Source organism: Melanostigma gelatinosum, assembly GCF_949748355.1.
Source record: "Melanostigma gelatinosum genome assembly, chromosome: 1".
Lineage (NCBI taxonomy): Eukaryota > Metazoa > Chordata > Actinopteri > Perciformes > Zoarcidae > Melanostigma > Melanostigma gelatinosum.
In genome coordinates this window covers 2,224,107-2,368,285 of record NC_136634.1, presented here as the reverse complement: position 1 = coordinate 2,368,285, position 144,179 = coordinate 2,224,107, and the positions used below count along the sequence as shown (strand labels likewise).

The following is a 144,179-nucleotide window of genomic DNA, read 5'->3' as shown; positions in this document are numbered from 1 at the left end:
TTCATTAAGGCGTTGCTCAGAGGACGGGTTTATTCACAAAGACACCCCGAGGATTGTGGGAGTCGGAAACCGGCTCAGGAACCAAGGACGACGTCAGCGCTAATAGCTGTGGGTTTCGTTTGTTTTTTTCATTCGTTTATTTATCTTCTTTGCCACCCGGCCATCTGTCTGCAGATGTGATTACAGGAGCTCGCTGCTGCAGACGCTGCAGAGTCGGAGCTCAGGGGACGAAGTCATCTCAGCAAATGAGGCTCAAACTGTGGAGAAACCAGTTACAAACAGCACGGAATGAATGAGCTTCACAGGGAAACAATGCACCTTGGCTTTAATTAAACATGTAATCATCTGGCTAACGTTGTGACTGGATCCATACTTCACAAATATTTACAATCTATAATTCATCCGGATTGTCAATTCTGTCATTTCCGTTTGTTGTTTTTTCCGCTGTTGCATTCTGGGAGAGGGATCCCTCCTACTCCTGAGTTTTTGTTTCTCTGTCCTAAGACCAACGAACAAACAGGACTTTCACCCAGGAGACTGCTGTTCATGTCCTGTGTGAACTCAAGAGCAAATGCTGCCTTACGCTTGTTAGGCAAGGTTATGTAAGAAAGTGCATGAAAGGGCATTCGTTATTCATTCAGTTAGTTGCGCTGTTACGTTACCCTGTCATGTTGCACTGTTACGTTGACCTGTTACGTTGCGCTGTTACGTTGACCTGTTACGTTGACCTGTTACGTTGCGCTGTTAGATTATGCTGCGCTGTTATCCTGTCACGTTGTCCTGTTAAGTTGCGCAGTTACATTGTGCAGTTACGTTGCGCTGGTAAGTCATGTTGCGCTGTCATGTTGCGATGTCATGTCTGTTATGATGTTACGTTGCACTGTTACATTGTACTGTTACGTTGCGCTGGTACGTCACGTCACATACGTCACTCTCTGTTAAGTTGCACAGTTACAATGCACAGTTACGTTGCAATATCACGTTGCGCTGTTCAAGGCAGTTATCCCAATTGTTTCACAATTTTATTGCTGTGTCGTGCGTTTCTGTAAGCGTGATACAAGGCTAATGCGAAACATATTCATGAAACTTATTTTTGGTTCAAACACATCGCCATTCAACTTATCCCTTTGTTTGCAGAAACATCTCCTGGACCACATTTTGCCATTACACACACACACACACACACACACACAGATTCACAAGGTGGAAACAATACCATAGGCCGAGTTTGAAGATGGCTGTGGTTCGAGCAAGGGCGCCAGAGGGGGAAGGAGGTGGGGAAGGGATCCAATTTGGTGCCACGGCGGGTGTGATCCCATCGCAAGATGTCAAACTAAAATTGTGTTGACCTGATATCTGAGCACTGTATGCTATTCTTGCTTTTTCCGTGGTCAGACTTGTCTATTTTTAGTTTGACTTTTGTGATCCAGTGCATCAGATCTGCTGTGTCTGCTGATGTGTCAGATTGCCTGATCAGATACATTTCAAAAAGATCAACAGATCGTGTGTAGAACGGTGATAAACACATTTAATTTCCCATTAACTATTCACAATAAAAGTCCTGTTGTTTTTATTGATGAATCTTCCTCCCTACAGACTTGTTTTCTTGAAGAATAGTCGCTAACAAAGCTCCGCTAATCCTGTGATAAAAAATATGTTGCTATAAAGTCTTCACACTAAAAGTCCCGAGTGATTTTGTTTTTTAAAAGCTTTTTTTTGGAAGCAGTGAAATCAGGAACTGCTTTTCATCAGCAGTGACTGAACAGGACTCAGACAGCAGGTCTCTGCTGTGCTCCTGGTCTTCCTCCTCTCTTCCCTTTGCTCTCCTCCATAGAGGAACTCATATGTGGGGGAGGAGGATGATGGAAACCTGCATTTGATATTTGTTCTGATTGTGTCCACATGCTGTCCTCATCTCCCTGAGAAGAGAACTCAACGTGAGCCGGGCCACCTCGGCATGTGGTCTGGCTGATCGGATCCCGAGGGAGATCCGATCTCAGAGCGTACAGACTTCACGGCTGAAGCGTTCTGAGATGACAAAAGTTATCTTCCACAGATAATGTCAGAAGAGGATGAAGATGAAGAGGAAGATGAACATGACAGAGATCACACCTCACGTCTAGCTGAACTCGGCCTCACCACAGGCGTAGGCTCCGGTCACGCTCTGATGAAGATAACCTTCCTCGTAACGTAACAAGGACACGCTATTTCATTTCTTTTCCACATCAGTGCCGTTATTGATTTGGACTCTGAGGGAGCCGAGCCGAGGCTTTCTCCGAGTCTTCCAGAGATCCTGCAGATAAAAAATGGAGGTAATTTGTTACTCTGAGGTCAAACTCTTCCTGAAACTTGAAAAAAAAAAGTAAATTTAGATTGGCGCTTCAGATGCGTCGTGTGCTGGACTCACGCCACGCTAGTGCAAAAGGTAAGAATGGGGGAAAGCCGTTTCCATAGATGGTTACCTCACTGCTGGGCTAATGGAAGATGGATGGATATTAATCTTTGTAGTTTTGCGGACGTCACAGTTATTTCAGTTTTGAATACTTCACAGCCTCCTAGTCTATTTAAAGGGCCACGTCACCCAATTTAAAACAGAAAGATGTGTTTTTAATGACCTGTAGTGATAGTTAACCATCTGACCTCAAGCGGATGCTTTAACAGCCTTAAAGAGACTTTTTGCATTTTTTTCTTTACTTATTAAAACATCTGATGCAGCTGAGGTGGAAAAGTTGGTGTTTTGATCAAAAACAGACTGTAATAAATCATAATGTCCATTAAGCGTGTGGCGATGATGAAACAACGTTCCTTTCAATCAGGCGGCAACCCTTCAGTTCTGCCGAGTGAAGCCAACGCTTCATGTGTTAAAGCTGCATTCTCTCTAGTGTCCACCAGGGGGCGACTCCTCTGGTTGTATAGAAGTCTATAGAAAATGACTCTACTTCTCTCTTGATTTATTCCCTCAGTAAACATTGTAAACATGAGTTTATGTCTCAATCTCCAGTTTCAAGTCTTCTTCAATGCAGCATGATGTTCATTTAGTACCAGAGACATATACGGCGTCTCTACGTCACACTTCCGCATTCCAAATATGGTAACTTCTGTTCATCGGTTTACAAACAGCCAAGATGGCAACGGCAAAATCGTCGAACTCGAGGCTTCAAATCTGCACAATGACGAATGTCCACTTGTTATCTACAGTCTGTGCTCTCAATGCATGAAACAAACAGAAATGTCACATTTCAGCATGTTTGCTTGGTTTTGTTTCGTGTGTCGTGGTTTAATGACTCCGGACTGGAGAATAAGAGCGACCGTCTTGATGTGCTGGAATCCTAATATTTGCATAGCCGTCAAAACACCATCTTGATGCATGTCATTATTTTTCTCCCAGTCTGCTCGTTTTACTGCAAAACTAACCCTCCTGTCATCTCAGGCTCCGCCACTCACTGCTGAGCTGCAGTCACCCCTGCTCACGTCATTCCCCATCACCTGTCTGCCCCACACACCTGCTCACCTGTTACCACTTCCCTCATCAACCCAGCAGTATATACACCAGCCCATTGCCATCTGTTTCCTGTGACATCCTGTCTGCTTACCGCTGCCTTTCTTTGTGGCTTGTCTTCTGCTGGTTTGTTAACAACATGTCGTTAAGTTACCACAATCTTTATCTTCTGGGTTTCTGGTTCGTACTTTTAACTGAGTTGTTACACATCAACAGACTTGGATGCTCATTCGTTTGTATTTTCTTGCTCATTCTCCTGAAACAGTTACAATTTGTGCTAAATTTGGACAGAAGCCGGACATATGTTAAGCATAGACTAAATAACGTGATGTCACCCTCAGTTTGTTGACTTAACATTGAGAAACCTTGAGTTTGGCTTTTTGGTCGCCGTGGTAGTGACTTGTCATTTAAGGGTAAGTTATATATAAATTCACCCCCGTACAGTGTTGATGATATTAGCTTCAGAGGCCAAAACCGTGTTTTTTGTACCAGACCGTAAACATGTTTATTTCTGTCAAAACCTTTGGCATTTTAACATGGAGGTCTATGGGGATTGACTCAAGTGGTCGTTACAGGTACTGCAGTTCTCTTAAAGTTAAAATGGGGTGTTGAGTTTTTACCCACTTCAGTATCAGTTATCAGAATCAGCATCAGCTTCATTGTATGTATTTGTACACATACAGTACAAGCAATTTTACTCTTTTTTGTCGTTGCTCTCAATGCACTTTAACAGAAATACAGGAAAGACGAGGACAACAAAGCTCACCACAGTAACCATCAGCCTTTGACTGCTATGTACAGATATAAATATATATAACAGCAACACGACTGGAGTAAATATTGGATGCTTGATGTAACAGGTTGCTTTAAGTTCGGTTCATGAATTAGTATTTGACAGTGATGTGCATATGTTTAATCTTTATGATATATAATTTACAGATCCAGGTTAGTGTTACGAGGTTGTTATTCAACACAGAAACTCCTCAGGCTCAGCGATGGATCAGCTCGACTACTTGACGACCGCAGTGAGGAGGTCGATGTGTGCCACTTGTTTTACCGCTCGGCATTCCTCCGCAGTCATCCTGCGTCTTTAGATATTTCGCCAGAAGAAGCACTTGAATAACTCCGGGCTGCAGGCCTTCCAGCAGCTGGTTTTTCATTCCGCAGCAGCCGAGCAGAGGAGGAAATGTAAATAAGCACAGCGGGAATAGAAGAGAGTCGGTGAAGTGTATATCGGGGCCTACAGGTGTACTGTTTGACAGCGGATGCATGTTGATGGCATTCAGAAGGAGACAGGAGCACATGCTGTGGACAGATAACTGTGATGAGAAACACCGAAACAGATTCAACTAAAGAAACGCTCTTGTGATTGCGCAGACATCCAGCAGAGGCCTGTATCCGGTTTGAGCTGCTAAATATACTCAATTGCAATCCGTTTCTACTCTGAAGAGTCAGTGGACAATGACTCGAGATGCAAATAGAGAGCTGAGAGGAAAAACAAAGAACAAGAAGAGAGAAGATATTGTTTCAAAGCGTTCCAGAAAAGGAGATAAAAGGACAAACGGTGTGTAGAACATCCGCGTGCAAACTTTAACCGTCTGTATTTGGTGAAAATGAAAACAAGTGTGTGTTCAGAAGCTTTTTGGAAATGTCCACACCATGTGTACATCGGCCGTGCATTGACAGAAGCATGTCAGTGTTTCCACTAATCCCACGAAAGACTGCAGATTATACTGTTACACACTATAATCCAGACTGTGAAGCACCCAGAACTGAATCTGTGTCGAGTTCACTACGATGGACCCGATGGCGCTGTATCGATGTACCATCAACTTCACTCAAATAAGAAAAGATAGAACTATTTTAATCCCAAAGGACATTATTGTGCCAGACTTTGATTTAAAGATTACAACAGAAGAAAAAGACAATAAAGTAAAATATGAACATAAATAAACAAGAGTATATTAAGTGTATAAGAAGTAACTCTGAGAGCAGAAGATATCTGTCGTAAGATAATTCAACTACAACGGAAAAATTAAATTACAACAAGAGTAAAAATATGAAGTGTATAAGAAGTAGTACTTACATCTGACAGTAATATTGGAAATAATATTCATTTGAGATCGGAGGCTGTGAGTTGTGACGAGATCTGATCAGAGATGTGACTGAATCATTTGTGGAAGGGTCACTTTTGAATCAAATCATTGAAATGAATACGGTACGAAGACGTTCGTGTACGTTACTTGTTCCAATTGGTCAACAAGTCAAAACAATCGGTGAGTCCACGCCCTCCAGGATGACACGCAGAAGCCCTTCCTGACCTGATCTTAAACCGATCTGGTTCGGTTGCAGTTGAGGGCAGAGCTTTTGGTTAATACAGCGACTAAGATTAGGATTAGGAGACTTTCATCAGAAGGTAAGGGAACGACTGTGCATGCCATCGTTGTCTGTTGGAAGGAAACAGGAAATGAACTGCGCACTCCGGTCAAAGTTTAACATTTGGTCCACCCCGACCTCCATCGTTGTTGTTCTATAACAACGTCAGATGTCTCCTGTGCTTTACTTTGACATCAGGAATTGTAATTCTGCCATCGCAGAAGACTTCAATTCAAACAAACGTAGTTTTGGGACATTCACAAGAACACAATTTAGTTTTCCTGTAGAGTGACAAGAAGAACGTAACAGTCCTTCATCTCACAACTGATGCTCCTTCTCAACATACGTTTGCACAATGTTCCCATCTCATTCCCCAACCACTCCCAAGTCCCCAAACTTTCTCTCAGAAATCTTTAAAAGAAAAAACAAATGGATCGAAAAAGTTGCCTGAGCCCAAAGTGTTTTTGTACGACCAACAATAATCAGTTTACTATCAAAGAGGGCAAAGAAAAGCAAGAGCAAGATGTTTCCTTGAAATAATCGTATGAAGGTTAGCATTCAAATTTAAAGTGAATCCTCAAGGATGAAGAGCAAAGACACGAGCGTGCCGTCGTCTCCTTGTTGCTGCCGTGCTTCTGAACACAGTAACTTTAAAGTCATTGCCGTCTTTACTCAGTGCCACCGGCGTGACCTGCTGTACATGTATTACAGCTGGCAACGTGCTCGTTCACAACCTGAACTCTTCAATCCCGCTGCAACACGTGCGCTTATTGTTCTTGTGTCTCGCTGTGGCAGATTGCGAATGCGCTGCGATGCCGCCGCCCTGAATCTGTCCTGCAGATGAAACGTGGAGCGGCACAGGAGCCTTTAGCTCGGCTGTTGCTCATCAGTGTTCTCCCGCTGTCATCCGACACGTTGTCTTCAGACGTCGCTTCAAGCTGAGACGGAGCGGCTGAACCCCATCGTCTTGTCTGTGCACATAGAAAATCAAATGCACCACCTTCTGTAAATACAGTTGTTTCACATGCAGCGGCAGCTCAGAGGAAATCCTCCTCTTGAAGCTCTCGGCCTTCATCTCATCTGCTCTGATCCTCTTCACAACCGTCAGCGGCTGTAACAGAATCACAACACCGAACGCTCACCGGAGGGAATTACACACAACTGTTGATGATTTAGAATTTGAAAGTTATGCGTTTGAAGGTTTATCCAGCTGCACATTCAGGAACATCTTCGCAAACAGTGATGGAAACTGATTTCATGCAGGTGGTTTGATTGACTGACCAAATGTCTGACCGCCTTAATGTAACGCGTTGATGTTAGTTAACGCGTTACATTAAGGTCCTTGTAATAAACGTCAATCAATAGCACGGACATTTAAAGTCCTCATAAGATACATATTAACATTATTATGTTCTAACAAGACTAAACAAGTTGTAATGATAGCATCATAAACATGTTATTGATAGATTATCAGATCATTATAAGCACTTGTAAGAAACTTGTGATCAGTTTACAGATGGCTTAAAAATGTAAATAAAAGCCTTGTGATTTACTTGTAATTGTTTTAATAGTAAAACACATTTATTAAGTTGAACTAACTTAACTATTATGTCGTTGTTAAACCTTAACCAAGCTTTTTGGTTGCTCTATGAAGATTAATACATATTTTATTATGTACTTATTATTAGTAAATAATGTGTTTCGCAGCTCCCCCCTCGGGCCAACCAGATAGCCAACCAACAAACCAAAGAACCAACCAAGAGAGCATCCAACAAACCAAATAACCAATCAACAGACCATCCAACAAACCAAAGAACCAACCAACAAACCAAAGAACCAACCAACAGACCATCCAACAAACCAAAGAACCAATCAACCAACAGACCAACCAACAAACCAAAGAACCAATCAACCAACAGACCAACCAACAAACCAAAGAACCAATCAACCAACAGACCAACCAACAAACCAAAGAACCAACAGACCAACCAACAAACCAAAGAACCAACCAAGAGAGCATCCAACAAACCAAAGAACCAACCAACAGACCATCCAACAAACCAAAGAACCAACCAACAGACCAACCAACAAACCAAAGAACCAACCAAGAGAGTATCCAACAAACCAAATAACCAACCAACAGACCATCCAACAAACCAAAGAACCAATCAACCAACAGACCAACCAACAAACCAAAGAACCAATCAACCAACAGACCAACCAACAAACCAAAGAACCAACAGACCAACCAACAAACCAAAGAACCAATCAACCAACAGACCAACCAACAAACCAAAGAACCAACAGACCAACCAACAAACCAAAGAACCAACCAAGAGAGCATCCAACAAACCAAAGAACCAACCAACAGACCATCCAACAAACCAAAGAACCAACCAACAGACCAACCAACAAACCAAAGAACCAACCAAGAGAGCATCCAACAAACCAAATAACCAATCAACAGACCATCCAACAAACCAAAGAACCAATCAACAGACCAAGCTGAACTCCTACAAAATATTTAATCCAGAGAAGTTTGGGGATTTCCACTTCATTTCAATCACATGTAGTGTTTTCAGTAGTTAGTGGAGATCAGAGGAACTAACACATTAAGAAAGGATGTGTGTGTAAATTGACTAGAAGTGATCATTGGCCTAACTGTGACCTGTGTGCATCATCTGTGCTGTAATTGGTCAAATTTGACTCTGATTTAAACTGCAGTTGCTCAAACAAAATGTAAAGTGGTCGGCAGAGCGTTTGCTTCTCTTTTGATGACTTTTAAGCCGCCACAACAAAACAAAGACATCAAAATATCTATCAGCAGGAATAATGGGAAAATAAATGGGCAGCGGCGCCGCTCAGAGTGATACTTCAATAAGTCTTCAACTGGAGAAAAAACCCCAGAGCCAGACAAAAGCTGGAAATTGAATTTGGAGTGTCAAAATAGTTATGCTGCCTGCGACTGACAAGAACGAAATTGTTGTTTCCAGAGAAGAGAGAGGACGGTCCAACTCCGGCAGCTGATCAAGGACACCGAGGCTCTCAATGGACAAACATGAGGACGTTCAGTTCATTGCTGCTGAACTTAATGCAAACGAGTGAATAATAACATCTTCTAAAATCTGCTTTATGTCTCACCATTTAACAAATCATAGCATTACAATTATATTGTAATATCATATATATGCATTTCCTTCATTTCTTTTCATTGACTCTTGCATTGATGACATTTATTGTTAACTTCCTGGCGGTCTTCGTGGTCACTGATCTGCTGGTGCATTGTGGTTCTTGGCGTGTTAGCGCCACCGCTAGTAGAATCATTGGCAGCAGTGTGTCACATTCTGCCCTTTGACGTCTTGAGAAGACTGTTGTATCTTTAGAGGAAAACACTGTTTTCTAGAGGATTTAGTTTTCTGTTCTGTTTCTATGTCATTCATTTATTCATGTTTCCTGTTTTATTTTGGCACTCATCTTTATTGTCAGTGCAGACTGTGCACTTGCTGTGTGGGTGGCGGCCGCGCCCTGATTGTTTTCACCTGTCGCTCGTTCTCCCCGTCCTGTCCTTGTGTGATTACTCTTTGTGCTCTCTTCTCCCGGTTCCTCATTGTTCCTCCTTATCAAGTGTTTCCAGCCCGTGTTCCTGGTTTCTAGTTTTTACAGCGTGTTGTGTTTCTGGCTTCTTTCCCGGTCTTTGGATTTACCGTCGCCCACCTGAACGACCTACTGCTTTATTTGGACTGTAAGTTAATATCTGCTATAAATCATTCAACTCTTCCTGCTACGATGGCGTATTAGGGCCAGTGTAGATTTAAAAAAAAAAAAATATATATATATATATATATATATATATATGTATGTATATATATGTATATATAGATGTATATGTATATATATATATATGTATATATATGTGTGTGTGTGTGTGTGTACGCACGCATGCATGCATGCACATACATACATGTGTATATACATACATACATACATGTATGTATGTATGTATATATACATACATGTATGTATGTGTATATACATGTATGTATGTATGTATATACATACATGCATGTATGTATGTATATACATACATACATGTATGTATGTGTATACACATACATACATGTATGTATGTGTATACACATACATACATGTATGTATATACACATACATACATGTATGTATGTGTATACACATACATACATACATGTATGTATGTATATACATACATACATACATACATACATGTATGTATGTATATACACATACATACATGTATGTGTGTATATACACATACATGCATGTATGTATGTGTATATACACATACATACATACATGTATGTATGTATGTATGTATATATACACATACATACATGTATGTATGTATGTGTATATATACATACATACATACATGTATGTATGTATGTATGTATATATACACACATACATGTATGTATGTATGTGTATATATACATACATACATACACACATGTATGTATGTATGTATGTATATATACACATACATACATGTATGTATGTATATACACATACATACATGTATGTATGTGTATATACATACATACATACATGTGTATATACACATACATACATGTATGTGTGTATATACACATGCATACATACATACACACACACACACTAGTTATGGAGCGTGGATAATCTGAGATTAAATTGAATGGAGTGTAAAACTGGTAACGCCAGTTGTTTGAATGTTGTTGCTCCTGAAGTAATGTTATCATCATGAACGTCCTGAAAGATACATACACACATTTCTTTGTTCTTTGTTGGGTTTTTATGAAGATGAATACATAAAGAGATTGTAGAAGTCAGAGGAAAGTAGAGACAAACAACTTCTAACAGCAGAAACACCCTGAGCGTGCCCAGCTGTCGCTGTGAAGAGAAACCAGGACACGACTGCTTGTGTTGAACCACAGATTACAGTGAATTATGTCCTGCTGGGACGAGGACGTCTGCAGAACCCTGTGAGGCTGCTGCTGCTGAGACGAGATGATGGATGGATGGAGAGTCCTCTACCGTACACCATGTGTTGCTGTTGATTTAACCTTACAAATGTGGTTCCTTGACAAAAATACCCAACTTTTATTTTCTTAGAACTGTATGACTTCATTATCTCATTCAGTTGTGGGTTTCTGAATCTCAAAGAACAGCCACGATTTTTTTCTCATATATTTACATCTCTAATCTCAGAACCTTTTATTCTCTTAATATACCCCCCCCCCCTGCTGATGTACACTGCTTCTGATGTACATGCAGCTTATTTTGAGCAGAGATGAAAATAGCGTTTTGTTTTGTTTTTCTTTCTTCCGTTCCAGCTGCTGATTTAAAAGCATTCATCGAACAAAGAAACCATCTGAATCTCCTGCAGAGACAAATACTGAGCTCTGTAATGATACTCTAATTGTCTGTGGGTGGCTCAGAGTGTGTGTGTGTGTGTGAGTGTCAAAGATGTGTACTCATCTGTGTGCCTGTTGGTGTTTCTGTTCAAAGGTGCACACTGAGTCCACCTCCTCTCTTCAGTCCGGTTCAGAGGAAACACCGCTGGTGTGCTGAACACGTTGTGCGTCACAGTAACGCGGCGTCTCGTTCCGTATGCATGAGCGAGCACCTCGTGCACTGTGTAGCTGTGTGAGTGTAACAGAGTCAGTGATTCCACTTGCCATCACTGGCCATTGGTTGCTAGTATTACTGTATTATTTAAGTTATTGCTAATCCTTATCATTTTCATATTATTTCCTTGTTTAAATATCATTTACAACGTATCATTAGTTCCCCATGGAGACAAGTGGGTTGTGTGTAACAGCGCCCTCTGCTGGCTGCTTGCAGACTCTAGCGGTGAGCCCAGCTTTCATGAACTGGTCTGAAGCTGTTTTCATGGTGGGTTGACCTGCGACAAGCTCCGTTGTGAAACATCTCATTCGATGTCTGATGTATATATATATATATATATATATATATATATATATATATATATATATATATATATATATATATATATATATATATATATCTATCTACGTATGATGGTTGGAGCCATCAAAAGATATCGTGTCCTGAATTAAACACAACGCAACTGCTACATGAACATACAGTATGTTTGCAGCGGTGCAGATCCTCAGCCAGGTATAGAAGGTAAGACGAGGCCGATGTTTGTTTCAAACACAGAGCATTAGAACATTTAAAAAATACAATAAAAAGCAAGAATTAGGGAGATTTTTTTGAAAAGAACTGTTGCAGTGTGAATGTGCTTGATGTTGGAAGTTCAATTATAGCAATAATGTATGAAAGATGTAGAATATTTCAAGGTTTGAATGTCAGTTGAATGTCTATGAATACGTTTTTAAATAGTGGGAAACGGTCTAAAAATGACAGAATTAAATAAAAAAAAGACAAACTATAATTAGAACAAAAATTCAGATGCAGTTGCAACACAGTTATGAGTTTTTAATTGCCCCAAATTCAATTAGGAACAAACGTGCAGCAGAGGATGAATGGAGACAACAGCAGAGTTCCTCATTGCTCTTTGATGCTATCTGTGGAGCTTCACCCTGGTGTGGTTGGTTTGGTACTCGAGGAACCGCCAGTCAGCTGAGAGACGGAGAACGAGAGGGTTCTACGGTATAAGTGAGTGGCTTTAGGTCTTTCAGTCGATCTTCTTCCATTCGTCTGTTGCTTGTTCTTGTCAGACTGGTGACGGGAATAAAGAAGGACCGACTGCTGGTAGATGAACCTGATTGGCCATCATGGCCGTGATGCTGCTCTGGGAGCTGGTGAGAAGTATTGAGGCCCTGCTGAAGAAGTACCAGCTGCTGGAGGTCTCCGTACAGCAATATTTAATAGAACAGTCCAAGAAAAGACAACCCCAGGCAGCCGCATTCATATCAAAGTGCTTGCAAACCACAAATGTAACTCGGTCAGATGGAGAACAGATGTCTGTCAGAAGTGACTGCACTAATTAAAACGTGTGCTCGTTTGTGTTGCTCGATGGAGGACGAGGCTCACATGGAGAGTAAAGGGAACTCGTGCTCAAGTGCAGTAGCCTACAGGTGCTGGAGTAAAAGTACATTCAACCTCAGGTAGTGAAGTCCTGCTTCACCGTGAAACATTCAACACGTCTCACCGCAGGGAGTGAAATCGTCACAGAATGCAATCTATTGGTTTCCTGCAGTGACACGAATTGTCTCTTTCTTGTCTCTCACAACAACTTGTTCTTGGGAAGGACGGCGTACGTTAAAAACGACTGTCAGGTTTAGGCAACAGTGAGGTTTAGGCAACAAAACCACAAACAGTGAGGTTTAGGCAACAAAACCACTTAGTTCGGTAAAGGACAAACGTCATGGTTGGCCTTAAAATAACTACGTGCAGTTGAATCCGGTCCAATCAGTCAATCATTAACTTCATGTGCAGAGCTTCTGTTTCATCCGGCAGCTTTAAACCAGGACTGTCATCAGTAGTGAGTAGGTGCACCATTGTGGTTGCTGTTTGGCAGCAGAAAGACATTTTCAGTCCCAGGCGTCAGGATTCGCTGCAGAGCTGTGAAATCCTGTTTGCCCCCGGAGTGATGAAAGCACTTTAGGAGTTTGAGTCTCGTGTCTGTTGAAACTTCCTGAAGCGTTTCACATTGTCGGCCTCGCTGGAGGTAAAACGGCAGCTTCCCGCCGACACGTTAAAGAAAAAGCAGCTCTGGAGCTCCACCAGTGACTTTACAGACGGAGGCCATGAGAGAGCAGAGAGCAAAGCAGGAACCTGAGTCACATGAATCCATGTTAGAAGAAGATGAACGGGGTTACGGGAGGTTTTAGTTTGTGCGGTTTCTATCGTGTTGGGCCTGATGATGAGACACCGTTCAGAAGCTTCACCGGTGGTTCAACTCTGATCTTGTTCTGTTTATTTTCTGGCGTTAGTCCAACGCTTTGAAAAGACAGAAGAGCATTGATCACAACCGTCATACCAGATCTACATGAAGAGCGAAAGCAATCGAGAGAACGCGATTGTGTGAATGCTGGATGTTGACAAGCTGACGCCAACCGTCAGCAAGAAAATGATTTATTCTGATACCAACCTGTTGGCGTATTGCTGCTTTAATCTGCATGAAGAAGCAGTTTAATTACTCGGAATGAGTTGGAAAAGTGGGATAGAGTCTAATTGGTATTTATTAAAAAGTTGAATTATACCCATAATATGTAAAACATGTGGAATAGTTCAGGGTTTGTTGATAAGAGGCTATTTCATGCAGCTCCCTTTGGATTAGTATTGTTAACTAATGCAATACCTGCATTCAGGCATCATCAGGTGTTTTGTGTTTTAAAAAAACGCGTTTCTCCTGAAGTTCCAAGCCGGACGTGGTTAGCCTAGCTTAGCATAAAGACTGACAGCGGAGGGAAACAGCTAGCCTGGCTCTGTCCACGCACAGATTACTGAAATCATCTTTCACTGCTGCAAAGAAGGAAAGGACAGTCAGACAGAGCTGCAGCACTTGAACAAGAAGGTTCTTTCTCCCGCTCTGTGTTTTGGGCAGGATTTGGCGCTCCAGGCCTGATGGGAAATGTAGATCATCGGGTAAGCGGATGTAAATTTCCTCCAGTGGAGAAGCTGAAGCTCTGCGGTGCATCAGATTCCAACAGCATCAATTATTTAACTTGCAATTCACAAGCAGCACGCCTCGCTCCCATTTAAAGTTTTTAGGCGACGTGAAATATTAATGCCGACGAGACCGGGTCGTCACGGAGAATATGAGTTCACTGTAGCCTCACGGAGCAGAGCGTGAACGGGTAATCAAGCACGTCAAAGACATGCAAACAAACAGGAAGGTCTGCGTGGAGCTGATAACACGTCTCCTGAAGATTACCTGCAGCTTTCAGAGGAGTTTCCTCTGCTGCGCTCAGACTCTCTGCAGGCTCAACGACATCTTAGCTTAGGTTTTTATTTTTATTACAACAAACTACTATTTAACTGGAATGTGGTTTAGTTCTGCAAGGAGGTAAAACAGCCAATCGCAGCTTGACAGAGTTCTGTGAATCCACAGAGGAGCCCTGAAACCTTCAGCTGAGGCGAAAACAACAAAATCAATTGAGGTTGAATTTTCAAGGATTTTGGGATCTGAATTATTTTGAGAGATTTTATTCTGGATGTGGCATGAATTGGTATGAACCACACCAGGTTGTACTTGTGTTTGTGGATAGTAATCTAAGACGTGAGGACATTTGGGACTTAAATCTCCAGAGAAGTGTTCCACCAACAGGACCGGAGCTCTCTCTGCACTGACTGGTGTGAGGCGTACCGGCGAAGATAACCAACAGCTTCAGTCACTTCAGGAAATGTTCAAAAACAACGAAATAATGTTCAGAAGACAAAGGCCGTAGCAGTTATGACTTCTGTCTGTTGGGAACCAGCGACAGCCTCCGGTTCTGTAAAGTGAAGCCCGTGTGGAGGATTTGAAATTAGCTTCAAATTTGGAGGAAATGGATTTGAGAGGAAATGGTGCAGAGTTACAAAATGATTTCACAACAGGTCAACAGCAGAGCAGCTCAAGGTGCCACTCAGACAGAACCAGGACAGAAGAACAGGTACCTGCTGCTGTTTGGTGCGGGCCCTCAGCGTTACCGTGACTCTCTCCATACCCGTCTAGTGACGGACGAGGCACGTGACAAAATGTCAACATCGTCCTTTAGTGACAGTCTTAAGATGCACAAAGCTAAAACTCTACATTGAGTGTGTTTTGTGGGACGTTGTCCGTCTCCGTCCACAGACGTTAACGTGTGTGAACATCTCCACTCTGTTCTTTCATCTAACAGGAGAAGAAGATCAGCTTCTCTCACTCCGGTGGGCATTTTGCACGACAGAATTGCTGTAATTGCAAAATGTGTGACGATCATGACTTTGTTGAATTCCAGTTATTGACAAATGAGCTTCTGAGATTATTTAAATCTCGCTGTCCTTCAGGATCCATTAAACTCCACCACTCTGTGACTGTAAGTTAGTGGGCAGCAGAGCAGAACGCACGGTGCCTTTAATCAAATGTTTACACCACAACAGTTGCATTAATGAGCTATTTGTCTGGGAGCAGAGCTCCAAGCATGATAACTGAGATCCTACACCAGGTGACTGGCTTTCATCTCTCACATGAAACCCAATAAGAGCGTTGGAACAAACAACGCATCTCATCAGAGTGTTATCAGACGGAGAGCAGCGTCCCTGTCTCTCTCTCACACACACACACACACACACACACACACACACACATCTTTAATTAACAGCTAAACAAATATTGCAGCTTTTTGTAATGGTGCTGATGATGGAGCTGCCCAAACAAACCCCCCGTCTGTTTCCACATATGAGAAGCAGAGAAGCAACACTGAACGCTGCTGCAGCTCCCCAATAAACCAAGAGGTCATTAGTTAACTGCTATTTCATGCATTTAAACATTAAATATGAGTGAATGTGAGGGATTTAGAATCGTGACCTCGCTATCTCTTCGCTACGTCTGCTCTGAGTTCTGTCGTCTTACCCCCGTAAAGGGGCAGCAGGTGTTTTTGGAGCGTGACCCATCGGGACTAAAAGGCAGGAAATAAACGGTTGTTTACTTCCTGCTTCAAAGCTTATTACAGGACAACGAAAGCCACAGAAACAATCCTGCAACTACAAATGTTTAGAGCGTGGATCTCTGCAACGAACACTTCTGCAGAGTTTGATTGAGTCCAAACAACCTCACCGCCCCTCTTAAAACACACTTCATTCAAACTCCAAAGCATGCAGCAATGCATGCAGCAAAGCATGCAGCAATGCATGCAGCAAAGCATGCAGCAAAGCATGCAGCAAAGCATGCAGCAAAGCATGCAGCAAAGCATGCAGCAATGCATGCAGCAATGCATGCAGCAATGCTTGCATGCAATGCATGCAGCAATGAATGCAGCAATGCATGCAGCAATGCATGCAGCAATGCATGCAGGGTGTTTAAAGTGTAGGCGTACAAAACACGTCAGACACTCTGACCCAACAACAAATGGACTCACCAAGCTGTCGGCCCTCGAAGCAGCGGTTGAGTGGTGGCGGTGTACTCAGCAGTGTGTGTGTGTGTGTGTGTGTGTGTGTGTGTGTGTACTGGTCGTTCTGTTAGCTGTTACACACACACTACCTCCCCCCCCACTCAGACCAAGTCCCTCCACACCATCGGCGACAGAGAAGATGACACGTCAGAGGGTGAACGAGTGTCATGGAGCTGTTGTTGCTATAAGTTAGTTTTATAAGTTATTCTGAAGCTGCTCGTCCCCCCAACACACCGTGATAATAATAATAATAATAATTATAATAATAATATACTCCTCCCTGTAGGAATGTTCTCAGTTACATTTGGTGTTGCCATTGAAACAGTAGAGTCAACAATAGTTATTGAAACAGTTCTGCTGTTTAAACACTCTTCATTTACATGTGAGTAATAAAGTAATGTTGATTCTTTTTGAATTAATTGTCTTTTTTTTCTCACAAAAAGAACCGATCAGAGTATCGATAGTATTGATACCCCTCCCTCGCTACACATCAGTACAAGTCCACTTCACAAAGCATCCACTGAACTGAGCTGACGTGATGCTGAAGTGACGACGACTCTTTGAACTGAACAAAATGATTCGACTCAGTGAAGTGATTCGTATTTGAATGAATGAAACATTGTAGAAGAGCAGCAGCATGAACTCTGTTTCTCAGCGTGTTCGAACCGAAGACTGCGGCGTCCAGCTGGCCGGCTCTCTGGAGACTCTGAGACATTTAACTCACCGTCTGTCTGTCGGGAGGCCTCGACACACCGTCACACTCCACACACTCCTGATCCGTCTCCTCCGTCTCGTCATATCCGCACCTCTGGTCCGGCGTTCGGCTCGTAAAGAGCGCGCTCGTTTCATGCCGAGGCCTTCAGCTCAGGATAACGACTCTCCGAGGACGAGGCTTCAACACCGGGCAGGAAGCCGCAGCAGAAGCAGCTGGGAGCGCTAACGGTCACCGCCCAGCTGTAAACCTTTATTACCTCGGGAAGCTCTGCTGAGCTCAGTCTGTCAGGTAGCATCACAGAGTAGTACGCTATGTACTCGATAACAGAAGAAGGCTTTCGTGCAGTGGTGGAGTGCATTCGATGTCGGCGGGACAGACTTCTACAAGTGCTTTCAGAGACCTTGGGCGCCTTCCTTCACCCGAACCACATGTCAGCAGCAGCAGAACTCTTCTTTCTCTGCCTTGAATAGATTTCTTCACTCTTTGTTCAATGAACTCTGGAAACCAGATTCTTGACTTAAACCACAGACGTCGTCGCTGTAATGTCCCCTCTTGGTTGGTGGAGTGATGGTTTGAAGTCGATTTGGCCGTCGCCGTCTTGGTTTTTTTGCAACCGGCGAATAGAAGTGACGTAGAGACGCCGTATACGTCTCTACGTCACTGCCAGGTTGCTTTATTTATAATACGTCATCTTTTCTGATTATTGAACAGCCCCAGTGACAGATGAGGTCAAACTTTCCCCCGTTTAAACAAAAAGAAACCTGCTTCAGAAACTTCACTGAAGGAGTTTAGTCCTCAGTCACGACTGCCATCCATCAGTGGGATGGATCCAGAGAAGCTGCAGCGCAGGTGATTGATAGCAGAATTATTAAATGAGTAAACAGTAAAACTGAAAATAACATTTTTGATGGAGTTAATTGCCTCGGGCTGATGAGAGAGAGGCGGGTCGGCTGTGGATCATTTCCTTGATCAACGATGATGTGAAGGAGCGCCATCACAACAATGAAGAATGAAGGTCAGACAGCATCTCAGCACCGAAACATCAACGCAGGAATATTTACACTGAGAAGTTTACGGTCATCAATAAATTGCCAAAAGTTATCGACAAATTATTCCTGGAAATTGGAAGTGTTGTTGGAAGGACTTTGTCCCACCAGGTACCATCTTAAACTCACTTACATGATCACGCCAATACATCATGATGTGATTCAAGACTCTGTCTGCTGCAAATATAAATAAGAGAAGAAGACGAACACAGGAGGAACCCGGTCTCTGGAGGAGAAACGTGCTGACATGAACCTGCAGCAGACGAGCTGCTGTGAGCACGGAGGGCTCAGGTTGTCTGGTTCACAGGTCGACGGGCCCTCAGAAGAAAAGAAGAAGAAGAAAGCTCTCCGTCTGCAACGACACCATATAACACCACCACACCTCCGGGCCTCGGCCTCAGGGATGATGGAGCTCATCCTCCTCACGGCCCCAGAGGCTGCTGGGAGGATGGCATCGGGATTTATGGGCATATTTCTGTGTTTGTGTTGCTGCTGGGCGACACCGGAACATCCTCCTGGTAGTTTTCATGGGATTATTTATGAGAGTTGGCAATAGAGCCTCTGTGTGCGGTAGTTTAGTTCAGGCAAGAGAAGAGAATTGATTCGACTCGACTAAAGAATAGAGAAGACTACATTAGATAAGATTAAAAGCTTGAATTGACTGTATTATACCAAAAATGATACAATAAATGACATTAAAAATCGAAGCTATGAATGTGTGGTCCCAGTGGTGTGGTTGGCTGGTTACGGTTCCTCAGCAACGTCGGGCGCAACCTTCCCTGAAAGTATACGTCTCTGTCCATCACGTGTAGCCCCGCCCTAAAGCATCCCCTGCTTTATGGTCTGTGTGACTCTAAATGGACCATAATGTACTAAATGAACATCATGCTGTATTGAAGAAGACATGAAACTAGAGATTGAGACATAAACTCATGTTTACAATGTTTACTGAGGTAATAAATCAAGAGAGAAGTAGAGTCATTTTCTCATAGACTTCTATACAACCAGAGGAGTCGCCCCCTGGTGGACACTAGAGGGAATGCAGCTTTTACACATGAAGCCTCAGCTTCTCTCAACAGAACCGGAGGTTGCCGCCTGTTTCAAATCAAACAAACGAAAAGTCACTTTGGTGGAGCCGGTGGTGATTTCTTTCTGCCGACATCAGCGAGGGATGAGCCAGCGGCGCAGAGGCGTGAAAGAAGAAAACTTTTTCATCTGAAGGAGTGAGTGCAGCACCATGAATGTCTTCAAGGACAGACTGCTCTGTTGTTCACATTCATATGATGAAGAGCGTCGAGACCACAGAGACACAAAGGTGTTGGAGAGATCAGTGGATCAGTGGATGCTGCTCAACATTCAGAACATGAAGGAACACCTTGACAGATGCAGCCCATGGCCTTGAGATGTATTATCATCTTTTTTTGATGAAAGTTACGTTGGAGTAAATGTGAATTGAAAATGTCGTATGATTATGAAATAGTTTGAACCTGAAATCAGCCAATTGAACCACATAATGTCCTCCTTTCAACTTGATTCGTGTGGTCATGTGCTTCACTTGTCGTTGGTGGTTTTATTTGAATGAAGCTGTTTTCATGCCTTAAGATTTGCTGTTCATGACAAAGAACGACGGCAAACGGCCGCAAATAGGCCTAATTTAACACAACAAAGATGTATGTTTAAAAGAAGTCTGTTAAAGTTTCAGGTGTATATTGAAGTGAAGAGCTGATGTGAATGTACGTACACGTTCTGGGATGTCAGAGTCAGACGGGGTCCCGGCACTTTGTTAATGTTTAAATTGATGCGAGAGCAACGCACATCATTCTGTAACACACAGGACCCTAAAGACAGAGAGCAAACATACTAAATACTTCCAGAGGATCTCCAATCTGTGGTGAATATGCAGCTTCATCTGGTGCACATTTAGGATCATATTGCATACCTGAATGCAGCCGCACGATCCAGCTAATGGCCTCCCCTTCCTCCTCCTCCTCCTCTTCCTCCTCCTCCTCCTCCTCCTCCTCCTCCTCCTCACGCAGCAACTGGGCCAAATAGAACAATATGAAAGTTGTAGTCTTCCATCGTAAAGACAGCTTCACGCATGTAGTTTATTGGTGGTATTCTTCACAGAGCGGGACGGTTGATTAGAAAACATAAAGCAGGAACAGAACCTCAGGCCCGCTCATGTGTCTCTGCTGCAGAAAGTCATTGGCGCTGAGTGATGAGCCTCCTGCTAATGCAGCGGCAGAATTATGCCTCTCCATCACAGGCTCGCTGAGTGTTTGGCATGATTCAATTTAATTAAACCGTCAGTAATCTGGTTGTAAACGCGTCTGAGGTTTCCATCTGTTGAACATAACATGGATATGACGGCCGGCCCGTCTGATGAGAGGGAAGCTGTTGTTTCTGCCCGCAGCGCGATGATTCTGATTGTTTCCACAGAGATTTATCTCCATAACAATTTGACAGATTCACTCTGGATGTCGATGCTCACCAGAGGACGATTCGTAACGATTTTGGTGATCATCTGACGTGTCATCTACTAAAATCTGTTTTTTAGCGCCACCTCTGGTACGACTCTTTCGTCCACTGATTAGGTATAAAGACTAAAGACTCTTTTACAGCTGACGTCATCAAAAATACGTGTGCACTTGTTGGCAACAGATGTTACGTTTTTGCCCCAACCATCCAGACGAGTTAGCAAGCGTTAAACCATTAACTGCGTGTGAGAAGTGGACGTAGTGGTGACGTCACCCATTTGGCGCCTTGAGATCGTCATCTTGGATTACAACCGTCGCCATATTGTTTTTATTCGCAACCCATGAACGGAAGTGACCATATTTGGAATGTGGAGGAGTGATGGAGCGACGCCGTATACGTCTCTGGTAGAGACCTGTCAATCACCGTGTAGTCCCGCCCCTAAAGCATCCCCTGCTTTATGGTCTGTCAGATACCTGTCAATCACTGTGTAGCCCCGCCCTAAAGCATCCCCTGCTTTATGGTCTGTCAGATACCTGTCAATCACTGTGTAGCCCCGCCCTAAAGCATCCCCTGCTTTATGGTCTGTCAGATACCTGTCAATCACTGTGTAGCCCCGCCCTAAAGCATCCCCTGCTTTATGGTCTGTCAGATACCTGTCAATCAGCGTGTAGCCCCGCCCTATAACATCCCCTGCTTTATGGTCTGTGTGACTCTAAATGGACCATAATGTACGAAATGAACATCATGCTGTATTGAAGAAGACTTGAAACTAGAGATTGAGACATAAACTCTGACCAGAAAGTTTTCAGAAACTTCCGCATCGGCTTCACTCGGCAGAACCGGACGTTGCTGCCTGCTTTAAACATGAAGTTTAAACATTAAGTCAAAGAGCAGAAAGGAATTACAAAGTTATTTGACGTTTAAAGGCCCAGTGTGTAAGATTTAGTGGCCTCTAGTGGTGTTTTCCAGATTGCAACCAACTAAATACTAAATACTGCTTTAGAAATGATACACTGATTAAAACATATTTGAATATTATATTCCACGGCTGCAAATTAATCCCCCTAAATGTTACGTACCGTCCCTTTAAGTGACAAATGGAGCTTGAAGAGTCGGGTTAGAGTGGAGATCTGTCTGTCCAAGTGTGAATAAAGTGTTTAATTCTCAGGTAGGTTGAAAATCATTGTTAGAAGAATTAGTTGAAGAGTAAGAACTAAAAGCAGTTGGAATAAATTGTGAACAAAGATGGAAATTTGATCGGTGAGAAAAACTTGAGATTCATCATTTTATTCAAGTGTCAGTAAAATAAACAATGTTTGAAATAAAAACAACTAATTTAGTTTCACCAATTAAACATTACTTTGATAAAAACGTTTTATATCTAGGCTAAGTATAGTAAGGATTTAATGTAATTATTTATACAAATTTAATTTTATATTTTTATGTACAATCTTATTCTCCCCGGCTACATTGTATTTTATATTATTATTATTATTGTTATTATTGTTATCTATGTTCATTGTTGGTATAAATAGAAGTCGTGGCATCCGGTTCGCAACACGCATGCGCAGTACAGCACCCTGTCAATTCGAAACCAAGCGGGGGGAAAACAAAGCGGACTCGCGCAGTCGTGAGTGTTTCTCTTCGTTTCCTGCATGTAATGTCGTGTTTACGTCCACGCAGTGGTTCGGTTCATTAAACGCATCCTGTGAAATGTTGTTTATTAGTTTGTAGAAGCTGTCTCGTGTCAGTATTTTAGATTCAGGTTCTTATTGTCACACGCATGCGTACACGTAGAGTATGTTTTATACATGTTACACATCTTTCCATTCCTCGTGGACGTTCGGCTTACAGCTGAGTCACATCCCGCTCTGAATAAACGGACGTTGCGTTGTCAGTTGTTGTGTTTAGTTGCTTCAGTCATCAGTCTCTCCTGAACCCAAACAGCCACTTCAGGTCCGAGTTTAAACATTATTAAACTAAAAGTTGCATTGATTTTGTAAAAGAGTTCATTTGGACGTCACGTCTCGCTGCAGTTTGCTTTGTGGATCAAATGAGTTTAAATGTGTGGAGGTTATTTCTCATGAATGCTGCTGAAATATTATGCTCTGCTAAACAGGAGGATACTCTTCTTCTTCTTCTTCTTCTTCTTTGAGGTTTATTGGCGGTTGGCAAACAATGAATTGGTGCATTACCGCCACCAGCTGGTCTGGAGTGTGGATCAGGACTTAAAGTATAAAATAAGAAACAAAAGAAGTCATATTTTCTTAATAGTGTGAGTTTGTCTGGGATCAGGAGGACACTCTGTGGGCCAGCGTGTTGTTAGCCCTGCTGTGGCTCAGCCCCAGCTTGTGTTGACATGCATTAGAAGTAAAACATCAGGCTGCACGTTGCTGATATTGTTGCAAGCAACTTGGCATGTTTTCTTCTGCAGTGACTCAGTGTTGGCAGTAGTTTGATGAATCTGTCTGAGATCTATCGTTGGTTGCTTCTTATGCACAAATGAGAACTTGTTAACCGCACTGCAGTTGTCTTTTTTTATCATTAATATTCTTTAAAAATGAAAGTAAAGGTCTCTGAGCAGAAGAAGATGTCGCTGTTAGACGCAGCATGGCTCGGCCATAATGGGGCCACTTTAAAGCTAGTTTCCCATCTCATTCCTTCCACGTCCTCTGTTCCAATATCTCGTGATTGTGTCAGGAAAGGCATGTGACAGTGTGGGGCCCCGACGACGATTTCTGCTGTTTTTACAGTGTTTTATTTTGGAGCAAATGATTGAACATCACAAGCAATTCTGCAGGTGTTTAACAGAAGTGACGGATATAAGAAGTGTTGTGAAGATTTCCTGTTGAGCTGTTTTATACTCGAAATGGAGCTTGTGTGTATATGCCTCGTTCATGTTATGTATGTATGTATGTATGTATGTATGTATGTATGAAATCTCTGAGTGATAACCAGGATCAGAACCAAAGAACAAAGGGAGCAACTTTCTTACAGTCATTTATCAGGTTTTTGTCTTCAACCGTCCAGTTAACACATCTCATCTATTTGTTACTAATATTGAATTATGAATCATTACAAATATGCAATGTTTTAAAAACAGCAGATAGTCACAGTGAGAGAAAATTAATCATGTTTAGAAACATTTTGATGCAGCCTGACGTGGACGTCGTCTCATTCAGCTCCTAGTATGGTAGGTTAGGGTAGGGTTAGGGTATGGTATGGTAGGTTAGGGTAGGGTTAGGGTATGGTATGGTAGGTTAGGGTAGGGGTAGGGTATGGTGGGTAGGGGTAGGGTTAGGGTAGGGTATGGTAGGGTATGGTAGGGTATGGTAGGGGTAGGGTATGGTAGGGGTATGGTAGGGGTAGGGTATGGTAGGTTAGGGTAGGGGTAGGGTTAGGGTATGGTAGGGTTAGGGTAGGGTATGGTAGGGGTAGGGTATGGTAGGGGTAGGGTATGGTAAGGGTTAGGGTAGGGTATGGTAGGTTTGGGTTAGGGTTAGGGTAGGGTTAGGGTAGGGTATGGTAGGTTAGGGTATGGTAGGGGTAGGGTATGGTAGGGTTAGGGTAGGGTATGGTAGGGGTAGGGTATGGTAGGGGTAGGGTATGGTAAGGGTTAGGGTAGGGTATGGTAGGTTTGGGTAGGGGTAGGGTTAGGGTAGGGTATGGTAGGTTAGGGTAGGGTATGGTAGGTTAGGTTAGGGTAGGGTATGGTAGGTTGGGGTAGGGTAGGGTTAGGGTATGGTAGGTTAGGGTAGGGGTAGGGTATGGTATGGTAGGGTAGGGTTAGGGTATGGTAGGTTAGGGTAGGGTTAGGGTAGGGTATGGTATGGTAGGTTAGGGTAGGGTTAGGGTATGGTAGGTTAGGGTAGGGTTAGGGTATGGTATGGTAGGTTAGGGTAGGGGTAGGGTTAGGGTAGGGTTAGGGTTCCTCTGCAGAATATTTATGATCTCTAAAGGAAGCTCACTCCTCCCGTCTCCTCCCGTCTGGGAGAGTTCAGAAGTCCAGCGCTGCCTCCTGCTCTCTGTGGGACCGATCACTCGATGCCTGACCCCGGCTACCTCCTGCTGGATGGCTTTATGGGGCGGGGGGGGGGGGGGCTTTAGACTTTCATTTCATCAGACTGTGCCACCTGGTTATTTCTGCTCTCCGCCTCGCTGGCTGCTCGAGGCGCTATCAGGCTTGGCTCTTGACTGAACTCACCTGGCTGAACTGGGAGGAGGAACAAAGAACTCTGAAGGATAACGAGCATTTTGTGATCAGATTATATTCATGTAGAAACATGAATTGTGCTTCATGTACAGATAGCAGACTACAATGGGCACCTGGAGTTAGATTCATAGGACTGTATCGCAGCAGAGCAGGAGGTGGCTGTGGTGTGGGTGTCGTTGTAGTGCGCTGGGACGATCGTCCTTTTCTTTTTGCTTCCCAACACACCGAGGGGAAGACAAAAGATGATGCAGATGTGGAGTTTGTGTTTACCGAGAGGCAGCGTCTCATCTCGGCTGTCGCTCTCTTGTCTCGTCTCATAGACGGCCTCGATTTCGGTATTTTATCCGTCGTCCTTGTTTTAGTTTTTTTGCTTTGCAACCGTGAAAGGAAGCGACCGTTTTTGGGCTGCAGAGGAGTGCTGCTGCTGCTGTTGTTGAATCCTGTCAATTTATATCCAGGCTTTGTTCTTAACGTTGCTGAAAAGGTCAGAATATACAACCTCAGTCGGTATTTGATGACTGAAACTTAAAATACTTCATATGGAAGTAAAACAACTGACCCTTTGCTAAGTCCCGCCCCTCAAACACGGACCGGCCAATCACAGCGTAGCTTCGGCAGGCAATTAAGATCCACCTCAAGGATTTGTGCCAAACCTTTCTCAGCGCCTGTATTTCAGCCGCCTCTGTTGTTTGAGAGTTTATTCGGGGGAAGTTTGAGAATGAATCACGATGCCGACACGAGTCGCCTTCAGTCTGCCTTTCTTTACTCGCACCCTGACGTGATGTCATTTTAATGGCTGCACTTCCTGATGCATTACATCGCTGTGAGGGATGTTTTATTCAGAATACCTTTGTGCATTTAAATAATATTATTAAGTTGTCATCTCCTCTGATGCAGTAATTACAGAGCTGTTGATTCTGCCGTCTTATCATCTGACAGCTTTAATCCCATCGAGCCGGTCACTGTGGGGCCTGCAGTCACAGACTCACTGTCTCAATATTGCAAAGCTCGTCAAACACAAGACTGACCGTAGTCTGAATTACAATCACCAATCGGACGTCGTTAGACTCGTATTACACGGTGTGTATCGTTGTACCTCCTCCAGGTCTTCTCAATATCTTAAGCCTCTTCTGATGATTGAACACAAAAAGGGAAAATGTTCTTCAGTTTAACATTTCATTCTGCTGTGGATTCAAAGTAGCTTGAACTCGGCACTAACACTGTCAGGGTTAGAGGTTCAATTGCCTGTCGATCCGTGATCTCCACACATGTGAACCGCCAATTAATTAACAGTGTAACGTCAACCTTTACAGTGTGAAATAAAGTTCTACCGACGATCGTTTTCCTCCAATATTCAGTCAAATATTCAAAGTATCTGCGTTCATGTCTCTGATCTCTGATGATGTTACTTTGTAAACAACCAATCGGTGTTTAGACTGACAGGACGGTGGCAGCACCGCCAAATCTATTCTAACGTCATCGTGACGTGTTCACATGTAATCTCTTAAAATGTAGTGTTGGTGAGAAACCTGATTAATTATAGCTGTTTGAACAACATCAACAGATGAATTATGATCTGTTTGCACGAGCTCTAAGCAGATTATAATGCATCATTAAAACTACTAATGACAAGATTTGTTTTAATCCATAGAAATACAATCTTTTATTTCCTTATCATTTGAATTGTTTGTTTTTATGAACCCATCAAAAGTCGACCAGCTGCTAAAATCAAAACAGCAATGTGGATCATCAATGATCTGCAATTAGTATCGACAGCCAAAGCACGTGATCGGGGATCTCTAAAAGTTACATCTGCTCCATTTATTACTTTACTTTGTCCTGATCCGATCCGTGACTCTGATCCGTGATCCGATCCAAACCTTTCATGATCCGTTGCACCACTAATGAGCACCTTATCACCATAACCGCCCCCCCAAAGAAAACACGTTATCACCCTCACAAAAACAACCCCAAACATGTTACTCTAGTCACTCTACTTCTCAGTCTCTTTAGCAGCTGATGTTTGTCTTTCTTCACCAGCTGGACGGACAGACGCAGCGAGAGACTGTTTGGTGCTGGGCGGGGATGTTCCAGTAAGTTTATCAGAAAAAACTGTGATTTAAACACAATAAATGTGAAGTAAAACCAAAACTATGTGCTGAAAGAGGCTAAAAACTCCCACTAAGCCGACGGGGAAACAGAGTTTGTGAGAATTCTGTCTCTTCGATCGCTCTTCGTTCCCCATGCGAGACGAGAAGACAACAAGAAAAAAGGAGGAAAAGTTCCTTTTTATTTAATTTCCCTGGAGCAAATGTAATGCGGATGTGAGACATTTTAAACAAGAGTGTGTCCAGGGTCTCTTCTCTCACCGGCGCTGAGGAGGATTTTTAAATGGGTTTTCATAAATTGGGTTGTCTGAGCGCTGCAGAGCTGCTCTCCCTCGACACACTCTCAAGCTGCTCCATACCTGATAAAAACAACAGAAAAGAACCCGAGAGCACCTGCTGAGTCTCGTGACTTTTATTTAGTATTAATTCAGCCGGTGAAACCGCTGGAGCGTGAGCAGCTGGAGGTTTCATGTCGGACCAAATGAACCTCTGCTCATAATTAACGAGAAACCAGGAGACTTCAGAGAGTTTAGTTCTCCTCAGTGGAGAGAGTCCTGTAGAGTTCACTCTTTGTTTCATAGGCTGCTGAGTCAGGTGACCATTCTCTGGAGGTTTCCTCATGACCTTTGTTTTACAGAATATCGTCATCCACAGCGACGAAAAACATTCCAGCTGTCCGAGCTTCTCGTCTTCTGCCGGCGGCAGGAACTTAACAACACACACAGAAGTGTCTAATTATGTACTCAGAGTTATAGACACATATTTGGCTGTTTGTTCACCTTTCAGAGGCGTTCGCAAGTTTAGGTGGAGCCGTTATTGTTTCCCAAACGCTTGACCTCAACATGTCGACGCGGATCTGGGAGTTTCCTGTCGGAGGGTTTATCCTGGTAATGAGTCGTCTGCGGTGGACGATCCGACTGGACCTGAAACCAAAAGACTTAAAAAAAAGAAAAGTAAAAACCCTCCAGAGACCTCAGGTTGAAACGGAACCAGATGAAGAGACTGAACTCTCACGCAGGTTGTTGGTACAGATGTTCATCTTTTCCCTTCATGTCCCTCAGGTGACGCCATGCCTCAGCGAGTGATGCTGGAGGGGGCGGGGCCAGGCGCCCAGGTACCAGCTCACCTGACCAGGGTTCTCATCTCGCTCATCAGCACCGACACCGACTACTCCGACAAAACAGTCAAGGTTTGTTTACAGCGACCTGCAATGTACACAGTTCACTTAAGACGTACTTTCACTTTGAGTATTTACATTTTCTGATACTTTATTATTATTATTATTATGAATTGAGATAAACTTTATGTAATCGATAATGCAGTTTACATTCGGTCTCGTCGTTTTTAGACCTTTAAATGTGGAAAAGTTATACTTTTAGTACTCTTTTGACAGAGTATTGCTACGTTTACTTATGTACAAGACCTGAGTACTTCATCCACTACTTCTCCGTCTACGCTCTTTACCTTCAGGAATGAAGTGTGTGTGTTCCATCGACTCAGATCTAAAGCTTCAGCCACACACGAGGAGCACAACAGTGTTTCTGCAGAATACAGGTCCCGGGACAGACGAGGTCCAGCACTGTACAGACTGTAAAGCCCTCTGAGGCAAATGTCTGCTTTTGGCCGATACAAATAAATTGAGTTGAACAGAAGCTTGTATGTTTGACCGTTGCCGTGCACAGCTCACAGGTGTTCTCAGAGAGGCGTACAGCCTCTCTGAGAACACCTGTGAGCCTCGCACGCCTCGCAGCTCATTCCTCCGAGGCGCTCATCAACGCCGCTCACGTCTCTGCCGGGGCTTTGATCAGCTGACGGGCTCCTCAGTGAGACTCTGCATGGGATCTGAAATGCTTTCCAGTTGGTGTCTGAAGTGTTGTTTCTTGTTTTTATATATCTCTCCAGGGGAAAGTGGTCCGTAAAGGCCCGCTGGTGTCGTTGGCGTCTGACAACTTCATCCTGAAGACTGTCATTGAAGGTAACGCTCCTGTGTGTGTGTGTGTGTGTGTGTGTGTGTGTGTGTGTGTGTGTGTGTGTGTGTGTGTGTGTGTGTGTGTGTGTGTGTGTGTGTGTGTGTGTGTGTGTGTGTGTGTGTGTGTGTGTGTGTCAGCTGTTGGATTGTTCCTGGATGAGGTCTGAGCGGCTGCTGGTTCACATGGAGAAGTGAGTTCAGAGCTGTTGTACTTTAAAGGGCAGTAATGCTCCAAGGAATAGAACCAGCAACCTGTCAGTCACAGCAGGAAACCATCTTTTTGTGTATTTTTAGCAGAAGTTGTATACATTTATTGTGATGAATCATTATATAGCAACACAGTATCATGGAAGGTTGTGAAATAGTCACGAAATGCAGTCAATTGGGACATGAATTGTCTGTTTTTAGTTTTTTTACGTGTTGCTCAGGGCAAAGATAATGCTTATTATTGATGAATTCATTATTTTTATATGGGACGTAGTTTATAATATCCAAAAAGAGGCGGTCGGACTTCTTCTTGCTCACGGCTCTTCTACTCTTGGTGGAAGTCACTGTCTCTGCCCACTGAGCACCACGGGTTGAATCTTCAGCCTTCGTGGATGTTTTGTGAGATAATATTGGGAGCGATGAGCAACAAGTGTTTGAATGCCGTCTGTCAGTTTCCCAGATGGAAAGAGAGAAGCTGGTTTGTTGAGTCACTGCAAACGCGCAGAATCGTCTCGTCAGTCATTGAAATGAACTGTTTCGTACACCTGCCACAATAGATTACCATCATTTGTTTTTTGGGAGGCGGGGGGCCGGCTAGTGAAGCGACTCTTGCAGACGCCTGCATACTTTACAAGCATTCGGCTTGTGGCTTGTTCTGATTTCCAACCTCGCTGACGATCATACCGAAGCCAAAGATTCCAGTTTATTGTCACACAAGACAAAGAAAAGCAGCGAATTCTCACAAACGCTCCGCTGTGATGAGAGAACTGTTTGCGTTTCCTTCAAAAAATATCTTGAACAATTAGTTGACAACTGAAATATGTGTCCGTTAAGTTTCTTTACATTGACTCATCGAATAACAGCATTGATTGGACAGTTTTCATGAGCTGAAACGATCCGGAGTTCACCGTCTTTAGTCACTTCATGTTTACGAATTCACCATTACGTTTTCAGTAAGTGTCCGTCACACCCGACTCATCAATGTTCTGTGTCTCTTTGGCAGAAGAAGATTCCTCGTCCCACAACCCGTCGATCAACGTGGTCCTGTTCGGAGCGCTGGCCGAGGACTTCAGTCGAGCTGTCAATCGAGGGGTAGGTTCACTCGAGCAGCAGAGACATGAAGCTCGGGCTGCGGTTGGGTTCATCTGGTCCGGATCAAGGGGAAGAAGTGATACATTGTTGCACTTTAGTTCTGGTCCACTTCCCGTTCACACCATAGTCTGTATATAAGAAGTCGACGCCGTGACGTCACCCGTTGGTTTGTGGACTGATGCTTTGAAGCCTCGAGTTTGGCGATTTCCCCGTCGCCATCTTGGATTACGGCCATCGCCGTGATGTGTTTTTTGCAACTAACGAGCGGAAGAGACCATATTTGGAATGCAGAGGAGTGACGTAGGGACGGCGTATACGTCTCTGGTGGAGACCTGTCAATCACTGTAGCCCCGCCCTAAAGCATCCCCTGCTTCATGGTCTGTGTGACTCTAAATGGACCATAATGTACTAAATGAACATCATGCTGTATTGAAGAAGACTTTTTATTGATGAACAAAAGGAGTGAACATGAAGTCAAGAGAAATCAGATTCTGTGACTGACAGATGTTGATGCAGCACTTTAAATAGTTGATTTATGTTCGTTGATTAAAAGCTGATCGTCAGTGTTATTAGAAGAAGCGCTCGAGGCGTCTCCAGCTGTAATCAATCGTGGCTTGTCGCTGTGGGATCGCTGTCACACACTTTTAAATGGAGTTGATGGACTTACAAAGTCTGATAAAAGAACGGCAGTTTGAACAGCTCGTCCTCTCTTACTCAGGGGAATGAAACAGTGCTGACGTGCTCCTATCTGTGGCCTGAGATACAGATCAGTACAGTCGCCTCCTGAACAGTTCACTGTCAGCAGATAGATTTATTCGTAGCTTAGCTTTTGAAATCACACGACACATATAATCTGTCTTGCGGTCGGTTGGTTCTCACCCAGAAACAGCGCACCTGTCTGTTTGGTTGTGTCGTTTTGCAGCAGGGTTCGATCGACAGTCTTCACAGGTTCAGTGTGAACGCAGACGGAAAGGTATGTGAAGCTGCAGCACGTATTCTTGAAGAAGTTGTTACTTTCATGTTAGATAAAAGAGCGAGGAATATATTGACATTATAAATATATTAGTGCTGGGCAAGTTAACGCGTTCATTTCGCGTTAACACATTCATTCATCAACGCCGACAATTATTTTATCGCGCGTTAACGCATTTTTTAAATTAAAATATATATATATATTTTTTGAAAAACAAGAGACAATACATATACATAAGAACAAGATGATGACAAGAACAGTGGGATAAAGCCAGCAAACATCCTATAGTCAGACTGTCTCATGTTTATGGTTTTGTATTAGAGATATGATGTCCCTTCAGGGTTGCCGTAGAGCAGGGATTCCCAAAGTGGGGTGCGCGCACCCCTGGGGGTGCGCGAGCTGCCTCTAGGGGGTGCGCGAGAGGAAAAATGTAATGGCGGTGCAGTCCTGTCTCCTAAAAATTATGTTCCCCCAAAACTAAAATGCATTCTCAATTACGTTTTACCACGAACGTATTTTCTCCCTGATTACGTTTGTGTTTGACGTACAAATACGTTTCTCATCAACATATCTTTGCCATACTCTAGTCTTTATGTTTCTGTGATCTGCCTCGCCTCTACCCCGCCACCCACAAGTTATTGACCCGCGGCCTGTTCCGAGGGCTGAAGACCTGACGATCGGGTGCCTCACGGCGGGGACGGCTGGAGACCTCGCGTCCCAGCGCCAACGGGTGAGCGCCGGCCACTCAGAACCATAAAACCAAGTCCCTGATTTCACCCGGGGGACATTCTGGAGGTATTGTGACCGGGTGATGTGCCTCGTTGCTGGGGAGGTATGAGCCGAGAGTGGCGGGGTGTTATGGAGGTATATATTACAACTCGGTGTTGTTCCCGTGCGTGGATGAGCGCATTTCTGCCGGAGACAGGCGGCGTGTTGTGGTCGTATTCTGACCGCGTAATAGGGAGGAGAGGCGGTGGTGGAGAGGGAAAAATGTTAAAGAGATGGTGGAATGTATGATTGGAGAGAGAGAAGCGAAAAAGTTGGACGTGATCCCGGTGTCCAACAACACTGTCGCGCGCATCGATGCTTTGTCCGAAGACATCCTGGCTACATTGGTCGGTCGCGTGAAGAAGAGTGAGTTTTACTCTCTGCAAGTAGACGAGCCTACAGATGTGGCCAATCTGGCCAATCGTCCGTTACCTTCGTAACGTTACGTCCGTTACCTTTTCGAAGGCACGAAAACAAACGCCACGCGCGAGCAAACTGTTCTCTCATTCGTCCGATTTTTATGCGGCTCTGTTGCTTTTTTTTTTTTTACGGTGTGTGTGTGGGGGGGGGGGGGGTTGGGGGTGCGCGAAGCCGGTCGGGATGTAGAAGGGGGTGCGTGGCCTAAAAAGTTTGGGAACCGCTGCCGTAGAGAAAAGGCGACTTCCGCTGCTCTCCCTGGAGACGACTGGACATCGCTGGTAAAGTCACAGACACTCACATGTTCGTGCACCTATATGCTGACATTCACGGTAAACACATTTAAACGCACAGATCGGGAGCGAAGGACTTTGAAAGTTAGCGGAAAGATTAACGTGAGACAACATCCGGTTTCTTCAGACCAACATCCGGTTTTCAGAATAAGATGCCAACAAAGTATGAATTATATTCACATTAAGTATGAAACATGCTGCCTGCATCTCGTGAACCAAATGTTTTTGCCCTTTTGTTCATATTGCAGTACTTTAAAATAAAAGTGCACAATACACTATTTTTGAATTAGTTATTGAACTTTGCCATAACAATGCGATTAATCGCTATTAATCGCAAAACATCCATGTGATTAATCGCGATTAAATGTTTTAATCGTTGCCCAGCACTAAAGTATATATTATAAAATGGACTTCCAGCACATTATAACCACCACTGATGACTCTTGAAGGTTTCTGAAGAAGTGCAAACAGCAACTCGGCCCTGAGATATGAGTAGTGTATCATACATATCTATACTTAATGTGTGCAGACGCACTGTGGTGATAACGTGTGAATGCAGGTGATGATGGTGTCTGGCTGCTGAATCTAATTTGCAGCTTTGTTGTTTCTTTGTGTCATCGGAGTGTTAACAACATCCTGCTGGTGTGTTTGTTTCTTCTCCAGCGTCCCAGAAGTTAACGTCGTTGTTTCAACTTTCATGTTTCTTGGACAAAAATAAGCAAAGTTGAAGTCCATAGAGATGTCCCGTACCTCCTGTCTCCTCTGCTGCCACCTCCACCTCCACGTGAACATCTCCCCCTCTTTGATAAAACCATCAGCTACTCAATAAAACAACAAAAGATTAGTAACATAAACACAAAAAATAATTAAAGATCCATAACACTGATGTTCGTGACCCATCTTGTCACTGCTGAGCTCAAACCTGTCATAATAGCTACTATAGCAACTTATCATACAATATATATAACACGTTATCGACTCATCGTACAATCTCTACCAGAGTCGTATATGGCGTCAAACAGACCATAAAGCAGGGGATGCTTTAGGGCGGGGCTACCTTGATTGACAGGTCTCTACCAGAGTCGTATACGGCGTCTCTCCGTCACTCCTCCTCAGTCCAGATGTGGTCACTTCTGTTCATTGGTTGTGGAAAAAACAAGATGGCGACGGCCGTAATCCAAGATGGCGACAGCGAAATCGCCAAACTCCAGGCTTCAAACAGTCAGTCCACAAATCAACGGGGGACTTTACCTGCGTAACATTTAGGCGTGTCGTCTCTCTAATTACGTATTTTCACATAAACGGCGAGATGCAGCGCCTTGATTTGTGTGCGTGTGCGTGTGCGTGTGCGCGTGCGTGTGTGTGTGTGTGCGTGTGTGTGTGTGTGTGTGTGTGTGTGTGTGTGTGTGTGTGTGTGCGCCTTTTTTAATTCCACCAAAACAGAAATAATAATTTGTTGCCTCAATGCAGCTTTAATGTGCTGCTGAATGAAGACAGATGGTTCTTCTAGAAAGTGCTTCATGTTTATCCTTTTCGTCACTTTCGAGGACACGGAAAAAAATCTAACAAAATGCATAAAAGGTACTCCAACGATATAACACATTTTAATTCTACCTAATAAAAAATATGACAACGGGATTTGATGGTTGTGATAATTATGTTTTCTAAAGTTATATCTCCGTCTCGTCCGTGAAATTGGTTCTGATTCTGCATGCGTGACAAAGACAAAGGAGCAGACATCTCTTCATGGCCGTTTTCCCTCTAAACGAGTTTTAATGGCGTCATTTAGAAGCTGTGAGCGAATGAGTGTCCACATTATCTCTCTTTGCTTTCATAAACTGCCTTTTTTAATGTTGGCGTTCATCTTGTTCTTCACATCTGGCACAGATGTTCAGCCGGCTCTGATTTATTTATTTTTTTAACCTAATCCCGCCCTCTGCTGGAATAACGTGATTTATTACATTTAAACTGATTGATTGTCGGGTGAAGGAGTCAAACGGAGAGTCCAGAGATGTGGCTCCTTGATGCTCGTAAGGGTTCAATGCAGAACGCTTTGAAAGCCTTTATTTGACATTAATATTCATGCTGATGAGATTTCGTCATGTTATTTTCAATAACAGAGGAGGCTGTGTGGAAGGCGTGTCCGTGAACATTGTAATTTCCCGCCTCATAACGCCTGTTATTTGAACACGTGATGAGCTGATCTGTGTGGTTTGTTTGTGACGAGTGTGTTCTTCTGCAGAATGAAATGAATTCATTTCACATATGGTGCGGTTTGAAGAAGTGTCGGTCCAGATTCTGATGATTTGTAGAAACAGAACGTCCTGAATGAGGAGTCGATACCGCAGCCTGTCCACACTTTAGCCCAGTGTGGAATGTCACCAAGTACATTTACTCAAGTACTCTTCTTACTTTACTATTTTCATTTCTGCTAGCGCCGAACAAAAGACAATCTCCATTTTCACGCCGGCTTATCGTCTGCGACTTTTCGCGATGTCTTCCTTAACGTCTCTGAGGATGCGACACCAATCTGTCCTCCCTCTGGGAAAGAGGGATGTGTATTTATCTCTTCGCTCTGTTGTTGATCCCGGCTTCTCTGCTTGTTGTTGCTCTTGTTTCTCCTGCAGGACTTGGTCGTGGCCTCTGGCTTCGCTGTGGGCAGATCTCCCACGTTTAACAAGGACAAGCTGCACCCCTTTAACCTGCTGCTGTCTGGAGACGACGCCTGTGTTTACGTGAGGCCTCTTGAGTAATATGTGTTGTGTATGTGTGTGCGCTTCTATGAAGAGGCTGTGTTTGAGCTGTCAAGGCTCAAACACTGTCTGTCAAGGCTGTCAATCAAACTCTGATGTGGACCAAACAACAGGGCCGAGACCACTTGGAAGGGAGGGTCTCTGTCTGCTTCCTAGCGGACTCTGGCGCCGCTCGTTTGTGGTTTGAAAGAAAACGTACAAACCGTATGTTCGATATGTGATTTTAGCACAAATCTAAACTTTACACATGACACATGTCAGGCTGGGTAACGACACTCGATACTCAAAACGTTTCCAGTCAAACAACCCTGCATTTCATCCTTTTTGTACCCAGATCGATATATATCTATTTCGTTGTAATGGACTTTACTATTTACTTTCAGTGATATAGTATTCTGAGGTAAAGCTTGTTCAGTGACTTCAACGTCTCGTCTCCGTCTTCCTCCCTCAGGTGTCTCGCCTGCCTCCTCCTCCTGATCCCAGATCCCCGCCGGCCTCCAAGAGGAGCTCTGCGCTCCCCGCTGAGGTCAGAGTCAGACGGCCCGCTCAGCTGAAGAGGGTCTCGTGTGTTGCGGAGGTCTTGTATCTGTCAGGAAGACTTTACGTCAGCTGCCGGCTGGATCGGGGGTCTGCACAGACCTCTGGTGTTTGTGTGGTGGTGATGGTGTGGAGAGCAGGATTGTTACCGTTTGATACGAGAGCCTTTAGACCCACAGCTTCTTTTAATAATGCAAGTATTCGCTCGGCTTTTAACATCCATCAGAGACGACGTGTGTTGAGTTAAATGCCAAGATGACGTGGTTAGTCGTTTGAAACGTCACTTTGTCTTCATCGCGGTCGGCAGCGATGAAGACAAACGATCCAGAGGCTCCTCGTTCACGTTGCGCATCACAAGGTTTTATTTTGGGCTTTTCTGCACGATATCGTGCAGGATTAGTGCTGTAATGAAATACCGAGCGTCCTCGACTAACACCGTGATAACACGCTGCTGTGATTGGAGCCGTCTGATTCCTACAAACCCAGACATGAGTCAGCGTTTATGCACTTCCTGTTCCTCGATCCAAAGATCTGACTTCTAGAAGAGAAGATGTGACTTCATTACTTGAATGGAGTTGTGGTACTACTCGGAACGGTTACTGCACAGTTACTGTTTGTACTTGCAAATGGCTGCATTAGATGCAAGGTCACCACATGATGTCTGAGCTGAGATTAAAGGGAATACTTTACAATCAATTACTCACCGTGTTACTTTGAACTTTTGTAGAAAACGTAAGTTTTTCTCTGGTGCTTCCGCGGCGAACAGAGATTTAAAGAAACAGAGAAATCTTGATGAACGGAAGTGAATGGCGTCACGTTTAACGACAGTAAAACAATATCACAACATCTGTTTTTCTCCTCAGGTTTCCAGGACGAAGGCTCCTAAATACACGTACAGTCGACTGGACCAGCTGAAGGCCGGATCGGTGGTCAACACGTACGGAGTGGTGGTCTTCTTCAAACAGCCGTTCAAGAGCCGCGGCACAGGTCAGTCTGGAACAACATCCCTTTCTTCATTCTTTATGAACTTCACTCCGAAATGTTGTTTGTTTTATTGGCATTTTACATTTGTTTCCAGTCAAATATTAAGGACTTTATGAAGCGACTTCACTGTCATAAACATAACTGTTGCTGCTCTCGAAACATTTAGTCATATCTAAATTATGAATAACTTCTAACGAGCACCACAACTGATGAGTTTAAAAACAGTAAGTCGTCTTTAGCTCCACGCTGGAAGAGTTTCAGCACCACGGACAGAGACGTTAAGACGCTCAGCAGCCGTTGAGTTTGAAAGATTGATATTTATTGTTAAAAGAGACCCAAACACATGAAGCACATCCCCTCCTGTGAGACGAGCTGACAGAACAAGAAGAGAAACATCTCATGACGAGATATAAGCCGGATCAGTGCTGAGCGAGAGTTTTATCTGGATGGAAACGTGTGACATTATTCCTAGAACACGCTCTGAAAGGTGCGGAGAGGTGAAATATATGTTTTTGTTGCCGAGTGCTGAAGCTCTTTAAAGCCCCAGCAGCAGGTTTAAACCCAGACGGTGGCTGCTCCGGCTTCAGCAGCTTCAGCACTCGTCAACATCACGTCAAAGGTGCTGCGATGGAATCCACTGAACGTTTAACACTCTGCAGCCGACATCATCATCTCCATCGCTTCTCTTTCATAATGCTTCCCCTGCACCTCGTGATGACGAGACTATAAACACCAGACCGTTCAGTCCGAGGCGACATGCAGCCGTGTTAGTGTGTGTGTGTGTGTGTGTGTGTGTGTGTGTGTGTGTGTGTGTGTGTGTGTGTGTGTGTGTTATTGTGTGTGTGTTGTGTTGTGTTTCGGGAAGGCTGGAAACTGTCCAGACTCTGTCATCATATTTATATTCTCACGCTAACCTCAGTCTTTGGAAGCAGACCATCAGTTTGGCACAAATACATTGACAAAAAAATCGCCAAAAATATATCGCCGATATATTTATCCAAATGGCCGACCCTACTTCACACTTGGCGGGTGTATTGCTCAGGACCCAGGGAAGCACAGTGTGAGGTCGTTTGGATCATGGACTGTATATAAGAAGTTGACGTGATCGCCTCACTCAGTGGTTTGTGGACTGCCGTATTAAAGGCCTCAATTGCAGTATCTTGGCCGACACCATCTTGGTTTTTGATTGTAGCCATTTGGGGTTTTTTCAAGCAAAAGTGATACCAGAGGGTCGAGCTACGTACAACCAATAAGACCAATTTTCTTTCCACAGACTTCTGCTCCACCCTGAAGATCACCGATCAGTCCAACCAGAAGATCGGCTGCACTGTCTTCTGTGAGAAGCTGGAGGACCATCCCAAAGTCTTTCAAGTCGGAGACATCGTCCGCCTGCACAGAGTCAAGGTCCAGCGGGATTAAAGTCTTGTGCGATTCCTATCTCATTGTAAATGTATTGGTTTTGAAGGCAGGAACTAAAACATCCCAGTATTGTTCTCAATCTGAGATCATGTAACTTGGAGATGAATGCCAAAGAGGACGGTGAGGTAAGTTTCCTCATTCCTGCTCACAGGCCCAGTTCTTCAATGACTCCGTGACGCTGATCAACACCTTCGGCTTCTCTGTGCTGGCGTTTGACGGGGCGGAGGGCGGATCCATGGAGCCGCGGACCTCCAGCCGGTCCTTCCACTTGGACCAGGAGGACCGTCGGACCGTGGAGGAGCTGAGATCCTGGACCTGCCAGGCCCTCCTCCCCCCGGCTCCCACAACCCCTCTGTCTGCCGCTCAGCCCAAAGCTTACTTCGACCTGACCTGCCAGCTGCTGGCCAAAGCTCCCATCGACTCCTCCTGCACGCTGCTGAGGGTAAGAACGCTACCAGATGTACAGATCGACTGCAGAACTAGATGAGGCAGATATGTGGTGCATTTCTACAGAGAAACACAAGCCATGTCTTGTTCATCAACCTCTATTAAGGGCTGTTGTTTGCACTGGAAGAATGATAGCAATGCAGCTCTCTGAATGGGGGGGCATCAGCAATGAATGGAACCTCCACAGTTCCTACAAGTTTTGGAAAGTAGAAGCAAATGGCTCCATTAGTTTCTAGATATAAAGTGGGAGAATGAATCCCCCGGCCTCCCTTCGGGGGCTCGGTTACAGATCTGAGGCTGAAGTTTAAAAGCAGGAAACATAAAAAAAAACTATAAAAGATAAACGACATAAAAATCCCGACGCGCTCACACTCCGTCACCAGGAAGCCTCCAGTCAGCTTGTATCCAATTGTTCTTACCGTCAGGTTTCTACACACACACACACACACACAGACACACACACACACACACACACACGCACGCACACACACACTCACACACTCACACACTCTCACACACTCTCACACACACACACTCACTCACACACACTCACACACACTCACCTACCGTTTCTTTTTTTTCTTTTGTGAAGCGAAATACATATAGTGACATAAACATGGAAGACAGACAATGCAGATAATAACGATAGTTACGATGACACGTGTGTGATCAGACTGGTCAGACCCCTTCATTGTATTACTTTTTAGTCGAGGTTTTTAAAATCCTCTTTTCTTTCTCTCGCTCTCGTCGATGTTCTTTTAAGAAGCTTTGTTTCTGACGTCTCTCTTTAAACTTCCTCCTGCTTTGATTTTAAGCTGAAGTAGTTCAATATTGTGTTGTCCCTCTGGAACACTGGAGCTGTTTGCTCTCCGTCTGTCTCGTAGTAGATCGACTTCACAGTCAAGTGTTTCCTCTTGTCCTGAGCTGTTTTACCAGCCACCTCTCCTGCCAGCGAGGCTGATGGAGGAGTTACATTTGAACAGGGTTTGGCAGCGAGCGCCGGTCCTGCTGCCAGTCGGCTCTCTCTGATTTCTAAAGCTGCTCCGAGGGGGCTTCCTGCTTGTTACGCAACCAGGAGAGGATGCTCCCCGACACCATTACAGTTTATTAGACGGAGAACAGATTTGTAACACTTCTCCTCCAGCACCTGAGATCATCAGCGACTGGCTGAGTCACCGTACGGCAGCCGTCTGAGAGTGGAAATACTTCCAACAATATTACATCATGTCCCACAGCATACTCAAGAATCAGTCCATTGATTATTGTTTCAAAGCTTTTATTCCTCACCTACTGAACATGTCTGTACATTGTGCAGTGAAATGCTTTGTTTCCCTCCGGCACCGTGATGAGATAAGACCGATAATCGAATCAGGGATGGGTATCGCTCGGACCTTATCTATAGTCCACTCATCAACACCGCTTATGGTTCCTTATCGATACTCTTATTCACTCTTTTTGATTATATTGTGAGAAAAAAAGACAACTGAGACAAAGAGAGAGAGAGAGGACGTCTCACTCCAGAACTTCTAAAGTACCGATAGCAGACCCGCTATCTCTGGACCTTTATAGATACTCTGGCTTTTACTAACTTAGAACTGGTTCCTCTTCTTTGAACCAGGTTCCAGGCGTCTCAAAGAGAAGGCAGAATGTTCCCTCTCTGGACGACCCAAGCTGTCGCCAAGCAATGCAATTCTGCTGAACCGGTCGACAGCGTGACTTTACGGATGTTAAAGAATATGTCCTGCCGTCAGTCGGAGACGGAACCAAGTGAACCCTTTCATTTCTCCACCAACTGAAACTTGAGCAACATCTGGAGTTTTATTCTCCGTGTGAGGCTGCATCCACAATGTGAAGTCAAAGGACACGAGGAAGACCTGCTATTTATTGAATAAAAACAACAACAAAGCACGCGTTGTATCCAATGAGCATGAACGGGCCGCCATGAACGGGCCGCCATTCAACAGCATTCTACAGTCTCAGCGTGTGCGTCATGTCTTTGGGTTTTTATTTGTTACTTTCTTTTCCAGGTGTGGGACGGGACCCGGTGTGCTCACACTCTGCTGAAGGTGATGGTTGAGCAGAGCGTCACGGAGGGACCGTCCTCCTTCTCTAAAGCCAGAGAGAGCCTCATCGCCAGCGTCCTCGTCTACGACAACCACGTGGAGTCGGCCGTGCAACTCAAGGTCAGCGCAAGAAATAATGATGAGCTGCAGTTCAGGGTTAAAATGTGACGGAGAGGAGGGTTGAGGAAGTCCCAGATACCAAACGGCTTTATGACGTCGCAGCCGTCTTCACTGCATCTAGCGCGTCTGCATCGTTCCGCAGGTTTCATCAGTCAAACAACACCCAGTGTTTGTCTGAATCAACTCTCTGGTTGGCGTGAAGCAACAGAGACACCGGCTTGGTTTAAGACGTGGAATACGTTTATACGCCATGAGCCTGTAAATGCAGTGTGTACAAAAAGACCGAACGCATCGGAGAAAGAAAGTCAACATTTCTGGTGTTAAAGGATAAAAACAGGTCTGGAGTCAGCGGAGCTCTTTCAGATTTTTTTTTATTACAGTTTGTACATGTTTTATTGACTGCTTTATACCGTCAACAGTCATTTCTGCTCAGGCTAAAAACAAGCCTTGCATTGTCTGTTGCAGGCTATGTTTTGTTTTTGTCTGCAGATTAACTCCACAGCCGATATGTTTTGTTGCACTGCAGTTAGGCACAAGACTAAATGACTAAATCCCTGCTTTTTAAGATCTTTGCCTCAATCTTGACTGTAAGGGAGCCCGGGAGGGACATCTGAGTGAGATTCACCTCTTCTTAGTTTAGAGAGTAAAACGAGGCTGATCTGCTCTCTACGAACAGCACTTCTCTCGTCTTTAACATTTATTTCACCCTCTGTAACGCAAAACTCTCCGCAGCTCGTTTTTGCCTCCGGCTCACCTCGGATCAAACCCCACACAATAAAAAGAAATGCTGGTTTCAGTGACCTCAGCTCGCTCGTTTCCATCTCGCTCCGTCTCTCCTCCTCGTTCTGTGGAAAGTAAAACTGCCGCTTTGTTCCTCTTTGCTTCTCAGCTTATTATCATCAGTCTCATTCACACTCGGCAGAACGTTTCTCCTCCTTCGTGGGATCTACAGTCTTACTTCACATTTTATAGTGTTGTGATTTAGCACCTGTGGTGGTTTGGTGCAGCGGTTCCCGACCTCGACGCTCGGGAACAATCAAAGAGGTCGGAAACAAATATATATATATATATATATATATATATATATACACACACACATACATACATATACACGTGTGTGTATATATATATATATATGTGTGTGTGTGTGTGTGTGTGTGTGTGTATATATCCTGATTTATCCTTTCATCTGAAAACCAAACGGAGTCGAATGTGCTGCTCAAAATGCGATCTTGTAGCTTCTTATCTTATCCGACTCACATTTGCGAATGTTTTGTAATTCTTTTGCGTTGATGGCGATGAGCGTTGAGCGTTGACACGACGACATGTCGAACAGATAATCCTCAGTAAGAAAGACTGTTGGTTAGATCTTACATGTATTATTCATCAAATCTCCGTCTTTATACAGTTCCCTTCAGTGTAAAAGCTCTCCCCCTCGAGTAGGTCTTTAAATCACAGCCATGAAGCCCTTTCCTGTCTTTGTTCTCGTGTTATTCTTGGTGTCTCAGCACCCCGAGGTCTTCGTCCTTCGTCCTTTGTTCATCTTTTATTTTTCGAACATGGGTAATCGGTGTCTGAGCTGTAGCAGCGCGGGAGAGCTGGCAGGAAACCGCCAGCTCATTTATCCTCTTCACAGCTTCCTTACAGTCCAAGGACGTCCACCCTGTAATCATCACAGAGTGACATAAACGCTCCAGCGGGAGAAGTCGCTGAATTATAGGAATGGAGAAGCACAGTTCCTGACCTCCTGCTGCGGAGCTCATCCCACGCAGCCACAGTTTGACGTTACTCACAGCACTCTGAAGACGTGAAAGGATAAGTGGCTTTGCATTGCCCTCTGGGAACTCTCCGTGCTTTTCTGTTGTTTCTTGTTCTGTTTACTTGTTGTGTTACGTCTTGTTTACTGGAATAACTGAACCTTGACTTAAAACGGCCTCAGATCTTTAAACCCTCTCAGTCCGTGTTTCCAGTTGTTTCTGTTCGTCAAAACGTCGTCTTCAGATGCTCTCAGCTTTCTTTAAATTGAATTAATCACTTTTTATTATTCTAAAATGTTACAATTATACATCCCAAAATACGAATAAATTACAGCGATACCCAAATATAAGAACCGCCCATACGTGCGCCTTTAAACAAATGAATAAATAAATAAACTGAAGCTCATGTCGACATGTAAAATAAAAGACCCGGCTTTGTTGAGACCGTCTGTCCATCAATCTGCTCCGCTGTGTTTCAGCACCACGGACAGCGACGCAACAACACACACACACAACGACTGCTGCTATCTCTCTGAGAATAACTGCAAATAATTAATGTTGAAATATAATGAATGATGTGGGATTACTATTTCTTATGTTGTCGTCTTCTTCCTGAGAAGTCATCCATGAGTTTACACGGTGACATAAAACGACTCAAATTGCTCGCTTCATAAATATTTGCTTCATTTACCACTCGTTTGTCTGAGTGATGTTAATTTCTTCTCCTTCATTTTCTGCAGTGTGAAGTTGTCTGTTGAATGTCGGGTCCGTGAGGCTGAGCGGGGGTTTTATTTTCCGACCCTGGAGGCGTTCGAGAGCCCTTCACAATAAAACGCAGCCGGTTCATCTCACTGAAGATCTTTATCACATCTCAATGCGTTAAACACACTTCAAGGCTTCATTTGAATTGAAACATCGGTGGAGCTCATGAGATTACAGTGATGTGTAGAATGAGATCATCAAGAAGTCACCGCTTTGAATACAGCTCGTTAAATATAATCGTGTGAACTCGAGCTGAAGCCTCGGAGCCGGAGGAGAGTTGTCTGTGTGACACATTCAGGTACACGGTGCGTCACCGTTCTACCTCGTGCACGAGTTAATCAGTGAATGATCTGGTGTGTCCGCTTTAGCGTCGGGTTTTTAGAGGTTTCCTGGAAAGGCCACGTTTTTGGAGTATCAGCTCCCAGTTAGCTTTTTGAGGTTTATTCCTAATAGGATTGTTTTTTTGGAATATCCCTGATAGATCTGGTTTTTGGAGTATCTGGGTTCGGGTCTGGTTTTTGGAGTATCTGGGTTAGGGTCTGTTTTTTGGAGTATCTGGGTTAGGGTCTGGTTTTTGGAGTATCTGGGTTAGGGTCTGGTTTTTGGAGTATCTGGGTTAGGGTCTGGTTTTTGGAGTATCTGGGTTAGGGTCTGGTTTTTGGAGTATCTGGGTTAGGGTCTGGTTTTTGGAGTATCTGGGTTTGGGTCTGGTTTTTGGAGTATCTGGGTTAGTGTCTGGTTTTTGGAGTATCTGGGTTAGGGTCTGGTTTTTGGAGTATCTGGGTTTGGGTCTGGTTTTTGGAGTATCTGGGTTTGGGTCTGGTTTTTGGAGTATCTGGGTTAGGGTCTGGTTTTTGGAGTATCTGGGTTAGGGTCTGGTTTTTGGAGTATCTGGGTTAGGGTCTGGTTTTTGGAGTATCTGGGTTAGGGTCTGGTTTTTGGAGTATCTGGGTTAGGGTCTGGTTTTTGGAGTATCTGGGTTAGGGTCTGGTTTTTGGAGTATCTGGGTTTGGGTCTGGTTTTTGGAGTATCTGGGTTAGGGTCTGGTTTTTGGAGTATCTGGGTTAGGGTCTGGTTTTTGGAGTATCTGGGTTAGGGTCTGGTTTTTGGAGTATCTGGGTTTGGGTCTGGTTTTTGGAGTATCTGGGTTTGGGTCTGGTTTTTGGAGTATCTGGGTTTGGGTCTGGTTTTTGGAGTATCTGGGTTAGGGTCTGGTTTTTGGAGTATCTGGGTTAGGGTCTGGTTTTTGGAGTATCTGGGTTAGGGTCTGGTTTTTGGAGTATCTGGGTTCGGGTCTGGTTTTGGAGTATCTGGGTTTGGGTCTGGTTTTTGGAGTATCTGGGTTAGGGTCTGGTTTTTGGAGTATCTGGGTTAGGGTCTGGTTTTTGGAGTATCTGGGTTCGGGGCTGGTTTTTGGAGTATCTGGGTTAGGGTCCGGTTTTTGGAGTATCTGGGTTAGGGTCTGGTTTTTGGAGTATCTGGGTTAGGGTCTGGTTTTTGGAGTATCTGGGTTAGGGTCTGGTTTTTGGAGTATCTGGGTTAGGGTCTGGTTTTTGGAGTATCTGGGTTAGGGTCTGGTTTTTGGAGTATCTGGGTTAGGGTCTGGTTTTTGGAGTATCTGGGTTAGGGTCTGGTTTTTGGAGTATCTGGGTTTGGGTCTGGTTTTTGGAGTATCTGGGTTAGGGTCTGGTTTTTGGAGTATCTGGGTTAGGGTCTGGTTTTTGGAGTATCTGGGTTAGGGTCTGGTTTTTGGAGTATCTGGGTTAGGGTCTGGTTTTTGGAGTATCTGGGTTTGGGTCTGGTTTTTGGAGTATCTGGGTTTGGGTCTGGTTTTTGGAGTATCTGGGTTAGGGTCTGGTTTTTGGAGTATCTGGGTTAGGGTCTGGTTTTTGGAGTATCTGGGTTAGGGTCTGGTTTTTGGAGTATCTGGGTTAGGGTCTGGTTTTTGGAGTATCTGGGTTAGGGTCTGGTTTTTGGAGTATCTGGGTTAGGGTCTGGTTTTTGGAGTATCTGGGTTAGGGTCTGGTTTTTGGAGTATCTGGGTTTGGGTCTGGTTTTTGGAGTATCTGGGTTTGGGTCTGGTTTTTGGAGTATCTGGGTTTGGGTCTGGTTTTTGGAGTATCTGGGTTAGGGTCTGGTTTTTGGAGTATCTGGGTTAGGGTCTGGTTTTTGGAGTATCTGGGTTAGGGTCTGGTTTTTGGAGTATCTGGGTTTGGGTCTGGTTTTTGGAGTATCTGGGTTTGGGTCTGGTTTTTGGAGTATCTGGGTTAGGGTCTGGTTTTTGGAGTATCTGGGTTAGGGTCTGGTTTTTGGAGTATCTGGGTTAGGGTCTGGTTTTTGGAGTATCTGGGTTTGGGTCTGGTTTTTGGAGTATCTGGGTTTGGGTCTGGTTTTTGGAGTATCTGGGTTTGGGTCTGGTTTTTGGAGTATCTGGGTTAGGGTCTGGTTTTTGGAGTATCTGGGTTAGGGTCTGGTTTTTGGAGTATCTGGGTTAGGGTCTGGTTTTTGGAGTATCTGGGTTCGGGTCTGGTTTTGGAGTATCTGGGTTTGGGTCTGGTTTTTGGAGTATCTGGGTTAGGGTCTGGTTTTTGGAGTATCTGGGTTAGGGTCTGGTTTTTGGAGTATCTGGGTTAGGGTCTGGTTTTTGGAGTATCTGGGTTTGGGTCTGGTTTTTGGAGTATCTGGGTTAGGGTCTGGTTTTTGGAGTATCTGGGTTAGGGTCTGGTTTTTGGAGTATCTGGGTTAGGGTCTGGTTTTTGGAGTATCTGGGTTAGGGTCTGGTTTTTGGAGTATCTGGGTTAGGGTCTGGTTTTTGGAGTATCTGGGTTAGGGTCTGGTTTTTGGAGTATCTGGGTTAGGGTCTGGTTTTTGGAGTATCTGGGTTAGGGTCTGGTTTTTGGAGTATCTGGGTTAGGGTCTGGTTTTTGGAGTATCTGGGTTAGGGTCTGGTTTTTGGAGTATCTGGGTTAGGGTCTGGTTTTTGGAGTATCTGGGTTAGGGTCTGGTTTTTGGAGTATCTGGGTTTGGGTCTGGTTTTTGGAGTATCTGGGTTAGGGTCTGGTTTTTGGAGTATCTGGGTTAGGGTCTGGTTTTTGGAGTATCTGGGTTAGGGTCTGGTTTTTGGAGTATCTGGGTTAGGGTCTGGTTTTTGGAGTATCTGGGTTAGGGTCTGGTTTTTGGAGTATCTGGGTTAGGGTCTGGTTTTTGGAGTATCTGGGTTAGGGTCTGGTTTTTGGAGTATCTGGGTTAGGGTCTGGTTTTTCGAGTATCTGGGTTAGGGTCTGGTTTTTCGAGTATGTGGGTTAGGGTCTGGTTTTTCGAGTATGTGGGTTAGGGTCTGGTTTTTCGAGTATCTGGGTTAGGGTCTGGTTTTTCGAGTATCTGGGTTAGGGTCTGGTTTTTGGAGTATCTGGGTTAGGGTCTGGTTTTTGGAGTATCTGGGTTAGGGTCTGGTTTTTGGAGTATCTGGGTTAGGGTCTGGTTTTTGGAGTATCTGGGTTAGGGTCTGGTTTTTGGAGTATCTGGGTTAGGGTCTGGTTTTTGGAGTATCTGGGTTAGGGTCTGGTTTTTGGAGTATCTGGGTTAGGGTCTGGTTTTTGGAGTATCTGGGTTAGGGTCTGGTTTTTGGAGTATCTGGGTTAGGGTCTGGTTTTTGGAGTATCTGGGTTAGGGTCTGGTTTTTGGAGTATCTGGGTTAGGGTCTGGTTTTTGGAGTATCTGGGTTAGGGTCTGGTTTTTGGAGTATCTGGGTTAGGGTCTGGTTTTTGGAGTATCTGGGTTAGGGTCTGGTTTTTGGAGTATCTGGGTTAGGGTCTGGTTTTTGGAGTATCTGGGTTAGGGTCTGGTTTTTGGAGTATCTGGGTTAGGGTCTGGTTTTTGGAGTATCTGGGTTAGGGTCTGGTTTTTGGAGTATCTGGGTTAGGGTCTGGTTTTTGGAGTATCTGGGTTAGGGTCTGGTTTTTGGAGTATCTGGGTTAGGGTCTGGTTTTTGGAGTATCTGGGTTAGGGTCTGGTTTTTGGAGTATCTGGGTTAGGGTCTGGTTTTTGGAGTATCTGGGTTAGGGTCTGGTTTTTGGAGTATCTGGGTTAGGGTCTGGTTTTTGGAGTATCTGGGTTAGGGTCTGGTTTTTGGAGTATCTGGGTTAGGGTCTGGTTTTTGGAGTATCTGGGTTAGGGTCTGGTTTTTGGAGTATCTGGGTTAGGGTCTGGTTTTTGGAGTATCTGGGTTAGGGTCTGGTTTTTGGAGTATCTGGGTTTGGGTCTGGTTTTTGGAGTATCTGGGTTTGGGTCTGGTTTTTGGAGTATCTGGGTTTGGGTCTGGTTTTTGGAGTATCTGGGTTTGGGTCTGGTTTTTGGAGTATCTGGGTTAGGGTCTGGTTTTTGGAGTATCTGGGTTAGGGTCTGGTTTTTGGAGTATCTGGGTTAGGGTCTGGTTTTTGGAGTATCTGGGTTAGGGTCTGGTTTTTGGAGTATCTGGGTTAGGGTCTGGTTTTTGGAGTATCTGGGTTAGGGTCTGGTTTTTGGAGTATCTGGGTTAGGGTCTGGTTTTTGGAGTATCTGGGTTAGGGTCTGGTTTTTGGAGTATCTGGGTTAGGGTCTGGTTTTTGGAGTATCTGGGTTAGGGTCTGGTTTTTGGAGTATCTGGGTTAGGGTCTGGTTTTTGGAGTATCTGGGTTAGGGTCTGGTTTTTGGAGTATCTGGGTTAGGGTCTGGTTTTTGGAGTATCTGGGTTAGGGTCTGGTTTTTGGAGTATCTGGGTTAGGGTCTGGTTTTTGGAGTATCTGGGTTAGGGTCTGGTTTTTGGAGTATCTGGGTTAGGGTCTGGTTTTTGGAGTATCTGGGTTAGGGTCTGGTTTTTGGAGTATCTGGGTTAGGGTCTGGTTTTTGGAGTATCTGGGTTAGGGTCTGGTTTTTGGAGTATCTGGGTTAGGGTCTGGTTTTTGGAGTATCTGGGTTAGGGTCTGGTTTTTGGAGTATCTGGGTTAGGGTCTGGTTTTTGGAGTATCTGGGTTAGGGTCTGGTTTTTGGAGTATCTGGGTTAGGGTCTGGTTTTTGGAGTATCTGGGTTAGGGTCTGGTTTTTGGAGTATCTGGGTTAGGGTCTGGTTTTTGGAGTATCTGGGTTTGGGTCTGGTTTTTGGAGTATCTGGGTTTGAGTCTGGTTTTTGGAGTATCTGGGTTTGAGTCTGGTTTTTGGAGTATCTGGGTTAGGGTCTGGTTTTTGGAGTATCTGGGTTAGGGTCTGGTTTTTGGAGTATCTGGGTTTGGGTCTGGTTTTTGGAGTATCTGGGTTAGGGTCTGGTTTTTGGAGTATCTGGGTTAGGGTCTGGTTTTTGGAGTATCTGGGTTAGGGTCTGGTTTTTGGAGTATCTGGGTTAGGGTCTTGTTTTTGGAGTATCTGGGTTTGGGTCTGGTTTTTGGAGTATCTGGGTTAGGGTCTGGTTTTTGGAGTATCTGGGTTAGGGTCTGGTTTTTGGAGTATCTGGGTTAGGGTCTGGTTTTTGGAGTATCTGGGTTAGGGTCTGGTTTTTGAAGTATCTGGGTTAGGGTCTGGTTTTTGGAGTATCTTGGTTAGGGTCTGGTTTTTGGAGTATCTTGGTTAGGGTCTGGTTTTTGGAGTATCTGGGTTAGGGTCTGGTTTTTGGAGTATCTGGGTTAGGGTCTGGTTTTTGGAGTGTCTGGGTTAGGGTCTGGTTTTTGGAGTATCTGGGTTTGGGTCTGGTTTTTGGAGTATCTGGGTTTGGGTCTGGTTTTTGGAGTATCTGGGTTAGGGTCTGGTTTTTGGAGTATCTGGGTTAGGGTCTGGTTGTATCCAGGTAGAGTGTGAATCAGTGGATGTTTGATGTGTGAAGAACTCTCAGCCGAGGTATGAGAACATAATTAAGATCCGGTTCGTTTGAGATTCTGCTGTTGCTCCTTCATAAAGTGTTAAAGAGGATGTTTGTGCTCGTGATGCGTGAACTCTGATTTTGATGTGATAATTGGTGTCGCGGTGCTGATCTGGTCCCAGTCTATATGATGATTACAGTCGTAGTAATTCTCTCTTTTACACCAGTGGCCCCCGACCTGGAGGCTCCACATGGGCTCCCAAGATGCATCTGAGGCGTCGGCACATGAGTTGCCAATAAAACTGCAAAAACAGATCCAGACGTTGGGTGAACTTTGTACTGTATTCTGAATATGTTTGACGGTAGAGGAGCTAATCCCTCAGAAGGCTTTAGTTTAGGAGATACCAAGACCAGACGTAGAACGTTCTCTTTACTAATGGATGTTCTTTAGTTCAGTACATGGAGAACAAAACGCTGTACGACGGTTCAACCAGACTCACAACGGAAAGAGACAACAAGAGACAAACAGCTTCCTGTTTCAGTGTCAAGAGTTTCACAATAAAGCAGCCTGGAACGAGCTGTAATTAACAGACGTGTTGCTTCATCAAAGCTCTTCTTCAAGCGTCAGCATAGAAGAGAAGGTCAGTCTGGAGTTATCTCTCCTGGACCATCAGCTCAACTAACCTCCGTTCATTAAACCTCTTCACTCAGAGACGCTCACAAATAAATTCAGCATCCGACTTCAACAGTATTCATGTAACGCTGTCGGGACGCCAACTAAATGGAAGTTTGAATCATTCAAATCTTCTCTCGGGGCCAAAACTACTTCAAACTAAACATTTGGTGTCGAATGCGTTTGTCTCTGTTAAAATATCCGTAATGTCGGAAACGGTAGGAAACCATGATTATAACAGCTGATGCAGCGTTTGGACGTTGCGGCGTCACATTTGGCTGACGGGAGGATCCTCTCGGTCGCACGAACCCCGATCTGAACTCGAGAAGGTGAAGAGCAACACGCAGGAAGCGACGCTTGGAATGATGCATCGTGGGTTAAATGCTTCTTTGATTGGACGCGTGGCTCTTAACAGCCGTCGATAAAAGTCACCAGTGTGTGGCTCGCTCTGAGAGCCCCTTCCACTAAAGGAGTGTTTCCCTCCCATCACGGGCCCCTCTGGTGACTCATCGGTGGTATTGTGTGGAAGTGACTGAGGCGTTGCTGTGAGGAGAAGGCCATTAGGAAGAAAGGAGCCCATTGTGATGAAAAAGAAGCCGAGAACAAGGGAGCGAGGGAGGAGGAGGAGTGCTGCAGTCGGTGTTGTTGCCTCCTGGATGGCTGATTCTCCCCCACACACACACACACACACACGATTTATTATGCCTTTATTTGACCGATATATATGTTGAAGAAAGAAGAAACTTTCTGCAGGTTTAATGAAAGGTCCACTTGGACTCGAGGGTGAAATGGTTATGACGTAGCTCATAGCTCGTAACCTTTCGCCATCGGCTTCATTACTTTATTGAAGTTATTCCGCAAGTGATTCATTCACATTACACGAGTCCTTCCACTCATTGATTACAGAGAATACAGTATCACATAAATTAGCTTTTACGGTAAGAGATTCATCAGGAGCGTTATATCGATTGCAACAAGACGTTTCTTGGCGAGTGAATCCAGAAATACTCGATGACGGTTTCTCCAGTCCAGAGTCGGCTACACTGGGTTTCAAACTCTGATGAACCAGCTTTTCTTCTCCTTCTCGCCTTTTTTCTAGCCTGAGAGTCACTTTATTATAGTTTAGTTACATTATTCACACCGACTCTCTCTCTCTCTCTGTGTGTGTGTGTGTGTGTGTGTGTGTGTGTGTGTGTGTGTGTGTGTGTGTGTGTGTGTGTGTGTGTGTGTGTGTGTGTGTGTGTGTGTGTGTGTGTGTGTGTGTGTGTGACACCTCCTGTCTCTTAGAGTCTCCTCACTCCACCGTTCTTCATTCATCCCTTCATCCCCCCCCCCCCCCCCCCCCCCCCGCAGTCTTTGTCTCTCTGCCTCAGCAGAATCTGCAGCACAGCTGTTTACCTGGTTGCCTCATTTTCTCCTCCTGCTGAAGCTGCACCCGTCTCCGGTCTCAACCCTCGTCCCTCCGGCTGGCTGGGGAACTTAAACACAAGATGTATATCTGTTGTTACTTCTCAACACATTCTAAACACAAGTGTCTAATGTGGGCGTTACATCTGCTCCATGCTGAGGCCTTTACAGGCTGCAGGTCAGGCGTCAGGAAACTGAATTCATAGTTTGGTATTTTAATCTTTCACACAACACAAACACGACTACTGTCAGTGACTACGTTCACGTGCACGCATATTCCATATTTGATATGCATTTGATGTGTGATGCAGCTTGTAAGGATGCTCTCGGTGTTTAGTTGTTAGTTTTTTTTTATACACACCAAGTACTTACAGGAGCCGCCACAGGCTGCTCTCCACTCTCTTCCCTCAGCCTCCTTACAACAGAAAAGGGTTCGTTGGAAGCTGCAGGAAGACATTTTCTCCTCCGAGCTGTGGACCAGCGCCCCCCCCACTGTGCACATGCTGACGGGGACAATGTGTCCATTATACTGAACGTGGTCGCAGCTGAAGGACGTGATCGGTCAAAGAGCCCAAGAAGCCGGTCACGAGGCTGCAACGACACCGCCGATTCTCCTGAAGTGTGTTGCTATGCCAACTGTTGTCGTGATGATTTTCATCTTTTATTGAATAAATATTCTCAGATAATCTCGTTCTCATGAAGACTTCAAATCAGCTTCACACGGAGAGGAGAGAGAACCTCTCTTCATAACGCAGACGCCGGGCTCGGACGTCGTTTGTGTGTTTTTGTAAATGTTTTCATAAACTAACATCTGCAGCATTAACGTTCAATATTGAAGGCTTCTACCGCTCAGATTGATATCATACCCCAGTGGTACAAATAAACTCTCTTTATTACCTTTGTTAAATGTAGCCACCTGGTGATGCATTCAAAGACACCCTGACATCTGAGATGTTAAGAGAGTGCTTTTGAAGAGTTGTACGTCATGAAGAATATGAAAACAACGGATTGTGCTTTTCATTAGAAACGGTATTCCCCTGCTGTTGATCAGCTTCACTCATCAATCTCTTTGATACCAAAACGACCCTTTTGACGATGTCTTACTTTGAGAAATATGAGCCCTTCACGGAACAAATTATATTGAAAATTGTCTCATTTAGCAGCTGTTTCGTCTTTTGTCTTCACGACATACAGACTGAAAATTGGCAAAAGTTTGGTTTCAATCAGTAAATCTCTGATGAAAGAATAAACGAGATAATGAATCGAACCCAACATCCAATGCCAGATTCAGTCGGTACCCAGAAGGAGCCGATCTCCGGCATCAGATCACCACACAGAGATATTCATTTAAATACTTTATATCTGTTTTTATTTCAAAACTTATCCCACAGGAAGTGTTTTTCTGTTTTTATTGTTTTTATTTTGACTTCCGATCCTACAGGAGGGCTCTGGGAACGCTTCATCCCAGCGTTTCTTTGAAAAACATTTCTATGACTCAAATATCTCGACAACATATCATCACCTCACCACCGCTGGCAGGCTCAGCATCGCTCCTTTGCTTTTATTGTTGGGCCACGATCTATTTGACATTTGTTTTCCACCATGAGCACTCAAAGGGTACTTGCAAAACTCAATCTGGACGATCCTTCAGGGAGACAGCGATGAAAGCAGAAACTCACCAGCAGTAATCGGTGTCCGCCCGGCCGATCCGCCCCCACCAATGGGCTTTTTCGGTCTTTGTCATATGTCTGTTGTTTATGTGTTGTATGTTTTTCTCCTGCATGAGTCGCTCTCTCTGTTCGCTCTACACCTGCTTCTCAAAGCACAAACTGAGGTGAATTCTTCTGAACTCTCATGCAGCTCTGAGAAAACACAGCCAGGCTCCCGAGTGCTGATCCGTGTCTTCTTCCGTCTCCTTCGGCTCAGCGTCCACGTCGCCGCGGACGACGTGGAACCCGGGAAGAAGTCTGAGATTGTGCAAACAAAAGCACAGTTTGGTCTCGTTGGTGACTTCCTGCCACAGCGGGAGTCCTGCGGTCTTAATGAAGATCAATGCATGTGTTCTTATGTCTGCCGCCGTCAGTCAACTTCACTTCATGGAAACCAATTTATATTTCAATTCAGATAAAGAGAAAGTGTTTCTTTGCATGTTGTCGCTGTGGATGGAATTTAATTACAGATCCGTTGAAGATTTGTTTTCATGGGTCAACCTTGATGGTAATATGATACACTGATGAACAACATATTTAAAAATCCTAAATCGAAGTTGTCGCATAAACCCTCAAAATTACAGTCGACGAATAAACACAGATTTTAATTCCTAACAAAGTGGTTTCGTTGCGCTCCATTAACGGAGATGAAGTGTCGGCTCTCTGTTTCCCCGATGTTCATGCTTTGTGTCCTCTTCTCTGTTCGTCACACAAAGTAAAACCAAAGAATTCATTATTTAATGTCTTAATCCTCAGAACCACGAAACCCGACGCCGGGATTGAAAAGCATGTTTTCTTCAAACTGTTGCCAAAACTACACCGTTTATCGAAGCCAGAAGCTGTGAAAACTGTGATTTACTTCCGATTTTCATCTTTCTGACAGTTCTTGAACACATCATGTGTGACGACTGGTTCCGTAAGAAAAAGCAACCAAAGCTTGAAGTTGTGAAATTTCATCAAAAACATTTTATTCTAGATGTCTCATTCAAAATCATGTCACAAATAAACCGTTTGCTTTAACCGGAGCCTGTAAAAGACATTCAATCCTGAGCTCCTCAGCGCAACTGTGAAGCCGAGATTGATTCTCCTGAGACCAACAGTCACGTGACAAAGAGTCAGTGAAACTTTGACTGAACATGAGAGGAGAGGAGAGAGGCTGTGAATCCTACTGACGAATGTGGAAACTGTCTGGAGTTCACAAGCTTCTCCCTGTTCACAAGCTTCCAAGTGAAACCCGGTGGTGTGGACGTAATTCCAGATAGTAAAACGCCTCCATGCGAGGCAGGTTGGCCCGTCCTCTGAAGATCCACACCAGGAGCCGAGCTGTGAACTGGGACAGCAGCTGCTAATCCACCGTGACTCCAGCGTCACTCACTGTACGGAGAAGATGTGTTTAAAGGAAGCTTACAGAGGATTCACGTTCTGAATCATTCTGCTCGCCGGGGGGGGGGGGGGGGGGGGTGTGTGTGTGTGTGTGTGTGTGTGTGTGTGTGTGTGTGTGTGTGTGTGTGTGTGTGTGTGTGTGTGTGTGTGTGTGTGTGTGTGTGTGTGTGTGTGTGTGTGTGTGTGTGTGTGTGTGTGTGTGGAAAGGCTTCTGAGCAGAGTGAATGACTCTTGATCAGTGAAGCGTTGAATGATGATGACGAGGGTGAGGAAGAGCTTTCTGTCGACTGCAGCCTCGTCGTGACAGAGAGCTGAAGGGAAAGAAGAACAAATGTAAATAAATGACAAAAGTCCGTCGAGCCTCTGAATCACTTGTCACCACACTGACACTGTTGGTTTGGTGCAACAGCGCCGTCTGCTGGTGGAGCTGATGCACGGTCATTTGCATACATTTAACAACAAAATATTCAAAATGGCTGTTTAATGTAAAAGCTGACGCTTGTAGTTGTGAGTCCACAGAGTTGACTCCTGCTTCAGTCTGTGTTTCCATCAAACGAGCTCTGATGGACTCACTGTTCACGACCTGCTCAGCAGCAAACAGCAGACAAACGCACCCTTTAGATTAGCTGGTAAACATCTGGGAATCATCTGGTTGCATTATGGGAAATGTAGGATCCAGCAGCATTGTTGGAGTTTGACTACTGGAGCCTAAAGGTCAGGATATGTCACCATCTGCTTCTCCCAATTGTTCATTTCTTATAAATGGTTTTGAGGAACATTGATGTAATCATGCAGTTATTATCCACCTCCAGGTTTTTATTCACCAGCTGAACGTGCACTCCCAAGATCCTCCTCTCTATTGCTGCTTCTTTGTTCAACAGTAGAATGTTTCTACTGTTTTAATTATCGTTTCTTGTCTTCGATCTGTGTTTTTTTGTGAGTGAATTGTCCCGTTTGTCCGTTCGTCAGCCGGGGGACTTCCTGAGGATCTACAACCTGCGAGCGATCCCAGGATCCAGTAAGGGACCGGGCAGGAGCCGGTCGGAGGGAGAGGGGGTGGATCACCTGTTGTTCCACCTGCACGGGGGGACGGTGTACGGCAGGGGGATCCGGGTTCTCCCGGAAAACAGCCAGGACGTGCAGGAGCTGAAGAGGTACGGCAGGAGACGAGGGACAAATACACCTTTGTAGAAAGCTGCTGCTTACTGGTTCTGGTTCTGCTGCTTTATTGGATCACAGAATACCTGTTTTCATGGAAAAAGCACAACAACATTTGACTGTATTCTCTGAATTGATGTATGTGTGTGTGAAGTCCTTCTCTTCCTTGTGACTGTATCTGCAGAGTGATGGAGGCCGTCCCAGAGGAGGCCGAGGACGACTTCTCCGAGCTGAATGACTCCCTGCTGATGGAGGTCTGGAGCACCCCCCCACAGTCTCCCGGTAAGAACACGGCTCCACCTGAGCATCAAATACCCAAAAACCTCTTCGTCCACTGAGATGAACTCAAATTCCAAATCACACACTTGTACAAACTGTTCCATGCGCCGTGCATTCAACTGCGTCATACTACGTCCTCGTGTGCCTCTTTGCTGATGTATCTGCAGCGCAAAGGATTGTGGGTCAGAATAGCCAGAAAGCGCATTCTGGCTTTCAAAATGCGACTTTTTGGCATTCTGCATTTGAAATTCGATGTGTTGTGACATACTAAACATTTTACATTTCATATCGATTATTTTAGTCTTCTATATGTATGTTTCGATAAATGAGGCATGATGTAATGGTAACTTTTGGTAAACTTCTACAGATGTAAACGGACTCCGCTCGTCTGAGAGAAGACGAGTTATTGAAGCAAATTAGACCGAAATCTCTAAATCCATCGGTGCATGAAAAATACATTTGTTTGCCTGTAATGAAAAACAGAAACGTTGATATGAATTTCTATCTGGAGGTTTTGGTGGACGTACCACCTAAAGCCTCGGTTCTTCTGAGGCTGTTTATTTCATGTGATCTGCTCTTTATGCGACAGTAGAGATTAACGCTGACCGTGCAGACAGCAAAGAGAAGCACAGCTCTTCACTCAGTGAGGTGACCAAACAATGAGACACCGTCAAACTCGTTGTTACAGTAAAACTCCTTTGTGATGAAAACACGACGAAGAGGGAAGAATCCAAATATTGTCATTGCGTGACTGAAATACAAAAAGCAGAGAGAGAGCGGTGTGAGTGGCGGCCGCCCGCCGGCCTTTGATGAAAAGGATGAAACATAAAACGTGTTGGCCAGCAGCGTGAATATGAACATCCTGACTGCTCAGAGGGACGAGGACGGACGGACGGAAGCTGCTCGGAGCCGCTTCCATTAGCAGCGTCTTTCTAAAAGCACGCGCTTCACCTTTATCAACACTCACCAACAATTTGTCTTCAGAAGCAGGTCTTCTAGTAGCAAAGCTAGCGGAGCAGCAGGGAGGAAGAGTTCATGACACATGCACCATTCTTATTATGAGCCAGGGGTCGCCAAGCCTTCTTCACTGTGGCCCACATAGACAGACATGAGGCGTAACGGGCCAAACGACAGGAAATGTGTCGTTTTCAACAAGTTGTGCTGACGGAACATCTGTTTCTGGAGCAGAAAACCTCGTGTTTCTTTCAAGAATAACATCGCAAAACAGTTTACGGTTTAAATGAAACTAAACTAAGGTCTCTTAGATTCACAGTGTATTTTTAACTCAACGTACGTCCTGATTTTCTCTTGTTTGTTTTCTGCTCGTTTATTGTTTGCTTCTATTTGCGTGAATAGAACGACTGTTTCAGTAGAAACTAAATAAAAACTGCAATCTTTCATCAGTTTTTGGTCTCTCGGTAGTTCTCTGGGAGCTGCAGTAATATATCGGTGGTGATTGTGATGATGAGTCACAGACGCTGTCGTTTAAGGCCTTCTAATAAAATGCTCCTCGGATCGGGGGATTGTTTTTCGGCAGCTCAGCAGAGTAGTGTGTGCTACTTGCACCTCGTGTTGATTTGTGTATCCTGTACCTGTTGCTCTGTCCTTGATGTTTCCCGTGTTTCTGCTTTTAGTGGCTGAGACGACGAAGTGCAGCACAGGTACGAAACTCAACACGCTGCAGCAGCTCAACAGTTACAGTACACGTTACAGTACACGTTCATCAGTTACAGTACACGTTCATCAGTTACAGTACACGTTCATCAGTTACAGTACACGTTACAGTACACGTTCATCAGTAACAGTACACGTTACAGTACACGTTCATCAGTTACAGTACACGTTACAGTACATGTTCAACAGTTACAGTACATGTTACAGTACACGTTCATCAGTAACAGTACACGTTACAGTACACGCTACAGTACACGTTCAACAGTTACAGTACACGTTACAGTACACGTTCATCAGTTACAGTACACGTTACAGTACACGTTCATCAGTAACAGTACACGTTACAGTACACGTTCATCAGTTACAGTACACGTTACAGTACACGTTCAACAGTTACAGTACACGTTACAGTACACGTTCATCAGTAACAGTACACGTTACAGTACACGTTCAACAGTTACAGTACACGTTACAGTACACGTTCATCAGTTACAGTACACGTTACAGTACACGTTCATCAGTTACAGTACACGTTCATCAGTTACAGTACACGTTCAACAGTTACAGTACACGTTACAGTACACGTTCATCAGTTACAGTACACGTTCATCAGTTACAGTACACGTTCAACAGTTACAGTACACATTACAGTACACGTTCATCAGTTACAGTACACGTTCATCAGTTACAGTACACGTTCAACAGTTACAGTACACGTTCATCAGTTACAGTACACGTTACAGTACACGTTCATCAGTTACAGTACACGTTACAGTACACGTTCATCAGTTACAGTACACGTTACAGTACACGTTCATCAGTTACAGTACACGTTCATCAGTTACAGTACACGTTCAACAGTTACAGTACACGTTCATCAGTTACAGTACACGTTCAACAGTTACAGTACACGTTCATCAGTTACAGTACACGTTACAGTACACGTTCATCAGTTACAGTACACGTTACAGTACACGTTCATCAGTTACAGTACACGTTCATCAGTTACAGTACACGTTACAGTACACGTTCATCAGTTACAGTACACGTTCATCAGTTACAGTACACGTTCAACAGTTACAGTACACGTTCATCAGTTACAGTACACGTTACAGTACACGTTCATCAGTTACAGTACATGTTACAGTACACGTTCATCAGTTACAGTACACGTTCAACAGTTACAGTACACGTTCAACAGTTACAGTACACGTTCTTCTGTTACAGTACACGTTCGTCAGTTACAGTACATGTTACAGTACACGTTCATCAGTTACAGTACACGTTCAACAGTTACAGTACACGTTACAGTACACGTTCATCAGTTACAGTACACGTTACAGTACACGTTCATCAGTTACAGTACACGTTACAGTACACGTTCATCAGTTACAGTACACGTTCATCAGTTACAGTACACGTTCATCAGTTACAGTACACGTTCAACAGTTACAGTACACGTTCATCAGTTACAGTACACGTTACAGTACACGTTCATCAGTTACAGTACACGTTACAGTACACGTTCATCAGTTACAGTACACGTTCATCAGTTACAGTACACGTTCATCAGTTACAGTACACGTTCATCAGTTACAGTACACGTTCAACAGTTACAGTACACGTTCAACAGTTACAGTACACGTTCAACAGTTACAGTACACGTTCATCAGTTACAGTACACGTTCATCAGTTACAGTACATGTTACAGTACACGTTCATCAGTTACAGTACACGTTCAACAGTTACAGTACACGTTCATCAGTTACAGTACATGTTACAGTACACGTTCATCAGTTACAGTACACGTTCAACAGTTACAGTACACGTTCATCAGTTACAGTACATGTTACAGTACACGTTCATCAGTTACAGTACACGTTCAACAGTTACAGTACACGTTCATCAGTTACAGTACACGTTACAGTACACGTTCATCAGTTACAGTACATGTTCAACAGTTACAGTACACGTTCATCAGTTACAGTACATGTTACAGTACACGTTCATCAGTTACAGTACACGTTCAACAGTTACAGTACACGTTCATCAGTTACAGTACATGTTACAGTACACGTTCATCAGTTACAGTACACGTTCAACAGTTACAGTACACGTTCATCAGTTACAGTACACGTTACAGTACACGTTCATCAGTTACAGTACACGTTCAACAGTTACAGTACACGTTACAGTACACGTTCAACAGTTACAGTACACGTTCTTCTGTTACAGTACACGTTCGTCAATTACAGTACATGTTACAGTACACGTTCAACAGTTACAGTACACGTTCAACAGTTACAGTACACGTTCAACAGTTACAGTACACGTTACAGTACACGTTCAACAGTTACAGTACACGTTACAGTACACGTTCAACAGTTACAGTACATGTTCGTCAGTTACAGTACACGTTACAGTACACGTTCATCAGTTACAGTACACGTTACAGTACACGTTCAACAGTGGAGCAATAAGACGCTTCGTACGCTGAAATATGATCTGAATCTGTTCAGTGACGTCCTAAACGTTTATGGATGGTGATCCACAGACCCTCGAGTGATGCAGTGAATCTGCAGGTCTTCTGAAGTCTTAAAAACATCTGTCGCTGTGTGAATCGTGTGTGTGTGTGTAATCTGTCGCTGTGTGAATCGTGTGTGTGTGTGTGTGTGTGTAATCTGTCGCTGTGTGAATCGTGTGTGTGTGTGTGTGTAATCTGTCACTGTGTGAATCGTGTGTGTGTGTGTGTGTAATCTGTCGCTGTGTGAATCGTGTGTGTGTGTGTGTGTAATCTGTCACTGTGTGAATCGTGTGTGTGTGTGTGTGTAATCTGTCACTGTGTGAATCGTGTGTGTGTGTGTGTGTAATCTGTCGCTGTGTGAATCGTGTGTGTCAGAGAGAAGCTGTGGTCACGACACGCAGCCGGTGACGCTGTCCGAACTGAAGCGGTCCGATCCGGGTCGAGTTCACCACGTCAGAGTCCAGCTGAGATCCTACGAGCCCCGCAGACTCCACCAGGCTCTGAAACTCTACTGCAGCAAGTGCACCAAGATGTAGGCACACACTCTCACACACTCACACACTCTCACTCTCTCTCTCTCTCTCTCACTCACTCTCACTTACTCACACACTGTCACTCTCTCACTCTCTCACTCACTCTCACTCACTCTCTCTCTCTCACTCACTCACTCACTCACTCTCACTTACTCACACACTGTCACTCTCTCACTCTCACTCTCTCACTCACTCTCACTCACGTACTCACTCACTCACTCTCACTTACTCACACACTGTCACTCTCTCACTCTCACTCTCTCACTCACTTACTCACTCACACACACTCACACACTCTCACTCTCTCTCTCTCTCTCACTCACTCTCACTTACTCACACACTGTCACTCTCTCACTCTCTCACTCACTCACGCACTCACTCACTCACTCACTCACTCTCACTTACTCACACACTGTCACTCTCTCACTCTCACTCTCTCACTCACTCTCACTCACGTACTCACTCACTCACTCTCACTTACTCACACACTGTCACTCTCACTCTCTCACTCTCTCACACTCTCTCTCTCTCACTCACTCACTCACACTCTCTCACTCACTAACTCACTCACACTCTCTCACTCTCACTCTCACTCACTCACTCACTCACACTCTCTCACTCACTCTCACTCTCTCTCTCTCACTCACTCACTCACTCACTCTCACTTACTCACACACTGTCACTCTCTCACTCTCTCACTCACTCTCACTCACGTACTCACTCACTCACTCTCACTTACTCACACACTGTCACTCTCTCACTCTCACTCTCTCACTCACTTACTCACTCACACACACTCACACACTCTCACTCTCTCTCTCTCTCTCACTCACTCTCACTTACTCACACACTGTCACTCTCTCACTCTCTCACTCACTCACTCACTCACTCACTCTCACTTACTCACACACTGTCACTCTCTCACTCACTCTCACTCACGTACTCACTCACTCACTCTCACTTACTCACACACTGTCACTCTCACTCTCTCACTCTCTCACACTCTCTCTCACTCACTCACTCACTCACACTCTCTCACTCACTCACTCTCTCTCTCTCACTCACTCTCTCACTCTCACTCACTCACTCACACTCGCTCACTCACACTAACTCACTCTCTCACTCACTCACACTCACTCACTCACACACTGTCACTCACTCTCTCACTCACACACTGTCACTCTCACTCTCTCACACACTGTCACACTCGCTCACTCACTCACTCACACTCTCTCTCTCTCTCACTCTCTCACTCTCACTCTCACTCACTCACTCACACTCTCTCACTCACTCACTCACACTCTCTCACTCACTCACTCTCTCTCACTCACTCTCTCACTCTTACTCACTCACTCACACTCTCTCACTCACTCACTCTCTCACTCACTAACTCACTCACTCTCTCACTCACTCACACTCTCACTCACTCACTCACTCACTCTCTCACTCACTAACTCACTCACTCTCTCACTCACTCACACTCTCACTCACTCACTCTCTCTCTCACTCACTCACTCACTCACACTGGCCTTTCAAAGCGTCACAATGTTAATGGACTCATCACTGTGGTTCTTTTTGGTTTCTTTTTATTTAAATACATTTAATGTGCTGAGTTTCTTCTTTGTTGTTTTGGGGTTTCATAATGATAATATAATAATGATTTATTATGCTGTTTTATTGGTTTTATGTGCCCAGGCTTCCCTCTCTCTTCTGTCTCTATATTATTCTCAACATCATTAAAACAATAACATTGGTTCTTGCTGCTGTTTCTGTCCGTTCCTGTATAATATCTGTGTTTTGAGATGTAAGTAAATGTCTGATGTCTGATCTCAGGCAGGACGTCCCAGACGATGAACTGGTGGCGGGTCTCTTCTCCGAGGCGTCCCAGGACTCTGAACCGTGCATCTTCCCGCGGTGGGCGCTCTCTGGACGGGTCCTCGGCTACGGAAATTCCCTGACGTCCCCGAGACGGTCTCTGAGTGTCCACCTGTCCACGCAGCTCCTGTATGAGAACAAACACAGAGAGCTCATCTTCCTCATGGGTAACGTCTCAAACCAGAGCGCTGTTTATTCTCAGTCGTACAGTTTAACCCTTCAGACACCTGGTGACGGAGGCTTTGTTTCGTCCTGCAGGTTCCACTCTGGAGGAAACGTGCCGACTCGCCGCCAGCTACCAGAACATCGTCCCCGTGATGTCATCGGGAGGTCACATGACTCTGCTCGACCTGTCGTCACCGTTCCTGTTCAGAGGCAGGAAGAGATACTACGGGTCAGAGACACCGATCCTCCTACGACACTGTCTCTGTAATAAGTAACATACTGACCGCTCCCTCAGTCAATGGCTCATCTACTGCCAGCAGTGAAATGATGCTTACTAATAGTAAGCATCATTAATGCGATAATGTATGTTATTTAATCATGTCACAACATTCTGATTATATTAACAGCTTATTGTTAAACGTATTGTAACATTTTATGAACTGTTATAAGTATTTGTTTGTTTGTATGATTACCAAATGTTTTGTAAACCTTGAAGAAATTGTCTAAAATAAAGTCTAAATGATGTTTACAGATGCTTCACAAAGTATTTATAAACCATGTGACAGCATTTAGAGTATTATAATCATCAGTTGCAGCTTCATAAACGCCATTTAAATCATGTTGATGTTTTACAAACGGTTTCACTTTCGATCGTCCCTGTTTTCTGGTTCTGTTCTCCTCGTGGTTTCAGGTGTAAGCGGTGCTCCGAGGTCGAGGTGAGGGAACCTTCGTGTGCCGAAGGAGTCGAGCTGATCGATGAGAAGATCGTTGCAGAAGGTGAGTGGAGAGTTCAGTCAAAGCTGGAGAGCACACAGGAAACAGCTCGGTTGTCTTCTGCTCAATTTCATTTGTAAGACCCAAAATCACAACTTTTCCTCAGAGGCTTTACAATCTGTTCATCATACGATGTCCTCTGACCCAGACATCAGAGCATAGACCATCTATAGGAAGTGGACGTAGTCATCGTCACAAGCATACTCCACTTTATGGTCTGTGTGACTCTAAATGGACCATAATGTACTAAATGAACATCATGCTGTATTGAAGAAGACTTGAAACTAGAGATTGAGACATAAACTCATGTTTACAATGTTTACTGAGGTAATAAATCAAGAGAGAAGTAGAGTCATTTTCTATAGACTTCTATACAACCAGAGGAGTCGCCCCCTGGTGGACACTAGAGAGAATGCAGCTTTAACACATGAAGCTTTGACTTCACTCTACAGAACCGGAGGTTGCCGCCTGCAACAGAACAGGAAAAACTCCCCCAAAGAAACCCTCAAACCCCGTATCTAGACCGTATCTAGACCGCAAACGTCAACAGCGCTCAGGTCACGACTGTCCGTTTCTTTTCCGTCTGGTCCGAGCGTTTCAAAGCATCAAAGGAGCTGCCAAACGTCCTGCCCAGTTCCTCTCTTTCCCCGCTCACAATCCGAACTGCTCCCTCAGAGTTTATCATAGAGCCGTTCGCTCTGTCAGCACTGTTGCCGTTGTTTGCGCTGTTAGCTTCTAGCCGCCGTCCCACAGTCGACATGTTGAGAGCCCTTGAGAGGAAGACGAAATGCTCCCAATCTCGGATCTGGCACCTTAAAATAAAAATTATTATTAATTATTAAAAATAATAAAACACGAACGCTTTACACAGTCGTATGATGACACAACACAGAATCAATGGATAAACAGCAGTAAAGGAGCCAACAAGCCATCAGAGGCAATAAAAACAGAGAACAAGGTCAGATAACAACACAGATGGTATGATAAAGAAGTTTAATAATTAAAATGATAAAATAAAGATAAAAATGTAGTTAATTGTGGTAAAACAGGAGTGTTTTATTGGGTGTCAACCTCGGATTTACACGTTATTGTCCTGAGAATCGACGCTTCAGGTGTCTGTTGCACGTTAGAGGCGCAGCTGAGACGCGATGTGAGTACATCGCTGCATTGAGACCATGAGAGCGTTTCTGTTGGCTGGGTTTGGGTTCGGGACGCGTCAGTGAAAAACATTTGCCGTCTGGAAAAATCAACTTCACGGGATCAGTGAACGCTTCTACGTGTGAAGATTTTCTGCCGTTTCTCTGTTTTATATCACATCAATCTGAGTTTTGGACATTTGGAGATGTCACCTTGGGCTTTGAGGAATTGTGTTGGGCATTTTGCAATTACTGGATTCTAAAAATAACAATTATTACATCTTGTCCTTGAATGCACCATCAAGAAGAGTCCTCGAATGTCTCCGTTAAAAACCCCTGAACAGTTCGCTCACTCTCATTTTCCTTCGTCCTGATTCAGCAGCTTTGTAAAAGCTCCTGAACGCCTCCTGGCAGCAGATCTACCCCCCCCCCCCCCTGAAATGAATCACTCAGTGTTAACGTCTCTGGTCCTCAGCTCTCGGCGTTCAGCTGCTGCAGTTCGTCCTGCTGATGAAGCTCGAGCTGCAGGACGCCACCGACACGCTGGACGTCTTCCTGTGGAGAGACGCCGTGAGTTTGGGATTTAAAATGCTGCTGACTCTGGATCAGTCTGAACTTTCACCAAACTGTCAACAGCTGTGGCTGCAGTGACCTGAATGACCAGACTGGTTTCCTCTCTGTGGATTTCTGAAGTTATTTCAATTTAAAGAATCAAAAAGAAAAATAATGTCAGTTACTGCAGCATTCTTATGGGAACGAATGTCTTAAATTGTGATTCAGAGCTGAAACGAGTAATCGAGTAATTCAAATGAATCTGCAACTGTGAGGTTAGTCTCAGCTCAGGGGAAGTACTGATATTCTTTGTCTTGTGTAAATCAATAGTTGGGGCCTTTTTTGGACTCTTTATTGGGCTTTTGAACATTTTTAACTGCAGTTTTCAGTATTTTCTCACATTTAATTGACCAAATAATTCCGTGGTTAATTGAGAAAAATAATAGGATACGAATAATTGGAAAAACAAAAGAATGTATCGTATATATTTTTTATTGAACCAGGATAACCCCATCGAGCCTTTAACGTTTACATCACCCGGCTTAAGATCAGCCAATTAAAACAGCCGTGTTTCAACATGGAGAGTTCAAATATGTCGAGATTATGACCTGAATCCATCAGCAACACTTCTAAACAATTGTGTTGACAGTAACGACATCAAATAAACATCTCAAAAGTAAAAGTGATGAAACCACCTGAAACACTTTGTGCTACGTGACATTGAGTTTCATGATGACGATGGTTCGTGTCTGTCATCAGGAGTCGTTCTTCGGCGTGTCGGCGGAGGACGTAGCGGCCAATCAGGAGGCTCAGAACCGCATCCGACAAACGATGGACTCCTTCTGTCCAGCAGGGGGCAGCGCAGGTACGTCCGGATGAAGAGTTTCAGCTGTTCACTGACATTTTACAACATCGACTGGCACAAAAATCTGATTATTTGGTACATTTAACTTCCCATATCATCATTTCTGTGAATTAAGAAAGAGGAAACTACGTTTTATACGTAGACACAAGATGAACACAAACTAGTTTGAGCAGCAGCAGCTTTTGTTCTCTGCTCAGACGAGACAACGTAGAACGAATCAGTGATTGCATCCATCATGGCGAAGCTGGGACAGGTGGGACAGTCCAGCAGATATCGGTGTTGCAGCACTTATGGACGCCAACCTCCATAAAACATAGAATTCAATTAAATTCTCTGAGATTAAAGTCACAAATGTTTTTGAGAAAGCACATCGCTTATCACGACAGACGTCTGCAGTAACAAAAGAACACCCGAAGTCACGAAACTGGTTGAGTTTTGAGGGAGAACGCTGCAGACGATAAACAGTCAAATCACTCAGGCTCCCACTGAAAGGATGAAATTGTTCTAACAAGAAACTTTCAGTGACTTTTAGTGTTTAGAGCTTCTTCTCCTCCTTCATCCTCCCTCTTCTTCTTCTCCTCCTTCTTTCTTCATCTTCTTCTCAATATATAATGTCATTCAATTATATATACATCTGTTGTTATTATTTTATATTTTTTGAACATAATCTTGTCGATCTTGTGTTGTCGTCAGGTGAGCGTCCGTGGATGGATTTGTGTCTGACGGCGTACCGAGCAGAGGTTGAAGCGGGACAGAATCAAACCTGCTACCAGATCTTCCAGACCACCGTCACCAAACCCGCCTCCGCGGCCTCCGACGGGTCAACGGCCACCGGTTGAGTCCTGCAAGGAAGAAAAAAACTCTTTCTAAACATTTACGTTTTTGGCCCTTTTTTAGATTTTGTGGATTTTATTTGTATTTATTGTGTAAAACTAAATAAATGTAGATAAAAAATGTTGCTGCACAAATGTTTAAACTGCTGACTGACATGTTTCAATGAAGAAATTTACTTTTTACTACAAACTCTTTACTCGGAGCATGTTTATAGTGCTCATCTAATAAAACCCACATTAAATACAAATGTATCTTCGTGGCTGGTCTCATCCTTTTAATTAGGCCACACATATATATATATATATACACACACATATATATAAAATAAGGGGATAATATTCTGAGAAAAAGACTCTTAGAATCTTACGTCTTGAATTTGCAAGGAAAAGAAACTAGTGAAAATCTTTTTATATTAAAAATCATTTAAACTTCCCTCAATCAGCTCAGTGGTGACCAACGCGTTCAGGGTGCATCCTAACCCTGTTTGTTTGTCTAGAAACTCACGTCCGTGAGCCGTGAGTGAACCGTTACACCCCGAATATATATATATATATATATATATATATATATATATATATATATATATACATATACATATGTATATATGTATATATAAACAAACACAGGTTTGTTTACATATATACATATATATATATATATATATATATATATATATATATATATATATATATATATACATACATATACATATACATATACATATGTATATATGTATATATAAACAAACACAGGTTTGTTTACATATATACATATATATTTATATATACATATGGATATATGTATATATAAACAAACACGGGTTTGTTTACATATATACATATATATTTATATATACATATGGATATATGTATATATAAACAAACACAGGTTTGTTTACATATATACATATATATTTATATATACATATGGATATATGTATATATAAACAAACACGGGTTTGCGAAACGAAATGCAGTTGTAGACCGTTTGCTACACAAGGTGTGTGTGTGTGTGTGTGTGTGTGTGTGTGTGTGCGCGCAGGAGTCCAGCCTGTCTTTGTGGGTGGCCACGCTTCTGACACCTTTGGGTGATTTGCCAGTTTTGGCCACAATCGCAGTCTCCTGCATCATCGTCACCACGGTAACAGAGGTGGCCAGCAACGCCGCCACCATCACCATCTTCCTCCCCATCCTCTCTCCTCTGGTAGGTTCACAGTCATCGCTGTCGTCTCTCTAATCTCATCATCTGGTCTTCATGCAGAACTACATTTACTCATGAAAGAGTTTTTTACTTTATTTCTTCTTTTATTAATGCTGGTTGTTAGAAACACAGAAGATATTTACACCTGAGATGTAGTGAAGTAAAAAGTACAATATGTACCTCTGAGATGTAGTACAGTAAAAAGTACAATATGTACCTCTGAGGTGTAGTACAGTAAAAAGTGTCATAAAGTGGAAATACACAAGTAAATTCCCTCATAATGTTACTTAAATACAGTACTTGATGAAATGTGAAACAAAAAGACAAATCAGTTCAAACTTCATGAGTTTTTATTGTGTTGAGGATCAGCAGAGAGGACTTTATGAAATACTAATAACACGATACACAACTTTCCTTCTCTGGTCACAGAAGCTGAATGTTTCATGATCACATTTTGTTGATTCATTTTCTACAAATATGAATAAATAATTCATCTTTTATTGACCCCTAAAAACACACCAGACAGAGATCTCTTGATTCTTCTGGTCATTCAAAATGATGAAAACTAAAACCCTTAAACACCTTTTATTAAAATATAAAATAAGTGGTACAACAACTTTATCCAATAATTAGTGCCAGTATTCATAAGTTATTATATATACACGATAATCAGACATGAAACATGTTAATTTGGCACCCAGATATTTAAGGAATGTTTAAATGCTTCTTATTCCTGAGTGCATTGTTTCTGATGATTCAACAGTGTTGAAGGCAGGTTATGCAGTTATTAGAATGAATGAGACGACATCAGATAATATCAATCAGTGGCTTCATGTCTGTGTGTTGGAGTAGAAAAACATTTACAGACAAATAGAAAGAACCCATTGATCAGAATGTGAAGAATCAATAATGTTTACACCATAAATCACCAATAATATAGATTTGTTGCATTAAATGAAAGAGTCTCTGCAGAACATCAAGTGTTAGTTCTACTCAGTGTGATTGACAGGAGAGATGATCAGAGGAGCAGAGTTTTTACCACCATGATTAAGACATGGACCAAAGAATGGGTAGAGTTTCTCAGTGAAGCAGCAGCCAGTAAAGGAGTAGATAAGAGCTGCAGCATCAACGTCATAGAAGGAGACCAGACCCTCCTCATAGTCCACAAACACCCCCACCTTCTGAGGCCGAGACTTCAGAGAGAGACGGACTGAAGGGTCATCACAAGCTTCGTACTCATTCTCATTCCTCAAACATATCATCCAGTAACCTTCCTGAGGAGTCGGTGTGATGGTTCCCTTCCTGTTGATCGACTCTCTGGCCACTCCTAAATCCCACTTAGTCTTCCCTTCAACCTGAACCTCGTAGTAAAATCTTCCTGAAGAGAAACTCTGCTTTGCTAAGACACAAGTACAAGAATCAAATCTCTCTGGATTGTCTGGGAGATTCTTCTTCACATCGCCAGTTTTAACTTGTTTTCCATCATCAGACAGCATGAGATAAGGATGTGCTGTATCAGGATCAAGTGTCGCATCCACTGCAGACTGCTGGACCCTCTTCAGCTCGACCTCAGTGAGCAGCTGATTCAAAGCTCTCCTCACAGTCCCCTCATATGAAGGTGGACTAACTCTGACTCTTGTCCAGTTCTTGGTGGGTGTCGCAGTGTTCAGGGTCCTGAAGCTCTGGAGGTGGTCTTCAGAGCGTGAGAGCTGCTCCACCTCAGTGCTTCTCTTCTTCAGCTCAGAGATTTCAGAGATGAAAGTATTGACCCGCAGCTCAGGTCTGGTGTTAAAAACCTCTTTACAGTTGGGACACTGAGTCTGGACATGAACGTTCCAGTGTTGAGTGATGCAGGTTTGACAGAAGTTGTGTCCACATGGTATGGTGACTGGATCAGTGAACACATCCAGACAGATGGAGCACAGAAGCTGATCTTCAGTCAGCAGACAGCTGGCAGCAGACATATCTCCACTCTGAGGACAACAAGAGTAGAAAAAACAAAACTGTTATTAAATAACAGTAAATCTATTAACACAGTAAAAGTTCTGCATTCAAATGAAGTGAAGAGTGAAAGAGTCTTCATCAGCACGATGTTCTTAAATGTACTTGACGTCAGTTCAAGATAGAGGTTTCAATTCTAATCAGATGTTGGATAGTTTAATGAAAATTAATGCATCATAGTTTACCTGTTATATTTGTTGAGTCAAATCTGAATCTGCAATGTAACAGTAACATTTGCAGGTAAATATCGTAGTACAACTTATCCGTCTGAAGTAGAAGTACACAGTGTTGGGGTCTGCCGACGCCTCCTGGCTGGCTGAGCCCCTCACATGTGTCTTCCCTCTCAACAACCGCCTGACCTGAGATCTGATCCGTTGTCCACCCAGGATGACCACACCCCCAGCTCCGGCCAAAACCTGATGCTGACCCTTCATTGGCCAAGAAAGTGCCCCCCGCTGTTTGTGCCGACCTGGTTATAAGCGCTAACACAGCGAGAATCGTTCTCTTCCCTCTGGACCTCGTCCGGGCTCCAAGAAGATTCACGAGGACCGCCGGCCTCATCAACCCTCATCTCAGCGCGCACGTGCCATTCGCTGGTCGAAACAGACCGTGTTCTATTCTGAGTTTAAGGAGCCTATCCCGCGAGAACGAATAACTTCCGTCATCCGTTCTCCGCCTTTTGTGTGCACACCACCGGCAGAAGGACGAGTAACCCTCTTTCCTCACCGACGATTTCCGGGAGGAACGAACCGATAACGTGCCTCAGTCGAAGTTGAACCACAGGCCTCCTCTCTGCAGCGAGGAGACCGAGTCCGCGCCAGCTCAAAAGCCGCGCCGACAACCAGCCCTCACCCCTCGAGGAACGAACGATTCCTCCACGGAAACTGAGCCCTTGCAACGAAGCTTCTCAAAGTAAGAGTTCACGGTGTCTGGGCATAGTTTAGCTTAATCTTAGTTTAATCTAGGTTATTCATTTATGTGTTGTTATTCCCGTATATTGTTGTGTTAAGTCACTGTCGCGTTATACCGAGGTATTGCGCAACCATCGCAGACCACGGAGTCCCGTTATATTGTGTATTTCCTGCTGTAACTGTTTTGTTTGGGGATTATTTTCAATTCGTTCTGTTTTATTCTCTCTTCCTTAAATCGGCTCTGTGAGTGAGGTGTAGAATCGTGCATAAGCGCCGTCAGTTCACAACGACGACGACAGACTTGTGCAAGATAAGATCAGCGGTTCTCATTCTCACTACGACGCGAACCGCACGCAGAAGCTTTTCTTTCTCTCTCTCCCTTAACCTACACACACACAGAGCCTCTGATTTTGGGTGAACCTCTCGCCATCTATTGTCCCGACACACGTGCTGCGCCGTCACACACAGCCACCTCTCCGCCATTTTGTCTAGGTCACTCGAGTCCGCCATCTTGGTTTGTAGTTCTAGGCTGTAGTTCTAGAAGGCCCCTCCCTTTTCATCACTCATTGAATAGGTTACAACCCCCTCGTTTCACACACAGAGTTACACACACACACACACTTGCATACATACATCCACAGCTATATACATATAGCCTTCCCCATTTTATTCATTTGACTAGGTAGTAGACATATAATTGCATGATGGTGTTTGTTGGTTGCAATATTAATTGATTTGATCATTTATTATTTTGATTTAATAAACTCTGTTGTACTTTAAAGAGCAGTCGTCTGTGATTACTTGTGCATATGTGTGTAAGATAACTGGACGTAGTGGCCTGTGCTCGAACTTAAACCTTCACTTGCACTCTGAATGTGTAGTCATACGCAGACTATTGACATTAGGAGTGGCCACTAATTATGAGACTTAGTTTTATCGTTTGGTTATTGGTCCCTGTTCACAGGGTGGTGCCCCGTTGTTATTAACAATCATTAATAATTGTTGCATACATTAATAATTCTGTTGATGTCAAGAATTCAGTTTCTTAGATGCTGATAACCCAAACACGCTCCTCTACGTTCCCAACAACAGTAAGTAGTATGCGGCGAGTTGCATATTTTCTAAATGTTTACACCTGGTCTGAGCACCTGTCTGGGATGATGTCATGACAACAGGAAGGTTGGTCTCACCTGAGCCTCTGACCCAAGGTGGTGGATTGAAGTCAGATTGTAGGAGTTAAATGTGATATGATGACTCTCACACGTTTAATGTCACTTCATATCACATGTTGCTTTGCACGTCTAAATCCTCTTCATCATCAACTCTCAAAGCAGCAGTATTATTAGTGCTGATGAGTCACAACTACTACAATGCTTGTATTCAGTTGGTGGTTGAATGTGGGCGTGTAGAGGCTGATCAGGTCTTACAAGTCTGATTGTTGTTAAAGTGGCCGTGCGTCATTTCCTGCTTTTGTGCACACGTACACTTTAAGTATGGATCCTACGCACTTCATAAATGAGACGTATTATTACACGATATATATATCATTTCTCTCCACAACCCCACGGTCACCACGTGGACCTCAGCTCAACATTTGTCCAGTGGAACTTCCTGTCCCAGTGGTTGTGAGTTTTATGTTGCATCAGATATTATCAGCTGAACTGCGTCACAAAGACAGACAGCAGTAACTACAGAAACACTCACATTGGATATTTACCAGATTGTGTAACAGCTTGTTGTAATCCGTCACATTTCTGCCTTTACAGGTAATTAAAGTCATGAGATGAAATCAGATCCATTAAGCTCCATCGTGAGCTTCTAGCAGGCCTAGTTTATCTGATGTTACTGATGTTTCCTGCCTACAGTGTTGGTTTCTCTCTTGAACTGCATTTAGTCTGTAGAACAGTTTACTCACCAGAGTTTGTCAGAGACTCTGTTGTGTTGTTGAGAAGAAGCTGCTGGATTCACTTGAATGTTTCTTCAGAGAGAAACTTGTCTCGACTGCAGCTCTGCTGTCGCTCAGACTAACTTTACTTTCACTTCAGGTAAAGTGAGTCAGCAGCTCCTCTTCAGTGTTCCTCCTCTCAGTGAGGGAGGGGTGGAGGAAGTATTCAGATCCTGAACTGAAGGAAAAATACGAATAACACGCTTGAGGACAAAATTGAGGACAAGTGTGACAAAACAAAACTGTTGGTACATATCTTCTGATAAATAAAATTAAACTATAATTAGTCCTCAAAGCTTTTGTCATATTGGATGTGAATGAGGTGCAGGTTTACTTCGAAAATGTCAGAAAGCAAATATATGCAGAGGTTGTGAATGAGTTCAATCTAAATGTATGCAGCTTCCATTCTTCAGCTCATTGTGCAGACAGGTCCTGGACTCTGCTGTGATTGAAGTAGAGTTCAGATATTTCTATGAGATCATCAAACTCAGAAACTGAGGGATAACATGGTGATCGTTTTTCCAAAACATTTCCTTTGGCTGCCTGGGAAAGAAATAAAACATCAAATATATTATTGTTCTTAACGCATGATCCACCACAACACACACATGCAGCTCTGGCTCAGACGCAGAGCTGGAGCCTGAACCACCAACACAGTTCAACATGCTCAGCGTGTCTTTTGCTTATTTGTCTTTACGAACCTACGAAGCTCGTTATCAACTCGCTAAATCAAACACGCCATGAGAATACACCCAAGCAACACATTCATTTAACAAAACACACACACGTCGTTCTAGTCGGCTGTATTGTGCTCTATGTCGCAGTGATGTTATGAATCTCTTGAGTAACGTTTCTCTCCACAACCCTCACGGCCACGATGGATAAACATTTAACCTGCGAGGAGCTTCTGTCTGAGTCGAGAGCAGATTATGAGCCGGTACTGGATGTTCAAACACAGTTCATAATGACAACAGTCATGTTATTACTGACAGCAGTAACTCTGGAAACAGTTGAGTTGATGAAAAAGGGTTTGAAGTTCAAGACTACTTAGCAAAGTGTGTAACAGATATCTAAGTTATAAAACGTCTATTTTAGTCCTTTACAGGCAGTAAAATAAACTGCCACATGACGTTGGACGTTGCACTCTGTTTGGAGAGTTCAAAGGTCATCTAGCTTTAACCGTCACCTGATGTTACGTTTCCTTCTTTCTCATTGTTGGCTTCAGCTGCTGCCTTGTGTGTGTGTGTGTGGTGTAACAAACTGAATGTTCACTGACAGGAAAGAAACTCGTCAGAAATAGTTTGTAAATGAAGTGACGCTGAAACGAGCTGTGACTGACAAACCTCAAGAGTTCAGTCACTGTGGTGATATGTATGCCTCTGTGCTGCCGTTCAGGCAAAACGTACGCTTTGGATTTTCACCAAAAATGACACATTTCTATGACATATGATTTATATAATAAAACAGGTGTTAGAAAGTCCGATTTTAGTTGAACTGCATTTAGTCTGTAGAACAGTTTACTCACCAGAGTTTGTCAGAGACTCTGTTGTGTTGTTGAGAAGAAGCTGCTGGATTCACTTGAATGTTTCTTCAGAGAGAAACAGAGAAACTTGTCTCGACTGCAGCTCTGCTGTCGCTCAGACTAACTTTACTTTCACTTCAGGAGAAGTGAGTCAGCAGTTGCTCCTCCTCTCAGTGAAGCTCTGTGAAGGAGCTTTTATTCCCTCATTGTGAAATTGTATTATAAGGAGGAAAATAAGTTTTTAACTGAGAAGAAGAATTCTTCTGATTGGACCACAGCAGCAGATCAATGGGCTTCTCTGAGTCTCCCTTTTTAAAAAATGGTTGAAGTACAACACTTTAAAAGTAAACATCTTTTTAAGTAAACGTCCTTTTAAAGGAAAGTCACTGATTTTAGACTGAGCTCATCAGTGACATCAGAGTACTTGTATCTGTTAGACTCAGATGTATTTGTGCTCATTCATGTGATCTGCTTCAGCATCAGACTGTAGTTATCTATTGAGAGCGTTTCCTCTTCTGAACACAGGCTGCAGTTCGTTATGAAGTCCACTAGAGGGCGTCCTCAGACATCATTTACTCTCTACTAACTAGTAGCACTGGTTTAGTGTTCACATCAGCTGCTCGAACTCAACTCAAACCTGAAATATCACCACATTATTTTACACAACCAACTCTCTCACATGTGATGGTGTTGGAGCTCGTCAGCTCAAGTCGCTCTGAGAACAGCTGATGGTGTTTTTAATCACATGACTTGGTGTCATTAGAAACACCATCAGCTGTTTATTCAGCGACGATATCAAACAGAAACAAATAACTTAATCAGACACATTGTGGCTTTATTTATCCTTTTTATTTTAAAAGAAAAAGATATAAAAGGAAATAAATGTCTTATTCATAAACTGCTCTTTCGTAATTTGTGTCAGTATGCAACACTTCTTATAATCACAAAATATAAAATATGATTTTGGAACATTTAAGTAACACGCAAAATATACATATTTCTCTGTTCAGTTAATGATTTAACAGTCTTGATGGAAGGTAATGCAGTTATTTGAATACATGAGACTATTAGTTAATATCAATCAGTGCAGTAAAATGTTTAGTTGAGTAGCAGTGATACAAATCAAAGGAATATTTACAGAAAAACAAACAAAAACAATGTTTACACTTTACCAATCAAATAATATAGATTTGTTGCATTAAATGAAAGAGTCTCTGTAGAACATCAAGTGTTTGTTCTACTCAGTGTGATTGACAGGAGAGATGATCAGAGGAGCAGAGTTTATACCCTTACTATTAAGACATGGACTAAAGAATGGGTGGAGTTTCTCAGTGAAGCAGCAGCCAGTAAAGGAGTAGATAAGAGCTGCAGCATCAACGTCATAGAAGGAGACCAGACCCTCCTCATAGTCCACAAACACCCCCACCTTCTGAGGCCGAGACTTCAGAGAGAGACGGACTGAAGGGTCAGTAAGAGCTTTGTACTCATTCTCATTACTCAAACATATCATCCAGTAACCTTCCTGAGGAGTCGTTGTGATGCTTCCCTTCCTGTTGATCGACTCTCTGACCACTCCTAACTCCCAGTCAGTCTTCTCTTTAACCTGAACCTCGTAGTAAAATCTTCCTGAAGAGAAACTCTGCTTCGTTAAAACATTAACTAAATAATTAAATCTCTCTGGATTGTCTGGGAGATTCTTCTTCACAACACCAAGTTTAACTTGTTTTCCATCATCAGACAGGATGAGTTTGGGATGTGCTGTATCAGGATCAAGTGTCACATCCACTGCAGACTGCTGGACCCTCTTCAGCTCGACCTCAGTGATCAGCTTCTTCATCTGTTTACTGAGCGTCTCCTCCAGCTGATTCACAGCTCTCCTCACAGTCCCCTCATGTGGTAGACGGATGCTGACTCTTGTCCAGTTCTTGGTGGGTGTCGCAGTGTTCAGGGTCCTGAAGCTCTGGAGGTGGTCTTCAGAGCGTGAGAGCTGCTCCACCTCAGTGCTTCTCTTCTTCAGCTCAGAGAGTTCCTCTTCCAGCTCTTTGATGAAGCCTTCAGCCTGTTTCTCTGTCTTTCTCTGCTTCTCTTTGATCGTGTCGATGAGCTCGTTCATTCTTCTCTCAACAGACTTCATCAGAGCGGTGAAGACCTGAACACCATCTGCTATCTCTCTGTCTGCATCTTTCTCACTGATCTTCACTGAGTGTTTGATCTCCTGAATCTTCAGTTCTCTCTTCTGGATCATCTGCTGAATTTCAGCCACCAGCTCGGCCTTCTTTCCTTCATATCCTTCTTTCAGAGGAACAACATCATGTGTCTTGTGGTCTGACACAGTGCAGAGCTTACAGACACACATCTGGTCGGTCTTACAGAACAGCTCCAGCAGTTTATCGTGCTTCGTACACATCCTGGCTTCCAGGTTCTCCACAGGGTCGATCAGCTGATGTCTTTTCAGACCTGACGTTGTCAGATGAGGCTCCAGGTGAGTCTCACAGTAGGAGTCCAGACACACCAGGCAGGACTTCAGGGCCTTCAGTTTGGTTCCAGTGCAGACGTCACAGGGAACTTCTCCTGGTTTGGCAGCTTGTTGCTCTGAGCTGCTGCTGCTGGCTTTCTGTTGAGCTGACTGTCTGAACTGAGCAGCCATCTCAGAGATGAAAGTATTGACCTGCAGCTCAGGTCTGGTGTTAAAAACCTTTTTACAGTTTGGACACTGAGTCTGGACATTAACGTTCCAGTGTTGAGTGATGCAGGTTTGACAGAAGTTGTGTCCACATGGTGTGCTGACTGGATCAGTGAACACAACCAGACAGATGGAGCACAGAAACTGATCTTCAGTCAGCAGACAGCTGGCAGCAGACATATCTACACTCTGAGGACAACAAGAGTAAAAAAAAAAGCTTTTATTAATTTAATAACAGTAAATCTATTAACACAGTAAAAGTTCTGCATTCAAATGAAGTGAAGAGTGAAAGAGTCTTCATCAGCACGATGTTCTTAAATGTACTTAACGTCAGTTCAAGGTGGAGGTTTAAAGTCTAATCAGCTGTTGGATAGTTTAATGAATATTAATGCATCATAGTTTAACTGTTATATTTGTTGAGTCAAACCAGTAACATTTGCAGGTAAATGTCGTAGTACAACTCATCCATCTGAAGTAGAAGTACACAGTAAGTAGTATGTGGTTGATTTGCATATTCTCTAAATGTTTACACCTGGTCTGAGCACCTGACTGGGATGATGTCATGACAACAGGAAGGTTGGAAGAGATGACATCACTATGAGTCACTGACATCATGCGTTCATGTCTGTCTCTTTTATGACTGTAGCATTTGACTCTTAGCTGCTTGTTAGTTATTCTAATAATAGAATAAACTAAATACATAAATAAAACAATGATAAACCAATCTGATGTCTTCAGCATTGCAGTGAAAACATCCCAACACATCTGGTTCTTGTTTATATCATTTAAATAAGAAAAATAATTTAAACCCTACAAAACACAAAGTGATCCCTCCATTGCTGTCACATCACACATTAATTAATGTAATACTACTAATACTGCTACTCTGCTGCTTATGTTGTTGTTAGAGTCAAAACTATTTGTCAAAGTAGGATAAACATTTAAAATCAGATTTAATATTCAACTCAACACAAAGCTAGTATTTGTCTTCATCACTTGTTGTGTTGAAGTGTCTGAGGGAGACCTTTAGCGTCAGAGAGTCAGCTCGGACAAAGAGGAGGAAGAGGAGGAGCAGAGAGATGATGATGAGGGGGGGGGGGTCTCACCTGAGCCTCTGACCCAAGGTGGTGGATTGAAGTCAGATTGTAGGAGTTAAATGTGATATGATGACTCTCACACGTTTAATGTCACTTCATATCACATGTTGCTTTGCACGTCTAAATCCTCTTCATCATCAACTCTCAAAGCAGCAGTATTATTAGTGCTGATGAGTCACAACTACTACAATGCTTGTATTCAGTTGGTGGTTGAATGTGGGCGTGTAGAGGCTGATCAGGTCTTACAAGTCTGATTGTTGTTAAAGTGGCCGTGCGTCATTTCCTGCTTTTGTGCACACGTACACTTTAAGTATGGATCCTACGCACTTCATAAATGAGACGTATTATTACACGATATATATATCATTTCTCTCCACAACCCCACGGTCACCACGTGGACCTCAGCTCAACATTTGTCCAGTGGAACTTCCTGTTCCAGTGGTTGTGAGTTTTATGTTGCATCAGATATTATCAGCTGAACTGCGTCACAAAGACAGACAGCAGTAACTACAGAAACACTCACATTGGATATTTACCAGATTGTGTAACAGCTTGTTGTAATCCGTCACATTTCTGCCTTTACAGGTAATTAAAGTCATGAGATGAAATCAGATCCATTAAGCTCCATCGTGAGCTTCTAGCAGGCCTAGTTTATCTGATGTTACTGATGTTTCCTGCCTACAGTATTGGTTTCTCTCTTGAACTGCATTTAGTCTGTAGAACAGTTTACTCACCAGAGTTTGTCAGAGACTCTGTTGTGTTGTTGAGAAGAAGCTGCTGGATTCACTTGAATGTTTCTTCAGAGAGAAACAGAGAAACTTGTCTCGACTGCAGCTCTGCTGTCGCTCAGACTAACTTTACTTTGATTTCAGGAAATGTGACTCAGCAGCTCCTCTTTCAGTGTTGCTCCTCCTCTCAGTGAGGGAGGGGTGGAGGAAGTATTCAGATCCTTAACTGAAGTAAATGTACTAATACTACGATGGGAAAATACTTCACTACAAGTAAAAGTCATGCATGTAAAACTTACTTTTATACCTGATGTTTCTGCTGCATTAATGTGTATGTTATATTGTAACTCCTTTATATCCTGTTGGTTAGTTTAATCTACATCAATGCATCATATTCTATAAGATCATCATGTTTGTCGTCTCTGTCCTGTGAGAACCACGTATCTCTAAAAACAACAGTCTGTTTTCAGCTTTCTGACGATGCATTTTCCAGCTGATCTAAGAGGCTTTTAAAGAGTTTATTTATTCATCTGAAGAAGTAGGATGATTTTATCAACACACAAAGGAACACTTCATCCTTCAGTTTCTCACAAACATTCAACACATAAAGGAACACTTCATCCTTCAGTTTATCACAAACATTCATCAACACATAAAGGAACACTTCATCCTTCAGTTTATCACAAACATTCAACACATAAAGGAACACTTCATCCTTCAGTTTATCACAAACATTCAACACCAACACATAAAGAAACACTTCATCCTTCAGTTTATCACAAACATTCAACACATAAAGGAACACTTCATCCTTCAGTTTATCACAAACATTCAACATCAACACATAAAGGAACACTTCATCCTTCAGTTTATCACAAACATTCAACACCAACACACAAAGGAACACTTCATCCTTCAGTTTATCACAAACATTCAACACATAAAGGAACACTTCATCCTTCAGTTTATCACAAACATTCAACATCAACACATAAAGGAACACTTCATCCTTCAGTTTATCACAAACATTCAACACCAACACATAAAGAAACACTTCATCCTTCAGTTTATCACAAACATTCAACACATAAAGGAACACTTCATCCTTCAGTTTATCACAAACATTCAACATCAACACATAAAGGAACACTTCATCCTTCAGTTTATCACAAACATTCAACACCAACACACAAAGGAACACTTCATCCTTCAGTTTATCACAAACATTCAACACATAAAGGAACACTTCATCCTTCAGTTTATCACAAACATTAAACATCAACACATAAAGGAACACTTCATCCTTCAGTTTATCACAAACATTCAACACACAAAGGAACACTTCATCCTTCAGTTTATCACAAACATTCAACATCAACACATAAAGGAACACTTCATCCTTCAGTTTATCACAAGCATTCATCATCAACACATAAAGGAACACTTCATCCTTCAGTTTATCACAAGCATTCATCATCAACACATAAAGGAACGCTTCATCCTTCAGTTTATCACAAACATTCAACATCAACACATAAAGGAACACTTCATCCTTCAGTTTATCACAAACATTCAACATCAACACATAAAGGAACACTTCATCCTTCAGTTTATCACAAACATTCAACATCAACACATAAAGGAACACTTCATCCTTCAGTTCATCACAAACATTCAACATCAACACATCAAGGAACACTTCATCCTTCAGTTTATCACAAACATTCAACATCAACACATAAAGGAACACTTCATCCTTCAGTTTATCGCAAACATTCAACATCAACACATAAAGGAACACTTCATCCTTCAGTTTATCACAAACATTCAACATCAACACATAAAGGAACACTTCATCCTTCAGTTTATCACAAACATTCAACATCAACACATAAAGGAACACTTCATCCTTCAGTTCATCACAAACATTCAACATCAACACATAAAGGAACACTTCATCCTTCAGTTTATCACAAACATTCAACATCAACACATAAAGGAACACTTCATCCTTCAGTTTATCGCAAACATTCAACATCAACACATAAAGAAACACTTCATCCTTCAGTTTATCACAAACATTCAACATCAACACATAAAGGAACACTTCATCCTTCAGTTTATCGCAAACATTCAACATCAACACATATGCATATGCAGTAGTAATAGAGAAGTATGAAAATGCACAACATGGAAATACTTACTTTGAATTTCTACTTCAGTACAGTAGATGTACTACAGTAGATGTACTACAGTAGATGTACTACAGTAGATGTACTTAGTACTGGTCAGCAGTCATAAGAGATTCGAACACTTTGTTCAGTCAAACTCTTAAATGTTCTCGTAGTTTAAATGTTCAGATCGTCAGACGGGGTGTTGGTGTAATACACAGGACTTACACTAGATGGCGCACAGAACCAGTCAGTAGTTTTGCTCTGACATTTGAATTGAATTAAAATTCATTGAATTCATTGAACTTCCCTTCGAACATGTTGTTGCTGGAACTTTTGCTGCATCAGGCATGATGGGAAGTTTCTGATGATTGATTGATTCAAACTCTTTGTACAATAATACACGTTGCAGGTATACTGTCTACATACTGTACACAAGTATCCTATGTACATTCATAGATGTGTGTATTCATGAAGTATTCCAACAATTATATTAAGATTGTCTATATATGAGGTATAAATAATAATGATTATTATTATTATTATTATGGGCGTAGTAGAAGTACTTCATGTCTTCAATATTTATTTGTATTTGTTGTTGATACTAAATAACTACAAAACAGTTTAAACGTCAGTAACTTTTATTCTTAATTATCAAGTAAGTAGTTTAAAAATGTGTTTTGCTCAGTGGATAGAGCTTTCTTTATTTATTTATTTTAAATATATGTTATATTCGAGTCATCTCATCAAAATGATCAAGATTCCTGTTCTTTTTGAATGAAGAAAAGTTTGTTACATCTAAAAGATAATAGCAGTTAATTCCTGTTAATCCCACACAGATTACAGTTCAGTGTTATTCGAACAGATTATTGTCGACCAGAGCAGGTTTGACAGATGACTCCTTCCTCCTCCCTCCTTACTCCTCCCTTCCTCCTCCTCCTCCTCCTCCTCCTCCTCCTCCTCCTCCTCCTCCTCCTCCTCCTCCTCTCGGATCCTCTTCTCTCTCTCAGACGGAGCTTGGCTTCTCCACACGCAGCATTTCACCTCGCTCTTCCCCGTCCTCCGAGCCCTCCGGAGCTGCTGTGCGCGCAGAAACGTAATGGGGCGGAGGTTGGACCTGCTCCACTCGCTCCCCTTCTCCTTCACCTTCAGCTGCGGAGGATCTGAACGGTCAGTTGACTTTTTTTCCAGCCCAGTTTAAAGGTTTTTGTTTCGCTCCGGTCTCTGGTGATGCATCCAGACTGGAGCCGCTCCGGGACGCCACCAAACCCGACAGGTGCACCTGTTATACACGACAAAAGACCATGTGGGAGCTGGTTGCGCGCAAAGATGAAGGAAAACTGATTCATTTTTGTGTTGTTGCAGATTTAAGTTAAGATTCTCGCTTCATTTTTTTGGACCGATTATCAGAAGATGGAGCGATCATTTTGGAAAACGCAGGAGTTTGATCTCGCAGGTTAGACAGAAACCACACGATGCTGCGTCCATCCTTGAGGTTGCTGTGTTTGTGGCTGTGCATCGAGGCCGCAGCGAGTCAGCTCCACTGGCACAAAACAAAGACGATTTTCAGTCCCCATCGTGAGTCCACCGCCGCTGACAGGAATGCGCAGAGCCGGAGATGGCGCACAGACATCGGGGAGGACAATGGAGGGACGCGCGGTGCGAGCGCGCAGTCCTCGTGGCTCTATTCTGTAAACCCGTCATCCTCTGACCTGTTGGGGATACCCCAACGCCCCGTGCGTAAAAGCGACGCACCAAATGGAGCACGGCGCATCCGACGGGTATCCGGAGACGAAGTTTTACGCGCGGATGTAAACAAGGCCGGGAGCGGTGGATGCCGTCCGGGAGAAGCGCTCCAACAAACCCCGCGTGGACGCACGTGTAGCCCCGGGAGGAGCGGACACAGTCAGCGGCAGAAGCGCAGGAGGAAGCGGAGCGAGCCGCCGCAACACGGAGCCGCCATGGCGCAGGAACAAGAGGCCGGACCCCCCTTCGGCCTCAACAACGCCAGCGACTATGAGGACGAGTACTCGCTGCCGGACTTTCCCGACGCAACGCCGCTCGCGCCCGTGAACCCGCGGACCAGACGGAAGCAGCTGAAGAACCCGTTCTACCCGGTCACCGCGGAGTCAGTCGGGGCGTACGCGGTCGTGATCGTCGCCGCCGTCATCTTCGGCGTGGGAATCATCGGGAACGTGTCGGTGATGTGCATTGTGTGTCACAACTACTACATGAGGAGCATCTCCAACTCGCTGCTGGCCAACCTCGCGCTCTGGGACTTCGTCATCATCTTCTTCTGCCTGCCGCTCGTGGTGTTCCGCGAGCTCACCAAGGACTGGCTGCTCGGGGAGTTCTCCTGCAGGATCATCCCCTACCTGGAGGTGAGAGGGGTCGGGGGTTCGGGTTCTGATGGTGTGGGGCCCGGTGATGGACCGGAAGTGTGAGCCTAACATGAGTTGATGTTCGTTTTGAGGCAGCAGGTGTTTGTAAGTTTGTGATCAGAGGTTTCGATGAAGACAATAAGCACATTCACTGTGAAACACGTTTTATACCACATGTGCACAAAACACCAATAACATAAGCAGATAAAACACTGAGCAGCTTCAGAACTCAGCTGACATACAATATTAAAGGTGAGTAATAAACCCTCAGCACCAGATAATCAGGTCATCTGAAGTGTCAGAATCCTGTTGATCTGTGATGGAAGGAAAGTAACAGGAGACAATTTGTCCTTCAAGGAAACTCACTTATTTCTTCCAACTCAGAGTGACCCAAACTTCATTTCACTGTACAACACAGGGTTGCACAGTGAAATGTAAGTTGCAGCTTCATGCAAATACATATACATATATACATATATATATATATATATATATATATATATATATATATATATATACATATATACATATATATATATACACACACATACATATATATATACACACACATACATATATATATACACACACATACATATATATATACACACACATACATATATATATGTGTATGTGCAGGACGTATAGTTCTTCACGTAGAGAGGAGGAAAGTTAAGGTGCATGAACATTTTACTGTCTCCATATTAACAGCTGAGCAACTAAATAAACAGTTACTGAGACAAAATATGTGATTTAGTGAATAATCAAAATGTTGGTGATTACTAACGGGTTAAATATAGATCTATTATGTTGTTTGTAAAATGCAACAGTGATGGAATAAGTTTCCATTCAATCGTCAAGCGAATTTTAATCAGCAAACATCTGATATGTCTCCCAAAAAACAAGGAAAATGTGAGTTTGGCGCATTTCCATCAACTGGTTTGGAGCGAATAAGCTCAGCTACAGTGTAGTGTGGTCAGAAGTTGCTGCTATCGGCAACGCCAGGCGCCAATTTCTGGCTCTGCAGAGTGAAGCCAATGCTTCATGTGTCAAAGCTGCATTCTCTCTAGTGTCCACCAGGGGGCGACTCCTCTGGTTGTATAGAAGTCTATGAGAAAATGACTCTACTTCTCTCTTGATTTATTACCTCAGTAAACATTGTAAACATGAGATTATGTCTCAATCTCTACACATGAACGCCTCATGCCGTTTAAAGGATTAACACCCCCCCCCCCCCCAAATTGTCAACGTTTCATTAACTTAATGTATCTGTTAATATTTTATATTTTTCTCAAGATTATGACTTGAATCTCAAATACATTTTTGGACTATATTTTTGAATATTCTGACTTTATTCACCATCGTCCTGTCAGATTGTCGTCCAGTAAACTGATTGGTTGCTGCTGTTGAGTCAGAAAGTTGTTTCATTTTTCTTATTCTTTCTCGTTGTGTAGAGTTTTTCTGACGCTCCTCTTCCTCTCCCAGGTGGCGTCTCTCGGGGTCACGACGTTCACGCTTTGCGCTTTGTGCATCGACCGTTTCCGCGCCGCCACCAACGTGCAGCTGTACTACGAGATGATCGAGAACTGGGCGTCGACCACGGCTAAGCTCGCCGTCATCTGGGTGGGCGCTCTGCTGCTGGCGCTGCCCGAGCTGCTCATCCGCCAGCTGGTCACCGAGGACGGCGACCCGCCGGACGCGACGCCGTGCGAGCGCTGCGTGATCCGCATCTCCACCGACCTCCCGGACACGCTGTACGTGCTGGGACTCACCTACGACGGCGCGCGCCTCTGGTGGTACTTCGGCTGCTACTTCTGCCTGCCGACGCTGTTCACCATCTGCTGCTCGCTGGTCACCGTGCGCAAGATCCGGCACGCCGAGCGGACCTGCGTCCGCGGCGGCAAGAAGCAGATCCAGCTGGAGAGCCAGATGAACTGCACCGTGGTGGCGCTGGCCATCCTCTACGGCTTCTGCATCATTCCGGAGAACGTCTGCAACATCATCAGCGCGTACATGGCGGCCGGCATTCCCCGGAGAGCCCTGGACATCCTGCAGCTGGTCAGCCAGATGCTGCTCTTCTGCAAGTCGGCGGTGACGCCGGTGCTGCTGTTCTGCCTGTGCCAGCCGTTCACCAGAGCCCTCCTGGACTGCTGCTGCTGCTGCTGCGCCGAGTGCGGCCCATCACGCCGCGCCTCCGACGACGACACCGCCGCGGGCGACGCCGAAATCGAGCACGCCGACAACGAGCTGGAGCTGTCGCCGTTCAGCACCATCCGCAGGGAGGCGTCCACCTCCTACGCCGGCGTGGGGACACACTGCTGAGGCCAAAAGGTTAAAGATCAGCAGCGTCGGGGGGGCGGAGCTTCTTGTGGTCGTTGTTCTGAAGGAGTTTGATCGGTGGACGCGTTGACACATCAGGCTGTAGATTCCGGAGGTTTTTTAGAAACTGTTGGACACGTTCATGTTTACTGACGGACACAGTTCGTCCTTTCACTGTTTACAGAGTTCATATATGAAAGAGCACACAGACAGTTTTAGCTCATAGCTTTGATGTGTTTAGTTACTTTCTGTTCACTGAGACTGTATTTTACTGAAGCTGAGAGCAGACGTGGAGCCTGGAGACTCTTGAGATAATTAAAACGCTGTCATTTCATATGAATTTCCTTTGGAGAAAAGGAGTTACAGTTTAGGTTAATTTAAAGAGCAGTTGTAAACTGTCCCGTAAATAGCTGCTCCATTTAAATACAAAAACACACATTAATAATAACTAATAATTTGCCAAATTACGTTCTTATTTTTGAGGAAATTCTAAGGAAATTACAGACCCCTAAAATAAAGTTCAACCGTGATTTGTCTCGAGTTAACGGACATAAAAGCGTGAGCTAAGTGCGTCAGTGGAACGAACAGGAATATATTGAATCGTTGGTGCTGTGTTTGTGTTTGCTGACGACGTTCTTTTCTTTTTTTTAGCCACAAGAAAGTGTCACTTTAATTAAACAGTATTTTAAAGTAGATGTTTTTCGTGGTGTGCATTTAGACAGTTGATTGAACAGTTCAATGTGTCGCATCACAGAGAAAGAGAAACTAAACCAGAGCAAAGTTCAAATAAAATGTCTTCAACAGGCTGCCTAGCTAAAGTTAGCTAGGTAGCTAAGTTGATGCTGCTACAAGTCCTTCTTTCTACATCGTTTGTCTTTCATAACGGCCGGAATGTTTCATTTTAATACATCATATATATCATTTATATTTAGTTCAGATGGAAAAAAAGTTAAGAAGTTTGTGCTCATTTGTAAATAAGGATAACAATCCACAATTAGAAGTCAATCCTCTAGTTGCTGCATTTTCCAAAACACTGTCCTGAAAATATTCCAGAAGCAAGAGGGCTTTTATTTTGAATTCTAAACAGGAAGTGATGAGTTTAAAAACAAATGTATGTGCGTTCTGCATTTTCTTACAGCCACAATATTAAAGTTTTGGACAGAACATGCTGACAATTTAGCTTTTCATACAGCCTCACGAGAATAATACCATTATAGTTCATACAATAACTTTGTTGTTGACATTTTAAAGTTCAACATTGTGTTTTCCTGCTACGAACCGTTAAACAGTGAAAATAAATATTAAAAACACGGTTAACATCATGTTGCCGTAGTGATAACTGGTGCGGTCGTATTGCTGTATTTTGGCCGATACTAGTAAAGAATGTGTATTTAATTTGGCAATGTAGCAATTATTTCATTTATTCATAGAGGGAAACATGTTAGTCCAGAAACAAAAAGAGGCAGAGTCAGTCTCTCCGTCGCCGTCTGTCCACAGGACACAGTCGCCATTGTCTGTCCTGTTCAGACTCGACACAACAAGTCCTCGTCCAGCAAACAGCTGAACCCTCCTCAGGCAAAGACGGACAGCAGAAACATGTCAATGCAAGAAAATCATTTATTATGCAAATCAGTTTTCTTTGGTCATTTTGTTAAAATTACCAAAAAAACATCAAAACAAAATTTTTTTTTTTTTTTTTTTGCTGCGTCACACTCGGCACAAATAGCTGGTTTTCCTCTCGCCATCGTTACTTACGTACTACCGGAGAGGACACAGCCGCGCCATTGTCCTCGGGGAGGGAGTCTGCCTCTCAGCTGGCCGCCACAGTGAACAGTGCTACAGTACCACAGACAGCACATGAAGGCTCATTTATTGTGAAAGAAGTCGTCTCTGATGGTTTCTGGTCTGAGCCGGTGCAGTCTGGACCCCTATAGAACACATCGTGTTCAGGGTTTTAGAAGTACAGAAACAGAGCTTCCTAAATGGGGTTAGAAAAAAAACACATTTTGCTGACAGTTTTGGATGACAATTTAGCAATATTATAGCAAACACTAGCTTTAGCAATACGAGGCTAAAACATCTGAAAACTAATGTTGACTACGTTTAATTAAAGTGGTCAAGTGAAGGGAAATTCCCAGTGCAGACACCACTGGAATCTAATCATCAAATATAGGAGCAGTAGGTTGATGTGTGTGTGTGTGTATGTTTTTGTCCTTGCTACGTAGTGAGGACTATGAACTTTTTAGCCACATAGCGGGGACATTTTAGCAAAGTGGGGACATTTAGCCGGTCCTCACTTGTTCAGAGGCCTGTTTGAGGGTAAAGACCTTTTTTTATTTATTTTAAAGGAATGGTTGGTAACTAACAATAGCCATGTTGGTTGTTTACATTCACAATGATAATTTTGGGGGAGTGGCTTTGGTTTTGCGTTATTAACATCTAACATTTGAATGTCTCGTAGTCCGGATGGATTTACATGAACGCTGATATTTTACTTTAATGAGAAAAACAAGATTCCTACTGTACTTCAGTTTCACCATTCAGATTCCAGAGTTTGGACAATGTCCCCCCCCCCCTGTCATTTCAGATAAAAATCACATGAACTTTAATTTGTAGTTATAGCCGTGGGTAATGACATGACATTCTTGTTTAATTGTATTCTTCTCAGAATTATCTGGAGGGTACTCGTCGTACGTAAACCACATTCTTCTCTAATCACCCGTTTGGCCTTGATTTGTTGTCTGGCACCAAACTTGCATGTCGGAGTCTTTTGTCAACGAGGCTGGCGGCCCCAGTCGCAGCTCCAGTAATTAGACCGTCCCATTCATTCAGAAACAATGGGGCGACGGGTACACAGAGGCTCACTGACCTTCTTCTAACTGCTCCCAGGACGGTGTTCTGGGATAAGACGGGCGGGCTGGGATCGCTGCCCCCTGATTGGTGGACGGCAGCCATGCTCCCACGGCAACCAAAGCACTTGTCCTGGATGGTGCAGAGTCAGCTGATTTTTTTTAATGTCCTGTCGGGAAGTCTAAATCATAAAACAGTCGTGAAATATAAAGTAACGAGCATCATTTCCACAGAAAGCTTGCCGCCAAGAAGCCGTGTTTATATTCGGGTGAGTTTCTGTTACTGCTCACATTAAGAGATTTAATACAATACACCAGATGATTTGGCAGCAGCTGTCCAACTAGGCACAAAACCACCGTAGTCTCCTACTAGAATATTCCTTTAAAAGACATTCACTCTCAGAGAGACCCTTTACTGATTCAGAACACAGCTACAGCAAAACAAAACAGCCGTCCTGAAAGAAATCCTGACGTCAAGAAGGTTATCCAAATCACAAATGCTTGATTGAAGTAATTTTGCACTTAAAAGGAATTTGGCTTGATGATTGGTGCGTGACAATAAACCAGAGACTGTATATAAGAAGTGGACATAGTCATGGTGACGTCACCCATTGGTTTGGGAACTGATGCTATGAAGCCTCGAGTTCATCGATTTCGTCGTCTTCATCTTGGATACATTGTCATGTTGTTTTTCTCGCAACCAATGAAAAGAAGTGACCATATTTGGACTGCGGAGGAGTGATGTGGAGATGCCTCTGGTAGAATCACAGTAAGCCAGCCCTAAAGCATACTCTGCTTTATGGTCTGTGTGACTCTAAATGGACCATAATACACATGACAACATCATGCTGTATTGAAGAACACTTGAAACTCGAGATTGAGACCATAAACTCATGTTTACAATGTTTACTGAGGGAATAAATCAACTGCGGGCGTGTCTTTTGTCCAAATCCCACCAACATCGACGCTGCACATCTTTGTGTCCTCAGCAACACATCCAACAAGTGTGAAGTAGATCAGATGAACAGTTCTCAAGATATGCGAAGGACAAATACATGTGCATAGGACAGGCAGTCTGAGATTCCTTGCTTTTTAGTTTAATAAAGACAGACTCGAAAAACACTGCAGCAGATAAAATAATGAAATAATATGCATGCATCATCTGCAGCACATTTTCTGCAAATCTGACCTGAAACAGTCAAGATGTAGACCGAAGTGTTGGACTGATGCTCTAACATCACCGTCCTTGTTTCCAGCTGTTCTCTGACAAGAAAAGGGAAAACTCTTGACTGCAGACCCACTTTTCCTTCTTTCTCCTCTGCAGTGTGATTTACTCTGAAGATTCCCTCCAGACATCTGCTGCAGCTCCCTCCAACAAACTCCTCACATCCAATCTGTTTCCCTCACGTGACAAACTGAAATTTTGCAGATTGAAGCATATTCTCCCCACACAGTCTGCTGCTGAGTCTCACATCCAGAGAAACTGCGTGTTAGCACAAAGAAAGGACAAAGAAGAGAAACTTCAGGCTGTTTCTGAAGTTCCTGACACACAACAGGAGACTTGTTGTTGCAGGACTTTGTTCAAACTGAGATGAAGCTGTTGGCTCCTCCTTTTTGGTTACAAAGCTGCAGAAATATTAACTTGAACATGAAACACACAAGGGTGATGGCCCATGGAGTACTTATAGCTTTGAACCTACTATGACCCATTTTTAATATTGATTTAGGCACCTCAAAGTTAACGTGATAAAAACTGCAAATCATCGACTGTGAACGAATACAGGAAGTGGTGAGAGACGTGAGAGTAACAAGACTGATGCTGCAAGTCCGAAGTCAATAATTCCGAGTCGGTATTCCTGACCTCCAATCTAAAGATGTGCGAGGCCCAGCAGGGCGCAGTACCTTCATCAGGTAACGCTGCATCCACAGACTAGGTAAGAAGTTTCGTAGTCATCGTGACATCACACATTGGTTTGTGGACTGATGTTTTCACACCTCGAGTTTGGCTATTTGCCGCTTCCTTATTGGAATGAACAGCTGACTCGTTAGTGGCTTTTATTACAACTGAGTGGTAATAAATCAAGTGAGAAGTAGGTTAATTTTCTCATGGACTTCTATACATTTGGAATTCTTTTTGCAACTGGAATCGCCGCCCCCTGCTGGTCAGTAGTAGTCCTTTAAAGAACGGTAAGCAGCACTATTTGAGTACTCGTGTTGTGCTGAGAGAGCCCACGCTGGTAACAGGAACGTGTTACAAGGAGGTTGCCGCCTGGCTGCATCACCAGCTAACACTAGCTTGCTAGCTTAGTTAGCAAAGTGCATTCATAATTCACGTTAACATGAATTATTAATTGGGAGGTTTATTTTGTATTTCGAAATATGGATTAAAATCAAATTTACCAGCAAAAATGAAAAGCCAACTCCTTTCAGTGTCTTTTATTTCAACCGAACGCTGAACATGACCATGGTAGCAACTTCCATCACCGTGTAGCCCCGCCCTAAAGCATCTCCTGCTTTATGGTCTGTGTGACTCTAAATGGAGCATAATGTACTAAATGAACATCATGCTGTATTGAAGAAGACTTGAAACTAGAGATTGAGACCATAAACTCATGTTTACAATGTTTACTGAGGGAATAAATCAAGAGAGAAGTAGAGTAATTTTCTCATACTTTTCAGCCCTGGAGGTTGCCCCTTGGTTTTTGTACAATGATCATTTTTTAAATATAATTTATTGGTAAATTATTAGATATTTACAACATTAAATTTAAAATATATACAGTAGTGTGAAAATAGTGAAGAGTTTGACGCTCTTACAGTTCAGCTGCTAAATGACTGCAACGTAAATGTTCTTCTCTAAAACAAACATGATCATCAGCTCTGATTGCAGCATCAGGCCAGAGCATTCCTTTGTGCTTAACCCCTCTGATGGAGATCAGGGTCAAAGGTTAAGGATAATTATGAGTAGAAATGTGAATTTGGAAAAGGATCTGAGAGCCCGTCCGCCCAATTATCACCATGAAAGAGTCTTTGTGTGACTCTCTTTGTGTGAGAGTCAGCATCCATAAAGTATCTGCTCTGACAGACAACAGAAGCTGGAACCGTTTGGCAGATCGCCGCCCGGCTGTTTGTTGCTGGGAGCATGTTTCTAATCGTGTTTCCTCCTGAAAGTGCAGGGCGAGATATGTGGAGGGGGATGAATCCCCCTCAGTGAGGAATCAGTTTGGGCAGTGGGGCGTTCAGTCACAGCCGGTGACCTAGAAATGTTGCTGCAATCCCCAACAAAGGGGAAGAATCGGGGACAATAAAGCTCCTATCCCCCCCGCCACCACCACCACCACCACCAGCACCGGACCACAGCTTCCATCTGACGGAGCAGATTATACAGGGAGGCGGACCAGGCTGAGCCAAGCTGGGCCGGGCAGGACCAGGCCGCCAGTGTAAGGAGGGGGATGGCTCCACCAGGAAGAGGTTTAGTGAGCACTCAGCTGTTCTGGTGTGATCAAACTCAACCCCCCCCCCCCTTACACTTTGGCTTAACAGAGTATCTGGAACACTAATGGCTGGTTTTCTATAATGTCTACAGTGTCGTCGGTAACACGCTGACCTTAACACGCAATCAAGTTCCTCCTCTCTTGCATTGGATCGCTCCATTCGTTACCGATGAGCTGTTATCCTCAGAGAGTCGTGGGCCGCTGGATCCCAACCATAGGCCGTACATGAGAAGTGGACGTAGTTGTCGTGACGACACCTCCTTGGTTTGTGGACTGATGAAGCCTCGAGTTTGACATTTTGTTCCTCGTCATCTTGTTTTTTTGCAACCAGTGATCCGAAGTGATCACATTTGGGCTGAGGAGGAGTGACGTAGAGATGTCATATACGTCTCTGGTAGAGACCTGTCAATCACGCCCTAAAGCATCCCCTGCTTTATGGTCTGTGTGACTCTAAATGGACCATAATGTACTAAATGAACATCATGCTGTATTGAAGAAGACTTGAAACTGGAAATCGAGACCATAAACTCATGTTTACAATGTTTACTGAGGTAATAAATCAAGAGAGAAGTAGAGTCATTTTCTATAGACTTCTATACAACCAGAGGAGTCGCCCCCTGGTGGACATTAGAGAGAATGCCGCTTTAAGACACATCAGCATTGGCTTCACTTTTCAGAACCGGAGGTTGCTGCCTGATCCCAATGCCAGCTGACACTGGGCGAGAGCTGGAGTACACCGTGGACAGCCGGCCAGTTAATCCCAGAGCTGACACAAAGAGACAGATGAACACGTTTTAACCAATTAACCTGTTGAACTTAATCTCTGGTATTCAGGATGAAGCACTCAGACCTCAGCTGGCAGGTTTCAACCCAGAGCCTTCTTACTGTGAGACAACACCACCATGCCACCCTCGGGTTGCACCAGCGCTTATCCATCCATCCAGTAAAGTACATTCTTAAGTTTTCAGAAACTTCTTGTGTTGCATTGATAAAACTGTTTCTGTGCTTTGTTGACATCGTCGGCCGGCTGCGTGTGCTCTTAGTACTGCCCCTCTGCACTGCTTTCACATTAGCTCTGTTAGCTGTTAGCTGCTGCCTCAGCCACCATGTTGAGAGCTGTGTGGAAACAATATGCTCTTCATTTAACACCTTTCAAGTACAATTTTGAGAACCGTACTTACTTTACTTGAGTATTTCTATTTAATGCTACTTCACACTAGAAGTACATTTTGGAGACATACTATTTTCTTTACTCTAATGTTATGTAGATGATTATTATTAATACCAAATATAAATCTATTACATTTTAAGCTACGCTTAATTCAAATTGATTAAACTATCCAGAAGTTTAGGAAGTAATTAAAATGAGCCCCACCTTTACATTAACAATGATAAACATCAAAAATTCAAATATTTTATTTTAATATATACATATATATAATTCATCTTTTTCTGAAATGGGCCATTCTGTATGACTGTTGGTACTTTTGTATGTTTTTGATTTTGATACTTTGTAGTACACAATGTAGTGTTGCTACTTTTACTCAAGTAGAATACCTCTTCCACCTCTCATGTGCACTGATAAGTATCTTTGGCTACTTTAGTTCAGTTCACCTGAAACCCGCTGACCAGAGTCAACAACACAAACCGTTGGCAGACCTGCAGGCCTCAGCATCCCAGACATGAAATATTCATAGAGCACACAACAGGCCGGCTGTTCGTCAGTACTGGATTCTTCTGGAGGACCAGCTGATGCTGACGAGTCCTGAATATGGATGAGAGGACATGAAATGTGTTGCGACATAAAATCTCACTGTGCTCTGAAATCCAGTCATTCATAGGACTGAACAATGAGTGTGTTTCAGCCCAGCTCTGCACATTCCGCCACAGAATATGTCTTATTTTACAATGAACACTGTATTTACTCCAGTGAAATGTTCCTCAGTGCTGGTGGGAAGATTCCCCCCGTTTCCAGTCTTTATGCTAAGCTAAGCTAACCAGCATTCTAGTTACCATACAGACAGGAGACTTGTATCAATCTTCTTCTCCAACTCTCGACAGTGAAGTGAATTAGATACAGACCCTTGAAATGAAGCGTCACAATCGATTGAGTTCTCAGGTGAGTAGTGAACATCTCCAAATGCTTCTACCACAGTGTTTCATCAGTCCCCGCTTTGCGCAGACGATGCATTCTGCAGTTCCTTTGGAAACTGAGCGATGATGAAATGAGAGTAATGACATGTGCTGCGTTGCTGCAGAGCTCCGAGCGTCTCTCAGATCTTTATTGTTTGTGAAATCAGAAACAGCAGCAGATGCACCACGACCGCGGCCCAACGCTGTTGGAGGAAAAATGTTTCTGACAGCAGAACTGAAAGCAGAAGAGAAATCCTGCCGCCTGGAGGTCAGACAGCCGAGTGTGAAGACACAAACGCAGTCGTACGATCAACAGCAGCTCACATGAACACTTCATTCATTGTGTAGATGCATATTTACGTTTTTCTGTATTTAAACTCATGATGTCATCCAGATTACATGAATTACTGGCTGCTCTACAAATTCTGTCATTCTGGCCAGATCCTTTTTTTTCACAAGAAATATGAAACAGCCTCCGTATTTGCTGTTTGGAGCCACTTAGAAAACACAGTTCTGGTCCTTTTGAAAGAGTCTTTGAACAGGAAGTTGACTCCTCATTCTGTTGAAGAGTCAGCTGACTCTCGGTTGGTGTCGGTTGGTCTGTTACTTCTCCAGAACTGACTCAGGGAAAAATAATGACTTAAAGGTGGCACTGTTTTACAATTTAAATATTTTGATTCGTTTCATATTTGTAAACTCTTTCCAGTGCATCATTAGTATTAGTTTCAGTGTTTTCCTGTCTTCTGTGTGTTTAGTGTGGTTCAGTCGACAGATCTTCATTAAATCAGTGACAGTGTGGAGGGACGGAGCTCTGACTCCCCCTACAGGACAAACACCTGCAGCGCAACACTGTTCAGAGTATTTAGAGTATTTAGAAATTATAGCCAGTAAAAAAGTACATTCACTTAAGTACCGTCCAAAAGTATTGTCCTTAACACATGAACAATTTTTTATTTCCACGTTTGATTTGCGCATTTCCCATTTTGCTACTTTATAATTCAACTCATAAATTATGATGCAAAAAAGTAATTCAATTCGATCCACTTTTACCGGCTGCAAAGTGATGAACACATAAATGCATCAATAATTTATCATCCAAAAAAAACAATATTCACTTTTGCGAGTATCTGCAGGTTTTAAAGCCTTAAAAACAATTAAATGTAGTTTTTTAAATCTATACATACTTATATATGTATATACATATATGTGCATGTATATCAGAATCAGAATATTTAATATATATTTATATGTGTATATATATATATATATGTGCATATGTATGTATATATACTGTATGTATATGTATGAGCATATATAGATATGTATGTATATATTTGTGTATATATGTATATGTATATATGTATACATGTATGTATGTATATTACTTATTATATATAAGTGCACTTTGATCCTCGCAGCTTCGTTCCTCAAACTTACGCACGAACATCTGGTGGTGAGTTTCTTTATGTCTCACAGATGTTGGTGATGAAGTGTTCCGTCTGCACTTAACAAAGTGAATCCTCACCGATGATCTTCCTCCTTGTCAAGAAACCAGAAGTCGTGTGATGCAATATGTTGCGAGTTATAAATGTTCAGCGGCACAAAGACGGACTCATCGTCCAGACAACATGAAGGCTTCGTCCGTCTCTCTGGTCCTCGGTGAGTCACAAGCGGTTTGAATGGTTCATGGTGACGTAGAGCAGGAGCCAGTCATGAAACAAGTCATTGATCTGTAACCATTCAGTGTTATCGGGTACATGGTGACAGTAACAGGCACTAGTCTGTGCTGTGGGTTGAATGATGACAGTAACAGGCACTAGTCTGTGCTGTGGGTTGAATGATGACAGTAAACAGTTCAGTCAGTATAAAAGTAACTCATTGAAAGGTAACTGTAAACAGTAACGACAGTAACTACAGTACACAAACACTAAGTCAGTAAAAGGTAAACAGCAACTAGTCAGTAAAGAAAATGCTCATCATTAAAAGTTAAATGTAAACACTAACTAGTTAGTGAAAAGTAACGAGTCAGTAAAAGGTAAACAATAACTACCCATTGAAAGGCAACAGTGAACAAACAAGTCAGTGATCAGTAACTAGTCAGTCTTATGGGTTGAATGATGAAAGTAAACAGAAACTATTGAAATGGAACTTTCAACACGCGAGTCAGTGAACAGTATTTCGTCAGATAACTAGTCAGTGTCATGGGTTAAGATAACAGTAGCTAGTCATTGAAAGGTAACTGAATCGTGTAATAAGAGTGAGTGAAGTGTCTTTTAATAATGTGCTTCTTCACTTTTCTCAGACAGCAGGAAGTCGACACTGTTGAAGTATTTCTTCTTTTTACTTGTGGTTTTCGTGTGGTTCCCTTTTCGCTTGAAACACATTTCACTTGGATTTCCCCACAGTTTCCTGATGTAGTTCAGTAGAAGAAGTCCACAGGCTGAAAGGTCTGGGCCTGATCTCAGCTACTGTGTCTGTCCTTCCACCTCTGACCTTTAGTAACCCCGTCTTCCCGTTGCAGGCCTGGCTGCGCTGCTGTTTGAGCTGACCGTCTCTGTAGGTGAGCCAACGACGACACAAGGACATTGAGTCACACACATTCACACAAACGTCCACTTAACTCTGTTGTTGTGTCCTCCAGTCCTTCTGAGTGTGAGTCCAAACCGTCAGCTGTTCTTGAGAAGAGACGCCGTCTCTCTGAGCTGTGTGGACGATGGACAGACGGTAGACGGATGGGCGGTGAAGAGGACAGCAGGAGGACAGACACAGACCTGCGATGGTGGTCAACAAGACTTTGGTGGATTCAATGGTTCCTCCTGCATTATTCCAGGTCTGTTGCCATCAGACAGTGGGGTTTACTGGTGTGAAACCAGAGCTGCACAGAGGAGCGTCCAGGTCCACGTCAGTGTTTCTGGTACGGAAACTAACTGTCACTGTGTTTGTATGGTTCTGATGGAATACCTCTGTCTGTATATGACTCTGGTCTGTGTGTCTCTTTCAGATCATTCTGTATTGCTGGAGTTTCCCAAACTTCCTGTGATTGCAGGAAGTAATGTCACTCTGCGCTGTAAAACCAGAGAGAGTTCGTCACTACTGGTGTATTTCTTCAGCAACGGGAGCTTCATTGGATTTGGACTCGCAGGAGAGTTCACCATCAGCGATGTGCAGCGGTCCGACGAAGGTCTCTACTGGTGTTCCACCGGTCTGTTTTCAACCTCATCCAAGACCTGGATGAGTGTAGTAGGTGAGGACACCAACCTCCACCGTCTGTTGAAATTACACCGCTTATATGACACACACATTTATAACAGTTTAGTGTTTTAAACACTATATGTCTGATGTGGTAACATATCTATACACACACACACAGTTTCATTGATGTACTAACCCACCTCGTCTTTTATCTGAACGTGGTGAATAGTGTATATGAAGCAGCCCAAATCCACATCAACCACTGAAAGTTAGAAGCTCGTGTTGTGTCTTCACTATCGGCCTTTGTTGTTGTTGTTTTTATCCCGGAACAGGTTGTACTGAACAACGATGCTGCGTTCACACCGCAACACATCTCTGTAAATGGAAGTCGGTGACATGAAACAAACTGACGCCCGATACTCAACATTGAGATGATTTCAACTTCAAATTTTCAACACGTGTCAGTTTCTGCTCGTTACATTTATACAGTCTTTTCAAAATAAACTTCCATCTTCACAGGAAACAACTCAGTTAGGTTTAGAAAAAAGATCGTCGATTGTCCATCCTCGCTCGTGATTACGTGGATAACATACAAAATGATATCTATAAATTACGACGCATTCTTTTTTTGTAGTTATAGCTACGAAAGGTGGATGAAACCAGCCTGCCCGTGAACGCATCATTACAGACACGCCCAGTGAAGGTTGATGCCTCTTGTGATCACTCTCTTTAAATGTCAATACAGCTGATCAAACTTATTGATTTCGTCTGACGATGGCATGATTAAGCCCCAACTCAGAATAACTCATTTGTGAGTTTGGCTGCATTAGAGGATAGTCACAGCATTTAATGTCCGTCTTAAAACAATTTAGTCAGATTATAATTATGAATCCTGTTCGTACAAAGGATCCCTTTTATCATGAACTTGCAAAGTAAGTGATGAAGGACAAAATCCACAGTCCTCGTTCTGTACAAAGTTTACATATTTGGGTTGATTTGAGGCTGATGCAGAATGAAATCGAGTGGATATCTTCTACTTCCTTATTGATCTGTAGTGGAGGGATTGCAGCACAGCGAGTAAATTTCATGATAAAAAACACTGCAATACTGTAAATGCTGGTTTCCTCTCCAGATCCTCCTCCTCCTCTTCTGTCTGTGGTCGGGCTGCTCTGCCCTCTAGTGGTGGTGTGTCTGTACTGCACGTCCACCGTCCTGATGGTGTCTATCTACTGCAGCAGGAAGAGAGGTAAACCACGCACACGCACCTCAGTGCGCCCCCTATTGAACAAATATGTGATGGATTATAATGTAATGTATCTGGTCCTCTGCCAAGTAACAAGAGAACTCAAATCCTGAACTCCAGCCGTGTTTCTGAACCCCGTCCACAGGAAATGAACCAGCCGTGGAGACGGCGCGCGGCGTTGAAGGCGGTCAGAGAGTGGCTGAAGAGCTCGGTTACGTCACAGAGCATGATTTCTGAACTGACGAGGATGCATTTGTTGTTTCATATCGGACACTTTATATGAACTGAAGTGTCTTCAGGCTCATGCTTCACTGTCAATCCTTCACTGGGCTTTGAGCAAAATGCCAACAGCAGAAATAAAGCATCGGAGTAGAACGGACCATTCAAATCAATGTAGCAGGACGGTCAGAGCGGCGGCCATTTTTAAGTGTACCGTTGCCATTGCAGTCGTTGTAGCGGCTACATTCTCAATAAACTACAGACTTACAGCAAGTGGTGGACTCACTGAGGTCAGGTTTTGAAGTAACTAAAAAAAACAATTTGTAGAAAAGTTAAGTGTATAGAACCAAAATATGTTAAATTTAACAACTTAGTGCTTCATCCACACTCTAGTCACAGCAGAGAAAAGCACATTGCTATTACCAGATGACTGTGTGGAACCAGTGTAGCGTTAGAGGATGCTGTAGTTGGTCTTTGGAGCTGCGACAACAATTTCAGTCCCACTGGCGTGTATGTCACCATAACAGCGTCGCCATTTTCTTTTGTACTAGTCACATTAACCAGGTAAACAGTTCAGTACTACTCCTATATTTCTCTGATGTTTGCCTTTTACAGTGCTCACCATCTTAGGTTAGCATGCTAATGTACACAAACAAGGTCAGAGCTTTTTTCTGGATTAATTTTAAGTTTTATGGTTTCATTGTATTGCATTACGTATCATAGCCGTTTGTATGTCCGTTTGTATGCCGGCCCCCGCGGAGGCGCCGACGCCCGATGCGGTAACGCCGCGGGTCGAGGTGGAGGTAGACGTCCCAGCGCTTCCTCACGCAGCGCGCCTCGCTGCAGAGTCGCGTTGACGTGGAGACGCGGCGACGTGGCGGCGTTAATACAGGCCGACCTGTATTAACGCAGATCCAGCCGCCTCTACAGGAAAGAACTTTGAGTTTAAGTATTTATAAAGTACAGCTGAATTACAAGACAATCTTAATGGTCAAACTATGCAAAAACTCAGTCATTGAGTTGAAGCTCAGGAATAAGCTAGTGAGCAATCCGCGAGTTGTGTTACGTTAACGAAACATGCAAATGTGTTAAATGGAATATTTCTATGCCAAAACCCAATGTGAAGAGCCATTAATAATTTAAATTGTTCTCATGTGCATTTTCCAAAAGAAATTTCTGTGAATATAAGTTTTTTTTAACCTGCCTTTGCATTTAAGAGTCATTGAGTTTTACCACAGACAGAAATATAAAAACAAACAAGACATTAAAAACAGTGGGATTGTTCTTTAAATGCCTTCGACCACTCGTCCTGAATCACGAGTATCAGATTTGTGCCATTAACTTATGACCTCATCACGACATACTTCAGCCTGCGCACCGTCAGCAGCGGGAGGGGGCGGGGCCTGTGAGCGCCTCCATTCCTCTCCCCGGCGACGGCCTCAGGGACGTCGCTGAACAGGTCAGACGCACGGCACGGCGTCCCGCTGTAGCACATGCAGTCGAAGTTGTGGTCGAAATAGTTGACGCCATCCTGCGAGAGGCCGCCACGCACGGTGAGCGGGCCCCAGCGCCGGCCCCCAGGCCGGCCCCCAAGGAGGCGCTCACGCTCGATGCGGTAACGCCGCGGGTCGAGGTGGAGGTAGACGTCGTCGTCCCAGTGCTTCCTCACGCAGCGACCTTTGCCCTGGCAGAGCGCCTCGCTGCAGAGTCGCGTTGCCGTGGAGACGTTCAAGATGTACGGGTTCATGACCTGCTCCAGGTGGCGTCGAGCGGCAAAGCAGGAGTCCTACAAGGGATTTTAGATATAAAGTCAGTTAGCCGATGTGAAGTTACGTTGAAAAGAAATAAGCCCCGGAGTGATGCCACTTTCTACCTCCGTCTCGGTGACGTCCATGTCTCCCCAGGAAATGATGCCGGCAGCGCCGAGAGCAGCCGCTTCTCCGATGGTGTTCACGAGATCATACTGCAAACAACAAACAAGAGACGGACATCCAATCAGAGAAAAGCAGGAAATGGTGCTTCCACACGGTTGTGTTGACTGATAAACAGCGAAATCAAAAGAAACCGACCTTTGAAAACTACAATCATTTAAAAACAATCCTTTCTCTCGTGAAGCTGTACTTTGTTTCACACACTGTATTAAGAGCACACTAAGAGCCTGTGTCCATGTAGCGTCGTCATCGCAGTCTTCTAGGGACTAGGGACATCAGGAAGTGAAAAGTAAAACCTCAATGACCTCAATGTATTTAACATGTATAGTACATAACAGACCCTGTCTAAAAGGTGACAAAAAGGTGCGTCTGACCTCGGACATGTAGTCATCCGTACTGTCCTTGTAGACGGGGCGGATGTAGGCGTAGACGGGGATGGAGTAGAAGCGGTTGGGGAGCGCCGACACCCTCATGGCCTCGTGGATCCGATGCCGGACGAACTGCCGGGCCTGCTGGGAATCCCTGAGCACCAGCTCCAGGTAGATGGACGGAAAGAGCGCCGTGGACTCTGCCCAGAGCCACTGCAGTTCATCATTCCGGTCCTTCTCGATGGCAGGACACTCTCCGGTGTAGCCCGCCATGTCCTGCTTGTAGTCGTAGTTGTAGCAGTCGGGGTACAGGTAGTAGCCCCAGAGCCTGTTGGGCCTCAGCTTCTTGCCGGTGCGGATGGATTGGATGAAGTACTTCTTGGCACCGCGTTCGAACGAGATCTTCGCCCGGTCCTCCGCTTCGTCTTCGGTCAGAAACGGGTTCTTCTTCTCGGCCACGTCGATGGAAATCTGTCTGTAGACGTCTTTGCTGCCCCAGTTTCGATCCCACTGCGGCCTCCACTCCTCAAAGTCCAGCACGGCGAGGCCCGGCCGGTTCCCGGTGATGTAGTACTCGATGTCCTCCTCGGCGAGCTCGTGGTGCTCCTGCAGGTCAACCAGCTGCGGCACGCCCTCTTCGTACAGCTCGCCGGTGTCTTCGTCCACGTAGGGGAAGATGCCGAAGCGGTCGGTGTAGAATATGGAGATGCTCTGGTTGGTCGCAGTCTTCAGCGTGCTGCTGACGAAGTGGAAGTGGGAGAGGTCGAGCGGCATGCCGAAGCGACTGTGGCAGAGCTCCGTCGGGGCGTTCCACATGAACAGGAAAGGGTGGCCGCCACGGAGCGGAGGGTCCGTCCCCGGTAGAGCCCGGACGGAGCACAGCAGGGCCAACGCAGTGACCAAGATGGAGGAGAAACGTTTGTCATCAAGCAGCTGGAGTTGATTCATTTTGAAACACCTGTGAGCAAAAGGAAGCGGAAAATGAGGTCGGAATGAGTTCCAAAAACACTTAAATTAATCTAGTTTTGTACAAATTCCTCTTCAAATCTCTCATTGATGTTTTCCATAAAAAGTTCAAGAAGAAGTGGTATCCCTGCTTAAGAAAGTCAAGGATTCTATAGACAGAGCTTGGTTTGATTCAAAACTGAAAAACAAAAAGGTCACCAAACTTCTCAAGCACTAAATTTAAATTGGCCATTTTTACTATTAAAAATAAGTTTGTTTATTTAAATAAACATCTTTAGGTGGGTCCAAGTTTATTTCCTGATGAAGAGATGGATTCTTTAAATCATCCATCAGTGTTTGTCAGCTGATCACATATCAGCCAGTTTTCTTGCTGTATTCACAATTATTGATTAGAACAATGAGTCTTTGAGTACCTTTAATTATTTAGGTAGTGTTGTTAGCACATGTCATTTGTCTTTAGAGTATTTTAGTTTGGTAGATCCGTGTGTGTGTGTGTGTGTGGTCTGCTGGCCCTCAGCATCTTGTCGAAGTGGAGAAAAGTACCTCTTGACAACGCGTTCAACACGATCTTCGGCCGGTCCTCCTCCTCGTGTTCTGTCAGCAACGCGTTCTTCTTCTCTGTCTGTAGATTTATTTTGTTGCCCCGGTGTGTGTGTGTGTGTGTGTGTGTGTGTGAGTGTGTGAGTGACTCGTTAAGTCACTGATGCAGCTCACCTGGGAAAGACACACCGGGAGAGATGGGGAGTTCCTGCACAGGTGAACTTGTTGATTTGAAACATGCAAGAATGTCGCTTTTTGTCTCAAAGTGTCTGCAGACTGTACGTTTGAGGCTTCGTTTTGTTAGTTTCACACCGAAGTGACCACGTTATTCAGTCGCTGCATCTCGACTTTCGCAATAACTTCATAATTAACTCAATCAAAACAAGACAAGTGACAAAGAGAATATCTCCATATAGACTCTTGTGAAAGAGAAAGTAATGTATTCCAGTCCTTGTAGAATATAGCTCACATGATAACACATCTGTTCATTGTTCTCTCTTTTGTTTTCCTGAGGTGAGGATGACTGTGCGTCACACGTGAATCAGAAATAGTAACATCAACAAAAGCCTCTGGAAAAGTTCAATATGAGGCAAAAAAGATGTCATCTTAAAGCAGTGGTTCTCAAACTGTGGGGCGCACCCCTCTAGTAGGGCGCAGCGGTATTGCAGGTGGGGCGCAGGGGGAAATGCAGTTTTTTTTTTATTTCAAGAACTTTATTCATACCTGCAAACCTTACGCTTTTTGGCGAAATTTGCCCTTTTGAATCAAAAATATATACTGCTGGGCAAGTTAACGTGTTAATTTCGCATTAACGTATTCATTAATTAACGTAGACAATTATTTTATTGCGCGTTAACGCATTTTTTAAATTTTTTTTATTTTTTTATTTTTTTATTGAGACAGACAACACATATACATAAGAGGATGACAAGAACAGTGGGATAAAAGCCAGCAAACATCCTATAGTCAGGTATTAAAATAAGTGCGCAATACACTACTTTTGAATTAGTTATTGAACTTTGCCATAACAATGGGCTTAATCGCAAAAAATCCATGCGATTAATCTCCATTAAATATTTGAATCGTTGCCCAGCTCTAAAAATATATCATCCACGTGAATCGTGTAGATCAGTAGAGGGTTTGTTTTGGGGGGGGGGGGGGGCAGCCTCTGCTCCAAGGAGATGAACTACAGCAACAAGGGCTCACATGTCCTCTCATCACACTGTTCACTGTGATGACCACAGCCAGTGTACTAACAGGCCCAACAGGCCCACGCGCAGCTATTATTTTACTTTTAGAATGCTACATTTTAAAGCTCATATAAAATGCTCCAGATATGTGAGACACACTTTTTTGCATTGTTCTAACAAAGCGATTGCACATAGTTTGTTTTTGTCTGATGGAGCAATCTGGTTTACTTGAAAGTGACGCAATTTTCTTTATTTATATTTTTGAAAAAGCACAGATGAGTCACAAAATGTTATTTCAATAGAAATTCAACATGGACCATTTTGTTAGCGCATGAACATTTTTCTTCCTCCAAAGTGGGGCGTGGCAGAAAGAGTTTGAGAACCACCATCTTAAGGGATATTTCAAGTGTTTTTAAAGTGGGTTTCTTCTCCACAGTCCCACTGACTTATGTCGCCATTTTTGTACTCTTCAAATGAACCAGGTAAACAGCTCAGTACCCGTACTACTCCTATATTTCTATGATGTTTGCCTTTTACAGTGCTCATTATCTTAGGTTAGCGTGCTAATGTACACAAACAAGGTCAGAGCTTTTTTCTGTATTATTTTAAGTTTTCATTGTATTGCATTACGTATCATAGTCTATATTTTGTATAGGCCTACCTGTATGAAGGCAGATCCTAACCCAGCCGCCTCTACAGGAAAGAACTTTGAGTTAAAGTCAAGTCAGTTTATTTGAAAAGTACAGCTGAATTACAAGACAATCGTAATGGTCAAACTGTACAAAAACTCAGTCATTGTGTTGAAAGCTCAGGAACAAGCTAGTAAGCAATCTTTGAGTCATTGCGTTTTACCACAGACAGAAATATAAAACGAGATATTAAAAACAGTGAGATTGTTCTTTAAGTGCCTTCGACCACTTGTCCTGAATCACGAGTATCAGATTTGTGCCATTAACTTATGACCCCATCACGACATACTTCAGACTGAGCACCAATGTCAGCAGCAGGAGGGGGCGGGGCCTGTGAGCGCCTCCATTCCTCTCCCCGACGACGGCCTCGGGGACTTCGTTGAACATCAAGAATGAACGACACGGCGTCCCGCTGTAGCACATGCAGTCGAAGTTGCGGTCAAAATAGTTGACGTCATCCTGCGAGAGGCCGCCACGCACGGTGAGCGGGCCCCAGCGGCGGCCCCCAGGCCGGCTCCTAGGCCGGCCCCCAGGCCGGCTCCTAGGCCGGCCCCCAAGGAGGCGCTCACGCTCGATGCGGTAACGCCGCGGGTCGAGGTGGAGGTAGACGTCGTCGTCCCAGCGCTTCCTCACGCAGCGACCTTTGCCCTGGCAGAGCGCCTCGCTGCAGAGTCGCGTTGCCGTGGAGACGTTCAAGATGTACGGGTTCATGACCTGCTCCAGGTGGCGTCGAGCGTCAAAGCAGGAGTCCTACAGGGGATTTTAGATATAAAGTCAGTTAGCCGATGTGAAGTTACAGTGAAAAGAAATAAGCCCCGGAGTGATGCCACTTTCTACCTCCGTCTCGGTGACGTCCATGTCTCCCCAGGAAATGATGCCGGCAGCGCCGAGAGCAGCCGCTTCTCCGATGGTGTTCACGAGATCATACTGCAAACAACAAACAAGAGACGGACATCCAATCAGAGAAAAGCAGGAAATGGTGCTTCCACACGGTTGTGTTGACTGATAAACAGCGAAATCAAAAGAAACCGACCTTTGAAAACTACAATCATTTAAAAACAATCCGTTCTCTCATGAAGCTGTACTTTGTTTCACACACTGTATTAAGAGCACACTAAGATGCGGCACGCATGTACGCAGCGGCTCAGCACTCTCGGTTTGTTCGCAGCTTTTTCGTCCTGTGTGTTTTGTGCGTACTTGTTTGTGCATCAGAGGCTCATATACAATACGAGCGAGCTGAACTCATTTACATCGGAGGACAGTATAAGGTCCACATCCCTGAAATATTGGATTCCATCCCACCAGAGATCCTGCGACTGGGAGGGCTCGGGGACGCTACCTTCATCCCACCCAGGAGGGGAAAGAAGGCAGAAGCGGGGCAAGCGGAGCAGCCTGCGGGCCAGGCTATGAGCTAACCCCAACCGACCAGCTCTACAGAGTCTTTTTGTGGCAAATTCCCGGTCACTCGTCAACAAGATCGACGAAATGAGGCTAAGGATTACGTCGCACAACACGAGCAGCTGTGTGATGGTAATTACAGAGACTTGGCTGGACAGTACCATTCCCAACGAAGCTATCGAGCCGAACGGTTTACCGAGGAGACAGGACTGCAGACTCCGGTAAGAGCAGAGGTGGAGGAGTGTGCATCTACTGGTGTAAGGTAAGGAAACATGAGAACACCAGGGTAGGGAGTGAGGGATGAGGAGGTAAGGAAACATGAGAACACCAGGGTAGGGAGTGAGGGATGAGGAGGTAAGGAAACATGAGAACACCAGGGTCGGGAGTGAGGGATGAGGAGGTAAGGAAACATGAGAACACCAGGGTAGGGAGTGAGGGATGAGGAGGTAAGGAAACATGAGAACACCAGGACACACATGAGAACTCTGTCAAGCTACATATTAGACAAAGTGAACATCTTTTCTTCTACATAGTTGTCTTCAGTCTCATCTGCTTAACTTGGTCATGGAGGCATCAACATGTAATAGAGATGTTAAATTAACTGTGAAAACTCATCATAGCTTAATTTAACATCAGTATTCATAATTACACTTCATGTTTACTTCTCCTGATCTTTACCTCCTATAACAAGGTCCATAGGGGCATCTCAACAAATGAACATGTTATATTATATAAGTGTTATTTACTGATTGTTTTCGTGTTGGAATACATGTTAAATATTTAACTGCCAAGTAATAATGCGTGTTTGATACTTACATTTTTTTCGCATTAAATCATACTGGGATGTTTGCTGAAATTGATAGGATGGCCCTACCTAGAACATGTTCCACCAGCCGCCACTGGTCAGGATGCTCTTCATTGACTTCAGCTCTGCCTTCAACACCATCATCCCCCATGAACTGGTGAATAAACTCAAAAACCTTGGACTTTCTACATCACTCTGTTCATGGATTCTGGACTCTCTCTCTAACAGACCACAGAATGTCAGGATAGGGAACCTGACATCAACAACCACCATCCTGAACACTGGTGCACCGCAGGGCTGTGTGCTCAGCCCGGCCCTCTTCACCCTCTTCACTCAGGACTGCGCCGCCACATATTCCTCCAACACAGTGGTGAAGTTTGCTGACGACACCACTGTGGTGGGACTCATCTCCAACAACGACGAGACGCACTGGACAGGAGGTCCAACATCTGGCTGAGTGGTGCTCGGACAACAACCTGGTCCTGAACACCAGCAAGACCAAAGAAGTCATAGTGGACTTCAGGAGATCCAGGAAGACCACCCCCTCTCCACTCTACATAAGTGTGGAGGAGGTGGAGAGGGTGGACAGCATCAAATTCCTGGGGCTCCACATCACTAAAGACCTCACTTGGTCCCGGAACACATCACACCTGGTGAAGAAAGCCCAGCAGAGGCTCTTCTTTCTGAGGAAGCTCAAACAAGCTGGCCTGCCCCCTGCACTTCTACAGAAGTGTGATCGAAAGCATCCTGTGTATGTGCTTTACTGTGTGGTACGCCAGCTGCACAGCAGAGAACCGGAGGGATCTGGCCCGGGTGGTTAAAACAGCACAGAGGATTGTGGGAGTTACCCTACCTGACCTGGACACTGTGTATGCTGGCTCCAGAAGAAGGCCAGAAACATCTGCACAGACACCACTCACCCGGGTCAGTGCTGAAACAAACAGTCACTAACACGACACTGTAACCAAGCCCTTTCTTCACTTTGGAGCCATTGATGCCTGTGCTTTATCTTGTATATATTTATTTAATGTCTTGTTTTTAAATCATCTTGTCTTAATGTTTTTATATACTTTTTAACTGTTGCTGCTGTACTGATGAGTCGCCAACAAAATTTTGTTGTATGTTCGTACGATGACAATAAACATCCGTATCCTTAAGGGCCTGTGTCCATGTATCGTCTTCATCGCAGTCTTCTAGGGACTACGGACATCAGGAAGTGAAAAGTAAAACCTCAATGACTACCGGCCGGTTCGGTCTGCAATGGATCAGCGATTTGGTATTCTTTCCGAACTTCCCGATGGCCAGTCAACCCCTGATGAAGTGACTTTTCCTCTGCAGAGTCTGTTATTTTCTCTGAAACACCTCAGTTTGAATGATCAGGTTTATTAACGTAACAGGGACTTTTTATTGTATTGGATAAAGTAGTTAAAATCCACTGAGAGATGGATCAAAGGTAAATTGTTTAAAATCTCTATGTTGTAAAGTGTGTTTGTACTCAGTTTAATTTGCGGTAAAGCTAGATTCACCAGTCAGGACACCTGCCAGCCAATCAGAGGTCAGTATTTAACATGTATAGTACATAACAGACCGTGTCTAAAAGGTGACAAAAAGATGCGTCTGACCTCGGACATGTAGTCATCCGTACTGTCCTTGTAGACGGGGCGGATGTAGGCGTAGACGGGGATGGAGTAGAAGCGGTTGGGGAGCGCCGACACCCTCATGGCCTCGTGGATCCGATGCCGGACGAACTGCCGGGCCTGCTGGGAATCCCTGAGCACCAGCTCCAGGTAGATGGACGGAAAGAGCGCCGTGGACTCTGCCCAGAGCCACTGCAGTTCATCATTCCGGTCCTTCTCGATGGCAGGACACTCTCCGGTGTAGCCCGCCATGTCCTGGTTGTAGTCGTAGTTGTAGCAGTCGGGGTACAGGTAGTAGCCCCAGAGCCTGTTGGGCCTCAGATTCTTGCCGGTGCGGATGGATTGGATGAAGTACTTCTTGGCACCGCGTTCGAACGAGATCTTCGCCCGGTCCTCCGCGTCGGCTTTGGTCAGAAACGGGTTGTTCTTCTCGGCCACGTCAATGGAAAGCTGTCTGTAGACGTCTTTGCTGCCCCAGTTTCGAGCCCACTGCGGCCTCCACTCCTCAAAGTCGAGCACGGCGAGTCCCGTCCGGTTGCCGGTGATGTAGTACTCGATGTCCTCCTCGGCGAGCTCGTGGTGCTCCTGCAGGTCAACCAGCTGCGGCACGCCCTCTTCGTACAGCTCGCCGGTGTCTTCGTCCACGTAGGGGAAGATGCCGAAGCGGTCGGTGTAGAATATGGAGATGCTCTGGTTGGTCGCAGTCTTCAGCGTGCTGCTGACGAGGTGGAAGTGGGAGAGGTCGAGCGGCATGCCGAAGCGACTGTGGCAGAGCTCCGTCGGGGCGTTCCACATGAACAGGAAAGGGTGGCCGCCACGGAGCGGAGGGTCCGTCCCCGGTAGAGCCCGGACGGAGCACAGCAGGGCCAACGCAGTGACCAAGATGGAGGAGAAACGTTTGTCATCAAGCAGCTGGAGTTGATTCATTTTGAAACACCTGTGAGCAAAAGGAAGCGGAAAATGAGGTCGGAATGAGTTCCAAAAACACTTAAATTAATCTGGTTTTGTACAAATTCCTCTTCAAATCATCCATCAGTGTTTGTCAGCTGATCATTTTCTTGCTGTATTCACAATTATTGATTAGAACAATGCATCTTTGAGTACCTTTAATTATTTAGGTAGTGTTGTTAGCACATGTCATTTGTCTTTAGAGTATTTTAGTTTGGTAGATCCGTGTGTGTGTGTGTGTGTGTGTGTGTGTGGTCTGCTGGCCCTCAGCATCTTGTCGAAGTGGAGAAAAGTACCTCTTGACAACGCGTCCAACACGATCTTCGGCCGGTCCTCCTCCTCGTGTTCTGTCAGCAACGCGTTCTTCTTCTCTGTCTGTAGATTTATTTTGTTGCCCCGGTGTGTGTGTGTGTGTGTGTGTGTGAGTGACTCGTTAAGTCACTGATGCAGCTCACCTGGGAAAGACACACCGGGAGAGATGTGGAGTTCCTGCACAGGTGAAGTTGTTGATTTGTTGATTTGAAACATGCAAGAATGTCGCTTTTTGTCTCAAAGTGTCTGCAGACTGTACGTTTGAGGCTTCGTTTTATGTTAGTTTCACACCGAAGTGACCACGTTATTCAGTCGCTGCATCTTGACCTTTGCAATAACGTCATACTCAATCAAAACAAGACACCACTGACTAGTGACAAAGAGGAAGAGACCTCCAAACAGAAGTAATGTATTCCAGTCCTTGTAGAATATAGCTCACATGATAACACATCTGTTCATTGTTCTCTTTTGTTTTCCTGAGGTGAGGATGACTGTGCGTCACACGTGAATCAGAAATAGTAACATCAACAAAAGCCTCTGGAAAAGTTCAATATGAGGCAAAAAAGATTGTCGTCATCTTAAAGCGATATTTCAAGTGTTTTTAAAGTGTGTTTGTATGAGGTTCTTCTCCACAGCCCCACTGACGTATATGTCGCCATAACAGCGTCGCCATTTTCTTTTGTACCAGTCAAATTAACCAGGTAAACAGCTCAGTATCCGTACTCCTATATTTCTATGATGTTTGCCTTTTACAGTGCTCATTATCTTAGGTTAGCATGCAAATGTACACAAACAAGGTCAGAGCTTTTTTCTGTATTATTTTAAGTTCTCATTGTATTTATTGCATTACGTATCATAGTCTATATTTTGTATAGGCCTACCTGTATTAAGGCAGATCCTAACCCAGCCACCTCTACAGGAAAGAACTTTGAGTTTCAGTTAAGTCAGTTTATTTATAAAGTACAGCTGAATTACAAGACAATCTTAATGGTCAAACTTTACAAAAACTCAGTCACTGTGTTGAAAGCTCAGGAACAAGCTAGTAAGCAATCTTTGAGTTTTACAACAGACAGAAATATAAAAACAAACAAGATATTAAAAACAGTGGGATTGTTCTTTAAGTGCCTTCGGCCACTCGTCCTGAATCACGAGTATCAGATTTGTGCCATTAACTTATGACCTCATCACGACATACTTCAGACTGAGCACCACCGTCAGCAGCAGAAGGGGGCGGGGCCTGTGAGCGCCTCCATTGCTCATCCCGACGACGGACCCGGGGACTTTGTTGAACATCAACAATGAACGACACGCCATCCCGCTGTAGCACATGCAGTCGAAGTTGTGGTCGAAATAGTTGACGTCATCCTGCGAGAGGCCGCCACGCACGGTGAGCGGGCCCCCGCGGAGGAGCAGGCGCTCGATGCGGTAACGCCGCGGGTCGAGGTGGAGGTAGACGTCGTCGTCCCAGCGCTTCCTCACGCAGCGACCTTTGCCCTGGCAGAGCGCCTCGCTGCAGAGTCGCGTTGCCGTGGAGACGTTCACGATGTACGGGTTCATGACCTGCTCCAGGTGGCGTCGAGCGTCAAAGCAGGAGTCCTACAGGGGATTTTAGATATAAAGTCAGTTAGCCGATGTGAAGTTACGTTGAAAAGAAATAAGCCCCGGAGTGATGCCACTTTCTACCTCCGTCTCGGTGACGTCCATGTCTCCCCAGGAAATGATGCCGGCAGCGCCGAGAGCAGCCGCTTCTCCGATGGTGTTCACGAGATCATACTGCAAACAACAAACAAGAGACGGACATCCAATCAGAGAAAAGCAGGAAATGGTGCTTCGACACGGTTGTGTTGACTGATAAACAGCGAAATCAAAAGAAACCGACCTTTGAAATCTACAATCCTTTAAAAACAGCTAATTTTCACAAAAACAATGGTCACTTTTAACAATAATGGCCGAATTCTTGATAACAACCAATCTTAAGTGTTTCTCTCGTGAAGCTGTACTTTGTTTCACACACTGTATTAAGAGCACACTAAGAGCCTGTGTCCATGTATCGTCTTCATCGCAGTCTTCTAGGGACTAGGGACATCAGGAAGTGAAAAGTAAAACCTCAATGACTACCGGCCGGTTCGGTCTGCAATGGATCAGCGATTTGGTAGTCTTTCCGAACTTCCCGATGGCCAGTCAACCCCTGATGAAGTGACTTTTCCTCTGCAGAGTCTGTTATTTTCTCTGAAACACCTCAGTTTGAATGATCAGGTTTATTCCAAGGTAACAGGGACTTTTTATTGTATTGGTTAAAGTAGTTAAAATCCACTGATAGATGGATCAAAGGCACCGTACTTTCCGGACTATAAGCCGCTGCTTTTCCCCCCACGCTTTGAGACTGCGGCGTATACACCGGTGCGGCTTATATGCTGATTTTTCCGTAGCTTTGCGCCGCCAACACATTTTACATAAATATTGTAATGTTCCACTTACGAGTCGGAGACAGGGTCCTTGCAAGGGGTTTATTCACAGAAACCGTCGCTCTTATTGCCGAGCAACTCCCTCGAACATTATCCGTACAGTGTGTTTTCCACAACAACAACCACAACTTCCGGTTCCGGTCTAACACAACATTTACTAGCTCTCGACACAGAACAGTTAACGGAGTTGTACCCCAAACCGGACAGTTTTTAGCTAATGTTTCAATACAATTCACTTACAATGTTGATAAAAATGATCGTGTAATGTTTTCAGTTGATTTAATGGTGTTAAACTGAAGTTAAACTTCGTACCTTTCAAACTAAATATTGTTGTAATTATTACAGTTAGCTTTGCCTTTACCAGAGTCGTTAAAACGATGCTAACACGGGTGAATTAGCCGTGCACTGCTCTTGGCCTAATCCGTACGGACTTCTATCCTCGTTGTAAACACTGGCTGCTGCTGGTTTTTCGGGGATATTCGCTTGTTCCAGGGTCGCAAAAATGACCATCAATGCTGTCAATACATCCGGGACCGTAGTTCTGTCCTTCACAATAAGATATCACGCTTCAACAACTCCAAATGATGCAATAAAAGCTCCTTAATTTCCGTTCGAGCTGTTTAAGCGTCGCCCGAGCGTTCTTTCTGCTTTCTCTCATCAAAGTCACTTTCCTATAGTATTTAGACATATAAACGTCCATATATATTCATGAAATTTGACACATAGATTATTTGATATGTATGAATTAATATTATTTACGTTTGGTTGGCGATCGCCGAAGAAAATGACAGCGTAATGACCGGAAAGGGCGTCACGACGGAATCGTTCGAGACAGGCCAAGAGCAGCTAGCGCTGACCGAGGCAGGCCATCTTTACGTTAACCCCCTCCTCTCCTCTGCTACCAGCTGTTACTGACAGGGTCGCTACAATATGGATGAAGTACCTTTGACATTTGACCTACCTCTCACTAGGACTGTTAACAAAAAAGGTTGAACGGCAAGATGCTTTTAACAGGACTATGTTGTCTTCTTCTCTGAACATCATAACATGTCCGACTCGCTGGCTTCTAAGCTAATTTTAACATTACCGCCAATGGGGAAATGCTAACCGCGATTAGCATTAGCGAATATAATATATCTTCGTAACGTAACGATGGCCTGCCTCGGTCGGCGCTAGCTGCTCTTGGCCTGTCTCGAACGATTCCGTCGTGACGCCCTTTCCGGTCATTACGCTGTCATTTTCTTCGGCGATCGCCAACCAAACGTAAATAATATTAATTCATACATATCAAATAATCTACGTGTCAAATTTCATGAATATATATGGACGTTTATATGTCTAAATACTATAGGAAAGTGACTTTGATGAGAGAAAGCAGAAAGAACGCTCGGGCGACGCTTAAACAGCTCGAACGGAAATTAAGGAACTTTTATTGCATCATTTGGAGTTGTTGAAGCGTGATATCTTATTGTGGAGGACAGAACTACGGTCCCGGATGTGTTGACAGCATTGATGGTCATTTTTGCGACCCTGGAACAAGCGAATATCCCCGAAAAACCAGCAGCAGCCAGTGTTTACAACGTGTTTGTACGGATTAGGCCAAGAGCAGTGCACGGCTAATTCACCCGTGTTAGCATCGTTTTAACGACTCTGGTAAAGGCAAAGCTAACTGTAATAATTACAACAATATTTCGTTTGAAAGGTACGAAGTTTAACTTCAGTTTAACACCATTAAATCAACTGAAAACATTACACGATCATTTTTATCAACATTGTAAGTGAATTGTATTGAAACATTAGCTAAAAACTGTCCGGTTTGGGGTACAATTCCGTTACATCCTTTCATGCAGACGCACTTACATTACAGACTAAGGTCTCTCAAGGCTACCAAACAGAAGAAGTAAAACGAAGCAGCGTGTCTTGTCATTAGAATCTAAAAGCAATGAGGCAATAACTGTTCTTGCTCACAGCTCTGAATAGCTGTTGTGCTAGCAGCAACTGGCCAAGCCAGTTAGCCGTAAATGCTATTCAGAGCTACGAGCTACGTAGACACGCTGCTTCGTTTTATTTCTTCCGTTTGGTAGCCTTGAGAGACCTTAGTCTGTAATGTAAGTATGTCTGTATGAAGCATGAAAAGATGTAGGCTACGAAGATATATTATATTCGCTAATGCTAATCGCGGTTAGCATTTCCCCATTGGCGGTAATGTTAAAATTAGCTTAGAAGCTAGCGAGTCGGACATGTTATGATGTTCAGAGAAGAAGACAACTTTAGTACTGTTAGAAGCATGTTGTCGTTCAACGGGGACACCTGCGCACCTGCGGCTTATAGTCCGATGCGGCTTATCTGTGGAAATTCGCGGGTGCGGCCTATATACCGGTGCGGCTTACATCCCGGAAAGTACGGTAAATCGTTTAAAATCTCTATGTTGTAAAGTGTGTTTGTACTCAGTTTAACTTGCGGTAAAGCTAGTTTCACCAGTCAGGACACCTGCCAGCCAATCAGAGGTCAGTATTTAACATGTATAGTACATAACAGACCCTGTCTAAAAGGTGACAAAAAGGTGCGTCTGACCTCGGACATGTAGTCATCCGTACTGTCCTTGTAGACGGGGCGGATGTAGGCGTAGACGGGGATGGAGTAGAAGCGGTTGGGGAGCGCCGACACCCTCATGGCCTCGTGGATCCGATGCCGGATGAACTGCCGGGCCTGCTGGGAATCCCTGAGCACCAGCTCCAGGTAGATGGACGGAAAGAGCGCCGTGGACTCTGCCCAGAGCCACTGCAGTTCATCATTCCGGTCCTTCTCGATGGCAGGACACTCTCCGGTGTAGCCCGCCATGTCCTGGTTGTAGTCGTAGTTGTAGCAGTCGGGGTACAGGTAGTAGCCCCAGAGCCTGTTGGGCCTCAGCTTCTTGCCGGTGCGGATGGATTGGATGAAGTACTTCTTGGCACCGCGTTCGAACGAGATCTTCGCCCGGTCCTCCGCTTCGTCTTCGGTCAGAAACGGGTTCTTCTTCTGGGCCACGTCGATGGAAATCTGTCTGTAGACGTCTTTGCTGCCCCAGTTTCGAACCCACTGCGGCCTCCACTCCTCAAAGTCCAGCACGGCGAGGCCCGGCCGGTTGCCGGTGATGTAGTACTCGATGTCGTCCTCTGCGAGCTCGTGGTGCTCCTGCAGGTCAACCAGCTGCGGCACGCCATCTTCGTACAGCTCGCCGGTGTCTTCGTCCACGTAGGGGAAGATGCCGAAGCGGTCGGTGTAGAATATGGAGATGCTCTGGTTGGTCGCAGTCTTCAGCGTGCTGCTGACGAGGTGGAAGTGGGAGAGGTCGAGCGGCATGCCGAAGCGACTGTGGCAGAGCTCCGTCGGGGCGTTCCACATGAACAGGAAAGGGTGGCCGCCACGGAGCGGAGGGTCCGTCCCCGGTAGAGCCCGGACGGAGCACAGCAGGGCCAACGCAGTGACCAAGATGGAGGAGAAACGTTTGTCATCAAGCAGCTGGAGTTGATTCATTTTGAAACACCTGTGAGCAGAAGGAAACAGAAAATGAGGTCGGAATGAGTTCCAAAAACACTTAAATTAATCTAGTTTTGTACAAATTCCTCTTCAAATCATCCATCAGTGTTTGTCAGCTGATCACATATCAGCCAGTTTTCTTGCTGTATTCACAATTATATTGATTCGAACAATGCATCTTTGAGTACCTTTAATTATCTAGGTAGTGTTGTTAGCACATGTCATTTGTCTTTCGAGTAGTGTGTGTTTGTGTGTTTGTGTGTGTGTGTGTGTGTGTGTGTGAGTGACTCGTTAAGTCACTGATGCAGCTCGCCTGGGAAAGACACACCGGGAGAGATGTGGAGTTCCTGCACAGGTGAACTTGTTGATTTGAAACATGCAAGAATGTCGCTTTTTGTCTCAAAGTGTCTGCAGACTGTACGTTTGAGGCTTCGTTTTATGTTAGTTTCACACCGAAGTGACCACGTTATTCAGTCGCTGCATCGCGACTTTTGCAATAACTTCATAATTAACTCAATCAAAACAAGACAAGTGACAAAGAGAATATCTCCATATAGACTCTTGTGAAAGAGAAAGTAATGTATTCCAGTCCTTGTAGAATATAGCTCACATGATAACACATCTGTTCATTGTTCTCTTTTGTTTTCCTTAGGTGAGGATGACTGTGCGTCACACGTGAATCAGAAATAGTAACGTCAACAAAAGCCTCTGGAAAAGTTCAATATGAGGCAAAAAAGATGTCGTCATCTTAAAGAGATATTTCAAGTGTTTGTATGAGGTTCTTCTCCACAGTCAGTGTTCTCCTACATTACATTACAGTCATTTAGACGCTTTTATCCAAAGCGACTTACAATTCAGATTCTATCACAATTCTACACCATAGGCACAACTACAGGAACAATTTTGGGTTTAAGTGTCTTGCTCAAGGACACATCGACATGCCTGAGATCGAACCTCCGATAGTCCTGCTATCCACTTCTCCACAGTCAGTGTTCTACTACAGTGGATGAGTTTATAGAAACAGACAGAAGAACCAGCACGAGAGCAGATCAATGTACTGCTGAGGATGTATTTTTGACTTTTGACTCCTAAAATAATCTATAGCTGTGTAAATTGAAGCTATAATTTGAATATTTTCATCTCTTTACGTTGCAGTCAGACAGAGCTTTCTGCTGAGGAACTGAAGCTTTTACTTCTGCTCTCTTCAAAGACGCCAGACTCGATTCACAATAACGGTTATTTTACCTCACAGAACACAGGAAACGTTGCTCTACCGCTGCCTCTATAGTTTAGTTTAGGTGGTTATTCAACTCACCCTTTAAAACACCAAAGTCACAAAATGACACAAACTAATAAACCCATCGAGGCGGCATTAGACCAGCAACTTCCTCTTCTGAGAGGTTAAATTACTGTTTTTGTCAATGGAGTCTGGTGCCAACCAAGTGGTGCCCGCAGTAATTCCATCTCAGTATAAAATCCCACTTGTGCCCTCGTCAAATCCAAATAATTAATAAACAATTAATACATTTTTTTAAATATATTTCAGATTAAAGGAAAAGTATGAACATTTATATTTTTACATTTATTTTATCTTATATAAATAATTTAATGACCATAATAATTTATTGATGAATTCAGTTTTTTACGTGTTGATACTGTTTTATGTTCATCTCAATTTCCTACAGTTGACTATTGTTTGGCGTATATATGACTCTTATGCTGCGTTCACACCGGTCGCGTTGATTTTTTGACGCACTGCAAAAAAGCGTCCAACGCACTGCACAATCGCGTCCAACGCGCCGCCGGTCGTGTTCACACCAAACGCCGCAAAATCTCGTAGCGCCGGAGAGGGGACAATTGCTGCTTTGTACGTGTTGTGGAAGTCCCTCAAACATCGGAATGCCAAACGCCGTCATGTTTGGTTCATAATATTGTTCAGAGGAGCTCCGTGGATTGTATCGAGCTGTATTCACTGTCTAGCAAGCCACCGGTCGCTGTTTACTACAGCTGTAGGAACACAAAATAAACTGATTTGGCTGTGATTCAACGGCAATAAACCGACAAAAAGGGACTCCGAAATAACTACGTAATGATGCCGATTTGTACTTGTCTTCTCCGACAAAAAGGGACTCCGAAATAACGACGTAATGATGCCGATTTGTAGGTTACTGGTCTTCTCAATGTAGCTCTGATGGATCGGTGCTAGGCTATGCTAACATCGTAGCAGCTCCACCAGCACTCAATAACGTCACGTAGACGTAAATACGGCAGCGTCTATTCATTGTTTGTACCGTATGGTTCACACACACATGCATACACATAGTTTGGTCCGGTCTCTGTTGATATGAGGTATCGTAGAGCTCTGGGTGAACACAGACGGCTACAGGATTTATTTCCTGATTCAACAACGGCAGAAAGCCAGTGATGACAGGGGGAGCAACTCAACGCTGATAGGCTATCGCGCCACAGCATCACGCGATTATGTCGCTGAAGTTGAAAAATTTCAACTCGCGCGTTGGCGATTTTGCGGCGTCCAACGCGTCCACAGCCCTGCAATAACGCGTCCAACGCGCCGCGCCATCGCAAAATCGCGGCGCGCCAGTCTCATCGCGTCTGTGCATAGACTTTGTATGTAATCTCGACGCGCGTCAAAAAATCAACGCGACCGGTGTGAACACGGCATTAGTCACCCACAAACAGAATATCTTTTGTTTTCAGCCCATCAGATGAAAGGAACTTTTAGTACAAGTTAAAACACGGAGTTGGAAAGTTTCTCATAGCTGTGATTGATTTATGGTTTTTAAGATCCTCACTCAGTAATTATTGAAGTATAAAACGTCAGCAGCTTCAGTCATTATCTCTGTTCAAAGCTACAACAAAAATGTTGAAATGTCCACAGCACCAACTTGAAGACCCTTGAGTTCCCTGAGAGGAAGAGTTCCACATTTTGGGAAATTTGCTTTCCTGCCAAGAGTTGCACAAGAAGACGGATACCAAAAAACATGAGTGGTTTCCATCTCATCATTTTCTTGACAAGAAGGCGAATAAATACATTTTTTAAAATGTTCAACTTTTCATTTGACTTGACTGAGGCAGGCATTGAGATTCACATCTTTAAATAAAACATTACAATTATAAAATACAAAAATAAAAAAAATCAACATTCACATCAACGTAATATTCCATATTCATCATCAGCCAACATCTGTGCTGACATTGACGTATCTATGATTGACATGTGTCCGATAATAATAAGAGTCAGGAAGCGTCAAACTGAAAGCAGACACTTCACCGACGCCATAGATTTACTTCTAATTAGAGTCGCCTGTCTGCAGTCTAAAGTCATATCGTTGGTCTGCGAGAACGCCGCCTCTCATCTGCACTTATGAGCCTTTACACGACTTTCTCTGTTCAACTGTCTGTACAGATGTATTGTTTATATTGTCAGTGACCTGCTGCATGGACTTGGACTTGTAAAACACAGTTTTCGCTCTTAAAACCATTGACTGATAGTTTTACACACTCTGCACGACGTTAGCTTCAGTGTCTTTACGAGGTTTCAGGAGCCGATTTGTAACTGAAGTGTCTTTGTCTCGAGGCAGCCTGGCAGTTTTATGATTCTCATAAAAAGTTAATAAATTATAACCTCTGTCTGTTTGTGTTCCAGATAAAAACAACAACGACACAGCTGTTGGTGAACTCGACCCCGGTAATGTTCGGGTTCGGAAAAACACCAATAAACCATTGAACCCAAATGAGGCACTTTAAAATGAGACGTCATTATCGAAGCAACCGACCTGGTTTGGGATCCAACGTCTTCTCGTCCAGAGTGCGCACTCGGTGAGTCGTGAAATTATTACCTGTTGGTTATAGGTGCTAAGCTCGCTCTCCTCTGGGAGTCTAAATAGCTTTAAATAAGCTGTTACAGGAGCTTCAATTACAGGCAGAACACTTGTGGAAACTTGTCAGCACAGAAAGGGCCCGAGGTGCTCCGCTTTGTTTATTAGGATGTCCTGATGTGTCCCAGGCTTAGGACGAGCTCCCTCCTTCCCCGCCTGGAGGAAGATATCTGAGGAAGCGCTGGGATGAGGAGAATGTGTGTCCGAGGCCTCTGACGGGACACGCAAAGAATGCAGTGAGAGTTTTCTAACTTCGTCAGCTGTGGCTGGAAATGTACTGAGCTGAAGGAAATGTACCCAGTTTCCTCATCAGAGTGATGAAGCTCGATGGAATCCATCACAGAGCAAAACTTCTGCTCAAAGTTAAAACCCACTGATTTTCAGTTGGAGATTTCAGCTCTACAAAATGTCTCTCAAATGCACCAAGAAACCAGGAAGAGATGACAAAAAGATTACAAAAGAGACGCAAACAACTAAGATATACTCAAAACAGCTGCAAAGAGACAGACATTCAAACTGAGTTCAAAGAGAAACAGAATGACCATAAAGAGACACAAAGCAACTACAAAGAGACACAAAACAACCTCAAAGTATTCACAAAGAACACAAAATAACTACAAAGAGACACAAAACAACCACAAGGAGACACAAAACAACCACAAAGAGACACAAAACAACTACAAAGAGACAGAAAACAACTACAATGAGACACAAAACAACCACAAGGAGACACAAAACAACTACAAAGAGACACATGACTAGCTGGAGGATCTCTGGAGTCATGGTTGCATTATCTCTTCCATTGTTGTGTTCGATGTGCAGATAAAATAATGCGTTAACAGATACAACGGTTAATCGTCGTCATACTGGCTAATACTGAAGTTTGTTGACCGATCGTTGACCCCACCGTACCCTCAAGCTCTGCACAGACGAGCAGGAATTTCGACAACAGACATGTTCTCTTGTGAAATACAGACATAAATAATGGCTATATAATGACTGCACTCTACTCAGGCGTGCCAGGGCATTGATACTGTGCATGCTGTTTCACTGACACACCTAAGTGGAAAGCGTCCATAACTGAAGTTTTTCTGAATCTTTTCTTGCAATAATACCTCAAAATGTTTGCAGTGAGAATCCATATTATTCAGTCTTGTGGGTATTTGACTCAGACTCGTTTTCCTCTAATGGGCGACCCGGACTTGTCTTTATTTCATGGGTGTGTTGATGTGGATTTGACTCGGTTGTGTGGGTGTTTAGACTCTGACAAGTCTACGTCTCATGGGTGTTTTGACTCCAATCTGTCTCGGACTTGTTAGGGCCCGAGCACCGACGTAGTCGGAGCGGAGGACCTATTGAAACCGCTATGTTTATTCTTATTCTTCCACTTTCATGGCAAAAAGGAGGTGCTTGGGATATTGGGAATTTTGTGAAATTTGGCACGCAAGCCAGAATTTGCGAAAATTGCAGTCTGATTGGGGTGTCCAGCTGCGGTATGAAATATTGGCTCGCTAGCGCCCCCTATTGAGTAGCCCCAACATCAGGATTCACCCAGCTGTATGAAAGTTAGTAGGTATGTGGAACGTGATGAGACGCACAAAAAATCCTCTTGGACGTTTTCTCTAAACCAAACAGGAAGTCGGCCATTTTTACTTTGATGACGTTTTTTGACCGTTTCAAGGCGTCATACTTTAACGAACTCCTCCCAGAGATTTGACCCGATTGACTTCAGATTCGGCTAGTCTGCTCTTGAGACCTTGGCAGTGAAAAGTTACTCAAAGATCAAAAAGTTATCGAACTATGTGGCCGTGGCGTGGCGTCAAAGAAACACCATTCGCCACGAAACAGGAAGTTGTTGTAACTCGGCTGTACATTGTCGAATCTGCTCAAAATCTCTCATATGTCATAACATCCTGACCCGGAACACATCTATATGATAATTTAGAATCATAGTGATAGCGCCACCTAGTGGCAACCGGAAGTTGTACGCTGCGTACTTTGACATCCTGCTCCTAACAGATTAATCAGATCCCTCTCAAATGTTGTCATACAAGCCTTAAGACCTTGATAATGCTTCATTGTGAAAATTGTAAGAAGTTACTGAAGGGCGGCGACGTGGCGGCTCGGCGAATTTCGATCCTTCGCCATGAACGAATAAACTGATGTATCTCGACTCCACATCATCAGATCTTTACCAGATTTCACATGCTTGATTAGACTCCAGGCCTGAAGACATCTGCAGGCCAATTTCGAATCATAGTCATAGCGCCACCTACTGGTAACAGGAAGTTAAAGTCGTTATACTTTGGCTTGTTTCTCTTAGTAGGTAAATCAAATCAATATCAAATTTGTTCCACACAAATACAAGAAGTTCATAATGCCAGATCATGAAGCTTTTGATGTTTTGTCGAACGCCGTTGCCGTGGCGATGCAGTCTTCGCCGTGAACAACGAAGGTCATTTTGAGAGGCTAAAAATGCTCGAAACATAAGCAAACTTGGCAAGTAGATTCCAAGGCCGAAATGTAGTTATAGAATATGATTTTATTGGTTCAGAGTGGCAAATCGGCTCAATAGCGCCCCCTACAAAATTTCGACGAAGCAGCCCTCGCAGTACGTTTGACCTAGATGTATGACATGTGGTAGGAACATGTATCGCATATGGACTTCAATAAAAGTCTCTTGGGGCTATGCTCTAAACCCAACCGGAAGTCAATAACTTTGCATTTCTTCTGAATTTCTAGTGTCGTTTTTGTCATTTCCAGGCGCTGCACTTTAACGAACTCCTCCTAGGGAATTAATCAGATCAACTTCAAATTTGGTCGGTACAGTCTAAAGACCTTTGTGATGCAAAGTTACTCAAAGCTTGTTGTTTCGTGAAAAGCTGTTGCCGTGGCGACGCATTCTTCGCCGTTAACAACGAAGGTCATTTTGAGAGGCTAAAAATGCTCGAAACAAAAGCAAACTTGGCATACACATTTAAAGCCCAAAATGTAGTTGTATAATATGATTTTATTGGTTCAGAGTGGCAAATCGGCTCAATAGCGCCCCCTACAAAATTTCAACGAAGCAGCCCTCGCAGTACGTTTCACCTAGATGTATGAAATTTGGTAGGAACATGTATCACATATGGACTTAAATAAAAGTATATTGGGGCCATGCTCTGAACCTGCATGCAGTGTCTGACGGTCACAGAACTGAATGGCAGCATCAACCAGAGTCCTCGCGCCGTCCGACGGTCGCGGACGTTCTCGGCCGCGCAGGCCAGAGTCCCGCCGCCACCCCGACGTGCATGCACCCCGACGTGCATATTGCGAGGGCCCGCCCATCGCTGCTCGCAGCTTTAATTGGTGTTATAACTACAGGAATTCTCCCTTCCTTGTAGGTGCTTTGGCTCTTGACTTCTTTCAGTCTCGTGGCCGTATTGACTCAGTCTCGGGGGTGTTTTAACAACCAAAGTCTTAATTTTAACCGCGTAGTTTTGTACATAACTGGCCTCCATTATTCTTCCTCATTAATCTGATTTCAGCTGTTTCTCAGTCTTTCAACAGTTTGTCAATAAACTAAAAGAATGAAAAGAGTTTTTCAGAAAAGCCTTTATTAATCAAGGTGAATTTTGCGTTTCAATTCAAATAAATCAGTATTGTAACTGACGAGGTAAAAACTCTGTGACTTGTAAAATGTATAATTTTTATGTTTAAATAAACACAGAATTACTGATGTAAAGTAGATGAGAGCATCGTTTTGATCAAATTACAGACAGTAGCCTTAACGACCACATCATGAAATCTGTGGATCGGCAGGAAGTGCAGTTCTGGAAACGCTTGCCAGATTAAACCCAGATGAGCTTGATTTTGGTCGGCTTCAACAGTCTGGGTGAACAGCTCCTCCCCACGTAGCACTGACAGGTGAAGTTCTCGGCCCAGACCTGCAGGTCGTCGGCGGAGGGGTGACCGATCGCCACGTACTTCCTGTCGGCCCGCAGGATGCTGAAGTGGGCGGGGTTCAGGTGCAGGTATTGGCCGGAGTCGTAGCTCTTCCTGAGGCAGCGGCCCCTCCCCTGGCACAAGACCTCGCTGCAGAGCATGGCGGCCGCCGTCACGTTGGCGATGTACGGGTTGAAGGTGGACGTCAGGTACTCGGACAGAGACTCACAGGCAGCCTAAAGGGAGAGTCAGTCACAAGTTCATTTAAAAAAAAATGAGGAATGTATCATGGGGTGAGCCGAAATGGAAAAAATAGATCGAGTGAAGTCATGAAATAAATTTAGCAAAATATTTCAATTTCAATTTGTATCCCTGTAGAAACTGTGTTTCTGAGAAAACGTCAGAGCATCACCACAATCATTGTGGTTCTTTGGGGAACCCAAACGTCATGACAATCCATCCAATAGTTGAGTTACTTTGACAATAGTTGGGTTAAGAGGGTCGTCTGGGAACCGGAAGGTCAACGGTTCGATCCCCGACTGGGACGTGTCACGTGTCGAAGTGTACCTGAGCAATACACTGAACCCCCGGCTCCCCGGGCGCCGACTAATGGCAGCCCACTGCTCCCTATATACAGGGATGGGTCAAATGCAGTAGTCAAATTTCGTGTATGTGTATATGACAATGAAAATGGTTTCTTCTTCTTCTTCTCCTACTTCAGTCTGCACCAAAGTGGTGGAGCAACAAACCGACCGACCAGCAGACATTTCTACGAGCATAGCTACAAATGTACTTGTTTGAACTTCACACATTTAATGACCATTAACTTAGACAACGCACAAAAGCACTTTGTGAGTTTGTTCACATCTGTTAGTTGAGATAACAAACACTGCAGCGTCACAGCTGCCAGTTCCTCCTCAAACAGGAAACAAAGGCAGGTTCATTATTTGCTGATTAAAGCCTGGTCATCTGTGTTCTTCTTTACAGCGTGTTCTCATGGCTGCAGACTCACACAGAGACTTTGCAAGTGAGGCTAGTATGAAGAGGAAGGATGATTAGAGACAGTTTCTATAAGTAAATGTATTTTGCCATATTCGACTGGGAGCAGACTAAGTGTGTTTACCTCGTTGTCGTAGTCTTTGGTTCCTCCCCACATTACGACCCCTGAAGCTCCCAGAGCTGCAGACTCCCCTACGGTGCTCACCAGGTCCGTCTGAAAGAGGACGAACCACACAGGAGATTTAACATGTTCCTAACATATATTTCACACTCCTAATAATACGCTTTTTAAGCTTATTTTCATTTTGTTTCGTTTGGTAACTTCTTTGAAAGTCAACGTACAGAGACTTAAAACATGCTGCTGATGGATTCATTTCACAGCACTCTGGTGCTCGGAAACACTTCAACTTTCGTCCACAGGGGCCAGCAAAATCGACACAAAATGAAGGTTCCTTGTAGTAACTTTAAGCTAGTTTCACCTGGGTCTGGAACATCTGGGTCTGGTCCCGGTACAGTGGTCTGGAGTACACGTAGATCGGCATGGTGTATGGACGTTTAGGCAGCGCGGCCACCCTCAGCGCCTCCTGGACACGGTTGCGGACGTAGAGCTTTGCCTTGGGGGAGTTCCTCAGGATCTGCCGGAGGTAGATGGAGGGGAAGAGGGCGGTGCTGTGCTCCCACAGCCACAACATCTGGTTGTTCTGCTCCTGGGTCTTCGTGGAGCAATTCCCTGTGTAGCCGGGCTTCTCCCAGCCATAGTTGTAGCAGTCGGGAAACAGGTAGAAGCCCCAGCGCCGGCTCGGACGCTCGCCGATGCCAAGGTTGATGGTCTTCTCCATGAAGCGCCGCCCAGCGTGCTGGAACTGGCTCTTTGCCAGTGTGGAAATTTTCTTGGATGACAAAAACGGGGCCATCTGCAAGGCGTGAGTGATGGACAGCTTCTTATAAATATGTTTCGACCCCCAGTTCTGGTCCCACAGGGGGCGCCAGGACTCCCAGTCGATGACAGCTAGCCCAGGAGAAGAATCCTGGGAGATGATGTGATCGATTTGACTCTGCGCCTTGGCCAGATGCTCCGTCATGTTGCCCTTTTGGGGGACTCCGCCTCTGTAGAGCTTGCGTTTGGCGGTGTCGACTTTGGGGTAGAGGCCGAGGCGGTCCTCGTAGAAGATGGTGAGGAACTGACCGTGCACCGCCCCGGGCGTGGTCACCGCCTGGAAGGCCGCGGTGTCCAGCGGGATGTGGAGCTGGCGACACCGATCGGTGGGGGCGTTCCATATGGCCACAAAGGGGTGGTCGTGGATCAGCGGCGCCTCAGTAGGCGGCAGTGCGAGGTCGGCGGCGACAGATCCAATGATACAGAGGGCGAAGCAGGACAACAAGGACGAGGCCATCGCGGTGGCACTGGACGAGAGAAAGACAACAAATAAGGTTCAGTCCCAATTCATCCATGTGTCTAAACATGTCAGATTGTTTGATGAACTTTGCTACAATTTATAGATGCCAATGTGGTATCTGCATGTTTAAGTCTATGGACTGTATATTAGAAGTGGACGTAGTCATCGTGACATCACCCATTGGTTTGTGGACTGTTGTTATGAAGCTTTGAGTTTCGCGATTTGGCCATCTTTGTTTACGGCCGTCGCCATGTTGTTTTTTATTGCAACCAATAAACGGAAGCCACCATATTTGGATTGCGGAGTGACGTAAAGACCACGCATACGTATCTGGTAGAGGCAGCGACCTGCCAATCACAGTAGCCCCGCCCCTAAAGCATCCCCTGCTTTATGGTGTTTGACTCTAAATGGACCATAATGTACTAAATGAACATCATGCTGTATTGAAGAAGACTTGAAACTAGAGATTGAGACCATAAACTCGTGTTTACAATGTTTACTGAGGTAATAAATCAAGAGAGAAGTAGAGTAATTTTCTCATAGACTTCTATACAACCAGAGGAGTCGCCCCCTGGTGGACACTGGAGAGAATGCAGCTTTAAGACATGAAGCATTGGCTTCACTCTGCACAACCAGAGGTTGCCGCCTTGGTGCGTCCAATGCAGCGCCTAAAGTCATTTCCTGCTGTGTTCCGGTTGGTTGGTTGGTAGATGTTGGTCGAAGCAGCACTCACATTGTGAGAATTTGCTCCTAAATTCTTGATTCTGTCAAAAGTTTGCAAACACGTAATGCAGCTCAAGATACTTCTTGATTGATAAAGATTAGACTTCATGAATTACATATAATAAAATGATTCTTTATACACTTGGAATAATTCAAAGAAGACAAAACTATATATCACTAAAGATTTACTTGATATTAACCAAACATAAGGTGTTTGTTTATAATTTTCCAAAAAACATTTTGTCATGACACGTTTACTGTCGCTAGAAAATTAGCAGAAAACCTCCTAAAGACAAATTGTCCAGATGTTCAGATGATTGATTTCATATTATATGTATATGTTTATATATTTGCACTATTATATTTCATAAATGTCATGAGTTCCTACCTGCTGCTCTCTTCTGAACGACTGGTGTCTAAACTTCTGTTTTCTTGCTGCTTCATGTGTCGGAGGAAACGGTTTCTTCACTCTGATCGTTATCTGACGATCCGTCTTCTGGCCCGGACTCCACATCCAGTCAGTTGTTGGGAGAGTTGAGGGTTCAGGGCTTGGTGCCTTGCTTATGAGCAAGCTGACACTATTTATTCTATTGACACCCTTTTGTATCGTCTGTTGTTTTTATTTGATCATGGTTTTAGCAGCAGAAACATATACAGCAGTATGAAGCAGTCAGTCTGAAGACGTCAGCAAAGATGACATACTGAGGGGTTGGTTGTATTTTCATAATTTATTTGTGGTTAAATAGTCTACAAAGTGTTCATCTATGGACAAGGACTTCATTTGTTTTGGATAAAACAGTGACGTCCGTGTTATTGACTCCTCTCGGATCACTCTTAATCTGATGCTTCTCTGGTTTTAATGACTGAATTTAGAACAGCTAGACAATTTCAAAGGCGAAAAAAACCTTGAAAGCACTTTTAATTAGTCAAACAGATATTCATTGGTAAATCAGACGCCTTCCTGTCCAAATATCATATTTAAAATGATCAGCATCAATGTTTAATAATTAGAAAATCAGATTTCTGCCCTTTATGAACATATGACCGTAGTGTTCACCAGTTTCTGCCTTTGACTTGTTTCCCTCAGATGAAACACTCGCATGTGTTTGAACGTGTGGTATTTCTTTACGAGTCATCGTCGGTGAGAAACCTCTCCGTTCTCACCTCTTCCTCTTTTCAGTCCTCAGTATTTGGGCAGAAACCAGCTGGTTTTATATTTCCACGTTTGATTTGAATTTGAGAAAGACCACTTCATGGTTTATTTCGGACATATTTCTGTTTCTGCTCCTCAGATTGTATTTTACAAAGAAGACTAAAAGTCATTGCGATGCTAAAATGCTCATAAACATGTTGCACAAAGTGGAAGTTGTTTTCTAATTATCCAACATGGCTGCCAACATCCTCTCTTTAAGAAACACAGACGTGCTGAAGAAAAGTCTTTATTTGCAGTGCATTTACATTCAGGTAACATTTCGCATGTGTTGCATAGTCCTTGTTGCATATTTGGTTTACAATCTTCAGAAGAAAAAAATTAAAATACAAAGTGCAGGAAACAGTTACTGCGTCATGAGACCCGAACTGGATTTGAGATGAACGTACCGATTCAGTTTAAACCAGGATCAGTGTGACGGATGCTACATGTTTAACTTCAAAGACCAGAAACACAACGGACCCCAAACCAGGTTTCAGGTCCACCTCTGCTCTGGATGCTCTGTCTGTGTTATAAACAGTTATCCAGTTCCAGTCAGTTTCTCTAGAGGCCTTTTTAACCAACATTATTGAGATATTTGTGTGCAGCTGCCACAGAAAAAAATCAATCATCTTACGGTGAAAGACAACCAGCCGCCAGAACAGTTTGAGGCTTTGTGTCTATACAAACCGCGGATATGTTGAAAGTCCATGTTTCCGAACCCAAAATACGTTTCAGATCAGCCGTGGATCACGCTGGCAGAAACTCACAATGACACGCAGTTGAAAGTGTGAAACAATTGGTTGGGTTTAGACATCAAAACTACTTGTTAATGTTAGAAAAATATCAGGGTTACTGTTAAAATAATAATGCAACAACGTACGGTAACGACGTACGTAACGACGGACGTAACGACGTACGGTAACGGCGTACGGTAACGACGGACGGTAACGACGTACGGTAACGACGTACGGTAACGACGAACGTAACGACGGACGGTAACGACGGACGGTAACGGCGTACGGTAACGGCGGACGTAACGGCGTACGGTAACGACGGACGTAACGACGGACGTAACGACGTACGGTAACGACGTACGGTAACGACGGACGTAACGATGGACGTAACGGCGTACGGTAACGGCGTACGGTAACGGCGTACGGTAACGACGGACGGTAACGACGGACGGTAACGACGGACGGTAACGGCGTACGGTAACGGCGTACGGTAACAGCGGACGGTAGCAACGTAACTAGTGTAAATAAATAACCGTCCACAGTGAACTGTCTTACGTAATGTTACGTTATGTTCCGTAACAACATTGCTGAACATATGTAACGTAAACGTTGACTTTTGGTTTCATACGGGACATGAACAGCGGTTCCTGTGTGAATGTCCTATTGTTATTTGACCCGCCCGTGTCTTAGTGGTCTGTCTCAGTTCTGCTTTTTACTTTAGGAAAGAATTATGGAAAAGTACATGTTGAAGTTTTGTGTACTTGGCTCCCAGCTTGTTCTCTTAAAAATGACTTTATCATGTTTCCCCCAGATCACATTTGTTTTTGACGTTTCACAAACACATTTCTAATCAAAGTCTATGAAGGGTTTGGGATGTTTTTACATTTTTACTTTTCTTTTAAGCCAAACCCTGATGTTTAACTAAACCGAATGAAGCAGTTTTGTTGTGTTTTAGTTTTGTTTCATTTTACAACGTTCACTCCGGGTCTTAAACCAGGAGAAAAAAAGGTTTCCCTCAAAATGTAGATGAGGATGCAGTTTAGTTGTTTGGGAACATAATTCGTTCGGAGACAATCAGTCCAAAAGTCTGTGAACTAAATAGGATGGTGATACCGGGTTTATAAAATGCAAGTTGTTTAAATTCTGATCCAGTTGAAGCATCTGAAGCTGATGAGGAAGATTGAAAGCTCCAGAAATGGGGAAGAAAACAAACATTGAGTGTAAATCATTTTCTGAACTTTAGCATCACCTAGTTATCACACTAACCTGCATTCAGTCAGCATTAGTCAGCTTTCTTTTTCATATTCTCTCAAACCTTTGCACCAGATGATTCTTCTGCGGTGCAAAGTGGGCGTTGAAGGACAGTGGAACCGCAGAGAGCCACGAGTCACATTCAGGTACGAGTCACATTCAGGTACGGTATGTGCCGTCTTTTACATCCTGTTCAGTGTGATACACATACCTACAGTCTGTTGATTTGATACCTCTGGACTGAGATATAGTAACATCAACCTCTATAGAGTAAAACAAACCTGATCCTCTACACCTACATCGACATAGAAAAGGATACAGATGTATAATATGTTGTCGATAGCACCTACAACCCGTGCACGGAGTGTCCTAACAGACTCGTTTTCTGACATAAAATACGTCCAAGAGTATAATGCACAAAAACAACACACACTTCATGTATAATGTCAAGTGAAATACCAGCTTATTGTTCAAACATGCCGTCAGAAATATGTCTTCAGAAGCACCACAGACCAAGTGTGAAATAGGAGAGATTATGTTGTGGTACAGTAGTAGGATCATCCTGCAGCGAGACCGATCCCAACACGCAAACCCTGTTAGCTCCTAGGAAACAAACATGATCCCTTCACTCCGTCCTCAGCTCCTCTGCTGGATGTTGACTCAGTCCGCAGTTTAACAAACAGCGTATTCATTCACGACCGAACGTTCCCGGAAGAAGGGATGCATTGTTGGGTGAAGAGGCAGTGCAGACTGTCAAATACAGTGCAGCTGGTTGAACTGTGAGTGTGTGTGTGTGTGTGTGTGTGTGTGTGTGTGTGTGTGTGTGTGTGTGTGTGTGTGTGTGTGTGTGTGTGTGTGTGTGTGTGTGTGTGTGTGTGTGTGTAAAGTGCCATCACACTCCTCAAAAAGGGAAGTGCCATGTCTTGTTTTGTTTTTAAATGCCTTACTTTTCTACACAGCTGCTGTTTTCATTTCACAGTGACCCCCCCCCTGGTGGTGCTGGTGGTGCTGGTGGTGCACCAGCTGTAACATCCTGGGCTCAAATCGGACCAAAAGATCTTCAGCTTAAATGAAAAACCTCATTCTGTGTGTTGAAAAGTAACATCTGCACACAGCTGTGTTCAAAAACGTTTGTTTTGTCAGCGTGCGTCATACGACCGCCGTCCCCATCGACACGTTCAACAGCAGCATCAGCACCATGAGGTGGAAGCTGCAGCCGGTCAGCGGCGCCTCGCTCTGCCCTCCCTCCCACCGTTCGCCCTGCTCGTCCTCCCACTCCGTCCTCCGCCTCTCCTGCTGGTCCTCTTCCTCCCCCCCGCCCCACGGCCCGTCGTCCTCCCTCACTTTGTTGATGCTGTCGCAGCGCTCGCCCTCGTGGCCCTCGTAGCAGTGGCAGCGAAACCTCTCGGCCAGCAGCTGCAGCTCGTGCTGCGAGTGCCACCCGGTGACGGCGAAGTCCTCGTCGCCGGAGGGCCGGATGCGGTAGCTGTCGGCGCTCAGGTGGAGGTAGTGGCGGGCCAGCGGGTCCCGGCGGACGCAGCGGCCGTTGCCCTGGCACAGGAAGTCGCTGCAGACCTCGGCGGCTCGCGTCACGTTGGTGATGTACTGGCCCAGGCGGTGGCTCAGGAAGCTTTTCACCTTGGTGCAGTTGTGCTGTGGAAACAAAACACGCAACTGTCATGTCGTGATGTGCTTTGGCTCGTATGACAACATCCACATGCCTCATGTCCTCTCGGCGTTTGGTCGTGCACCTCTGAGTGCAAGCAGAGGTTTTCAGACGACACTGTCACAAATAGTTTACTCATTGAAGCATTATTTTACCAGTTTGGGGGATCATACAAAAAAGCCTATTCGCTTGAGATGCTTTAGACACCGGAGGTCTTAAAAATCTTCATTTTCAAATCAAATTGAAGAACCACAGACTGTAAGAAGTACGTCAGTATAAGAAGAAGACTTGGTCATCGTGACGTCACCCATTGGTTTGTGGAATGATGTTATGAAACCTTGAGTTTGATGATTTCGCCGTCGCCATCTTGGACATTGTGATGATCATGATGATCTTATACACAGCCTGTGGTCTGTCAGCTTGTTGAGGAGTTTACTGCTGCCAAACAAAATGAATGCAGCTTCATCAGGCGTCCCGGTGACGTGTGTAAAGGAACAAGATAACCACGTTGTCTTCAGGTTTGGCAGCTCGCTAACGTTGTCCAAGCTAAGCTCATGCAGCAGGTTTTAAGGGTTCAGATTCTGAGACAGTTCAGATGAACTCTTTCTCCGTGCAGACCGGCCATACAAAACACCAGCATTACACTTCTCACAATGTCAAAAGTGGTTTCACAACACGACCACAAGACGCCAGCTCTCTGTTGTCTGACGATAGTTACTGAGTGGAGTCCAAAGCAAATTAAGTTTGTTTGTTCTTCACATGCAAGTGTACGCAGTCGGTCCGTCTCAACACACAGATGAGGAAACGCAGAGTTTGGCAGCAGAACATGTGAGCTGTGTTTAAATGATCTTCGTGTGTCGGTGAACGGAGCCGGCTGACGGGGGCGAGAGGGAGTCGAGGACTCGGGACACCCACCCTGGACGAGGTCAGGTTCAGGTCGCCCCAGATGACGAATCCCGCCGCTCCCAGAGCAGCACTCTCCCCGACGGTGTGGATCAAGTCCTTCTGCAGGAGACACGGGCACAGACGTCACCTCCACACTCTACAGGTAGATATACGGTAACATCAAAGATATCACTGTGGAGCTAATTATTAAGGCAAGTACAAAGACAAGAGAAGATCTTCATGAACCAAAAAACAAAACAAAAGAATATATATGTTTCATATATAATTATATGTCTTTGAATCTCATGAACTTGTAAAGACTTAACTATGAAACGACAAACGACTCTCTGGCCAGATTTTGTGTTTTTGTCTTTTTATTCACATTTTACCAGCGTGACAGACATTTTAAAGGTTATTTCTGAAAGTCCTCAATGCATCGTCAGACCAGTAAGCACAAAGTACAACCACTCTGGTGTTGGTGGTGTAGTTCAGGGACAACCAGGAAACCACAGCGTCGCAGGATTATATTTAGTGACTCTGAGCTGCTTTTCTGTGGATCTCCACCAGATGGCACTGATGAAGAGTGATCGTTATCTCAGAGATTTGTATTTCTATAAATGTCTTTCATGAACATCTTTGTAGAAGTTCAATTAGTTTTGTCATGGCTTATGATACACGGGCAATTCTGCATAATGAGTACTTTTACTTTTGGTACTTGTTTGCAATTAAACAGCAAAGTTGTTCCACAGTCTAGCATTTCGAGGTCAAAAAAGAATAAATTAACCTGTTAAAGCAATCTCGCAATTTAATCTGGATAACATCTCAATGTTTCTTTTATATTTATAGTTGTCACAAACTTTCATCACCCAGTAAAGAGTCTCAGTAAATATATATTTACTGAGTTAAAGCTAATATTAACTCAATGTGAGGCGACACACGAGCTTCCTGCTGATTTAAAGGCGCCGTTTACCGGATTGGAAGCATTTTTATTGCCTTGCATGTGGAGCTGCTCGATTCTCATGTCGTAGAGAATGGAGCAGCTCCTGTTGGGGCTTTTGTGGTCTTTCTACTTCCTCGTTCATGATTACGTGTCATATGCAGTGACTTCATGGGATATCCAAGTACGGTAGAAGTGCGTTGCTGTGCTACCGGTGGTTCTCACCATGGTGAGGAAGGCCAGGGCCTCGTCTCGGTAGCCCAGCCTCAGGTACACGTAGGTGGGCAGGTCGTACTCCCTGGAGGTCAGCGCGGCGATGCGGAGCGACTCTCGGATCCTGTGCTGGGAGAAGTGCAGGTTGCCGATGCTGTTGGTGTGACTCTTCCTGATGGCCACGGAGGGGAAGAGCGCCGTGCTGCTGTTCCACAGCCACATCAGCTCGTCGTTCCTCAGCCTCTCCAGCAGAGGGCAGAAGCCCGTGTAGTTCTCCTCGTGCAGGTTGTAGTTGTGGCAGTCCGGGTAGAGGTAGAAACCCCAGAGCCCGTTGGGGCGAAGGCGTGTCCCCAACTGGATAGTCCTCTGCATGAACGCCTTGGCGCTCTTCTCAAACCGCCACCGTGCCAGCTCTTCCACCTGCGCCGCCGTCACGTTGACGTACGCCTTGGCAGTCAGCTCCCTGGACTTGCGCCGGTAGATGTCCTTCTTGTGCCAGTTACGGCTCCACTGAGGCCGCCAGAACTCCCAGTCGATCACGGCCAGGCCGCGGAAGTCGTCCGAGGGGATGAAGTGGTTGATGTCCTGGTAGGCCTTGAACAGGTGCAGGTCCAGGCTGCTGTTCTGTGGCAGGCCGCCGTGCACGGCGGCGCCCTGCGGCGTGTAGTGGGGGTAGTAGCCCAGCCGGTTGGCGTAGAAGATGGTGACGTTCTGGCCCGTCCAGTCGGCGCGCGGGCTGCCGTGGATGTGGAAGAGGCGGTTGGCGTTGGTGGTGACGTTGTACTTGATGGTGCACATGTCCAGAGGGGCATTCCAGGCGGCGATGAAGGGCTTCCGGCCAATCAGAGGCAGCTTGGCGGGTTTCTGACCGAAGGCGGCGTGGAAGAGCAGGAGCAGCCAGGAGCAGGTGAGGGCGACGGGTACGACGTGGTGGGAGGAGGATGCCCCGCCCACTGGCACCACAGGCATCCTGGGGTTCAGGAGCAGCAGCTGTCAATCATCCTGGAGAGAGAATAAACAGAAACAATGAATATCTTTCAAACTTCTTTTGGGAAAGCTTAAGCTGAAGTTCACATGCCACGTTTATTGCGCCCTCAAATCCATTGTTTGGTGCGCTCAAAAGCGAGAGCGGTGAGCAAGCATTTCCAAGAGCCTGGGATAAAAAACCCATTGTTTTGTGAAGGACAGTTTTGAAACCTTGAGTTTGAAGATTTGGCCGTCACCATCTTGGCTTTTTGCAACGAGTGAAGTGACCATGTTCGGACTGAGGAGGAGTGATGTAGAGACGCCGTATACGTTTCTGGTAGCGACCTGTCAATCACAGTAGCCCCGCCCTAAAGCATCCCCATACAATGAGAGGAGTCGCCCCCTGGTGGACATTAGAGAGAATGCAGGTTTAAGACACGTCTGCATTGGCTCAGTAGTACGGCTCTTTTTAGAGAATAATATTCTCTTGAGAAAACTATTGTTTCAGCCCGTCAACGTCACCTGACCCTCTGAGTTTATGGAAGTCGCAGCGGGATAAGCTCAACTGTTCCTACGAATTTACCCCGAACTGCTCATCCACAGCTTGTGCTCTGTTTTACTGTGAGTGTTCAAAGCACAATAGAAAGCTTTCGCCTTTTGCTTTTACATGATATTTTTGGAGCCAATAGTTTTTTCCATGTTTAAGAAGTGTGAAAACATCTGGGATGCGGTCGCCACGCTGACATTCTGCAGAAGTTAAATCCTCATTTGTTTTCCAGCTGTTGGCATTTTATTTAATATTCCTTTGAGATCTTTTTCAGAGACTTCAGAGATGCAATGAATGAATAAATAAATGGACGGATTGATTAATTGTTTTCTACACAAGCCATGTGAAATATTTCTACTTGATGAATTTGAACATGTCCTCAGTATTCTAACTTGTGTTGATTAAAAGATGAAAAAAATACTGAAAATCAGGATTCCATCAGCGCCCATCCCTCTGGTTCCTCTTCAGGTAAACACCGGTTCTGTTGTTTGCGTTGTTAGCACCGTTAGCTTCTAGCTGGAGGCTCAGTCATCTCAGCTGTCTCCATATTGAGAGCCCTGTGGAGGCAATAAAAATGCTCTGATTTCGTATTGAGGAGCTTTAAATGAATCCTCTTTTTTTGAGGATTTTGCTCTGATTAATGATGAATGCCCTGATCCATATTCCAATCATCAGGAACATTAATATTCTCAAGATTCTTTCAGAAATTCGGGCTGGATTGCCATTAAATCTTGCTCCCTCGAGGACTAATCATAAATATTTCTGTTCGCGTCTGACATTTCCTCAAGCACCAAGACACATTTTCCACGTTTAGCAGCCTGCTTCCGGACCTCTGAATTACCACGCACATATGTGATGAAGATGGGTCTGATTAAGGTCTCGTGTTGTGTTCATTCACAGCTGTATCTCCTCATGTTTCTAGCGATTTCTACACTGTCAACACAGCGAGCTAGCTTAAAACGTACCAGAGATTTTTTAGACTCAGCTTCTCATTCGTAATGATTTTCTGCTTTTCTTTGTCTCATGTGATGGTAAACTGAATATCTTTGGGTTTTGGGCTGTTTGTCAGATAAAACAGGACATTTAAAGACTTTTTTAATGGCCTTTATAACTTTTTTCCCCACATTTTATAGACAAAACAACAATTCCATCAAACAAGAAAGTATTTGGCAGATAAATTGGTTGTAAAAATATTTATTTTCAGCCCTAAACAACTACGGCTGTTGATATTTTTGCTCCCCAGAAGATGATTCGTAATAGTTCTAGCGAGCCTATTTAGACGGATACTCTTGATTTCTTTTGGGGCCTCAGAGGCTCATTTCCATGGCACCCAGGGGTCAGAGGTCACAGAGGTCACAGAGAGGAAGTCGGTTGACACCCAGGGATTGGAAGGAGGACTTCAGCTGAACAGGCCGCTGCTCTCCTGTCCACAGCCCGTCCTCCCCGACCAGAGCTGAAGCCTCAGGCCACAATGACCGGCTTCACTGCCAAATGTCTCAGTGAGTCGCTGCGTCTCGTTCATGAAGCTGGTTCAACATCCAGTCGGAGAGCAAACAGCGAGGCATTATTCAGACTTTGATAACTTGTTAAGGTTTCTAAATTCTTAACTTTTACAAACATTTAGTGCTTTATTTACTCTAACATTTTAAAAAAACGAGAGGGCGGGAATGAATCATTTTCATAATTATTCTGCGGATTATTTTTACTTAACAAAGGCAAAAAGAAAACACCTCAAACAAGCGCAACAACCTTCTGCACACAGCTTTTCTAATGCGATTCTTAGAAATGTGCATGAAAATATGTTGACGGAAACACGGCTAAAGTGTATGCTAATGTCTTAGCACGTCGCATACGTCTATCATCATCAGCATACAACCGACTTCAACTAAATGCATGCCGAAGCTTTAGCGTCTACTTTCCCTTTCATAGTGTGCGTTTTAAAGCCTTTGCATGACGTATAAGTTAGTGAAAGTGTTTCACTTCCTCTCTGACGTCACTATGTATAAGCTAACGTATTAGCATGGAGAACACGTCCGTTATCAAAGTGCACGATGAACCAAGGAATGCTGGATTCCTCATGTCGTTTACCTGTTCAGCTTTGAGCTCCATGTTAACAGTGTTCCCAAAAACCTCCAGATCAACGACCAGCTGTTTAGGAATTTAAGTTACCTTTTGCAACCGACACTATTTTGGGTATTCTTATCTTTCTCTTACTTTATTTCGGGCTCCGGGTGGTTCTCTCGAGGCACATTGACGTTAAATTGCCGAACATTTAATCCGTTTTGTTTTCAGTGAACATTTAATCTGTTTTGTTTTCAGTGAACATCAATCTGTTTTGTTTTCAGTGAACATTAATCTGTTTTGTTTTCAGTGAACATTAATCTGTTTTGTTTTCAGTGAACATTTAATCTGTTTTGTTTTCAGTGAACATGAATCTGTTTTGTTTTCAGTGAACATTAATCTGTTTTGTTTTCAGTGAACATTAATCTGTTTTGTTTTCAGTGAACATTAATCTGTTTTGTTGTCAGTGAACATTAATCTGTTTTGTTTTCAGTGAACATTAATCTGTTTTGTTTTCAGTGAACATTAATCTGTTTTGTTTTCAGTGAACATTTAATCTGTTTTGTTTTCAGTGAACATGAATCTGTTTTGTTTTCAGTGAACATTAATCTGTTTTGTTTTCAGTGAACATTAATCTGTTTTGTTTTCAGTGAACATTAATCTGTTTTGTTTTCAGTGAACATTAATCTGTTTTGTTTTCAGTGAACATCAATCTGTTTTGTTTTCAGTGAACATTAATCTGTTTTGTTTTCAGTGAACATTTAATCTGTTTTGTTTTCAGTGAACATGAATCTGTTTTGTTTTCAGTGAACATTAATCTGTTTTGTTTTCAGTGAACATTAATCTGTTTTGTTTTCAGTGAACATTAATCTGTTTTGTTTTCAGTGAACATTAATCTGTTTTGTTTTCAGTGAACATTAATCTGTTTTGTTTTCAGTGAACATCAATCTGTTTTGTTTTCAGTGAACATTAATCTGTTTTGTTTTCAGTGAACATTTAATCTGTTTTGTTTTCAGTGAACATTAATCTGTTTTGTTTTCAGTGAACATTAATCTGTTTTGTTTTCAGTGAACATTAATCTGTTTGTTTTGCTGCTGACACTGTCCTCACAACCTAAAACTCTTTGAATGAAGATCACATTGTTTTACGCCTCTAATGTTGAAAAGGCCACTTTTCTAGCGGTAGTTTACGATCTGTACTTCAGCATGACGGCAGCAGTGCACATCGGAATGCTCCGTGTGGTTTTCAGAAAGACATTGTTTCATGTCCGTTTCTGTGACTTTTGTTATGTCGGTTTGGAATCAAAGTCTTTTCCTTTCTTTGTGTTTCTGCCAGGTTTCTTTCCTGCAGGAATGGAAGTAATTTGACTTGCTGCACTCGGTGGAGGCGGATCATTTGCAGCGTTCCAGTGAATGTGTAGGTTTGCGGCTCGCTGTTTGAAAACCACTTTGAGAGCGGACGTGGTTCGACGACAGCAACGATTATTCTCTTTGATGGTTTTCTATCTGAGCTTGAAATCTCTGAGCTCAGTCAGCTGATCCTGGTGTGACGGACCTCGGATGCATTTCAGTTTGAATTCATCTTTCGTGCGTCTACAGCGGTACCACAAGGCTGCAATTAATGTTTGTTTTCATTGTTGATTCTACAAATTGCTTCATTTATTTTCCCAAAAGTCAAAAACTAAAGAATGACTGAGACGATGAATCCATCGTCAAAATAGCTGCCGATTCATTTTCTGCCAATTTTCTTTTTTAGAATTCAAAACATAAAGATCATCACGCACATGTGCACAACTCCATTCAGGGAACAGCAGTGAGCGAGCAAGATGATCTGTTTTTATTAAATCTACTTTCTATCATGAATATAACTCGTCTGTTTCGTCAACATAGATTAAATGATGACGTCGTGACAGATTTTACTTTTGGACTTTACAACGCTCGGTGGAAATGTTTGGATCTGAGTCGGTAACGATCCTACGCAGCCACCTGTGGAATCTAATTCTACACATAAAATAATACAGATTTCCATCTGACTATGTGCACAAATGCCGGCGTTAAACTGTGTCAAAGTGAATTATTCATCCAGAGGAGCTCGGAGGCACCGGGTCGGTCTGGCATCGATTAAGATCAGAGTTTGTTGATGTCTGTGGTTCTTGTGGAATGGCTGCATTCATTCCACAAAAACAAGAAACTGAGAAGCCGTCTAATTTTTAGTGTCTCTTGGAAAACTGTGGTGAATTTGAGCCACAGTTATCTGTAGTGAAGACGTTCTCTCGGCAGCGTCTACGAACCAGATGACGTCGGCACAACGCCTTGCAGTTCTCTGTAACTCCGAGCATCTGATAACCGATCACTTCAGGATCTTTCATCAAAGGACTGAAGCCAGTTTTCCATCTTTTGCAAAACCTTCGCAGCCTCTAAGGAGCTCAAGTCACACCAGAAGCTCCTGGAGCGCCGGCGAGCTTTCAAGCCCAAAGAAAGCATTGTGAACTCGGGAGTCAATGCACCAGTCACTTTTTCTATTTATTTATTTTAATTTTTTATTCTCTGCTGCTACGAACAAATACCCCCCTCACACACCCTTCCCTCATCCAGCACCAGTCACTTTTTATTCTCTGCTGCTACTTGTTAATCCTTTATCTAGGCCCTTATGTTCTTAACTTTATTCTATTTTATTCTATTATATGTTATATGTTCATGTCTATATTACACTGTGGGACTGCGAGAAACGGCATTTCGAATTTTCTGTATGCATAACACATGTGGAAACTTTGACAATAAAGTGAACTTTGAACTTGAACTTTGAACTTGAACAATGGAGTCGACAGTTTGATGGAGGCCTTTTCTAAGAGGATGGAAAGATGATGGTTTGATGATTTTGGGAATCGAGCCGAACCACCCATGATGGTGGGCCGAGGGTGGGGGGGGGGGGCGCGGATCCAAAAATAACAAGTTCCCTCACATGCACCATCTGTCCCGTAGATATGTTCCAGCACCAAGTGGCATTACTGCTCACTCAGTCTGATTCTGGCTGCACGGAGGATTTAAACTCCACGGAGGATTTAAACTCCACGGAGGATTTAAACTCCACGGAGGATTTGGGCATTTCACGCTGCTGTCCGGTTCTCTAAACACATGAAGATACCTGCATGTTGTTCTAGTCTGCAGCTCGATGTCTGTAGACATGAACCGGACAGGTCTCCAGGAGGGAGGGCCGTCTACCTGAAAACTGATGGTATGATTTGCAAACGCTCAGCGGTGTTGAAACTTGCCGTCCCATTTTGTTTCAGTCAAACATTGAGATTCTTTGCAGTATTCCTTGAAAACTATTTCAATCTACAACAAAACATTCAAAGTCAGTCCAAGTTCAGCCCCGTTACACCTTCTTCCAAGGTTACTGTTAAAAGTAGTGTCGGTGTTTGCAAACGTAAAAATATATATCATTTTGATCACGTTTGAATTGTGTCATGAACTACATACATGTTTGTCGATTTAAGAGAAAATGTGCATGTCATGAAAGTTGCATTTTGTCACAAACCTGTTGAAGTATAAGACTGAAATGATGTTGGTTTCACATTTTACACTTCGTCACCAGGGGGCAGCTCTGCCGAGGGAAGCCGATGCTTCATGTGTTAAAGCTGCATTCTCTCTAATGTCCATCAGGGGGCGACTCCTCTGGTTGTATAGAAGTCTATGAGAGGTTCTGTGATTGACAGGCACCTGCCGCTACCAGAGACATGTATGGCGTCACTACGTCACTCCACCGCATTTCAAATACGGTCACTTAACGTTCATCGGTTGCGACAGCCGTAATCCAAGATTACGCAAAATGATTTACAAATGTTCGTGTCAATCATTGGTGAGAGTATTTACTGAACAGTAAGAATAAGTAACAGAGAACACAGTGATGCCAAGATTTGCTCAATAAACGGTTTGTGATTCATATTTAAATAGTTTAACTGTTTTCTTGAAAGAGGGTCATTCCTTCCAGCACCGTGAGACACGATGAAGCAACAGAGAAGCCTGTTAGATGTCAGAACACTTATACAACAGACACGAGCCCAGAGGAGTCGCTGTGACGCTTCAACTGAATCTCAACCTTGAAAACCTCCAAACTGGACCCGAGTCCTCCGACACACGACTCTGCATCAGGACTTTCCACTAATCACACACAGACAAGAAGCTGGTGGAACCACGCTAACCAGAGCAAAGAGCATTTCAACAAATACTCCTGGTTCATGATTCATGTTCCTCACGCGAGAGCCTGAAAACAAAAGCTGGAGGACGGAGGAAGTCTTTCCACTCCGCTGAGCCAAAGCGCTAATCACAGCGCCTGCTGAGCGCCGAGGAACAGATTGGTGACTTTGGGTTTTGGGGAGGATTCGTCAGATGGAGGACCTCAGAGGAAATGGATCTTTATTTATTCTGATGGCCTTTGCTTTTTCCAAGACATCCCTTTGTTGTGGTTTCTATAACGGAGCTCTATCTTAAAATTCACCTGGAAGAAAACATGAACACTTCTGATTGAGAGGATGCGATAGTGATGCACTGCTGCCTCTTGTGGCCAATATGATTATTACAACAACAAATCCTGAAAATGATCCTGATAAAGAAAAACAAGTCGTCCACCAAAACCTTTTTCAGATATTTTCTTTAAAAGAAACTCGGATATGTTGGCAAAACAGTTTTCAACTGTTCTTCAACCATAAACACATCAGAGAAAACAATTTAGATCAGAAAACAGATCACCACAATTATTATTTCTCACTTGGCCTCTCAGGGCTTCCGTAGTTAAAAGATATATTATTCTATGAACAGAAATACATATATATATGTAAATATATAGATCCATATATGGATATGTATATTTACATATATAATATTTATACTATTGTTTCTTGTACATGTGTAACACGTGAAGTTCACCCCCCTGGGGATCAATAAAATGCAACTAAAATGTATTATTCAATGTGACTCTCCATATCGACATGTGGATATATATCATAAGATGTTTTATTGTTCTTCAGACATCTGAAGTCATCCCTCCGATGGACTCGTCTTTACTCGACTTAGTTGCACTGCAGAGCTGAATCCTGAGATCCTGTCGGCTCGTTAGACTTCAGCTTCTGATCTTTAACCTCAGACTGAACAGCACGCTCTCATAAAGAACTGCTGTTCTTTTCTTTTATGATGAACTTCATTCCAGCTGCTCTCGCTGGCATTCCTCAAAACAAACGTGACCTCCCGTGTTGTCGGCGTTGTGTTTTTTACTATTTACAGTCTTTATGAGTCACAGCGTCTCCCAAATGACTGAAACTCCACCTAACTGAGACCCTTTAATGTCCCCGTTACAGCGTATGAGCAGCAACATCAATGCATGCTGGGTAAAAAAAAGAGGAGAAAAACACCACTTCAAAAATGTGTTGATTGCTACATCAGAGCAACTTTCTCCTCTGACCAACATTCCTGGCATGGGCAGGGTGCCCCCCCCCCCCCCCACCCCCCCCCCCCCCCCCCCCCACCGCCCCCCCCCCCCCCCCCCCCCCCCCCCCCCCCCCCCCCCTTCCTGTATCACCTCAAACAGCCGCTGAAGCCGCGCTGTGGCACCCAGAGCTCCCCCGCCTCCCTCCGGGTTTAAAAATACACTTTGCTGTCCTCTTTTGTGCAGCAAAAAACAAAAGCTGACAACTGGAGCTGCTCACCTGTAGATGCGGCACACGCCCGATGATAAAGTCCGGTGGGGGGGGGGAGGTCTCGTCTCCGGGGTCACCGCAGGGGTCACGGTGGCCCTCTGCGCCGTACGTCGTCCGACACGCTGCCGTTGGTTCCCTGTGTGGAGTCTGAGACACAAGCCAGCCAGCCGCACTTATATATACGCCGAGGAGAGGGAGGAGAAACCACCACAACACAGCGATTAGAGAGAGAGGGAGGGAGAGACACACTGTAAGGAGAGAGGGAGAGAGAGAGAGGGAGGGAGAGAGAGGGAGGGAGAGACACACTGTAAGGAGAGAGGGGGAGAGAGAGAGGGAGGGAGGGAGAGAGAGAGAGACACACTGTAAGGAGAGAGGGAGGGAGAGAGAGAGAGGGAGGGAGAGAGAGAGGGAGAGACACACTGTAAGGAGAGAGAGAGAGAGAGAGAGAGGGAGGGAGAGAGAGACACACTGTAAGGAGAGAGGGAGTGAGAGAGAGAGAGGGAGGGAGAGAGAGAGGGAGAGACACACTGTAAGGAGAGAGAGAGAGAGAGAGAGAGAGAGAGGGAGGGAGGGAGGGAGAGAGAGACACACTGTAAGGAGAGAGGGAGAGAGAGAGAGGGAGGGAGAGAGAGAGGACACACTGTAAGGAGAGAGGGAGAGAGAGAGAGGGAGGGAGAGAGAGAGGGAGAGACACACTGTAAGGAGAGAGGGAGAGAGAGAGAGGGAGGGAGGGAGAGACACACTGTAAGGAGAGAGGGAGTGAGAGAGAGAGAGGGAGGGAGAGAGAGAGGGAGAGAC

At 44.1% G+C, this 144,179-nt stretch overlaps 8 protein-coding genes across 9 annotated transcripts; 2 read left to right on the top strand and 6 right to left on the bottom strand.

Moving 5' to 3' along the window:
• Nucleotides 1-22,758: 22,758 nt before the first annotated feature.
• pot1 (protection of telomeres 1 homolog) lies at nt 22,759-67,677 on the top strand. 2 transcript variants are annotated; one of them, XM_079269722.1, is made up of 21 exons: nt 22,795-22,819; nt 27,443-27,495; nt 28,572-28,699; nt 29,413-29,485; nt 30,690-30,778; nt 35,857-35,964; nt 36,434-36,508; nt 37,383-37,506; nt 38,777-38,907; nt 39,074-39,364; nt 41,397-41,552; nt 56,040-56,224; nt 56,413-56,510; nt 58,142-58,168; nt 61,081-61,237; nt 63,072-63,280; nt 63,372-63,507; nt 63,970-64,055; nt 65,664-65,758; nt 66,500-66,605; nt 67,299-67,677. In XM_079269722.1, exons 3-21 carry the CDS (start codon nt 28,580-28,582, stop codon nt 67,442-67,444), a joined length of 2,412 nt encoding a protein of 803 aa, XP_079125848.1. In that variant the 5' UTR covers nt 22,795-22,819; nt 27,443-27,495; nt 28,572-28,579; the 3' UTR covers nt 67,445-67,677. The 2 variants fall into 2 exon arrangements, with proteins under 2 accessions (XP_079125849.1, XP_079125848.1); XM_079269723.1 differs by lacking the exon at nt 27,443-27,495 and having other exon boundaries at nt 22,759-22,819.
• Nucleotides 67,678-69,352: 1,675 nt separating this feature from the next.
• On the bottom strand, nt 69,353-73,566 carry LOC306781878 (E3 ubiquitin-protein ligase TRIM21-like). Its single transcript, XM_079274964.1, has 2 exons — nt 73,467-73,566; nt 69,353-70,612 (listed from the first exon to the last, which is right to left on the bottom strand). The coding sequence occupies exon 2, from the start codon at nt 70,601-70,603 to the stop codon at nt 69,629-69,631; it is 975 nt and encodes a 324-aa protein (XP_079131090.1). The 5' UTR covers nt 70,604-70,612; nt 73,467-73,566; the 3' UTR covers nt 69,353-69,628.
• A 2,366-nt stretch (nt 73,567-75,932) lies between these two features.
• LOC306781871 (E3 ubiquitin-protein ligase TRIM21-like) lies at nt 75,933-79,637 on the bottom strand. Its single transcript, XM_079274950.1, has 2 exons — nt 79,533-79,637; nt 75,933-77,890 (listed from the first exon to the last, which is right to left on the bottom strand). Exon 2 carries the CDS (start codon nt 77,879-77,881, stop codon nt 76,256-76,258), a length of 1,626 nt encoding a protein of 541 aa, XP_079131076.1. The 5' UTR covers nt 77,882-77,890; nt 79,533-79,637; the 3' UTR covers nt 75,933-76,255.
• A 3,122-nt stretch (nt 79,638-82,759) lies between these two features.
• gpr37a (G protein-coupled receptor 37a) lies at nt 82,760-87,259 on the top strand. Its single transcript, XM_079269744.1, has 2 exons — nt 82,760-84,078; nt 85,564-87,259. Exons 1-2 carry the CDS (start codon nt 83,173-83,175, stop codon nt 86,398-86,400), a joined length of 1,743 nt encoding a protein of 580 aa, XP_079125870.1. The 5' UTR covers nt 82,760-83,172; the 3' UTR covers nt 86,401-87,259.
• A 13,610-nt stretch (nt 87,260-100,869) lies between these two features.
• Nucleotides 100,870-103,856, bottom strand: LOC306782813 (hyaluronidase-1-like; the record flags this gene model as incomplete). Its single annotated transcript, XM_079276272.1, has 4 exons — nt 103,802-103,856; nt 101,833-102,784; nt 101,401-101,490; nt 100,870-101,313 (listed from the first exon to the last, which is right to left on the bottom strand). The coding sequence occupies exons 1-4, from the start codon at nt 103,819-103,821 to the stop codon at nt 100,870-100,872; spliced, it is 1,506 nt and encodes a 501-aa protein (XP_079132398.1). The 5' UTR covers nt 103,822-103,856.
• Nucleotides 103,857-105,478: 1,622 nt separating this feature from the next.
• LOC306782798 (hyaluronidase-5-like) lies at nt 105,479-109,985 on the bottom strand (the record flags this gene model as incomplete). Its single annotated transcript, XM_079276245.1, has 3 exons — nt 109,037-109,985; nt 106,049-106,138; nt 105,479-105,961 (listed from the first exon to the last, which is right to left on the bottom strand). The coding sequence occupies exons 1-3, from the start codon at nt 109,976-109,978 to the stop codon at nt 105,479-105,481; spliced, it is 1,515 nt and encodes a 504-aa protein (XP_079132371.1). The 5' UTR covers nt 109,979-109,985.
• A 1,265-nt stretch (nt 109,986-111,250) lies between these two features.
• Nucleotides 111,251-120,195, bottom strand: LOC306788486 (hyaluronidase-5-like). The gene is made up of 4 exons (XM_079284029.1): nt 120,093-120,195; nt 115,351-116,302; nt 111,995-112,084; nt 111,251-111,907 (listed from the first exon to the last, which is right to left on the bottom strand). The coding sequence occupies exons 2-4, from the start codon at nt 116,290-116,292 to the stop codon at nt 111,485-111,487; spliced, it is 1,455 nt and encodes a 484-aa protein (XP_079140155.1). The 5' UTR covers nt 116,293-116,302; nt 120,093-120,195; the 3' UTR covers nt 111,251-111,484.
• Nucleotides 120,196-124,024: 3,829 nt separating this feature from the next.
• Nucleotides 124,025-143,511, bottom strand: hyal4 (hyaluronidase 4; the record flags this gene model as incomplete). Its single annotated transcript, XM_079276234.1, has 7 exons — nt 143,391-143,511; nt 134,128-135,117; nt 132,996-133,085; nt 131,589-132,067; nt 125,597-126,521; nt 125,242-125,331; nt 124,025-124,354 (listed from the first exon to the last, which is right to left on the bottom strand). Exons 2-7 carry the CDS (start codon nt 135,082-135,084, stop codon nt 124,025-124,027), a joined length of 2,871 nt encoding a protein of 956 aa, XP_079132360.1. The 5' UTR covers nt 135,085-135,117; nt 143,391-143,511.
• Between the last annotated feature and the right edge of the window lie 668 nt (nt 143,512-144,179).

Excerpts from the sequence above, each read along its gene's own strand:
- pot1 (XM_079269723.1), top strand. The coding sequence starts at position 28,580 with ATGCCTCAGCGAGTGATGCTGGAGGGGGCGGGGCCAGGCGCCCAGGTA. Across the intron at positions 63,281-63,371 it reads AGAGCTCATCTTCCTCATGG|GTTCCACTCTGGAGGAAACG; the intron begins GTAACGTCTCAA and ends TTCGTCCTGCAG. Across the intron at positions 64,056-65,663 it reads TGAGAAGATCGTTGCAGAAG|CTCTCGGCGTTCAGCTGCTG; the intron begins GTGAGTGGAGAG and ends TCTGGTCCTCAG.
- LOC306781878 (XM_079274964.1), bottom strand. The coding sequence starts at position 70,603 with ATGTCTGCTGCCAGCTGTCTGCTGACTGAAGATCAGCTTCTGTGCTCC.
- LOC306781871 (XM_079274950.1), bottom strand. The coding sequence starts at position 77,881 with ATGTCTGCTGCCAGCTGTCTGCTGACTGAAGATCAGTTTCTGTGCTCC.
- gpr37a (XM_079269744.1), top strand. The coding sequence starts at position 83,173 with ATGCTGCGTCCATCCTTGAGGTTGCTGTGTTTGTGGCTGTGCATCGAG. Across the intron at positions 84,079-85,563 it reads GGATCATCCCCTACCTGGAG|GTGGCGTCTCTCGGGGTCAC; the intron begins GTGAGAGGGGTC and ends TTCCTCTCCCAG.
- LOC306788486 (XM_079284029.1), bottom strand. The coding sequence starts at position 116,292 with ATGAATCAACTCCAGCTGCTTGATGACAAACGTTTCTCCTCCATCTTG. Across the intron at positions 112,085-115,350 it reads CGGATGACTACATGTCCGAG|TATGATCTCGTGAACACCAT; the intron begins GTCAGACGCACC and ends TGTTGTTTGCAG. Across the intron at positions 111,908-111,994 it reads TGGACGTCACCGAGACGGAG|GACTCCTGCTTTGACGCTCG; the intron begins GTAGAAAGTGGC and ends AATCCCCTGTAG.